General features: G+C 48.8%; 1 protein-coding gene across 2 annotated transcripts; it reads right to left on the bottom strand.

Moving 5' to 3' along the window:
• Positions 1 to 54578: 54578 nt before the first annotated feature.
• Positions 54579 to 128420, bottom strand: phf24 (PHD finger protein 24). Of its 2 annotated transcripts, XM_068028760.1 has the most exons (8): positions 128052 to 128420; positions 101342 to 101527; positions 77845 to 77923; positions 73460 to 73662; positions 69335 to 69501; positions 68601 to 68603; positions 57014 to 57115; positions 54579 to 55044 (listed from the first exon to the last, which is right to left on the bottom strand). In XM_068028760.1, exons 1-8 carry the CDS (start codon positions 128418 to 128420, stop codon positions 54948 to 54950), a joined length of 1206 nt encoding a protein of 401 aa, XP_067884861.1. In that variant the 3' UTR covers positions 54579 to 54947. The 2 variants fall into 2 exon arrangements, with proteins under 2 accessions (XP_067884861.1, XP_067884860.1); XM_068028759.1 differs by lacking the exon at positions 68601 to 68603.
• Between the last annotated feature and the right edge of the window lie 15759 nt (positions 128421 to 144179).

Below are 144179 nucleotides of genomic sequence, written 5' to 3'. Positions count from 1 at the left end.
GGCCTTTATTGCAAGGGAGATGGAGTATAAAAGCAGAGAAGTCTTGCTACAGCTGCAGAGGGCATTGGTGAGACCGCACCTAGAGTACTGTGTACAGTTTTGGTCTCCTTACCTAAGGAGAGATGTACTTGCATTGGAGGCAGTTCAATGAAGGTTCACTAGGCTGATTCCTAGATTGAAGGGTTTGGCTTATGAGGAAAGGTTGAGCTGGCTGGGCTTATGCTCATTGGAGTTTAGAAGAATGAGAGGTGATCTTATTGAAACATATAAGATTCTGAGGGGGCTTGACAGGGTAGATGCTGAGAGGATGTTTTCCCTTGGGGGGGGGTGGGGAGGAACCTAGAACCAGGATCATAGTTTCAAAATAAGGGGGTGTCCATTTAAGACAGAAATAAGGAGGAATTTCATGTCTTAGAGGGTCATTAATCTTTGGAATTCCCTACCTCAGTGGAGACTGGGTCATTGAATATATTCAAGACTGAGATAGACAGATTCTTGAACTCTAGGGAAGTCAAGGGTTATGGGGAACAGGCCGGAAAGTGGAGTTGAGGCCAAGATCAGATCAGCCATGATCTTATTGAAAGGTGGCTCGAGGGGCCGAATGTCCCATTCCCACTCCGATTATGATCTAATGAATCTGCTTCGACTGCCCTTTCAGACAGAACATTCCAGATCACAACAATCACTGCGTAAAAAATATTCTCCTCATCTCCTCTCTGGTTCTTTTGCTGGTTATCTTAAATCTATTTGACCTGTTTACTGACCCTCATCCTCGTGGCACAGCAAGATGACGAATAGATACCTCATTTGTTCTCTGTAAATAGATGCAACGTTGAAAAGTAACCACTCGTAATTGTGACATCGATGCTCCAGATAAGAAAGAGTTGAACACACACATTTCTGTAGAGGTCAGAAATCTCAAGTGTCATTCTGCCACTGAAGTCTAGGCCTTGATATTCTTTCAATAACGCTGTACCAAAGCAGTCGGCAAATAAAAAAAAACAGCACAACGGAATGGCTTTCAACAAGACATCCAATAATTGTCAATGAAGAACCATCTCAGGAGGGATCCCTCCAGCCCTCCGTCTCTCTGTAACTGCCTCCAGCCCTTCAACCCTCTGAGATCTCTGCACTCCTCCAATCCTGGCTTCTTGTGGGTGTTCAGTTTCCATCACCCTACATTGGTGGCTGTGCCTTCAGCTGCCTGGGCACTGAGCTCTGGAAATCCTTCCATAAACCAATCTACCTCTCTCTCCTCCTTTTAGATGCTCCTTAATACTAAGTTTCCTGTCCAAATATCTCCTTATGTGGCTCAATATCAGAGATTTGGGTGTTCAGGTCCATTGTTCCCTGAAGGTGGCAACGCAGGTCAATAGAGTGGTCAAGAAGGCATACGGCATGCTTTCCTTCATCGGACGGGGTATTGAGTACAAGGGTTGGCAGGTCATGTTACAGTTGTATAGGACTTTGGTTTGGCCACATTTGGAATACTGCGTGCAGTTCTGGTCGCCACATTACCAAAAGGATGTAGATGCTTTGGAGAGGGTGCAGAGGAGGTTCACCAGGATGTTGCCTGGTATGGAGGGCGCTAGCTATGAAGAGAGGTTGAGTAGATTAGGATTATTTTCATTAGAAAGACGGAGGTTGAGGGGGGACCTGATTGAGGTGTACAAAATTATGAGAGGTATAGACAGGGTGGATAGCAAGAAGCTTTTTCCCAGAGTGGGGGATTCAAATACTAGGGGTCACGAGTTCAAAGTGAGAGGGGAAAAGTTTAGGGGGGATATGCGTGGAAAGTTCTTTACGCCGAGGGTGGTGGGTGCCTGGAACGCGTTGCCAGCGGAGGTGGTAGACGCGGGCACGATAATGTCTTTTAAGATGTATCTAGACAGATACATGAATGGGCAGGAAGCAAAGAGATACAGACCCTTAGAAAATAGGCGACAGGTTTAGATAGAGGATCTGGATCGGCGCAGGCTTGGAGGGCCGAAGGGCCTGTTCCTGTGCTGTAATTTTCTTTGTTCTTTGTTCTTTGTTCTGTCTGATTACACTCTCATGAAGCACCTTGGGATGTTTTTACTATGTTAAAGACAAGTTGTTGTTGTAAATGAGATGACTGAGCAGGTTTAATTTGTTGTGTGATGGTGTGCGTTGAGGGAGCAATGTTGACCCAGGAGGCCGGGAGAGATTGAAACAGTGCCATGGGATCTTTAACATCCACCTGAACCGGAATTTCTCAGAATCAAGGCCAATGGAGGAATTTCTCCTGAAGCATTTTTAGACATCGGTTGATTGACCTTTTCTATCGATGGTCAATTTGTGCACAGGACTTTGGGCTGGATTTAATGGGCTGCCTGGAAACAGGCTAGGAGGCAGGGGGGCCCGTAGAATTGCAACAGGAGGCGGGGTGCGGGAGGGGTGGCAGAGGGCCCATCACCTTCACGTAGCAACGCGATTAAGTCAGGAGTGGGAAAGGCCAAAGACAGTCTTCCTGCCCAGAGGCCAATTGAGGCCCTTAGAGGCCTATTATCAGCCACTTAGAGGCCTATTCCCACCGCTGCTGGTCTTAAACTAGCGGTGGCGGTGGGGGGCCTACCCTATGCAGGGAGGTCATCCAGTTATACGAGGCAACCTCCCTGCAGGCTGGGGTGAGGGGGAGCCCTCCTCCATGGGCAACCTGTAGCCCACGGAGGGCCCTCAGTGGCAAACAACCCACCTGCCGTAACACCCTCCCTGCACTCATTGCCCACTCTCCCCACCCAATCATCGCTGGGGACTGTCGGACTGGCCCCGGCGACCCCGCCTCATTTACCTTGGGTCAGGGGCTCCAGTGCTGGGCCTGCTCCCAGGACTGGTGCAGTACCGGCACTGGCCACTGATCCAAGTGACTCTGCCAATACTACTGGGCTGCAGTCCCTCTGATTGGCCAGAAGCCAACAACTAAGTCCAGCCTGAAGGGTCCAATTGGCACGTATACAGGTCAGAGGGCAGCAAACTGCTGAGGGTTAAATATGTTTGCTTGGCCTGAAGCGTGGCTATGTATATATTCTCACATGTCAATTCCTGAATATATCTTGGTGGAAATCCAGTAATCAACAGACTGGAACAAAATGTTTCTGCAGAATAAGTTAAGAGGAAAAGGGCAAGGAGCACGGACTTGTTTTTTCTAAGAAGAGGGACATTTAACATTTGGTAAGGAATTGACAAAACAAACCCAGGCAAGCTCGTCGAATCATAAAATCATACAGCACAGACAGATGTCATCCATCTCATCGTGCCTGTGCTGTCTCTTTGAAAGAATGAGTCCCACTCCTCTGAGAACTTTTTCCTTGCCAAGTATTTATCTGATTCGAAAGCAGGCTTGAGAGGCTGGGTGGCCTACTCCTGCTCCTGATTGTATTTCGTATTATTGAATCCGCTTCCACTGCCCTTTCAGGCAGCGCATCCAGATCACAACCGCTCACTGTGTAAATAAAAAATCTCATCATCCCTTTGGTTCTTTTGCCAATTATCTCCAATCTGTGTCCTCGAGCTACTGACCCTTCTGCCACTGGAAATAGTTTCTCCTTATTTACTTGAGTAGCTCAGAGGTCATGAGGTCACAGTTGGATAATTTTGCCATGCTCGTTTAGAAAAGGTGAGCGTGGAAGCTGTGGAATTTTAGTCAAACCCGACTGTTTCACCCAATGCCCTTATGTAGAATATACAGTTCAGAAACAGGCCATTCTGCCCAAATAGTCTGTGCTGGTGCTTATGCTTCACATAACTCTCCTCCCATTCCATCTGCCTGTTCTCAGTCTTTCAGCATATCTTTCTATCCCCTTTTCTCTCATGTACTCATCCAGTTTCCTCTAGAAAGCATCTAAGCCTTTTGCCTCAGCCACTTCCTATGGTTACAAGTTGCAACTCCTGACCACTCTCTGAGTGAAGGAATTTCTCCTTATTTCCCGATTGGATTTGTGAATAACCATCTTGTATTTACAGCCCTAGTTTTGGATTCTCCCACAAATGGAAACATTCCCTCCACATATTCCCTGTCCAACCCATCCATAATTTTCAAGACCTATACCAGGGCACCACCACATCTCTTTTCTAAAGAAGAAAAGCTCCTATTTCCTGTTAGCTTTGATCTCTCAGTTCTGGTCCCATTCTTGCACATCTGTTTTGCACTTTCTCCAGTATGGAGACTAAAACTGTGCACACTGGTATAAGTGCAGCCTGACTGGGGTCTGATACGAGTTCAACATAATTTCACTACTTTTGAATTCTACACCCCTAGAAATAAATAGCAGTGAATTGTTAACATCTTTAATTGTTGTGCTGACCTGCGATGCTGCTTTTATTGATTTGTTCCCCTGGATCCCTTTGCTTGTCTACCACATTCAGTTTCAGTCTTCCAAATATTCAATTGAAGGAAATAATGCTTATCCAGTACTGGGTGTGGGACAAGCGGTCTGACCATTTAGAGACAGTGGAGGGGTCAATACAAGTGGTGGTAGGGTGGAGCTGGGTGTTATCAGTGTAGATGTGAAAACTGATGCTGTGTTTTTAGATGATGTCCCCAAGGGATAGCATGTAGATAAGTTGCTCCTTTCTTTTATTCTTTCATGGATGTGGACGTCACTGGCAAGGCCAGCCTTTGTTGCCCATCACAACTGAGTGGCTTGCTTGGCCATTTCACAGGGCAGGAAGAGTCACCACATTTTTGTGTGTCTGGAGTTACATTGTAGGCCAGATCATGTTAGGACAGATGATTTCCTTCCCAAGAGGACGTTAGTGAAACAGATGTGTTTTCACAGCAATAGTTTCATGGAACCATTAACTGAGACTAGCTTTCAATTCCAGATTATTTTTTTTTTAGTAATTGAATTTATTAATTAAGTTCATTTAAATTCCACCAGCTGCTGTGGTGGGATTTGAATCCCTGTCCCCAGGGCATTAGCATTCAGCGACGTTACCACTACACCACCACCTCCCCCAGGCCTAACCCCATTGACCAAACTTTTGGCCATCTGCCCTAATATCTCCTTATGAGGCTCGGTTCAGAGTTTGTTTGATAATGGTCCTGTGAAGCACCTTGAGATGCTTTACTATTTTAAAGGTGCTATTTAAATACAAGTTGTTGCTAATGTTGTTGCTGCTGTTGTTGTAAAGTGCCCAGACTGCAAGATTTCGAATGCCTTCTTGTATAATGTAGAATTCGTTCTTAGGGTTAGCTTCAGGGAGGCGACCTACACCCGCGACCCAGACCGCCTACATGTTACTCCAACCCCTCACTATGCAGTTAGCACTTAGTGCCCTCTGAACGGAATTGAAGAAGGGCAACAAGGGTGATGGGCAATAAATATGGTCTTGTCCAGAGTCATCCACATCCTGAGGACAAACTTTAGAGAAATGATCAAGCTGCTTACTGGGTTTCTTGTCCGAATGAGAAATGATCACAACTCAGATCCGAAACAACTTCATATAAATCAGCTCCCAACTCGCTTCCAAACTCTACCTTGCAGAATGTCCTCTCTCCAGTCTGACTGACACATTGTCAGATGCTGAAAACCAAAGGACTGTCTGTAAATACCCAGCATTGTACATCACTGAGTCTGTCAGTACATATCAGTGAGAGTGTGTATGTGTGTGTTAGTATATGACCTCCGAGGGTCTGGAGAAAGAGGGCAGATCAACACTGATCAAAGAGGAACTTCAGTTCATCTGCTTAGGAACCCCCACAGTTTCCCCTGCACCAAACAGACATGAGGGCAAAAGTCATGTGGCTAGGATTGGCAGCTATGATTGGATGTATTCTTGAAGGTTTCGTCACGTGACTTCCTGTGCCTAACAACCTCGCTCCCACACTCTCACCATTGGTTGTCACAACACATTCATTTTCGCAGTCCCATGGCATTGGAAAGAAAAAAGATTCTCCGTGAATTAATTGAAGGTTCTTGACTCTCAGTCAAACAAACCTCTTTCTCATCTCCAATATTTTTATAACTGCAGCAATGCACCAAGGTTCCTTTGACAGCACCTTTCAAACCTGCGACCTCTACCAACTAGAAGGACAAGGGCAACAAATACATGGGAACACCACCACCTGCAAGTTCCCCTCCAAGTCACACACCACCCTGACTTGGAACTATATCGCTGTTCCTTCACTGTCACTGGGTCAAAATCCTGGAACTCTCTAACAGCACTGTGGGTGTACCTACACACCAAGGACGGCAGCGGTTCAAGAAGGCAGCTCACCACCACCTTCTCAAGGGCAATTAGGGATGGGCAATAAATGCTGGCCTAGCCAGTGACGCTCACATCCTGTGAACAAATAATATAAACATTTTATCCCTGGGTTTTGCTCAAAACAGTATCCTTGTGATTAGTCTTCAGCTGCTGGGGACTCCAGGTTAATGTTGAAGTTTGTAAACCCAACATGTGACTCTGCCGGTGAGACCCTGATGTGAACTCTGTGTGTGTCAGACTGGCCCAGGCTATAATTGGGGCTCTACTGATGGTGCAGGGGTCTTGCAGAATGAAGCCTGTAGAGTGAATCACCATGCGCTAATGTCCGCAGCGACACACTAGACTGTAGTACATGCCACTAGGGAAGGAAAATAGTCTCCAAGTGGTTAATGGCCCAACAGTGAGAGCTTTCAGTAAGGCTGAAGCTGTTATCACTGAGCAAGCTCAGGCAACGTTGACAAGCTATTTGTCAAAGCTATTTGTCTGAACGCCAAACCATGATATTTAAAACCAACGCAACATGGGCAGGTTTGGGCACTTGTCATGAAGCACACATTGCCGTATTGGAGAAGGTTAATGATGGAAAAGTAAATGTACTGCCAAATGTGCAGAGAAATGTGCTGGCTGCTGTGATATTAATACCTACGAACAGATAATCTGCTCATTATCTCATTGATGTTTATGAAACCTTGCTGTGCACAAATTGGCCGCCACGTTTCCTAAATTACAACAATGAGAAAACTTCAATAGTACTTTATCAGCACTAAAGCACTTTGGGATGTCCTGAGGTTGCGAAAGGTGCTATATAAATACAGGTCCTTTCTTAACGCCACACACACAGCAGGAAGAGTGTGGGTTGAATCTCGGGTCATTGCTGAGTCACCTGCTCACTGTCTGCTGTGTGGTGCTGAGCCCCACAGGGCTGGTTCAATGCTTGGTCTTTGTGGAGTTGGATGAACTGTGTTGGGTAGTGATGGGTCCGGGAGCTACTTGTGTCTCAGGGTCTGTAGCCTTCTCTCCTAATCAACAAGCAATGGTCCCTGGAGGCACCTGTGGACTGTTGGGTGGGGAGGGGATTTGGCCTAGCTATGATGGCCTCATGGCTGAATAGTCTGCTTTAAGTTCAATATTGAGGATAGTGATAAAGCAGTAGTGAAGGAGAGTTTCAGAGAAACTGGAGAAATTCAGAATAGGGAATGTCCTAAACTGCTCCGAATAGCAGACTAGGGGACCAGGGCGGAGGGAAGGGGAAGGGGAGTGGAGGAGAAGCCAGTGAATAGGAGCACAGAGGAGCGAACAGGATGGGAGGAGTGGGGGTGAGGGGGGGAGGCAAGGAAATGGGAGGGGAAGGAGAGAGGAGAGTCTTCTTCTTTGGCCTCCTTGTCTCGAGAGACAATGGGTAAGCGCCTGGAGGTGGTCAGTGGTTTGTGAAGCAGCGCCTGGAGTGGCTATAAAGGCCAATTCTAGAGTGACAGACTCTTCCACAGGCGCTGCAGATAAAATTAGTTGTCGGGGCTGTTACACAGTTGGCTCTCTCCTTGCGCTTCTGTCTTTTTTCCTGCCAACTGCTAAGTGTCTTCGACTCGCCACACTTTAGCCCCGCCTTTATGGCTGCCCGCCAGCTCTGGCGATCGCTGGCAACTGACTCCCACGACTTGTGGTCAATGTCACAGGACTTGATGTCGCGTTTGCAGACGTCTTTAAAGCGGAGACATGGATGGCCGGTGGGTCTGATACCAGTGACGAGCTCGCTGTACAATGTGTCCTTGGGGATCCTGCCATCTTCCATGCGGCTCACATGGCCAAGCCATCTCAAGTGCCGCTGACTCAGTAGGGTGTATAAGCTGGGGATGTTGGCCGCCTCGAGGACTTCTGCGTTGGAGATACGGTCCTGCCATCTGATGCCAAGTATTCTCTGGAGGCAGCGAAGATGGAATGAGTTGAGAGATCGCTCTTGGCTGACATACGTTGTCCAGGCCTCGCTGCCATAGAGCAAGGTACTGAGGACACAGGCTTGAAACACTCAGACTTTTGTGTTCCGTGTCAGTGCACCATTTTCCCACACTCTCTTGGCCAGTCTGGACATAGCAACGGACGCCTTTCCCATGCGCTTGTTGATTTCTGCATTGAGAGACAGGTTACTGGTGATAGTTGAGCCTAGGTAGGTGAACTCTTGAACCACTTCCAGAGCGTGGTCGCCAATATTGATGGATGGAGCATTTCTGACATCCTGTCCCGTGATGTTCCATGAAGAGGAGAGTGGGGGGGAGATAATGGAAGGGGAGGGAATAGGAGGGGAAGGGAGGGGAGGAGAAGGGAGGGGAGGTGAGAGGAAGGGAGGGGAGGGAAGGGAATGGGAGCGTATTAGGCACTTGACTAACAATACTGAGATTGTGAATACAAATCCCACTGTGCAATAATTCTGGTAACATGTGGATTGGCAGCAAGAGCATGAAAGCTGCCAACTTTTGTAAAAATCCAACTGGATCCCTAATGTCCTTCAAGAATAGGAAGCTGTCTGGTCAGACCTTAATGGGACTCCCATCTCAAAGAGTGTGCTGAAATGCCTTCTGAGGTGTACAGGCAGTTGCCACATTCTCACTGACTGTCTCATGTTTACACCCGAACTCTGCAATCAGCACAGCCTGACTTGCTCATTTCTGATTATTTTTCTGACGGTAATTACTGAAATGATTGTTAGCATGTGTCCCATGTTATTCCTGCCATTGAGACCATTATTCACAGACATAGTTAACATATCCAACTCCAATTATAAACACAACAGAGGACAGCTGAGATAATTTTAGGATTAGAATCCTGGGAGAACGTTTGTAGGGGAAGTTTAAAAAATCTATATTGGAGAAGTTATACCCATCAGGAAAGACTGAAAGCAGGGGCTCTTTTCTCTACAAAAGAGACAGCTGAGTGGGTGATCTGATAGGAATCTTTAGAAGTATGAAATGGTTCAAAAGGGTAGACATAGAGATGTGTTCACAAGTGGTCGAGACCAAATCTAGTGAGACATAAATATGAGATAGCCACCAATAAATCCAATAGGGAATTCAGGAGAAATTTTTAGATTAGATTAGAGATACAGCACTGAAACAGGCCCTTCGGCCCACCGAGTCTGTGCCGAACATCAACCACCCATTTATACTAATCCTACACTAATCCCATATTCCTACCAAACATCCCCACCTGTCTCTACATTTCCCTACCACCTACCTATACTGGTGACAATTTATAATGTTACCTATCAATCTGCAAGTCTTTTGGCTTGTGGGAGGAAACCGGAGCACCCGGAGGAAACCCACGCAGACACAGGGAGAACTTGCAAACTCCACACAGGCAGTACCCGGAATTGAACCCGGGTCCCTGGAGCTGTGAGGCTGCGGTGCTAACCACTGCGCCACTGTGCCGCCCAATGTCTTTAAAATGTCTTTACCCAAGGAGTGATGAGAAAGTGGATGTCACTACCACAGGGAGTGGTTGAAGTTCATAGTATAGATACTATTTAAGGGGAATTTGGGTAAACACGAGGGAGAAGGATACATCGATAGGGTGAGAAAAAGGGGAGATGGGAGGAGGTTCATGTGCAGCATGAATGCTAGCTTGGATCTGTTGGGCCAAATGGCCTGTTTCTATACTGTAAATGCTATGTAATTCTATGTACTATATCTGTAACTCTGCACCATCATCTACGTGTCATGGTGAGCCCAGGTGGAGAGCAAATTGATCCCAGTGGGAGTCCCATTGCCTCATCAGTCTTGCTGGGATCCTTCTTGTGGATGGAGCCTGTAGCTCTGTTCTGGAACACTGTGGGTAGCTGAGCCTCAGACTGAGCCCCGTCGACCAACCTTCGAGGGGCAATTCCAGGTCGACTCTGAAAGAGAGAAGATACTTGCCTTTCCATAGCTCGGGAACATCCCAAAGCGCTTTGCAACCAATCAAGTAATTCTGAAGTGTAGTCGCTATTGCAATGCAAGCTGCCAGTTTTCACACAGCAAGATCCCACAAACAGCCATGTGATGACCTGTTTTAATGATGCTGATTGGAGGATAACTATTAGCCAGGACACCGCCTTTGAAATAGTGGCCAGAGGATCTTTTATGTCTAAGAGGGCAGACAGGGCCTTAGTTTAAGGTTGTCATCCAAAAGACAGCACCTCTGACAGTGCAGCACTGGGAGTGTATGGGTCTTGAGCCCATAACCTTCTAACTCAAAAAGCAAGAGAGCAACCAACTGAGCCACAGCTGACACATGTTGTACCTGTACTTATAGATCTACCCGTTAGAAAGGCCACAGTAAGCCTTCCTCAATAAAAAAAAAAGCCACACACACATATTAAAGACTGATAGTGCAGTATTTGCAAACATTATGAGGTCAGAGCTGGAATAGAGTGGACATTGCCTCACTGACAGTACATAGGAAGAGACGGGCTTAGGGACAGCTAGTTAGAAGACTGTTGGAGAATCACCATGACTAAAGCTAGTTACAGATATACTGATGAGAGTTAAGAGGTCATAACTGATATTCATTGTTTCTCAGATCGAGAGATCAAGGGAGAAGAGGCAGATAACATTGCAGGAGGTTAGCTAATGATCTTCACTTTGCAGAATTACATAGCAGACTGGTGTACATCCTAGTATTAACTGGACACAGTAATTTCTATGAACTCAGTATGATTCCGGGGCTATAAGGGTTAAATTACAAGGTGACATCTCCAATATGATGGCTTAATAAGTACATTACATAGACTGGGCTTGTATTCCCTTGATTAAGGGGTGATCTAATTGGGCGTTTCAGATGATTAAAGGATTCACTAGGGTAGATAGAGAGAAACTATTTTCTCTGGTGAAGGAGTTCAGACAAGGAGCCCTGACTTTAAAATTAGAGCCAGACTGATCCGGGGTGACGTCAGGAAACACTTCTTCACACAAAGGATAGTGAGAATCTGGAATTCCTTCTCCCAAAAAGCTGTTGAAGCTGGAGCTCAATTGAAAATTTCCAACCAAGGATTAATGAGTTTCAAGGGTATTAAGGAATGCCGAACCAAGGCGAGTAAACGCAGTCAAGATGCAGATCAGCCATGACCTAATTGAATGACAGAAATGGCTCAAGGGGCTGAATAGCCTCCTCCAGTTCCTCTGTTCCAATATACACACGTCACATTTATGTCTGGGCATTTCTATCTATTCCTGTTGGTAGACAACCATAAGAGGGTCCCCAAAAATAGACAACATACTTACACAGCATCTCTTAAACACATCCTAATTTTGAAATATGCTCATTCACAGGGCAACCTCTCCAAACATTTAATCTCTCATCAACACTCATCACCCTCTCACTTACTATTCCTGCCAGGAGGTGAGGGAATGTAATGAACTGCATTGGTATTTTCCATATAGCAAAGACCTGGGGTGGGATTTGAATCCATAACTTTCAGATCCCAAGGTGAGGGTATTACCAACACAAGTTCCATGGACCTTGCGAATTCTCTCCCCCCCAAAGGATAGATGCTGGGAGACAATTGGAACTTTCAAGATAGAGTGATAGATTTTTGTCGGGTAAGGGTATGAAGGGCTATGGAGGGAAGGTAGCTGAATGCTGTTGTAATATAGATCAGCCATTGAATGGCAGAACAAGGACTGAAAGCCATTTCCCCATTTCTAGTTCCTAATAATCCACCCTCCAATGAACAAAAGGAATTGCCAATGAATGCAATGCCTCCGCCCTACTGTTCACTTGACAGAATGTATGGGGTATTCACCAAGAGGATGACAAATAAATAATTATTTTAATCACTACTGGATCTGAGACACTGACAGTTCTCAATCAGTGGATTATCATTCCTTCAGTATAAATAATTGCATTTATATAACGCCTTTCATGGCCTCAGGACATTTCAAAGTGCCTCACAGCCAATGAAGTACTTCCACAAGTGTCACTTTTGTAGAGTAGGAAACACAGCAACCAATTTGTGCACAGCAAGATCCCACAGATAGCAATGTGATAAGGACCGGATAATCAGTTTTTGTGATGTGGATTGAGGGATGGCCAGGGCACTGGGGGGAACTCCCTGCTCTTCTTCAAAGTAGCAGCTATGGAATCTTTAATGGCCGCCTGCGATGACAGCTCAGCTCAACATTCATCCAAACAACAGGCCCACTCCCTCAGCATTGCACCGCAGCACGAGCCTTGAGCCCATGCTGAAGCAGGACTTGAACCCCCAATGTACTAATGCAGATGTAGGAGTGCTCCCAGCTAAACCACAGCTGACACTGAGTGCTGGTGTGCTGTCTTTCAGTCTCTGTGTAACTAACTGGGTTGTTTCTGGTGGAAATTCACCCTATTCTGTGCTGTGTGTGCGGTTTGGTGTGGGTGTTTTATTAATGTTTTTATAACAGGTGAACAGGTAGTAATCTGAACCTAAGACAGGAAAGTGAGTCAAATGCTAATGAATGATCTGTCCCAGTTCCAGGAAATTGCTGACGCATCCAGTCTCCCCAATTTTGGATTGAATGCTGAGGGTTATCAGAACTGAGGTTCACACTTCCGTGAGCAGTCACCCATTGCAATGTGCAGTAACTCTGCTCTCGGACAGTCCTGTTTCTCTCCCTCCTTTAACCTTAGGCCACCTTTGAACTGCTTCCAACACTCCAGCAGACTGAGACTGGTTGATTGCACTACAGTGTGGATGCTGCACAGAGCAGTCCCGTGCAATAGGCTTTTAAGTAGGTTCACGGACTCCCAGGCCGCCTGTACTTTCTGCGGCCTGGACGAGTCCGTGTTCCACATATATACGGAGTGTGCGAGGTTGCAGCCCCTCTTTGAGTATCTGAAGGGGCTGCTCCTCAAATTCTGGCTGCACCTCAGTCCCACGCTCCTGATATTTGGGCACCCGGTGTGGAGGGGCTTGGGCCGGGAGGAGGATCTCCTCGTCGGTCTGCTCCTGGGCCTGGCCAAGGTGGCAATTCACAGGTCCAGGCTGTGGGCCGTCGGGGGGTCCGTCCTCCCCGATTGCCTGCCCCTCTTCTGCGGTTACGTTCGCGCCCGGGTGTCCCTGGAGAAGGAGCATGCGGTGTCCGCCGGTACGCTTGAGGCCTTCCGCGACCGGTGGGCACCGCAAGGACTGGAGTGCATTGTCGACGCCGAGAATGGCATTTTAATTTGAGTTTTTTTTTTGTTTATTTATCTGGTTTTAATAAAGTTATTTTGAAACTGTAAATATGTATATAAAGGGGGCCTGAGGAATAAAGGCCCCCTCGATGTGAAAAATATAAAAGGGGCCTGAGGTATAAAGGCCACCTTATAGAAAAAAAGAAGAAAAAAAAAATGGGGTTTAGATAAAAAAAACCCAGTGTGGATTGAAGTGACTCAGTCACTCTTTGCAAGGTATTCTGCTCTGCTCTGTGCTGATGATTCAACACCCTCCAAAAAAAACCCTGAGTTACAGGCATTGTTAACACACATGCTGAGCGTGTCTGCTGATGTGTCTGTTATCTCTCGGAAGTGTCTCTTGTCTGTTTGTCTGCTGTCTGTCGTCAGTCAGGTTATCTGTTGTCTATCGGTGTGCCTGCTGACCGTCAGCATACCTTGTCAGTGAGTGTGTTGTGGACACTGGGAGGTAATTCTAATGAAAGTCATCCTTTAGGAAAGTGGTAGGAGCAGCAGCTTGATTTGCACCCTGTCTGATTATATTCTCTACCAGGGCAGTGCGACTGGGCTGGTGTAAAAGCAGCATTGCTCCCGATCCTGTGGGATTTCATTCTGTGTGTTAGGTTAAAATTGCCTCTGGTCTGCTAGTGTGTACATAGTCAGTGTACCCTTGGTCTGCCAGTATGTACACAGTCAGTGTACCCTTGGTCTGCTAGTGTGTACATAGTCAGTGTACCCTTGCTCTGTTAGTGTGTACATAGTCAGTGTACCCTTGGTCTGCTAGTGTGTACATAGTCTGTGTACCCTTGGTCTGCTAGTGTGTACATAGTCAGTGTACCCTTGGTCTGTTAGTGTGTACATAGTCAGTGTACCCTTGGTCTGCTAGTGTGTACATAGTCAGTGTACCCTTGGTCTGTTAGTGTGTACATAGTCAGTGTACCCTTTGTCTGCTAGTGTGTACATAGTCAGTGTACCCTTGGTCTGCCAGTATGTACACAGTCAGTGTACCCTTGGTCTGCTAGTGTGTACATAGTCAGTATACCCTTGGTCTGCTAGTGTGTACATAGTCAGTGTACCCTTGGTCTGCCAGTATGTACACCGTCAGTGTACCCTTGGTCTGCCAGTGTGTACACAGTCAGTGTACCCTTGGTCTGCCAGTGTGTACACAGTCAGTGTACCCTTGGTCTGCCAGTGTGTCCACAGTCAGTGTACCCTTGGTCTGCCAGTGTGTACACAGTCAGTGTACCTTGGTCTGCCAGTGTGTACACAGTCAGTGTACCCTTGGTCTGCCAGTGTGTACACAGTCAGTGTACCCTTGGTCTGCCAGTGTGTCCACAGTCAGTGTACCCTTGGTCTGCCAGTGTGTCCACAGTCAGTGTACCCTTGGTCTGCCAGTGTGTCCACAGTCAGTGTACCCTTGGTCTGCCAGTGTGTACACAGCCAGTGTACCCTTGGTCTGCTAGTGTGTACACAGTCAGTGTACCCTTGGTCTGCTAGTGTGTACATAGTCAGTGTACCCTTGGTCTGCTAGTGTGTACATAGTCAGTGTACCCTTGGTTTACCAGTGTGTACACAATCAGTGTACCCTTGGTCTGCCAGTGTACAAAAGGTCAGTGTACTCCCGGTCTGTCAGTGTCAGGGACTCTCTCTGCTTCAGTTTCAATTTGGGCAGTCTGTGCTGACTTCTTTAATATTGGCTCAGCTTGATGGTTTAATCCATTCCTTGGGTCCTCTAACTCCCCAAAGAAAGAGCTGGTTTGGCCGTGGACTGAGTCACCACACAATCAGGGGATATGCAGGGGACCATCTCCTGCAATTGTTCTGACTCCCTGACCTCTTTTGGTCTCTCTAAAATCACTGGGAAAGCTCCCATCTTGGCCCCGCCAGATCATTACCCAGGAGCAGGTCAACACAGTCCACAGGTAAAGTAGGGACAATCCCTACAGTCACCAATCCCGACACTAGGTCGCACTCCAAGTGCACCAGGTATAAAGGTACGGGCATGTCCTTCTTCTTAGGCAGTTCTTCAGGAACGAGGATGACTTTCTTCCACTCCGGGGTTGTGGGTCCTGAGGTGACTGAACAGTCCAATCCTGATATTCCAGGTCCCAAGGTCCATTTTGAGGGGGTGGAAGATCCCTGTGTGTGGGTTTTTTTTAACGTGGGGTGGCCATTGCACATTGACTACCACACGGTCCGAGCGAAGCAAGGTCATTGTCGAATGGCAGGGATGGCCAAGATGATTGGAGACCAGGCTCCGCTACACGGACGGGGACTAATACACACACATGACCAGCATCTCCAGCTGGAAAGCCTGGATGCAGGCCGTGTGGGTCTGAGTTAGGATGTTCTTGAAAGGGTAGCTGAAAGCCTGCCCCAAGTGACAAGGGCTCCCCAGGACCCCAGGTATGGGCATACCCCACCCTCCGGTTCCATTCTCTAACACTCTCACATTCACTGCACTCTCTAGGGGAGAGGTCATGCCTTTTCCCAGCAGGAGGGATCTGGTGGCCCCTGTATCCCTGAGTATGACAAGAGGTTTCTTGTCCCACTCGAGGGTTTTGGGGCTACTCTCCCTTTCCTGATAACGTTCAGGGACCTTGTTAAATGTTCCCACATCCACAGCAGTCTGTTTCCTGGATCTTACTGCTGTTGCAGTTAAAGCCACAGTCTGTTCTGCTGTGCTTTCCATCAGGGTCCCTCCTCCTGCACTGGTCTGGTGTGCTCTGATTAATCCTACAGGTATTCCCCTTAATTTCCAGCAGTCAGCTTGGAGGTGACCTGCCTTGTTACAGTGGAAACACACGGCTCTTTGGGTCTCACTCCTGCTCTCAGTACCATCTTTTTTGGCTTGAGGAGGGCCCCCTGTATGCCCAGCTTTCTTTTCTCGCCCAGGGCTGTTCAGGCACCTATCACCCTCCCACATTTTATCCTGTTTGGGGTGGTGGTGACTAGGGAAGAGTTTCCCTTGGGATGAGGATTTATATATGAGAGTAAATTTATCGGCCTGCCTGACTCTTTGAACCTTTTCTTCCTCTACGTGGGTTTTAATAGAAAGGGGAAGTGAGTTTTTCAATTCCTCCAGGAGAATCATCTCTCTGAGGTTTTCAGACGTGGGCTGTACTTTAAGAGCCCTTAGTCATTGGTCAAAAGCCAGCTGATTACTTCTTTCAAACTTGGGGAAAGTTTGATCACGCTGTTTCCAGAGGGTTTGGAATTTCTGGCAGTACGCTTCCGATAGTAGCTCAATGTCCCGAAGATAGCATTTTTAGTCAATCCATAATTTAATGAACCAGCAACAGTGAATAAACCTCATGAGCTTTTCCTGTTAGCTTGCTTTGTAGCAGTAGGGTCCAGCTCATGGCCGGCCATTTCAACTGTCTCGCAAGCTTTTCAAAAGTTACAAAAAATGCTTCCACATCCCCCTCATTGAATCTAGGGATCAATTGGGAGAACTTTATGAGCTCAGCACACGGTCCTGAACTGAGGGTAGCTTCCTCACTAGCTGTGCTTCCACTGGGAGTAACAGTGTTGCCCCTAAGTTAATTCAGCTGCCTTAGCTCCCTTTCCTCCTTTTCCTTCTGGAAAATTCTCTCTTTTTTTCTCTCTTCCTTCTCTCTTTCCCTCTCTTCCCTCTGTCCCTCTCCTTTTTTCCTCTCTTCCCTCTCTTTATCCCTCTTTCTCTCCCTGTCTTCCAATTCAAGTGTCCTTTGTTCGAATTGTGTCTTAGCTAACATTACCTTGTTTGAGTCTGACTCCAACCCTGTCTCCAAATCTTCAGGTTAGTGTGAAAAATGGTTGGCCACAAGTCTTGGGATTTCGGATTTCTTACCTCTTGCACAGAAGGTAATCCCAAACTGCCCAGCTACATTCCTCAATTCTTCAATAGATAGGGCCTTTATCTTATCCCAAGTTACTTCACCCTGGCTTGGGAAAGTACTGGCCTCGGATGTGGAGATGTTAGTATTCTAGCAACACAAACCACAAGAAAACCTGTATTGACGTTTTTTGTTATTGGGATCAATTTGGTTTCTCACTTCCAATTTCTCATTTGTCTTTGGGTTACAATCCAGACTATGCACCCCGCCCCCCCCCACTTTCGCCCCTTCTCTTGTTTGACCTGCGACAGGGTTTATTCCTTGTTTAAAACAATAGTTATGCTTACCACCTCAGTGATTGTTTGACCTTGTTCTTCGAATGTAATTGCAAAAGAACCAATCAGACAGGTTTTTTTTTAGTTTAAACAAGAGGTGAGTTTATTACACTTAACACTCTAACCTGATTTAAATACTAAAAATACGCTACATATTCACGCACACATTCACAAGAGAGTCACACACACACACCAATAGATTACAGAGGGAAACAGATTTGGTGGTTGTTTTAAAGTCCGGAATAAATGGAATTTAAATTCAGTCTGTAAGTCCAATAGTCCTCGGCTGAAGTTGTAGTTTGGAAGTCCTTGCTAAGCATTGTGCACGATGGTTGTCTTCCTTAGCTTAGGGCTCCTGAAGGCAGAAGGGTGGTGGTTGATTCTCGTCCCCAGTTGGTGGCTGTAGCAGTCTGTAGGCTTTGGTGGAGGGCTGGGGGCGGGGGTGGGGAGTTGGTTCCCAGTTGCAGCCAGATCTTCTCTTGACATTTTCTGGAGAGGGAGAAAGAGAGAGCGAGCCTGCTTCGGTTGCTGGCTTTTCAGTTACTGCCTGTCTACTGTCTGTGTGACCAAACTTAAAGTTTCTTCAGAGCTGCCCAAGCAGTCACATGGTTCTATCAAACCCCCTTTTGTTTTTAATTAGCTTTTTTCCGGAATCTTCTCTGGAATTCAAGGTGCTACATGCCCCCCATGGTGTCCATCCACACTTGGAGGAGTTGCTTCTTTCCAAGTCAATGGGTGGGAATGGCCTTGACGACCGTGTTGATAATTCAATCACTGAGAGCAAGCCATTGCTCTAGCTAGGCTTGGTTAGACTTTTCATCTCCAGTTTAATGTCCCGCATTTAAATTGCAGAGGCCATCTTGGCTGCTATTTTTAAAAAGTTAACTTTCAGTATTTTTCTATTAAATGTCCAATGTGCGTGTCCAACCGATGAAATTAATACTTCCTATTTGGCATGTAGGGTTTTCCTGACAGTATTCATGGTCAGTATAACCCTGGTTTGTCAATGTGTCCAAATGATCAATGTGCACCTGGTCTGTTAGCGTGTACACATTCAGCGTATCCCTGGTCTGTTAGTGTGTACACAGTCAGTGTATTCCTGGTCTGTTAGTGTGTACACAGTCAGTGTATTCCTGGTCTGTTAGTGTGTACACAGTCAGCGTATCCCTGGTCTGTTAGTGTGTACACAGTCACTGTATTCCTGGTCTGTTAGTGTGTACACAGTCAGTGTATTCCTGGTCTGTCAGTGTGTACACAGTCAGTGTATTCCTGGTCTGTTAGTGTGTACACAGTCAGCATATCCCTGGTCTGTTAGTGTGTACACAGTCACTGTATTCCTGGTCTGTTAGTGTGTACACAGTCAGTGTATTCCTGGTCTGTTAGTGTGTACACAGTCACTGTATTCCTGGTCTGTTAGTGTGTACACAGTCAGTGTATTCCTGGTCTGTTAGTGTGTACACAGTCACTGTATTCCTGGTCTGTTAGTGTGGACACAGTCAGTGTATTCCTGGTCTGTTAGTGTGTACACAGTCAGTGTATTCCTGGTCTGTTAGTATGTACACAGTCAGTGTATTCCTGGTCTGTTAGTGTGTACACAGTCAGTGTATTCCTGGTCTGTTAGTATGTACACAGTCAGTGTATTCCTGGTCTGTTAGTGTGTACACAGTCAGTGTATTCCTGGTCTGTCACCCTTTTCACTCCCATTCCCATTACAGCGCTCCCACTTGCCCTCATATTGTAACAGGCACTATATAAATGCAAGCCTTTCTTTATTGCTCTGAAGTTCCTCACTGTGTTACTCTCCCCCCACCCCCCCTCACCCCCCCTCACCCCCGTGGTGTTGACCTCTTCTGTTTAAAGGAGACATTAAAATACCAGAGAGATTCATTTCAATCCAAAACAAATGTTCTTTCACAGGTAGAAATATACAAGAGTGAATTTCCCCTCCTTTGTGGCACAGGAATTCCTGAGAAGTCTGGAGACAGCAGGGATTCCAGGGAATCTGTGCAGGTGATCCACACTCCCCACATTATCAATGACAGAGTGAGTGGGCAAACATGTCAAGGGAGGAAACCTGATAATTTGCTGGAATAATCAGTTCGAAGAATATGAGCAGGGATTTTCCACAGCCTGAGTTCTGTCTGGATTCCACATCCCCTGCTCCCTCGGGATATCAGCACTGAGTGCTTACCTTTCGGTAAAGTAGAGAGGGAGATCATTTCCAATGGCTGAAGGATGAGTGATAAAAGGGAACAATTCACTCCCGCCTGGTACTGTACGTACTGGAGCTGACACTGAGACACACACAGGCTGCACAGCAACTGTATACACTCCAGAGAATAACATTATCCCTCTTTTTGTTTGCGTGTTATTCCTGGCTCAATGGGTAGCACTCTTGCCTCTGTCAGAAGTCAGAAGGGCATTGATTCAAGTGCCAGTCCAGGGATTTGAGCATGTAATCATGACTGACACCCCCAGTGCAGTACTGAGGGAGTGCTGCACTGTCAGAGGAGCCCGATTTCAGATGTCTGCCTGCTCAGGTGAATGTCAAATTCGAAGAGCAGGGAAGATATCCCCTGGCCAATATTAATCCCACAACCTACACCACAAGAAACAGACCATCTGGTCATTATCACACCATGCCTGTGGGATCTTGCTGTGCACAAATTGGCTGCCACATTTCCTACGTTACTTCCTGGGCATGAAAGTGCTTTGGGACATTATGAGGGTGTGAATGCTCTTTCTTTCTCTCCTAAATTTCACCCACCTCTCCTGATTCCCGTACAATCTGCGGAGCTTCCGGTGGCTCCATGGTTGGACATTGAAACCCAATGGGCAATTCCACCATGTTGGGCGGAACAGACTGCTGGGTGCTTTGGGAAACAGGAGTGAGGCGCTGTGGCACTCCCGAAGCTGTTGCTATGTCTCCAAACTTCACCACACCGCCATCCAGTGGCCATAGTGGTATTGCAGCAATGTAACTGACATCTCTGAAGCAGAATTAAAGGGACAATGCCATTGCTATCTGTCAAAGGGGTAGAGTGCTGAAGCATTTTGCCAGTCTCAGGACTAAAAATTAAGATGTCAATTTTCTCCCCAATCCTACCTTATCCTCTTTTCAAACAATACCTAACCCACTGAATTGAGAAGGAATCTATCTACCTATATTTGAGGCAATAAAAAATCACAAAACTTGCATTTATATAGCACTTTTTGTGCAGAAAAATGCCTCAAAGGAGCTTCACAGGAATGTTATCAAAGAAAACCTGATACTGAGCCACATAAGGAGATGTTAGGGCAGATGATCAGATGCTTTGTCAAAGAGGTGGATTTTAAGGTGTGTCTTAAAGGAGAAGACAGAGGTAAGGAGACGGGGCAGTCAAGGGAGGGAATTCCAGAGCTTAGGGCCGAAGCAACTGAAGGCACGTCCACCAATGGTCGGGATGCTTAAGAGACTAGAATTAGAGAAGCATAGATAGCGCAGAGGTTGTGGCGCTGGAGGAGATTACAGAGAGAGAGGGAGGGTCCTGGTTATTATTTACTATTTGATTTCATGTTATCATTTATTGTCAAATAACAAAACTGCCTGCAATTTGGGAAGCAGAAAAATAGCGTGACTTTTTTAATTCTTTCATGGGATGTAGGTGTCTCTGACAAGGCCAGCATTTGTTGCCCATCCCTAATTGCCCTTGAGAAGGTGGTGGTGAGCTGCCTTCCAAACCCAAGACCTCTACCATCTAGAAGGACAAGGGCAGCAAATACATGGGAACACCACCCCCTGCAAGTTCCCCTCCAAGTCACACACCATCCTGACTTGGAACTATATCGCCGTTCCTTCACTGTTGCTGGGTCAAAATCCTGGAACTCCCTTCCTAACAGCACTGTGGGTGTACCTACCCCAAATGGACTGCAGTGGTTCAAGAAGGCAGCTCAGCACCACCTTCTCAAGGGAAATTAGGAGTGAGCAATAAATGCTGGCCTGGCCAACGACGCCAAATCCCAGGAACAAATTAAAAAAGACTTCTTTATACAGTTCCAAGTCAGGATGGTGTGTGGCTTGGAGGGGAACTTGCAGGTGGTGGTGTTCCCATGTTTCTGCTGCCCTTGTCCATCTAGGTGGTAGAGGTTGTGGGTTTGGAAGGTACTGTCAAAGGAGCCTTGGTGAGTTGCTGCAGTGCATCTTGTAGATGGTACACACTGCTGCCACTGTGCGTCGGTGGTGGAGGGAGTGAATGTTTGTGGATGGGTGCTGATCAAGCGGGCTGCTTTGTCCTGGATGGTGTTGAGCTTCTTGAGTGTTGTTGGAGCTGCACTCATCCAGGCAAGTGGAGAGTATTCCATCACACTCCTGACTTGTGTCTTGTAGAATGTGGACAGGCTTTGGGGAGTTACTCACTATAGAATTGCCAGTCTCTGGCCTGGTCTTGTAGACATAGTCGTTATATGGCTGGTCCCGTTAGGTTTCTGGTCAATAATAATCCCCAGGATGTTGATGGTGGGGAATTGTTTTTCTATTATTGATTTGGTGGGATGTTGACCTCACAGGCAAGGCCAGAATTTGTTGCCCATCCCCAACTGCCCTTGACAACTGAGGGGCTTGCTCGACCATGTCAGGGAGCAGTTAAGAGTCAACCACATTGCTGTGGGTTTTGGGCGACATGTAGGCCAGACCAGGTAAGGATGGCAGATTTCCTTCCCTGAAGGGCATTAGTGAACAGATCGACTTTTTAAAAACGATTATCTGGTAGTTTCCTGATCATTATTAATAATATTAGTATTTTATTCCAGATTTATTAATTACATTTAAATTCCTATAACTGCACTGTAATTTGAACTCACGCCTCCAGAGTATTAGATCTATTTTTCTACATTAATAGTTTAGTCACATGACCACTATACTACCATCCCCCTAAAGTACTTGGGTATGTAATTGAAGTGCCGTAGCCTATGAGGCGATGGACCAAGAGCTGGAAAGTGGGATGAGACTTTTTATCATGTGGCACAGGCATGAATGGCCCTCTTCTGTGCTCGGGGATTTCCTTGGCTGTTTCAGGGGGCAGTTTAGAGTCAATTACATTGCTATGGGTCTGGAGTCACATATGGTACAAGGGCAGCAGGTTTTCACATGGGCCACTAGATGGGCTTTTATGACAATCTGAGATAAGCCTCAGGAGCTTTAGCCCAGGCCTTTGGAGTACTGTGCCAGTCACATTACCACTGTGCTACCATCCCTGTTCCTGGTGAAAGGCCATCACCATTAAGTCTGTTTCTCTCCCTAGTGCCAGACCTGCTGAACACTCCAACCATTTTCTGTTTTTATACCAGACAGTGCTGTTCAAGCAAATAAAATAAAAATCCACCAACAGCCAGTGCTGTGCTGGTACAGACCTGCCAACAGGAGGCGTTGTGATGGTACAGACCCACCAACAGGAGGCGCTGTGATGGTACAGACCCACCAACAGGAGGCGCTGTGATGGTACAGACCCACCAACAGGAGGCGCTGTGCTGGTACAGACCCACCAACAGTAGGCGCTGTGATGGTACAGACTCATCAACAGGGGGCGCTGTGCTGGTACAGACCCACCAACAGGAGGCGCTGTGATGGTACAGACCCACCAACAGGAGGCACTGTGATGGTACAGACTCATCAACGGGAGGCGCTGTGCTGCTATAGAACCACCAACAGGGGGCGCTGTGCTGGTGCAGACTCATCAACAGGGGGCGCTGCGTTGGTATAGAACCTGGGTGCTGGTACCATCACAGTGCCCCCTGTTGGTGGGTCTGTACCATCACAGCGCCCCCTGTTGGTGGTTCTGCACCATCACAGCACCCACTGTTGGTGGGTCTGTACCAACACAGCACCTCCTGTTGGTGAGTCTGTACCATCACAGCGCTCACTGTCGGTGGATCTTGGGCATCACAGCGCTCCCTGTTGGTGGGTCTGCACCATCACAGCGCCCCCTGTTGGTGGGTCTGTACCATCACAGCGCTGCCCTGTTGGTGGGTCTGTGCCATCACAGTGCCCCCTGTTGGTGGGTCTGTACCAACACAGCACCTCCTGTTGGTGAGTCTATACCATCACAGCGGCCCCTGTTGGGGGGGGGGGGTGGGGGGCTGTACCATCACAGCGCCCCCTGTTGGTGGGTCTGTACCATCACAGCGCCTCCCCTGTTGGGGGGTCTGTACCATCACAGCACCTCCTGTTGGTGGGTCTGTACCATCACAGTGCCGCCCTGTTGGTGGAACAAAGGAACAAAGAACAGTACAGCACAGGAACAGGCCATTCGGCCCTCCAAGCCTGCGCCGATCTAGATGCCTGCCTAAACTAACACCTTCTGCTCTTCCGGGGCCCATATCCCTCTATTCCTTTCCTATTCATATATTTGTCAAGCTGTCTCTTAAACGTCACTATCGTATCTGCTTCCACCACCTCCCCTGGCAGCAAGTTCCAGGCACTCACCACCCTCTGTGCAAAATACTTGCCTCGCACATCCCCTCTAAACTTTGCCCCTCGCACCTTAAACCTATGTCCCCTAGTAACTGACTCTTCCATCCTGGGAAAAAGCTTCTGACTATCCACTCTGTCCATGCCGCTCATAACTTTGTAAATCTCTATCATGTCGCCCCTCCACCTCCGTTGTTCTAGTGAAAACAATCCGAGTTTTTCCAACCTCTCCTCATAGCTAATGCCCTCCAGACCAGGCAACATCCTGGTAAACCTCCTCTGTACCCTCTCCAAAGCCTCCACGTCCTTCTGGTAGTGTGGCGACCAGAATTGCACGCAATATTCTAAGTGTGGCCTAACTAAGGTTCTGTACAGCTGCAACATGACTTGCCAATTTTTATACTCTATGCTCCGACTGATGAAGGCAAGCATGCCGTATGCCTTCTTCACTACCTTATCCACCTGCGTTGCCACTTTCAGTGACCTGTGGACCTGTACGCCCAGATCTCTCTGCCTGTCAATACTCCTAAGGGTTCTGCCATTTACTGTAGACCTCCCACCTGCATTAGTCCTTCCAAAATGCACTACCTGACATTTGTCCGGATTAAACTCCATCTGCCATTTCTCCGCCCAAGTCTCCAACCGATCTATATCCTGCTGTATCCTATGACAATCCTTATCATTATCCGCAACTCCACCAACCTTTGTGTCATCCGCAAACTTACTAATCAGACCAGCTACATTTTCCTCCAAATCATTTATATATACTACAAACAGAAAAGGTCCCAGCACTGATCCCTGCGGAACACCACTAGTCACATCCCTCCATTCAGAAAAACACCCTTCCACTGCTACCCTCTGTCTTCTGTGACTGAGCCAGTTCTGTATCCATCTTGCCAGCTCACCTCTGATCCGGTGTGACTTCACCTTTTGCACCAGTCTGCCATGCGGGACCTTGTCAAAGGCTTAAGTCCATATAGACAACATCCACTCCCCTTCCTTCATCAATCATCTTCGTCACTTCCTCAAAAAACTCAATCAAATTAGTGAGACACGACATCCCCTTCACAAAACCATGCTGCCTCTCGCTAATAAGTTCGTTTGTTTCCAAATGGGAGTAAATCCAGTCCCGAACAATCCTCTCTAATAATTTCCCTACCACTGACGTAAGGCTCACTGGCCTATAATTTCCTGGATTATCCTTACCACCCTTCTTAAACAAAGGAACAACATTGGCTATTCTCCAGTCCTCTGGGACCTCACCTGTAGCCAATGAGGATGCAAAGATTTCTGTCAAGGCCCCAGCAATTTCTTCCCTTGCCTCCCTCAGTATTCTAGGGTCGATCTCATCAGGCCCTGGGGACTTATCTACCTTAATGCTTTGCAAGACACCCAACACCTCCTCCTTTTTGATAATGAGATGACTGAGACTATCTACACTCCCTTCCCTAGGCTCATCATCCACCAAGTCCTTCTCTTTGGTGAATACGGATGCAAAGTACTCATTGTGTACCATCACAGCACCCCCTGTTGGTGGGTCTGTACCATCACAGCACCCACTGTTGGTGAGTCTGTACCATCACAGCGCCCCCTGTTGGTGAGTCTGTACCATCACAGCGCCTCCCCTGTTGGTGAGTCTGTACCATCACAGCGCCCCCTGTTGGTGAGTCTGTACCATCACAGCGCCTCCCCTGTTGGTGAGTCTGTACCATCACAGCGCCCCCTGTTGGTAGGTCTGTACCATCACAGCGCCCACTGTTGGTAGGTCTGTACCATCACAGCACCCACTGTTGGTGGGTCTGTACCATCACAGCACCCCCTGTTGGTGGGTCTGTACCATCACAGCACCCACTGTTGGTGGGTCTGTACCATCACAGCGCCCACTGTTGGTGGGTCTGTACCATCACAGCGCCCACTGTTGGTAGGTCTGTACCATCACAGCGCCCACTGTTGGTAGGTCTGTACCATCACAGCGCCCACTGTTGGTGGGTCTGTACCATCACAGCACCCACTGTTGGTAGGTCTGTACCATCACAGCGCCCACTGTTGGTAGGTCTGTACCATCACAGCGCCCACTGTTGGTGGGTCTGTACCATCACAGCACCCCCTGTTGGTGAGTCTGTGCCATCACAGCGCCTCCCCTGTTGGGGGTCTGTACCATCACGGCGGCCCCTGTTGGTGGGTCTGTACCATCACAGCACCCACTGTTGGTGAGTCTGTACCATCACAGCGCCCACTGTTGGTAGGTCTGTACCATCACAGCACCCCCTGTTGGTGGGTCTGTACCATCACAGCACCCACTGTTGGTAGGTCTGTACCATCACAGCACCCACTGTTGGTGAGTCTGTACCATCACAGCGCCCCCTGTTGGTGGGTCTGTTACATCACAGCACCCACTGTTGGTGAGTCTGTACCATCACAGCGCCCACTGTTGGTAGGTCTGTACCATCACAGCACCCACTGTTGGTGAGTCTGTACCATCACAGCGCCCCCTGTTGGGGGGTCTGTACCATCACAGCGCCCCCTATTGGTGGGTCTGTACCATCACAGCGCCCCCTGTTGGTGGGTCTGTACCATCACAGTGCCCCCTGTTGGTGGGTCTGTGCCATCACAGTGCCTCCTGTTGGTGGGTCTGTACCATCACAGTGCCCCCTGTTGGTGGGTCTGTGCCATCACAGTGCCTCCTGTTGATGAGTCGGTATCAGCACAGCGTCCCCCGTTGGTGGGTCTGTGCCAGCAACCACCCCCGTCCCTCTAGTATATTAACTCTCCCATCAATACACCCTTGTTTTTCAAAATAGTGGCCATGGAATGCTTTACATCCACCTGGGAGATGGTCTTGGTTTAACATAGAAACATTAAAAGATTTATGGCACAGAAGGAGGCCATTCAGCCCATCGTGTCTGTGTCAGCTGAACAAGAGTTAACCAGCCTAATCACATGTTGCAGCTCTAGATCTGTAGCCCTATAGGTTACGGCACCTCTGACAGTGCTGCACTGCCTCAGCTGTGGATTGGGAATGTCAGCTGAGATTACGTGCTCAAGTCTCTGGAATGGAGCTTAAAAGGGGCAGCACAGTGGCGCAGTGGTTAGCACCGCAGCCTCACAGCTCCAGGGACCTGGGTTCGATTCCGGGTACTGCCTGTGTGGAGTTTGCAAGTTCTCCCTGTGTCTGCGTGGGTTTTCTCCGGGTGCTCCGGTTTCCTCCCACAAGCCAAAAGACTTGCAGGTTGATAGGTAAATTGGCCATTATAAATTGTCACCAGTATAGGTAGGTGGTAGGGAAATATAGGGACAGGTGGGGATGTTTGTTGGGAATATGGGATTCGTGTAGGATTAGTATAAATGGGTGGTTGATGTTCGGCACAGACTCGGTGGGCCGAAGGGCCTGTTTCAGTGCTGTATCTCTAATCTAATCTAAACCTACAATGGAACTCGGAGGCGGGAATGCTGCTCACTGAGCCATGGCTGACACCAGACTCGTCCGCCTTTGCTGCTGAGCTGACCAAGAGGCTGAATGATCACTGGGATTGAGTTTGACAGACAGCCTCTCAAACTGAACAACACAAACTGCCTCTTTCACATCACTGAGGGAACAAGAGTGGCAGGGTTTGGTGAGTTAGACATTCCTCTTCAAAACATCTTCACACAGGCTGACAGTTCCTTAATTTGGAATAAATCACCTGTCAAGTGTACTAAGTCTTCACTTAGTTATGTTGTAAACAGCTGAATTAAACATTACAGAACTGAATCATTGTGAAATCACTCAGTAACGACAACTTCATGAGCAATTGCCTCACAAGCTATTCATTAAATGATGGAGATAGATAGACTCCTGGAGCAGTAAATCCCAGATAGATAGATAGATAGACTCCTGGAGCAGTAAATCCCAGATAGATAGATAGATAGATAGATAGATAGATAGATAGATAGATAGATAGATAGATAGATAGATAGATAGATAGACAGACAGACTGACTCCTGGAGCAGTAAATCCCAGATAGATAGATAGACTCCTGGAGCAGTAAATCCCAGATAGATAGATAGATAGATAGACTCCTGGAGCAGTAAATCCCAGATAGATAGATAGATAGATAGACTCCTGGAGCAGTAAATCCCAGATAGATAGATAGATAGATAGATAGACTCCTGGAGCAGTAAATCCCAGATAGATAGATAGATAGATAGACTCCTGGAGCAGTAAATCCCAGATAGATAGATAGATAGATAGATAGATAGACTCCTGGAGCAGTAAATCCCAGATAGATAGATAGATAGATAGATAGATAGATAGACTCCTGGAGCAGTAAATCCCAGATAGATAGATAGATAGATAGACTCCTGGAGCAGTAAATCCCAGATAGATAGATAGATAGATAGATAGATAGACTCCTGGAGCAGTAAATCCCAGATAGATAGATAGATAGATAGACTCCTGGAGCAGTAAATCCCAGATAGATAGATAGATAGATAGACTCCTGGAGCAGTAAATCCCAGATAGATAGATAGATAGATAGATAGATAGATAGACTCCTGGAGCAGTAAATCCCAGATAGATAGATAGATAGATAGACTCCTGGAGCAGTAAATCCCAGATAGATAGATAGATAGATAGATAGATAGATAGATAGATAGATAGACTCCTGGAGCAGTAAATCCCAGATAGATAGATAGATAGATAGACTCCTGGAGCAGTAAATCCCAGATAGATAGATAGATAGATAGACTCCTGGAGCAGTAAATCCCAGATAGATAGATAGATAGATAGACTCCTGGAGCAGTAAATCCCAGATAGATAGATAGATAGATAGACTCCTGGAGCAGTAAATCCCAGATAGATAGATAGATAGATAGATAGATAGATAGACAGACTCCTGGAGCAGTAAATCCCAGATAGATAGATAGATAGATAGACTCCTGGAGCAGTAAATCCCACATAGATAGATAGATAGATAGACTCCTGGAGCAGTAAATCCCAGATAGATAGATAGATAGATAGACTCCTGGAGCAGTAAATCCCAGATAGATAGATAGATAGATAGATAGACTCCTGGAGCAGTAAATCCCAGATAGATAGATAGATAGATAGACTCCTGGAGCAGTAAATCCCAGATAGATAGATAGATAGATAGATAGATAGACTCCTGGAGCAGTAAATCCCAGATAGATAGATAGATAGATAGATAGATAGACTCCTGGAGCAGTAAATCCCAGATAGATAGATAGATAGATAGACTCCTGGAGCAGTAAATCCCAGATAGATAGATAGATAGATAGACTCCTGGAGCAGTAAATCCCAGATAGATAGATAGATAGATAGATAGACAGACTCCTGGAGCAGTAAATCCCAGATAGATAGATAGATAGATAGACTCCTGGAGCAGTAAATCCCAGATAGATAGATAGATAGATAGACTCCTGGAGCAGTAAATCCCAGATAGATAGATAGATAGATAGACTCCTGGAGCAGTAAATCCCAGATAGATAGATAGATAGATAGACTCCTGGAGCAGTAAATCCCAGATAGATAGATAGATAGATAGACTCCTGGAGCAGTAAATCCCAGATAGATAGATAGATAGATAGATAGATAGACTCCTGGAGCAGTAAATCCCAGATAGATAGATAGATAGATAGATAGATAGACTCCTGGAGCAGTAAATCCCAGATAGATAGATAGATAGATAGACTCCTGGAGCAGTAAATCCCAGATAGATAGATAGATAGATAGATAGATAGATAGATAGATAGACTCCTGGAGCAGTAAATCCCAGATAGATAGATAGATAGATAGACTCCTGGAGCAGTAAATCCCAGATAGATAGATAGATAGATAGACTCCTGGAGCAGTAAATCCCAGATAGATAGATAGATAGATAGACTCCTGGAGCAGTAAATCCCAGATAGATAGATAGATAGATAGACTCCTGGAGCAGTAAATCCCAGATAGATAGATAGATAGATAGATAGATAGATAGACAGACTCCTGGAGCAGTAAATCCCAGATAGATAGATAGATAGATAGACTCCTGGAGCAGTAAATCCCAGATAGATAGATAGATAGATAGACTCCTGGAGCAGTAAATCCCAGATAGATAGATAGATAGATAGACTCCTGGAGCAGTAAATCCCAGATAGATAGATAGATAGATAGACTCCTGGAGCAGTAAATCCCAGATAGATAGATAGATAGATAGACTCCTGGAGCAGTAAATCCCAGATAGATAGATAGATAGATAGACTCCTGGAGCAGTAAATCCCAGATAGATAGATAGATAGATAGATAGACTCCTGGAGCAGTAAATCCCAGATAGATAGATAGATAGATAGATAGATAGACTCCTGGAGCAGTAAATCCCAGATAGATAGATAGATAGATAGATAGATAGATAGATAGACTCCTGGAGCAGTAAATCCCAGATAGATAGATAGATAGATAGATAGACTCCTGGAGCAGTAAATCCCAGATAGATAGATAGATAGACAGTAGATAGACTCCTGGAGCAGTAAATCCCAGATAGATAGATAGATAGATAGACTCCTGGAGCAGTAAATCCCAGATAGATAGATAGATAGATAGATAGATAGATAGATAGATAGATAGATAGACTCCTGGAGCAGTAAATCCCAGATAGATAGATAGATAGATAGATAGATAGATAGATAGATAGATAGATAGATAGATAGATAGACTCCTGGAGCAGTAAATCCCAGATAGATAGATAGATAGACTCCTGGAGCAGTAAATCCCAGATAGATAGACAGTAGATAGATAGATAGATAGATAGATAGATAGATAGATAGATAGATAGATAGATAGATAGATAGATAGATAGATAGACAGACTCCTGGAGCAGTAAATCCCAGATAGATAGATAGATAGATAGATAGATAGATAGATAGATAGATAGATAGATAGATAGACTCCTGGAGCAGTAAATCCCAGATAGATAGATAGATAGATAGATAGATAGATAGATAGATAGACTCCTGGAGCAGTAAATCCCAGATAGATAGATAGATAGATAGATAGATAGATAGATAGATAGATAGATAGATAGATAGATAGATAGATAGATAGATAGATAGATAGATAGATAGATAGATAGATAGATAGACTCCTGGAGCAGTAAATCCCAGATAGATAGACAGTAGATAGACTCCTGGAGCAGTAAATCCCAGATCGGGTTGAATTTCATGCCCCAGAACAGTGAGTCCAGGATCAAGTGGAATTTCCTGACCCCTGACACAGTGGATCTGGGATCATGCAGAATTTCCTGACCCCTGACACAGTGGATCTGGGATCATGCGGAATTTCCTGACCCCTGACACAGTGGATCTGGGATCATGCGGAATTTCCTGACCCCTGACACAGTGGATCTGGGATCATGCGGAATTTCCTGACCCCTGACACAGTGATCTGGGATCATGCGGAATTTCCCGACCCATGAAACAGTGGATCTGGGATCATGTGGAATTTCCCAACCCCTGACACAGTGGATCTGGGATCATGCGGAATTTCCTGACCCATGAAACAGTGGATCTGGGATCATGTGGAATTTCCCAACCCCTGACACAGTGGATCTGGGATCATGCGGAATTTCCTGACCCCTGACACAGTGGATCTGGGATCATGCGGAATTTCCCGACCCATGAAACAGTGGATCTGGGATCATGTGGAATTTCCCAACCCCTGACACAGTGGATCTGGGATCATGCGGAATTTCCTGACCCCTGACACAGTGGATCTGGGATCATGCAGAATTTCCTGACCCCTGACACAGTGGATCTGGGATCATGCGGAATTTCCTGACCCCTGACACAGTGGATCTGGGATCATGCGGAATTTCCCGACCCATGAAACAGTGGATCTGGGATCATGTGGAATTTCCCAACCCCTGACACAGTGGATCTGGGATCATGCGGAATTTCCTGACCCCTGACACAGTGGATCTGGGATCATGCAGAATTTCCTGACCCCTGACACAGTGGATCTGGGATCATGCGGAATTTCCCGACCCATGAAACAGTGGATCTGGGATCATGCGGAATTTCCCGACCCATGAAACAGTGGATCTGGGATCATGTGGAATTTCCCGACCCCTGACACAGTGGATCTGGGATCATGTGGAATTTCCTGACCCCTGAAACAGTGGATCTGGGATCATGCGGAATTTCCTGACCCCTGACAGTGGATCTGGGATCATGTGGAATTTCCTGACCCCTGACACAGTGGATCTGGGATCATGCGGAATTTCCCGACCCCTGACACAGTGGATCTGGGATCATGTGGAATTTCCTGACCCCTGACAAAGTGGATCTGGGATCATGTGGAATTTCCTGACCCCTGACACAGTGATCTGGGATCATGCGGAATTTCCTGACCCCTGACACAGTGGATCTGGGATCATGCGGAATTTCCTGACCCCTGACACAGTGGATCTGGGATCATGTGGAATTTCCTGACCCCTGAAACAGTGGATCTGGGATCATGTGGAATTTCCTGCCCCTGGTGGAGTGTTTGGGATCAAATGAACTTAATTGGCTAAAAGTACTTTGGGACATTGTGAGATCATGAAAGGCGATATATAAATGCAAGTTTTTTTTTCTAGAAAGGGTGAGGGACTTCCGTTTTGTGGAGAGACTGGAGAAGCTGAGGTGCAGAGAACATTAAGAGGAGATTTAAATAGAATTTAAAATTATGAAGGGTTTTTACAGAGTAAGTAAAGAGAAACTGTTTCCACTAGCAGGAGGATTGGTAACCAGAGGACACAGATTTCAGATCATTGGTAAAAGAACCAGGGAGGAAGTGAAGAGATTTCTTTTTAGTGAGTGAGTGAGTTGAGATCTGGAACACGCTGCCTGAAAGGGCGGTGGAAGTAGATGCAATAGTAACTTTTAAAAGGGAATTGAATAAATATTTGAAGGAGAAAAATTTGCAGGGCTTTAGGGAAAGAGTGGGACTAATTGGATAGCTCTTTCAAAGAGCCGGAACAGGCACGATGGGCCGAATGGTCTCCTTCTGTGCTGCATGATTTTATAGCTCTATGAAAGTGCTACAAACCTGTTGTATGAGCTGCTGGAGGAGAATCAGCTGCAGTGTTTGATTACTCTGCCAATGGAAAGGGTCGGTCTGTGTTTACTGGTGAATAGATCTGTATGCTGGGAATGACAGGAGCAGCTGTTCCCAGAGAGTTCGGTTTGTAAATGCTCTCATACATAATGCATTATAGGAGCTGACTTTAAGCACAGCAAGCCGTAAAATCGTTTAGGCCTGAAGCCGCCCCCTAGCAACCGCCGATTGCTACCGTCGGCAAACAATCCGTAAGCAGCGGTTGCTCGGCGCCGGGCGATTCAGAGGTTCTAATGATGTTCGTGCGTCCGCCATCTTAAAGCAGGCTTTGACCAGTGAACGTTAGACACCTCTTCAATGCCGCAATTTAATATTACACTTAATTTCTGGAGCATTCCAGTAAAGTTCATGATGCAGTTGTTGAAAATGCAGCGTAATCACAGCCAGAGGCTCCAAGTGCCAGTTCTAGCTCAAGCTGCTGTTAGTTACTGTGAATATAATATTGTAACCATGTTATTATGTTTTCCCCCCCCAGTTATGTAACAGCTTCAGTTTAGAAATGAGCTTTTCTCCAAATACAATGGATCTTGTAGCAAATGGCAGCAAGCGCTGCCTTTCCACATCCACCTCAATCACAACCTTCGGGACCTCTACTCTGCAGTCACATGTGTAGCTTCCAGAATTCGATAATGACCTTCGCAATTTCATCTTTTCATAATGGCTTCATCTTACTTATTTCAAATCCCATGGAACTACCTTTTCGGGAAGTTTCTGGGCTGTGACCTTTAACCTTCAAACATGTCCTTTGCCTCGGAGATGTGACCTTCAGCCAAAATAGTCCTCACTTCTAGACCATCTCAACCCCCTAGACACCTTTCTCACCTTGGGGGTCGTTACAATCCTCTCAAGGACCAGGGAAGAGGGCAGTGTCGTCGTAGTAATTCAGAAGCCCAGGATCATTTCCTGGGGGCATGGGTTCAAATTCCACCAGGGCAGATAGTGGAATTTAAACTCAATTAATAAAGATCTGGAATAAAAATCTAGTATCGGTAATGGTGACCATGAAGCTACCATTTTGTCATAAAAACCCATCTGGTTCACTAATGTCCTTTAGGGAAGGAAATCTGCCATCCTTACCTGGTCTGGCCTGCATGTGACTTCAGATCCACAGCAATGTGGTTGACTCTTAACTGTGCTCTGAACTGGCCTGGCAAGCCATTCAGTTGTCAAGGGCAATTAAGGATCTCAAGGATCTTGGTGGCTTTGTTTCAATGTAGTCCTCACTTCACGAAAAACCTGAACTTTGTTGACCTTACTTCAGTTCTTTTTTAAAATTTATTCACGGGATGTGGGTGTCATTGGCTCGTCCAGCATCTGTTGCCCATCCCTAATTGCACAACCAGGTTTTCTTAGGTTTAAAGAAGAAAAACAAAATTTATTACACTTACTTAAACTCTAAGTCAGCTCACGCCTCTGGATACAGGCTGCACCCACGCTATCATGCACACGCGATGTGCACGTGCAAATATAGACAGAAAAGAGAAGAAAAATAAAATGGAGAGGTTTGAGGCAGTCTCTGAAGAGGGTTTTTGTTACAGTTCTTCGAGCTCGCTGTAGGGTAGATCTTGCTTTTCGTTGGGGCCCAGTATTCTTCTTAACCCTTGTTCACTGTCGGAGACTTTTCTGTCTTGGGGTTCATGTGTCTTCAATGGCTTCCGAAGCTGGTGAGAGAGATGAGAGCAGACAGGAGAGAGGTCGTCTCAGACCAGGAGAAAACAGCTTTCTGAGTTCAAAGTCCTGTGGCCAGTTCAAATTCAAAAAAACCAACAGCCAGCCAGTCTTGTGACTAAACTGGTCTGGCCACTTCTTCTGTGTATTGGGGAAGCAAAGACTGGGTCCCTTGTTCCAACACTGTCTGCAAGCATGCAAATATCTTTCCAGTCAGGGGCTTGGCAATTCCTTGTGATAGGCCCTCTTTTCTTCCCAGCCACCATTTTAAGTTTTAATGTTCATGTGGTGAAATAGTGTGTGCCTCAGTCTTGGCAGGTTGGGGGGGGAGGGGGGTGGGGCTTGCCTGACAGGATGCAGAGGAGATTTACCAGACTGGTTCCAGGGATGGGGGATTTTAGTTACAAGGTTAGTTGTTTTTTTTCTCCCTGGAGCAAAGGAGATCGAGGATAGATTTGATAGTGGTGTACAAGATTATGACAGGCTTAGATAAGTTAGATAAGGAAGAACTGTTCCCATTAAATGATGATACAAGGACTGGGAGACACAGAGTGAAGGTTTTCGGCAAGAGATGCAGGGGGAATGTGACGAAAACCTTTTCTTAACGCAGTGAGTAGTAATAACCTGGACCTGGTTGCCTACAAGGGGGATGAGTTGCAGGCCATTACACTTGCTGCATAAAAAAAGAAGCCTTGGTGAGTTGCTGCAGTGCAGAATTGCCTACAACAATACATTTATAATTGTACTGTATATAGCTGTTGATGTAGATTGTCTAAGCTGGCTGGAGTGTATCTGACTATCATTAATAAGGGTGGTGGAAGTGGAGACAATGAATGATTTCAAAAGGAAATTGGAGAGCCACTAATAGGGAAACAAACTGGCAGGGCTACAGGGATCGAGTGGGGGAGTGGGACTGACTGGATTGTTCCATGGAGAGCTGGCACGGACTAGATGGGCCGAATGGCCTTCTTCTGTGCTGTAAATAAATCTGTGACTCTAATCCAGGCTGATACTCCCAGTGCAGTACTGAGGGAGTGCTGCATTGTCAGGGGTGCCCTCTTTCTGATGAGACATCAAACTGAGTCCTTGTCTGCCCTCCCAAGTAAAAGATCCCAATTCACCGTTTGAAGAAAAACAGGGGAGTTTCCTCCAGTTTCCTGGCTAATATTTATCCCTTAACCAATATTTCTGCAAAAAAAAACAGATTCTCTGGTTATTTATCTCAGTGCTGTTCTGGGATCTTGCTGTGCGCAAACTGGCTGATGCGCTTCCGACACCAATACAGTGAGTACACTTCAGAAAAGTACTTCATTGGCTGAAAAATGCTTTGGGTTGTCCTGAGATTGGGAAAGGCGCTATTGAAACGCAAGTCTTTTATTTGGGGATTTCCATGTTTCGCCAGTTGGTTTAGACAGAAATCACTGTAATTATTGTCAGCCCAGAGAATTTTACTGCTGATTAATACAAACAGCTGGTTTACACCTCTCTGAGACACCTCCCAGTGCTCAATGCCTCCAGTGTATTTTAATGAGCCTTGTCTGACCTGTGTGGTGTTCACAAATTGTTGACTGGACTCTAGCTGCCCCGCTCCGATGTGAACAAGCAAATTGTAGCAATCACACTCCAAGATTTTCTCTTGTATTACTTTGATATTCTTTGACAAAATATTCAGGAATGAAAACCAGCTGACACCAATCTGTTTATTTTGGTTGTGACAGTTCCCTCTGGCAGTGCCTCACTGAACGTCATGTCAGTGTTTCTCATGTTCCCAGTGAGCCCAAGCCCAGCAGTTTACTGCTCCTGCAGAGGCCTTGCACACATTACAATACTAATCACCAGTGCCCACTGCAGTATCTCTCCCCAGGACACTGCAGAAGACAATATTATCAACAAAACAACCTTGAGCTGGCCTCAGGTTCCAAATTCACAAATTACATTTATTGACAGGTCAGAGACAACATAGATCTATGCACAAGGGCAGCAGCACGGTATCTCTCCCTCCCTCTCTGTTACTGTCTTTGAAATTTTCTTCCTCTCACCATCTTTCCATCTCTCCCTCCTTTCTATCTCTCCCTCCTTTCTATCTCTCACTCTCTGTTTTTCTCTCTTTTTCTCGCTCTGTTTTCTCTCCATCTCGGTCTTTCTCTCTCTGTCTCTCTTTTTCTCTGACTCTCAGGCCAGCTGCTTCAAAGTCCCATTAGCTTTTGAACTATTTGGATTGCATATTAAAGTTAATGTTCGCTCTGATGGTCTCATGTCCAGGTTCAGTAAAGCACAGATGGGTACTGTTCACACCATCAAACAAGATATTCCTGGCTTAATTAACATATTAATGAGAGCCATTTTAGACAATCTACATCAACAGCTACAATACACAGTACAATTATAAATTTATAGCTGGAGGGAATTCCCACTGCAGATACTTGCCAAGGCTTCTTCATCCGAACCGTTCAAACCCGTGACCTCTACCCTCTAGAAGGACAAGAGCAAAGGATACACGGGAACACCACCACCTGTAAGTCCCCCTCCAAGTCACACACCATCCTGACATCGCCATTCCTTCACTGTCACTGGGTCAAAATCCTGGAACTCCCTTCCTAACAGCACTGCGGGTATACCTACATCCCAAAGACTGCAACGGTTCAAGAAGGCAGCTCAGCACCACCTTCTCAAGGGCAATTAGGGATGGGTAGTAAATGCTAGTCTTGGTAGTGATGTGCAGATGACAAGAATATATAATAAAACAATAATTGTGCCCAGAAATTCCCATTTCAATTTTATCTCATGCTGTTTATTGTATTTATAACATTTGGTACAAGTAAATTGTCCCTAGCTTTTCCTATAGCCAGTTGATGAATCTTATTTACTTTATGTTATGGGGTCAAGATAATGACAGCACTGGCAGAGATTTCAGAAATTCACTCCGCAGAGCCATCCAGAGCCTACATGTTGATTAGGGCAATCAACAAAGCAAAATTGAATGGGACAGATTCACATAGAAATGTGCAATGAAACCTTTGGCACAAGAGTGTGAACAGAAAGATATTGAATTGTGTAATCTTACAGCACAAAAGGAGGCTATTTGGCCCATGAGCATGTGCTGACTCGTTGAAAGAGGTGAGGTGAGAGTGACTGCCCTTGACATCAAGGCAGCATTTGACCGAGTATGGCATCAAGGAGCCCTAGCAAAACTGAGGTCAATGGGAATCAGGGGGAAAACCCTCCGCTGGTTGGAGTCATACCTAGCACAAAGGAAGATGGTTGTGGTTGTTGGAGGTCAATCATCTCAGCTCCAGTACATCACTGCTGGAGTTCCTCAGGGTAGTGTCCCAGGCGCAACCATCTTCAGCTGCTTCATCAATGACCTTCCTTCAATCATAAGGTCAGAAGTGGGGATGTTCGCTGATGATTGCACAATGTTCAGCACCATTCGTGACTCCTCAGATACTGAAGCAGTCCATGTAGAAATGCAGCAAGACCTGGACAATATCCAGGCTTGGGCTGATAAGTGGCAAGTAACATTCACGCCACACAAGTGCCAGGCAATGACCATCTCCAACAAGAGAGAATCTAACCATCTCCCCTTGACATTCAATGGCATTACCATCGCTGAATCCTCCACTATCAACATCCTGGGGTTACCATTGACCAGAAACTGAACTGGAGTAGCCATATAAATACTGTGGCAACAAGAGCAGGTCAGAGGCTAGGAATCCTGCGGGGAGTAACTCACCTCCTGACTCCCCAAAGCCTGTCCACCATCTACAAGGCACAAGTCAGGAGTGTGATGGAATACTCTCCACTTGCCTGGATGGGTGCAACTCCGACAACACCCAAGAAGCTCGACACCATACAGGACAAAGCAGCCAGCTTGATTGGCACCCCATCTACAAACATTCACTCCCTCCACCACTGACTCACAGTGGCAGCAGTGTGTACCATCTACAAGATGCACTGCAACAACTTACCAAGGCTCTTTAGACAGCACCTTCCAAATCCGCAACCTCTACCACTTAGAAGGACAAGGGCAGCAGTTACATGGGAACATCACCACCTGCAAGTTCCCCTCCAAGTCACACACCATCCTGACTTGGAATATTTCGCCGTTCCTTCACTGTCGCTGGGTCAAAATCGTGGAACTCCCTTCCTAACAGCACTGTGGGTGTACCTACCCCATATGGACTGCAGCGGTTCTAGAAGGCAGCTCACCGCCACCTTCTCAAGGGCAATTAGGGATGGGCAATAAATGCTGGCTTGGCCAGCAATGCCCACATCTCATGAACGAATTAAAAAAAGAGCTATTTAATTGGTCCCACTCTCCCCTCTTTACCCATAGCCCTGCAAATGTTTCCTGTTAAAGTATTTATCCATTTTCCTTTTGAAAGTTACTATTGAATCTGCTTCCACTGCCCTTTCAGGCAGTGCCTTCCAGATCACCTCACTGTGTAAAAAAATTATTTTTATCTCCCCCCTGGTTCTTTTGCCAATTATCTTATATCTGCATCCTCTGGGGTTATCAACTCTTCTCCACTGGAAATAGCTTCTCCTCATTTACTCTATCAAACCCCCTACCCCCCCCAGATTTGTGACAACAGGGAGTAAAGTTATGTGGATAGGAATTGCCTTCAAATGAAGGGAAGTGATGCAACAACCATTGAAGGAGAGTCCATGTGAGTGGCAGGGGTGTATATCACTGTGGCTCAGAGCTAGAAGCATTATGGTAAATGGGACATTGGAATTTGGCACGTTAGAGGTGACCAAGTCTCCAGGATTGGAAAATTAATCTCCAGGACATTGCAAGAAAACCAGGGAGAAAAATCATCGGAGTATTGGAAAAAATTGTGGGTTTTTATCATTTTCGTTGAATATTTTATTTACTTAAATGCACAAGTATTGGAAATGGGACAAAAACGTATTTGATTGACAGATGAGAATCACCCAATTGGGTAACAAAGAGATGCTTACTTTCCAATTGGCCACAGGATTCACGCACCACAGGGTGATCGTTTTGGGCGACCAATGGCATCGGGGCGGACGCAGGGCGTTTGGAAGTCATGTGATGAAATCTCCTGGAATACGTCCAACCGCAATTGGTGAGCAGGACAGGAGGGCACTTGCAGCCACACAGCATGGCAGGCGATGAGTGCAGATTGGTGCCGAATGGGCTTGAGAAGGACTAGACACTGGCATTGTCGGCAGGTCCGAGATTCCGTCACAACCAAATTGGCAGCTGGCCAGACAGGAGCAGAGATCCTGAGGGGGTACTGGGGGCCATTTTCAGCAGCACGTTCAGGCAGTAATGACCCTCCGAGGTGGCCAAGATGGGGTGCTGAGAGGAAACACTGGATTAGCCTGCATTTAGCACAAGGCACCATCTTGGGAAAGGGGTTGAAGACAGCACTAGGAATGACCTCCCTGAGGATTATTATGGGGATGATTGCCATTTAATATGCCTGCTAGCACTTCGTAACAAAGGGTGCACAGCATTTTTGTGGTTGCCGCTTGAACTAATGCCCTCTCCTAACAGTGACCAGCTGTTTGAGGGTAAACACAACGTTGATGTGAATGTCAAGTGCTACTTAAGGGGAAACTCACCATTTCATGATCATTGCTACTGGAGCTGTGAAGAGGATCCTTTGAAACACATCGGGACACTTTGTCAAGGCTTCGCCGACACTCGAACAACATTTCTTCCGGAAATTCTCCGAAGACTTACCCAATAAAGAGTAATCTCTGTGCTGCTTCAACTCATTGGGAACCATATTGCAGTCATGAGGAGAAAGGGAGTGTTTGGCCATTGGCATCTTGTTAGGAGGCCCCCTCTATCTGGACAAGGAACGGGAGGAGGAGATGAGATGAGACCAGGCAGAGCAGCAGAAGCTGCAGTAGGAGAGAGGGACAGGAGGGTGAGGTGGACTCTCTGACCACTATCCGCCCTGACCATAGGTACAGGACAGCCCTCCTCCTGTGCATATCCTTTACCGGTGCCACATCTGCGAACCTGTGAGCCCTTGTCCTTTGTCCCTGAACCATTCTGAAAGGTTCCATTGCGTGCCAACCTGTCTACTCTACATCTTCAGTGGAAGTGGATATGAGGAGCCCATATCTACTGTTTCATGAAACTTCTATCATATCAGCACTTACCCGTTAAACCTGTAGGTTTCTATTTTGGCTTCTCCAAGAAAGTTCAAATTATGATAATCAGTAATTAGGACCAAAATTGTGCATTAAATCTAGACTTCCAAACTGGCATGTCATATTAGTACAGCACCCATTTATTGCCTATTGACATCCTTAGGACAAAGTCATCTCAAAGGTTTTTAATTCCGCTGGTACCTGTCACCAGACAAGTGTTGTCATGGTAACACAAACCTTTTATGTTCTGTCATGCAGAGGTCGGTTATTAACCCATCAGCCTGTCATCGAACTGACAGCGAAGGTGTTCGTATGCTTTTTATTTCTGAGGCCATTAAAACTTGTCAAGGCCACGAATGGTGAATTTTTCCCTCGAAGGGGTAAGCCATTTAGGACTGAGATGAGGAGGGATTTCTTCACCCAGAGAGTGGTGAACCTGTGGAATTCTCTACCACAGAAAGCAGTTGATGCCAAATCATTAAATATATTCAAGAAAGAGTTAGATATACTTCTTAGGGCTAAAGGAATCAAGGGATACGGGGAGAAAACGGGAACGGGGTCCTGAGTTTGGATAATCAGTCATGATCGTATTGAATGTCAGTGCAGGCTCGAAGGGCCGAATGGCCTACTCCTGCTCCTATTTTTTCTATGTTTCTATGTTTCTAAAAGGAGGGTGCAGAGGCGGAGGCCTCTGATGACGTGGAGGTCTCTGAGCCTCTGTGCCCCAGTGGGAACAAGAGGAGAAGGCACCCCTCCACAGAGGTAGCAGGGCCCATCTGCTGGAAGAAAGCTGTCTCCTGGGTTTGGGTCCCCAGGTTCCCCCTGCCACCACCATTATCAAGGCCGTAAGGCCTGGGCAGGAGCTCCCTATCCCTCAGGCTGAAGGGGAGGGGGAGACCCCTGTACATGTGGCCCCTCCTGAAGGAGCAAGTGGAACCCTACTTGTTGTGGGGGAACCTGGGGATACTCCTGAAGAAGCTGGCTCTGGCTGGATTTCCGGAGTCGGGAACTACCATCTCCCCTGGGCCACTCACTGGCCTGGGGACAGACGTGGAGGGGGGTACTGAACCGTTGACGCCCATCGTCTCCAGTTTCATTGAAGAACCCAAAGAGGACTCCTCCGCCATCGATCCTGGGGGTGGGATCGTGACAGAGGCGGGACCAGCTGATGTTGCCGGGACGTCCGCACCATGATGTGTGGTGGGTGTGTCGGCCACTGGCGGTGATGATCCGGAGGAGGATGGGGACTCGGTGTGGGGCACGGAGGATGATCTTGAATCCATCGCCAGTGAGGCAGTGGACTCCCTCGTGCCTCCCACCGAGTCTCCTCTCATCCCCACCACCAAACCCCAGGACTTCCTTGTGGCTTGCAGGGGTTGCCGCAATAAAATTCAGCTGGCCCTCAGCCGGTGGTCGAGTCTGGCACATTTCATCCAGTCTGTCTGTGCCGCCCTCAAGAAGGCGGGGAAGGGCGCGGGCATGAAACTGGTTGAGAGTTGCCTGTTTAAAGCGTTCTTCAAGGGGTTGCTGGGGGAGTGGAAGGCCAGGTGCACTTCTGCTCCCTCCTCACAGTGAGATGTTGGTGACGGGTTTTAAGTACCTTTGACATGAAGGTAACCATAGCCAGCCTCAACATCAACGGCAGCAAGGGGTCTCTCTGCAGATTTCACAATCTCTCAGTCCTCAGGGAAGGGAGATACGCGGTGAGCTTTCTGCAGGAAACCCACACCGTTCCGGGAGACGAAGCTACCTGGCTCCTGGAGTGGCAGTCTGGGGTCTACATGAGTCACCTCACCCCTATTTCTGGTGGGGTGGCTATCTTGTTGGCCCTGACTTTTCAGCCAGAGATTTTGGGAATCAAGGAGCTTCTGCCAGGCCACCTCATCGTTCGCCTGGGTAGCGTGCTGCTCCACTTTGTGAACGTGTACGCACCCAGGCTCGGCGCATTGTAAGCGCGCTTCTTTAAAGAAGTGTCCGCTCTCTTGAGCTCTATAGTGGCGAGTGCATCATCCTCGAGGTGGATTTTAACTGTACCCTTGAGGTGAGGGATCGCTCTAGTCCCCAATGTGGCCAAGTGTCGTGGAGAAGTTAAAGGAACCGATTAGCTCCCTCAACTTGGTGGACGTCTGGCAGAATCTCCATCCCGATGCCTTCACATGGAGGCCTGGATGAGGAGGGTTCCGAATCGACCGCCTCTACGTTTCACAGGTGTACGTCTCCTGCGGCTTGGTGGCCTCAATGCAGCTGGTGCCGTGCTCGAACCACCGCCTTGTGTTGGTGGAGATCACTCCACTCTGCACGCGAGCGGGATCCACGTACTGGCACATTAACAACCGGCTGCTGGAGGACGAGTAATTCCAGGACTCTGGGCCGACTGGAGAAGGAAACAGGGGGGCTTCCCCTCCTTGAGGCTATGGTGGGATGTGGGCAAGACTCACATTCGTGTCTTCTGTCAGGAGTACGCAAAGGGGTTAACCAAGAGGCGGGAAGTCGAGATCAGGCGCCTGGAGAGGGAGGTGCTCGACTTGGAGTCCCGTCTCGGTCAGGCCATCACAGACCCAGCCCTGTGGCAGGCGTAAAAAGAGAAGAAGGGCGCGCTGAGGGACCTGCAGCTCCTCGGGTCCTGAGGCGCGTACATGAAGTTGCGGATCCAGATCCTGGAAGATTTGGACCACGCCTCACCCTTCTTCTACTCACTGGAAAAATGGCAGGCGGTCCATAAGCAGCCCGTTGAGCTGCTGGCCGAAGATGGATCCTTTGTCACGGATCCGGAGGGATTGGGTCTTTTGGTCCATACCTATTATAGCACGTTGTTCTCTCTGGATCAAGGACACACGCAGAGTTTTGTGGGAGGACCTGCCGCAGATGAGCTCAGAGGGCGCCAAAGGATTGGAGGCTTTGCTCACATTGGCGGAGCTGACCGGCGCCCTCCACCAGCTCGCGAGGGGCAAATCCCCAGGGCTGGATGGGCTGAACGTGGAGTTCCTCAGGGCGTTCTGGAATGTCCTGGGGGGTAATTGCGCGCGGGTCCTGGGGGAAAGCCTGGCGACCGGGGAGATGCCCCTCTCGTGGCGCAGGGCGGTCATCATCCTGCTACCTAAGAGGGGCAATTTTCACTTGCTTAAGAACTGGCGTCCGGTCTCCCTCCTCAGCACGGATTATAAGATCTTTCCCCGGGCTATGTCTACCCGCCTGGGCTCCGTGCTGGCCCACGTGATCCACCCCAACCAGTCCGACATGGTCCCGGGCCGGTCCATCCAGGACAACATCCACCTGGTCCGGGACCTGATCAATCTTTCCCGGAGGACTGGTCTGTCGGTCGCCTTTCTCACCCTCGATCAGGAGAAGGCACTCGACAGGGTGGATCACGAATATGTTTTCGGGACTCTGCGCGCTTTCGGACTCGGGCCGCATTTTATGGCCTGGGTCTGACTTTTACACGCCGCTGCAGAGTGTCTAGTCAAAGTTAACGGGTTCTTGACGGCGCCCCTTCGCTTTGGGAGAGGAATGCGTCAGGGATGCCCCATGTCCGGCCAATTATATACCATCTGCATGGAGCCGTTCCTGTGCCTGCTTCGCAGGAGGTTGATGGGATTGCCTCTGCGTGGGCCGGCCATGCAGGTTGTCCTCTCGGCTTACATCAATGACATGCTCCTCGCGGTCACAGATCCCGTTGACTTGTGGAGGATGAGCGAGTGCCAGCAGACATTTTCTTGCCACGTCCTCCGCGAGGATCAATTGGGAGAAATGTTCCGGACTCCTAGTGGGTTAGTGGCAGGTAGACTCCATGCCAGAGGAGATGACACCTTTTGCATGGAGCACTACGCACCTCCTCTATCTGGGAGTCCACCTTAGCCCCACTCAGGAGACCTAGTCGGCAAACTGGCAGGAGCTGAAGGCAAAAGTCACCGCTCGGCTGGGGCGCTGGACAGGACTGCTCCGAGTGCTTTCCTACAGGGGCTGAGCGCTGGTCATAAACCAACTGGTGGCCTCGATGCTGTGGTACCGGTTGGTCACATTGGTCCCACCCCCTGCATTTGACACCAAGATCCAGAAGAAGCCTGTCGATTTCTTCTGGAGCAAAAGGAAACACTGGGTCTCTGCTGTGGTCCTGAGTCTCCCGATCGAGGAGGGCGGCCAGTCGACTGGCCGCCCTCCTCGATCGGGAGACTCAGGACCGCAGCAGAGACCCAGTGTTTCCTTTTGCTCCAGAAGAAATCCAGGTCCGAATCCAGGCTGCAACTCTATACCTTCAGACCCTGCAGAGTTACCTGTACGTCGAGCGTCCTCCCAGATGGTGTTCGCCGGCAAATATTTTTTCTGCCGGGGAACTGCCTTCAAGACGACAGGCAGCGCCCAGCGGAGACCGTTAGCCGCGTCTCTCTGAGGGAGTTGCCTGTCTTTTACCGGGATCTATTCAGAGTCTGGAACATGGTCGCCTCCAGTCAAGGCACTCCCCCGCCGGCGGAGGAGAGTGCCTCGGCTGTCTGGGCGGCCGACTCCGGGGACGGACCGACGGGCGGAGGAGCAGCTGAAGCCCCCGGGACGCCCCTCACTGCAGGTGACGAGGGGGCTCTGAAGAGTGGAGCGTCCTGGCCGAGCTGACCCCCGCTTGGCCGGAACTGCTCAGCGGACCCAGCCCCGGAAACCCTCCTCAGGAGTTGCACAACCTGAGCCGCCTCTCGGGAATGCCCTTCCTCACAGCGCGGAGGGGTTTCCTGTACGGGCTGCTCCTGCAAACTCTCCACTTCCTCGACCTCGTCTGCCAGCCGGACACGCCCTGGCGGTCCGCGTTGCCATCTGGCGGCGAGGGGAAACCCCGATGGAGGTCACTCTACGCGGGAGTCTTCCCCCTTTACATCGGGGACCTGGGGTGGAGGGTGTTGCACAGGGCAGTCCCATGCAATCGACTTTTAAGTAGGTTCACGGACTCCCAGGCTGCCTGTAATTTCTGCGGCCAGGACGAGTCTGTGTTCCATGTTTATATGGAGTGTGCGAGGTTGCAGCCCCTCTTTAAATACTCAAAGGGGCTGCTCCTCAAGTTCTGGCTGCACTTCAGCCCCACGCTCCTGATCTTTGGGCACCCGGTGCGGAGGGGCATGGGCCGGGAGGAGGATCTCCTTGTCGGTCTGCTCCTGGACCTGACCAAGGCGGCAATTCACAGGTCCAGGCAACGGGCTGTCGGATCCATCCGGGAATGCCTGCCCCTCTTCCGCAGTTACCTTCGCTCCCGGGTGTCCCTGGCGAAGGAGCAAGGGGTGTCCGCCGACAGGCTTGAGGCCTTCCGTGACCAGTGGGCACCGCAGGGTCTGGAGTGCATCATCGATGCTGAGAATGGCATTTTAATTTGGCTTTTGTTTTATTTATTTGTGTTTAATAAAGTTATTTATTTAAAATGTATTTAAAGGGGCCCTGGGGAATAAAGGGTCCCTCAAGCAAAATAAAAGGGGCTTGGGGTAGAAAGGCCACCTTATAAAGAAAAATAAAACGTGGTTCGGTACAGAGTAAAGTTCCCTCGATACTGTCCCATCACATACTCCACAGATAGGGGAGGAGTGTAGTTTGCACAAAACAAGTCCCTGAACCAGGAGTTCTGCATTAGTCAGTATAGGATACCATTGCAATTGATGATCTTAGTCTGAAAAACATTCTGTGCACTAAATGTCTACTGCATATATTTAACAATAGCAAAGTCAGACAGTGGCAGAGCAACAAGTTAAAGGGATATTCTCGATTCAGTCTATTTATTACAGTCATAATCCTTTCATACCAGAGTCGGCCTAAAACAGTTCACACATCAGTAATATATAGTTGCAAAGCAACAATGCTAATGAAAGGTCACGACCTGAAACGTTAACTCTGTTTCTCTCTTCACAGATGCAATCTGACCTGCTGAGTATTTCCAGCATTTTCTGTTTATGCAGCAACAATGGCTTTGATATATGTGCTTGGTGATTTGAGCATCAAGAAAATGTTGTCAATGAACCACCCTCCTTCCCATCCACTCCTGTACTGTATAACTCCAAAGACCCAAACTCCTTCCCATCCACTCCTGTACTGTATAACTCCAAAGACCCAAACTCCTTCCCATCCACTCCTGTACTGTATAACTCCAAAGACCCAAACTCCTTCCCATCCACTCCTGTACTGTATAACTCCAAAGACCCAAACTCCTTCCCATCCACTCCTGTACTGTATAACTCCAAAGACCCAAACTCCTTCCCATCCACTCCTGTACTGTATAACTCCAAAGACCCAAACTCCTTCCCATCCACTCCTGTACTGTATAACTCCAAAGACCCAAACTCCTTCCCATCCACTCCTGTACTGTATAACTCCAAAGACCCAAACTCCTTTCCATCCACTCCTGTACTGTATAACTCCAAAAACCCAAACTCCTTCCCATCCACTCCTGTACTGTATAACTCCAAAAACCCAAACCCCTTTCCATCCACTCCTGTACTGTATAACTCCAAAAACCCAAACCCCTTCCCATCCACTCCTGTACTGTATAACTCCAAAAACCCAAACCCCTTCCCATCCACTCCTGTACTGTATAACTCCAAAAACCCAAACCCCTTTCCATCCACTCCTGTACTGTATAACTCCAAAAACCCAAACTCCTTCCCATCCACTCCTGTACTGTATAACTCCAAAAACCCAAACCCCTTTCCATCCACTCCTGTACTGTATAACTCCAAAAATCCAAACCCCTTCCCATCCACTCCTGTACTGTATAACTCCAAAAACCCAAACCCCTTTCCATCCACTCCTGTACTGTATAACTCCAAAAACCCAAACCCCTTCCCATCCACTCCTGTACTGTATAACTCCAAAGACCCAAACTCCTTCCCATCCACTCCTGTACTGTATAACTCCAAAGACCCAAACTCCTTCCCATCCACTCCTGTACTGTATAACTCCAAAGACCCAAACCCCTTCCCATCCACTCCTGTACTGTATAACTCCAAAAACCCAAACCCCTTTCCATCCACTCCTGTACTGTATAACTCCAAAGACCCAAACTCCTTCCCATCCACTCCTGTACTGTATAACTCCAAAGACCCAAACTCCTTCCCATCCACTCCTGTACTGTATAACTCCAAAAACCCAAACCCCTTTCCATCCACTCCTGTACTGTATAACTCCAAAGACCCAAACTCCTTCCCATCCACTCCTGTACAGTATAACTCCAAAGACCCAAACTCCTTCCCATCCACTCCTGTACTGTATAACTTCAAAGACCCAAACTCCTTCCCATCCACTCCTGTACAGTATAACTCCAAAGACCCAAACTCCTTCCCATCCACTCCTGTACTGTATAACTTCAAAAACCCAAACCCCTTCCCATCCACTCCTGTACTGTATAACTCCAAAGACCCAAACCCCTTCCCATCCACTCCTGTACTGTATAACTCCAAAAACCCAAATCCCTTCCCATCCACTCCTGTACTGTATAACTCCAAAAACCCAAACCCCTTCCCATCCACTCCTGTACTGTATAACTTCAAAAACCCAAACCCCTTCCCATCCACTCCTGTACTGTATAACTCCAAAAACCCAAACCCCTTCCCATCCACTCCTGTACTGTATAACTCCAAAAACCCAAACCCCTTCCCATCCACTCCTGTACTGTATAACTCCAAAAACCCAAATCCCTTCCCATCCACTCATGTACTGTATAACTCCAAAGACCCAAATCCCTTCCCATCCACTCCTGTACTGTATAACTCCAAAGACCCAAACCCCTTCCCATCCACTCCTGTACTGTATAACTCCAAAGACCCAAACTCCTTCCCATCCACTCCTGTACTGTATAACTCCAAAAACCCAAACTCCTTTCCATCCACTCCTGTACTGTATAACTTCAAAAACCCAAACCCCTTCCCATCCACTCCTGTACTGTATAACTCCAAAGACCCAAATCCCTTCCCATCCACTCCTGTACTGTATAACTCCAAAGACCCAAACCCCTTCCCATCCACTCCTGTACTGTATAACTTCAAAAACCCAAACTCCTTCCCATCCACTCCTGTACTGTATAACTCCAAAGACCCAAACTCCTTCCCATCCACTCCTGTACTGTATAACTTCAAAAACCCAAACTCCTTCCCATCCACTCCTGTACTGTATAACTCCAAAGACCCAAACCCCTTTCCATCCACTCCTGTACTGTATAACTCCAAAGACCCAAACTCCTTCCCATCCACTCCTGTACTGTATAACTCCAAAGACCCAAACTCCTTCCCATCCACTCCTGTACTGTATAACTTCAAAAACCCAAACTCCTTCCCATCCACTCCTGTACTGTATAACTCCAAAGACCCAAACCCCTTTCCATCCACTCCTGTACTGTATAACTCCAAAGACCCAAACTCCTTCCCATCCACTCCTGTACTGTATAACTCCAAAGACCCAAACCCCTTTCCATCCACTCCTGTACTGTATAACTCCAAAGACCCAAACTCCTTCCCATCCACTCCTGTACTGTATAACTCCAAAGACCCAAACTCCTTCCCATCCACTCCTGTACTGTATAACTCCAAAGACCCAAACTCCTTCCCATCCACTCCTGTACTGTATAACTCCAAAGACCCAAACTCCTTCCCATCCACTCCTGTACTGTATAACTTCAAAAACCCAAACCCCTTCCCATCCACTCCTGTACTGTATAACTCCAAAGACCCAAACCCCTTCCCATCCACTCCTGTACTGTATAACTCCAAAAACCCACCCTCCTTCCCATCCACTCCTGTACTGTATAACTTCAAAAACCCAAACCCCTTCCCATCCACTCCTGTACTGTATAACTCCAAAAACCCAAACCCCTTCCCATCCACTCCTGTACTGTATAACTTCAAAAACCCAAAGCCCTTCCCATCCACTCCTGTACTGTATAACTCCAAAAACCCAAACCCCTTTCCATCCACTCCTGTACTGTATAACTTCAAAAACCCAAATCCCTTCCCATCCACTCCTGTACTGTATAACTCCAAAGACCCAAACTCCTTCCCATCCACTCCTGTACTGTATAACTCCAAAGACCCAAACCCCTTCCCATCCACTCCTGTACTGTATAACTCCAAAAACCCAAACCCCTTCCCATCCACTCCTGTACTGTATAACTCCAAAAACCCAAACTCCTTCCCATCCACTCCTGTACTGTATAACTCCAAAAACCCAAACCCCTTCCCATCCACTCCTGTACTGTATAACACCAAAAACCCAAACTCCTTCCCATCCACTCCTGTACTGTATAACTCCAAAAACCCAAACCCCTTTCCATCCACTCCTGTACTGTATAACTCCAAAAACCCAAACCCCTTTCCATCCACTCCTGTACTGTATAACTTCAAAAACCCAAAGCCCTTCCCATCCACTCCTGTACTGTATAACTTCAAAAACCCAAACCCCTTTCCATCCACTCCTGTACTGTATAACTCCAAAAACCCACCCTCCTTCCCATCCACTCCTGTACTGTATAACTCCAAAAACCCAAACCCCTTTCCATCCACTCCTGTACTGTATAACTCCAAAAACCCACCCTCCTTCCCATCCACTCCTGTACTGTATAACTCCAAAAACCCAAACCCCTTTCCATCCACTCCTGTACTGTATAACTTCAAAAACCCAAACCCCTTCCCATCCACTCCTGTACTGTATAACTCCAAAAACCCAAACCCCTTTCCATCCACTCCTGTACTGTATAACTCCAAAAACCCACCCTCCTTCCCATCCACTCCTGTACTGTATAACTCCAAAAACCCAAACCCCTTTCCATCCACTCCTGTACTGTATAACTCCAAAAACCCACCCTCCTTCCCATCCACTCCTGTACTGTATAACTCCAAAAACCCAAACCCCTTTCCATCCACTCCTGTACTGTATAACTTCAAAAACCCAAACCCCTTCCCATCCACTCCTGTACTGTATAACTCCAAAGACCCAAACCCCTTCCCATCCACTCCTGTACTGTATAACTCCAAAAACCCACCCTCCTTCCCATCCACTCCTGTACTGTATAACTTCAAAAACCCAAACTCCTTCCCATCCACTCCTGTACTGTATAACTTCAAAAACCCAAACCCCTTCCCATCCACTCCTGTACTGTATAACTCCAAAGACCCAAACCCCTTCCCATCCACTCCTGTACTGTATAACTTCAAAAACCCAAACTCCTTCCCATCAACTCCTGTACTGTATAACTCCAAAAACCCAAACCCCTTCCCATCCACTCCTGTACTGTATAACTCCAAAAACCCAAACTCCTTCCCATCCACTCCTGTACTGTATAACTCCAAAAACCCAAACCCCTTCCCATCCACTCCTGTACTGTATAACTTCAAAAACCCAAACCCCTTCCCATCCACTCCTGTACTGTATAACTCCAAAGACCCAAACCCCTTCCCATCCACTCCTGTACTGTATAACTTCAAAAACCCAAACCCCTTCCCATCCACTCCTGTACTGTATAACTCCAAAAACCCAAACCCCTTCCCATCCACTCCTGTACTGTATAACTCCAAAAACCCAAACCCCTTCCCATCCACTCCTGTACTGTATAACTTCAAAAACCCAAAGCCCTTCCCATCCACTCCTGTACTGTATAACTCCAAAAACCCAAACTCCTTCCCATCCACTCCTGTACTGTATAACTCCAAAAACCCAAACTCCTTCCCATCCACTCCTGTACTGTATAACTCCAAAAACCCAAACCCCTTTCCATCCACTCCTGTACTGTATAACTCCAAAAACCCAAACCCCTTCCCATCCACTCCTGTACTGTATAACTCCAAAAACCCAAACCCCTTCCCATCCACTCCTGTACTGTATAACTCCTAAAACCCAAACCCCTTCCCATCCACTCCTGTACTGTATAACTCCAAAAACCCAAACCCCTTCCCATCCACTCCTGTACTGTATAACTTCAAAAACCCAAACCCCTTCCCATCCACTCCTGTACTGTATAACTCCAAAGACCCAAACCCCTTCCCATCCACTCCTGTACTGTATAACTTCAAAAACCCAAACCCCTTCCCATCCACTCCTGTACTGTATAACTCCAAAAACCCAAACCCCTTCCCATCCACTCCTGTACTGTATAACTCCAAAAACCCAAACCCCTTCCCATCCACTCCTGTACTGTATAACTTCAAAAACCCAAAGCCCTTCCCATCCACTCCTGTACTGTATAACTCCAAAAACCCAAACCCCTTCCCATCCACTCCTGTACTGTATAACTTCAAAAACCCAAACCCCTTCCCATCCACTCCTGTACTGTATAACTCCAAAAACCCAAACCCCTTTCCATCCACTCCTGTACTGTATAACTCCAAAAACCCAAACCCCTTTCCATCCACTCCTGTACTGTATAACTCCAAAAACCCAAACTCCTTCCCATCCACTCCTGTACTGTATAACTCCAAAAACCCAAACCCCTTTCCATCCACTCCTGTACTGTATAACTCCAAAAACCCAAACCCCTTCCCATCCACTCCTGTACTGTATAACTCCAAAAACCCAAACCCCTTCCCATCCACTCCTGTACTGTATAACTCCTAAAACCCAAACCCCTTTCCATCCACTCCTGTACTGTATAACTCCAAAAACCCAAACCCCTTCCCATCCACTCCTGCATTTTGTAATCTAATGACCCAAACAGCTTCTCATTCATTTCCATAACAAATAACACTGATGAACCAAACTCCTAAAGTGTATCATTATCCTACTGTCGGAGTACCATCCCATCAAGTGAAACTATTCCTGTTCCGTTCATTATCCTCCCACTCCTTCACCATCCTCACCACATACAGTACTGCCTTTTGGCACTGTCAGAGTATCACCATGCCACCATAATATCGCCGGTTCACTGTTGCCCCATAGTCTGCATTGGTCTCATGAAAAAATCTCCAATTTATACAGTTCTTCATCTTTGTATTTCCTCCATACCAGATAGAATTCCAGCACATCTGCATTGTACTCAATCCAAAGCCTGGATTGTCTTTCTAAAGTGTGGAGTTCAATACTGCACACAATACTCTAACTGAAGTCTTATTCAGGTTTGATATCAACATCATTACCTCTTGGCTTTTATGTTCTATACCTATTGAGATAAAACCTAGAATTCTACCATTTTATTTTAAAGCCCCAACAACCTGAGGTGCTGCCTTTGATCTCCTGTGAACCTGCATGGCCCTCCATCCTCCCAATTCCCTCTGCTATTCCACAGCCCCTAGTTCCATTGACAATTACTGCAGTCATTGCCTCACATTTCCTGACATTGTATTCCACTTTATGATCCAATCCCCAATCTTATCAATAATCCTATTCCGTTTCCTTTGGTCTTCTGCAGATGCAGTCATCCCCAATAAACCAATGTTTCTGACACCATAATAAGCAGATGGAAAGTGGTTAAAGTTGGAATTGCACTTCTTCAAGGTCCTCTGTCAGAGTTCGCTGTTCTTCATGGTACATGATCGTTTCTTAGGACTGAGCAAGTGTCACCTGCATGAAATATTCAGCTGGAGTTCAGCATTGGTGATCTAATATAAACTTCATGGCTTGTCACACATGCTTATCACAGGGAACATATATAGAACTTTCCTCTGGAGATTAAATGGCTGGGTAGAGTCTATGTTAAGGGAGAGTGTACATGGGCTGTGGAGGAGATTAAATGGCTGAGTAGAGTCTATGATAGGGGAGGCTGTACATGGGCTGTGGGAGGAGATTAAATGGCTGAGTAGAGTCTATGATAGGGGAGAGTGTACATGGGCTGTGGAGGAGATTAAATGGCTGGGTAGAGTCTATGTTAAGGGAGAGTGTACATGGGCTGTGGGAGGAGATTAAATGGCTAAGTAGAGTCTATGATAGGGGAGAGTGTACATGGGCTGTGGGAGGAGATTAAATGGCTGAGTAGAGTCTATGATAGGGGAGGCTGTACATGGGCTGTGGGAGGAGATTAAATGGCTGAGTAGAGTCTATGATAGGGGAGAGTGTACATGGGCTGTGGAGGAGATTAAATGGCTGGGTAGAGTCTATGTTAAGGGAGAGTGTACATGGGCTGTGGGAGGAGATTAAATGGCTGAGTAGAGTCTATGTTAAGGGAGAGTGTACATGGGCTGTGGGAGGAGATTAAATGGCTGGGTAGAGTCTATGTTAAGGGAGAGTGTACATGGGCTGTGGGAGGAGATTAAATGGCTAAGTAGAGTCTATGATAGGGGAGAGTGTACATGGGCTGTGGAGGAGATTAAATGGCTGGGTAGAGTCTATGTTAAGGGAGAGTGTACATGGGCTGTGGGAGGAGATTAAATGGCTGAGTAGAGTATATATGGGCTGTGGGAGGAGATTAAATGGCTGGGTAGAGTCTATGTTAAGGGAGAGTGTACATGGGCTGTGGGAGGAGATTAAATGGCTGAGTAGAGTATATATGGGCTGTGGGAGGAGATTAAATGGCTGAGTAGAGTATATGTTAAGGGAGAGTGTACATGGGCTGTGGGAGGAACAGACTGAATGGACACGGCTAATTAGTAGGGGGATGCAGCCGAGTTCCTTCAATAAATATCAAAATATAATGCCTGAATTTGAGGGAGCGCGATATCCAGCAGTAGCTTAGTGAGTTGTGCAAGCTCATTCGAAGGATGCAGTCCTTTATTTCCAATAATGCCCACAGTGACAGGCCCAATGGAGTCACTGGAAATTGAGTAACTTTTATCTAATGCATATTACTATCTTGCTGTCTGGTGTGCTTTTATGTACATGAATTATATATGACAGTATATTTTAGTGAATTCCATTCAGCAAGGCCCCTGGGAGGTTAATGAGTGGGAGTTAACAACACAGTGCAGACTTGCAGGGGAAATTTGGAAAGAAAAGCTTTGTAAAAGTCCCGAGCCTTCTGGCTGCAATGTCACTCTGTCATTTGCTGACTTCCATCCTTGTGTCGGGAGGTTGGGAGTTAGGAGGGGACCGGGGAGAGGTGGAGGAACTGCAGGTCATGGCCAAAGGCCAGACGTCTTGTCCTCGTGTTACGCAGCAGGTCGGAGGTGAATCGCCGCACTGTTAGGGCGAGCAGCAAGGATGTAGATGGCATTTTCCTTAAGGAATGTTTTCCAGTCCACGCGTCTGTGAAGAGAAACAAGAAAACCATGAGAAGCACAGACAACCCAGACACTCCTCAGGGTCACAGGATGACATCACTGTGCTCGTGGGTGGATGTAAAGAATTATTGGTTTGTTTAGCCCCAATACAAAGAAGTCTCTCATTTCTAAAAGTTGCCATGGTGATGGAACCTTTGTAGGGAAGGTGAATAAGTGTACAAATATGAGAAGGAGGATCAGAAAAGCAAAATCAGGAATGGGAAATGGCAGAAAACAAAGACAGAGAGGCCATAAAGGAAGCGCAGACCAAAGGGAGGATAGAGAAAGAGAGAGATAGAGAAGAGAGAGGGAAGGAGAGATGGTGAACAAAAGAGACGGAAAGAAAAAGAGATAAAGAGAAAGGGAGAAAAAGAGAGATAGAGATATAAAGAAAGAAACAGAGAGTTCAGAGCAACGTAGAGACTCAAAAGGCATACTGACAAAACAAGACTGTAAATGTAGACAGACTGATTGCCAGAAGGAGACACAGAGACATTAAAGGGTTCAGGTAGCTTATATATGGAGTAATGCCAAAGACTTGCAGCTTGACAGGTAAACTGGCTATTGTAAATTGCCCCTAGTGTAGGTAGGTGATAGGAGAATGGTGGGGATGTGTTAGGGAATATGGGATTAATGTAGGATTAGTATAAATGGGTGGTTGTTGGTCAGCACAGACTCGGTGGGCTGAAAGGCCTGTTTCAGTGCTGTATCTCTCTATGACTAATGGATACCTGGGAGTGAGTTACGGGTTGAAATCTAATTGAGGGATGTAGGTAGTTTATAAATAGCAGGGCTGTCCAACCTTTTCACATGGGGGGGGTGCACTTTACAACTTTTGTCTTACATAGGGGCTGGTGAGACAATTTCAGAAAGATAAAATTTATCTTACAATTAATCAAAACAACAAAAAAATGTACATTTTTGTGAAGAATCTTTAAATGAGAAGATTAAGTTATTGACTTACTTTCTCATTACTATGGTGAAGACTGATTTCGTGGCATTTTTTTTTCTTGCACAAGTAGTCAATGTTTGCCTGCACACTTTTGTTGTAGTGATGCAGAGTATTCCGGATAATGTCCATCTGTCAGCGGTGATCTCAATCAATCTCTCTTTCTTTCTCACTCTCTCTCGCTCTCTGTCTCTCTACCTGTGTTGTTCTCCCTTTCTGTGCCCCCCCCTCTTTCTCTCTCTGTTCCCCTTTTTCTCTCTCTGTCCTCCCCATTTCCCTTTCTCTCTGTCCCCCCTCTCTCTCTCTCTCTGTCTGTCCCCCTCCCTCTCTCACTCTCCTCCCTCTGTCTCTCTGATAGTTGCAGGGAGCAGGAGCGCTCAGCACAGCAGCTTTGTGGTTGGTCAGTTTTTATAAACATCGCACTGTCTGTTTCACAGCTGAGAGGCACTGACAGCAGGAACAGTGGTTTCCCAACTTCAGACAGATTCAGAGTTTTCCAGCCGGCTTTTCAAAAAAAAAAGTCAGAATCCACTGAAAAACCCTGAAACTGTCTGAAGTTGAGAAACTGCTGTTCCCGCTCCTAGAACCTGTCAGCTGTGAAACTCACTTGTGATTTTTTTAAAGAGCCAGTCTGAAAGAAGAAATCAATGGGAAATTTCTTATCTGTGAAGTTACTAGTTGCAGACCCTTGGTGAGGATGAGGAACGGCCCCGGGTACAATTTATATCCATTGGCTCGATGGAAACCTTTGGTGTGCTGGATCCTGGTCCACGGTCTTTATGATGGACAACCCTGATATATAACATAACAGATATCTGGCAGTGAGTTACAGGCTGGAATCTAAACAAGGGGTTTGGATGTTTTCTACAGGAGAGTTTTTCACTGTTGACAGTTTGTGATTTTTTTCTGTCTTCCAGAACGGTTCCTTGACAATGCCTAGGGTAGCTCCGTGGGTGAGCTGCCCTTACTGCCTCCTTAGTTACAGGGAGTCTGTTTCTCCACTCACCTATTCTCCTCTTGTTCCCTGCAGAGCAGTGACTTGTCCTGTACCCTCACTCGTCCTCTGCTGGCTGGGCTACTCTCCGATATGGGTCCAACGTGGCTGATACTGGCAAAGAAACAGATACGGACTGTTATTGTTCTCAGAATGTCATTGGCAGTGATAGCACAGTCGACATAGGAACAGGAGGAGGCCACTCAGCCCCTTGAATTTGTTCTGCCATTTAATTAGATCATGGTTGATCTGTATCTCAACTTCATTTACCCACCTTTGTTCAATATCCCTTGATACCCTTAACCAACAAAAAACAATCAATCGCAGTCTTGAAAGCTCTGATTATCCCAGTCTCAACAGCTTTTTTGGAGGAGAGAGTCCCCGAGTTCCACTACCCATTGTGTGAAGAAGTGCTTCCTGACATCACCCCTGAATTTTAAGATTATGCCCTCTTGTTCTGGACTCAACCCCCAGAGGAAATATTTTCTCTATATCTACCTTGTCAAATTGTTTTATTATTTTGAAAACCTCAATTAAATCATCCCTTAATCTTCTAAAGGGAATACAAGCCTAGTCTATGTAACCTGCCCTCCTAATTAAATCCTTTCAGCCCCGGAATTATTCTGGTGAATCTGTGTTGCGCCCCCTCCTTCCGGAGGTGCGGGGCCCAGAACTGAACACAGTTACTCCAGTTGGTGGTCTGACCAGAGCTTTATAAAAGTATAACTTTCAACCCATTGTTTTCCCGCCTCCCTGAGAACTCTCCCAATTTCTCTTTTTTTTTTACAAAAGATGCATGTCTATAAAATCTGAGACAGATGCATGAGTGGAGAGGTTTGTTGCACTGGGTGAGCGGAGAGGTTTGCTGTTAGAGTGAGTTTCGAGGTTTGAGGAACTGTGCCGATATTCTGCAGATTGTGATTGCTGTGGTTAAACCAGGGTCAAGCTGTATGCTGCCCTCTAATCCTGATTCCATTTCATTATTCGTTCATGGGATGTGGGTGTCACTGTTTAGGCCAGCATTTATTGCCCCATGCCTAATTGCCCTTGAGAAGGTGGTAGTGAGCTGCCTTCTTGAACCGCTGCAGTCCATGTGGGGTAGGCACACCCACAGTGCTGTTAGGAAGGGAGTTCCAGGATTTTGACCCAGCGACATTGAAGGAATAACGATATAGTTCCAAGTCAGGATGGTGTGTGGCTTGAAGGGGAACCTGCAGGTGGTGGTGATTTCAGGCATCTGCTGCCCTTGTCCTTCTAGGTGGTAGATGTTACAGGTTTGGAAGGTGCTGTCAAAGGAGCCTTGGTGAGTTGCTGCAGTGCATCTTGTAGATGGTACACACTGCTGCCACTGTGCGTCGTTGGTGGAGGAAGTGAATGTTGAAGCTAGTGGATGGGGTGACAATCAAGTGGGCTGTTTTGTCCTGGATGGTGTCGAGCTTCTTGAGCGTTGTTGGAGCTGCACCCATCCAGGCAAGTGGAGAGTATTCCATCACACTCCTGACTTGTGCCTTGTAGATGGTGGACAGGCTTTGGGGAGTCAGGAGGTGAGTTACTCGCTGCAGGATTCCCAGCCTCTGTCCTGCTCTTGTAGCCACAGTATTTATATGGCTGGTCCAGTTCAGTTTCTGGTCAATGGTAAACCTCAGGAGGTTGATTGTGGGGGATTCAGCAATGGTAATGCCATTGAATGTCAAGGAGAGATGGTTAAATTCTCTCTTATTTGAGATGGTCATTGACTGGCATTTGTGTGGTATGAATGTTACTTGCCACTTATCAGCCTAAACCTGGACGTTGCCCAGGTCTTGCTGCAACTGGACATTGGCTGCTTCTGTATCTGAGGAGTTGCGAATGGTGTGGAACATTGTGCAATCATCCGCATTCTGCTGGAGTTTGTGGGGTTCAGAGGGGTGACCCTCATTAGCATGGATACAAATGGCACACTGAATCACAGAATTGAATCATAGAATGGTTACAGCACAAAAGGAGGCCATTTGGCCCATCGAGTCCATGTCAGCTCTCTGTAAGAATAGTTTTGCTAGTCCCACTTCCCCATAGCTCTGTAAATTTTTCTCCTCAGGTGCTTATCCATTTCCCTTTTGAAAGTCACGGTTGAACCTGCCTCCACCACACTCTCAAGCAGTACATTGCAGATCCTAACCACCCACTGCGTAACAACGTTTTCCTCATGTCACTTTTGGTTCTTTGATTTCTTTTATCCATTCCCGCTGGCAAGGCCAACATTGATCACCCATCTCTAATTGTTCTGAGAAGGTGGTGGATCTTCTTCTTGAACCACTGGGGCCAGCGGGTTTGATACAATTAGGGATGGACAATAAATGCTGGCCTTGCCAGTGATGTCCACATCCCCTGACTGAATAAAACAAAAGCCTCAGCTTACTTGACCTGCTAATATCCACCGAGGAACATGAAGCCCCTAGCACTGCCTTGGACCTCACCTCTTGCTGTCATTTGCCTTGTAAATGGCAGATGGAGGTTCAACAACCACAAGACTCCAAGATATAGGGGAGATCTGGAGCAACAATGAATGTCCATCTTTTTCCGAGAAGAGTTCCTACTTGAGTTATAGCCAATAACTGGCAGAATGCCAGCGGAACTTCAGGGGACACTGTTAGCAGCACAGATATCAACATCATGCTGGTTGCGAGTTTGCTTGAGATGGAATTTCCAGAGCCATTAAGCACATAATCAAAGCCGACGCTCCCAGTGCAGTATTGATGGAGTGCTGCACTGTCTGAGGTGCCAACATCACTAAAATCAGATTAGCAGGCCATTTATTACATAGCTGTTTGTGGGACCTTGTAGACAAACTGACTGCCATAATACAATAATGACTACACTTCAATGTACAACATTGGTTATGAAACATTTTGCGACATCCTGAGTTTTTAATGTGATTCTAATGATGTTAAACTCTCTCTTAAATCTCTTATACTGCTCTGAATGCAGCAGTCTGAGGCAGTCGCCTACTGCCTAACTATTGGATCATTAGAAACAGGTAAACAACGGAGGAAAGAGAAATTTCATATGAGCACGGGAACACACTCATGATTAATATTGCATCGTGCAATCGGGTAGGGTTGGACAAGTAAATTGGACAACATGAGTTCGGATCTCATCAAGGCTGTTTAAAAATTTGAATTCAGTTTAAAAAATGTATGAAAATAAAAAGCTGGTATCAATATGGGCAGCACAGTGGCGCAGTGGTTAGCACCGCAGCGACCCGGGTTCAATTCTGGGTACTGCCTATGTGGAGTTTGCAAGTTCTCCCTGTGTCTGCGTGGGTTTTCTCCGGGTGCTCCGGTTTCCTCCCACAAGCCAAAGACTTGCAGGTTGGTAGGTAAATTGGCCATTATAAATTGCCCCTAGTATAGGTAGGTGGTAGGGATATATAGGGACAGGTGGGGATGTGGTAGGAATATGGGATTAGTGTAGGATTAGTATAAATGGGTGGTTGATGGTCGGCACAGACTCGGTGGGCCGAAGGGCCTGTTTCAGTGCTGTATCTCTAAACTAAACTAAACTAATACAGTAAAGCTGTCAGATTGTTGTAAAAAACCCAACAGGTTCATTAATGTCCTTTAGGGAAGGAAATCTGTCGATCTTAACTGGTCGGGCCTACATGTGACTGATGGCCTCAGGAAGCAGCTCAGTTAGTATTGCCACCTTCTCATGGGCAACTAGTGACAGGCAATAAATGTCCACGAGCAGCTGCATCACGAGAGTGAAAATATTGAAAAAAAAAATCATCCTCGTGTCCTTTAGGGGGAAAAAAATATCCAGCAAGCATTATAAAAGCAAAATACTGCAGCTGCTGAAAATCTGAAATAAAAACAGAAAGTGCTGGAAATACTCAGCAGGTCTGGCAGCATCTGTGGAGCGAGAAACAGAGTTAATGCACTGAATTTTGCGGCTCACGTGCTGATCCTGACATCAGGATGATTTCCGGGTCGCGAACCCGGAAGTGTACCTGGCGTGACGGCAGGCGCAAACTTCCCAGAGGAGGCCAGTTAAGCAGCTGCCTCCTGGAGCTCCGTCCAATTGGGGACGGAAGGTGGGTTATGGACCTGAGAGGACCGACCACAGTGCTCAAAGTGAAGGGTGACTGCCAGCCCCACTCTGAATTGTGTTCACTGCTCAGGTGAACCAAGAGAAGGGCAGCACAAGAAGAAGGCATGATAGTGATGCTGGAACCAGCGGCCTACTCCTGAAACTCTGTGAGGAATCTGCTGGTGGACTACTGTCCACATGTACAGCCTGCCACTGGGAAAAGTGGCTGGAGGCAGGAACATATCAGGGAGAATTATTGGGCAAAGTTCCGGCGCCCTCTCGCCAACCTCCAAACCCGCCTCTGGAAGTTGGTAAAATTCCCCCAACGATTCAGGTTTCAGTCAAGCTCATATCTGATGAAAGGTCATCAACCAGGAATGTTAACTCTCTTGCTCCCTCCACAGATGCTGCCAGGCCTGCTGACTATTTCCTGCACTTTTTTAAAAAATTCTTTCATGGAATGTGGGCATCGTTGGCTAGGCCAGCATTTATTGCCCATCCTTAATTGCCCTTGAAAAGATGGTGGTGAGCTGCCTTCTTGAACCACCGCAGTCCATGTGGGGGAGGTACACCTACATTACTGTTAAGAATGGAGTTCCAGGATTTTGACCCAGAGAGAGTGAAGGAACAGCGATATAGTTCCAAGTCAGGATGTGTGTGACTTGGAGGGAAACTTGCATCTGCTGCCCTTGTCCTTGTTGGTGGTAGAAGCTGTGGGTTTGGAAGGTGCTGCCAAAGGAGCCTTGGTGCGTTGCTGCAATGCATCTTGTAGATGGTTCACACTGCTGCCACTGTGTGTCGGTGGTGGAGGGAGTGAATGTTTGTAGATGGGGTGCCAATCAAGTGGGCTGCTTTGTCCTGGATGGTGTCGAGCTTCTTGAGTGTTGTTGGAGCTGCACCCATCCAGGCAAGTGGAGAGTATTCCATCACACTCCTGACTTGTGCCTTGTAGATGGTGGACAGGCTTTGGGGAGTCAGGAGGTGAGTTACTTGCCACAGAATTCCCAGCCTCTGACCTGCTCTTGTAGCCACGGTATTTATACGGCTGGTCCAGTTCAGTTTCTGGTCAATGGTAGCCCCTAGGATGTTGATAGTGAGGGATTCAGCGATGGTAATGCCTTTGAATGTCAAGGAGAGATGGTTGGATTCTCTCTTGTTTGAGATGGTCATTGCCTGGCACTTGTGTGGTGTGACTGTTACTTGCCATTTATCAGCCCAAACCTGGATATTGTCCCGGTCTTGCTGCATCTTGACATGGCTGCTTCAGTATTTGAGGAGTCACGAATGGTGCTGAATATTGTGCAATCATCAGTGAACATCCCCACTTCTGACCTAATGATCGAAGGAAGGTCATTGATGAAGCAGCTGAAGGTGGTTGGGCCTGGGACACTACCCTGAGGAACTCCTACAGTGATGTCCTGGGACTGAGATGATTGACCTCCAACAACCACAACCATTTTCCTTTGTGCTAGGTAACCAACCAGTGGAGAGTTTTCCCCCGATTCCCATTGACTCCAGTTCTGCTAGGGCTTCTCGATGCCATACTCAGTCAAATGCTGCCTTGTTGTCAAGGGCAGTCACTCTCACCTCTGTTTGCATAAACATTTTCATCTCTTTGCACTCAAAGATGTGACCCAATAATTATATAAAAAAAAATCATTGTGTGTAAAGTTACCATGGATGAAATTGGCCAGGATTTAATCTGGCTCATTGTTCTCCCAAATTTCTGACCTTTTATTATTTTTTGCCAAACACTTTTCCACGGAGGCCATGTACCTTTAAATATCACAAACAAACAATTAGAGTGTGAATGTGTTGGCAGTTCCTCATGTCATTGATAAATTCAGGATAATGTGGCAGCTTAATTAGGTGTAATTATACTGTCTTGGTTGCTATGATAATAGGCACGTTAAAAGTCAGGTGAATTGTGCCAAACAGTCACAGACACTGAAGCTGTGAAGCACTCACATCCTGTTGAGGTATCTGTCTATTATTATTTTAATAGGTAACTGTCATGCTTTGTTAACAGATGCAAAACAGCTTTAAAATGCTGAGTGCTGTTGTGTGTTGTTTTTGTAATAGTAGAGTAGACTCAATAGAGCTCAGTAGACTCAATGTGGACATTGCAGCACTTCAGGAGACTCGCCTCCCCGCGAGTGGCTCTCTAGCAGAGCAAGACTACACCTTCTTCTGGCAGGGCAGGGATCCTGAAGAACCAAGACAGCATGGAGTGGGCTTCGCCATCAGAAACTCCTTGCTCAGCATGATAGAGCCTCCCTCAAATGGCTCGGAACGCATACTGTCCATCCGACTGCTCACCACCTCTGGTCCAGTACACCTACTCAGCATCTATGCTCCAACACTCTGTTCCACACCTGAAGCTAAAGACCAGTTCTATGAACAACTCCATAACATCATTAGCAGCATCCCCAACACCGAACACCTATTCCTGCTGGGGGACTTTAATGCCAGGGTTGGGGCCGACCATGACTCATGGCCCTCCTGCCTTGGGCGCTATGGCGTTGGAAGGATGAATGAGAACGGGCAGAGACTGCTTGAGTTGTGTACCTATCATAACCTCTGCATCACCAACTCGTTCTTTCACACTAAACCCTGTCACCAGGTTTCATGGAGGCACCCAAGATCACGTCGTTGGCACCAGCTAGACCTCATTGTCACAAGGCGAGCCGCCTTAAACAGTGTTCAAATCACACGCAGCTTCCACAGTGCGGACTGCGACACCGACCACTCCCTGGTGTGCAGCAAGGTTAGACTCAGACCAAAGAAGTTGCATCATTCCAAGCAGAAGGGCCACCCGCGCATCAACACGAGCAGAATTTCTCACCCACAGCTGTTACAAAAATTTCTAAATTCACTTGTAACAGCCCTTCAAAACACTCCCACAGGGGATGCTGAGACCAAGTGGGCCCACATCAGAGACGCCATCTATGAGTCAGCTTTGACCACCTACGGCAAAAGTGCGAAGAGAAATGCAGACTGGTTTCAATCTCATAATGAAGAGCTGGAACCTGTCATAGCCGCTAAGCGCATTGCACTTTTGAACTACAAGAAAGCCCCCAGCGATTTAACATCCGCAGCACTTAAAGCAGCCAGAAGTACTGCACAAAGAACAGCTAGGCGTTGCGCAAACGACTACTGGCAACACCTATGCAGTCATATTCAGCTGGCCTCAGACACCGGAAACATCAGAGGAATGTATGATGGCATGAAGAGAGCTCTTGGGCCAACCATCAAGAAGATCACCCCCCTCAAATCTAAATCGGGGGACATAATCACTGACCAACGCAAACAGATGGACCGCTGGGTTGAGCACTACCTAGAACTGTACTCCAGGGAGAATGCTGTCACTGAGACTGCCCTCAATGCAGCCCAGCCTCTACCAGTCATGGATGAGCTGGACATACAGCCAACCAAATCGGAACTCAGTGATGCCATTGATTCCCTAGCCAGCGGAAAAGCCCCTGGGAAGGACAGCATTACCCCTGAAATAATCAAGAGTGCCAAGCCTGCTATACTCTCAGCACTACATGAACTGCTATGCCTGTGCTGGGACGAGGGAGCAGTACCCCAGGACATGCGCGATGCCAACATCATCACCCTCTATAAAAACAAAGGTGACCGCGGTGACTGCAACAACTACCGTGGAATCTCCCTGCTCAGCATAGTGGGGAAAGTCTTTGCTCGAGTCGCTCTGAACAGGCTCCAGAAGCTGGCCGAGCGCGTCTACCCTGAGGCACAGTGTGGCTTTCGTGCAGAGAGATCGACTATTGACATGCTGTTCTCCCTTCGTCAGATACAGGAGAAATGCCGTGAACAACAGATGCCCCTCTACATTGCTTTCATTGATCTCACCAAAGCCTTTGACCTCGTCAGCAGACGTGGTCTCTTCAGACTACTAGAAAAGATCGGATGTCCACCAAAGCTACTAAGTATCATCACCTCATTCCATGACAATATGAAAGGCACAATTCAACATGGTGGCTCCTCATCAGAGCCCTTTCCTATCCTGAGTGGTGTGAAACAGGGCTGTGTTCTCGCACCCACACTTTTTGGGATTTTCTTCTCCCTGCTGCTTTCACATGCGTTCAAATCCTCTGAAGAAGGAATTTTCCTCCACACAAGATCAGGGGGCAGGTTGTTCAACCTTGCCCGTCTAAGAGCGAAGTCCAAAGTACGGAAAGTCCTCATCAGAGAACTCCTCTTTGCTGACGATGCTGCTTTAACATCTCACACTGAAGAATGCCTGCAGAGTCTCATCGACAGGTTTGCGTCTGCCTGCAATGAATTTGGCCTAACCATCAGCCTCAAGAAAACGAACATCATGGGGCAGGATGTCAGAAATGCTCCATCCATCAATATTGGCGACCACGCTCTGAAAGTGGTTCAAGAGTTCACCTACCTAGGCTCAACTATCACCAGTAACCTGTCTCTAGATGCAGAAATCAACAAGCGCATGGGTAAGGCTTCCACTGCTATGTTCAGACTGGCCAAGAGAGTGTGGGAAAATGGCGCACTGACACGGAACACAAAAGTCCGAGTGTATCAGGCCTGTGTCCTCAGTACCTTGCTCTACGGCAGCGAGGCCTGGACAACGTATGCCAGCCAAGAGCGACGTCTCAATTCATTCCATCTTCGCTGCCTTCGGAGAATACTTGGCATCAGGTGGCAGGACTATATCTCCAACACAGAAGTCCTTGAAGCGGCCAACATCCCCAGCTTATACACACTACTGAGTCAGCGGCGCTTGAGATGGCTTGGCCATGTGAGCCGCATGGAAGATGGCAGGATCCCCAAAGACACATTGTACAGCGAGCTCGCCACTGGTATCAGACCCACCGGCCGTCCATGTCTCCGTTATAAAGACGTCTGCAAACGCGACATGAAATCGTGTGACATTGATCACAAGTCGTGGGAGTCAGTTGCCAGCATTCGCCAGAGCTGGCGGGCAGCCATAAAGACAGGGCTAAATTGTGGCGAGTCGAAGAGACTTAGTAGTTGGCAGGAAAAAAGACAGAGGCGCAAGGGGAGAGCCAACTGTGCAACAGCCCCAACAAACAAATTTCTCTGCAGCACCTGTGGAAGAGCCTGTCACTCCAGAATTGGCCTTTATAGCCACTCCAGGCGCTGCTTCACAAACCACTGACCACCTCCAGGCGCGTATCCATTGTCTCTCGAGATAAGGAGGCCCAAAAGAAAAAAAAAAGAAGAGTAGCTCGGGCATTATCGATAAAGTCTCAGTCTAGATAAGGTCAACTAATAACTTATTATTTACACAACTCTATTTATACTCTCCTTTAAGCCTGGGGCGGCACAGTGGCGCAGTGGTTAGCACTGCAGCCTCACAGCTCCAGCAACCCGGGTTCAGTTCTGGGTACTGCCTGTGTGGAGCTTGCAAGTTCTCCCTGTGACCGCGTGGGTTACCGCCGGGTGCTCCGGTTTCCTCCCACAGCCAAAGACTTGCAGGTTGATAGGTAAATTGGCCACTGTAAAATTGCCCCGAGCGTAGGTAGGAGAATTGAGGGGACGTGGTAGGGAATATGGGGTTAATGTAGGATTAACATAAATGGGTGGTTGTTGGTCGGCACAGGCTTGGTGGGCCGAAGGGCCTGTTTCAGTGCTGTATCTCTCTAAGCCTCTTTAACTAGCATCCTTCGTACTGCTAAAATCCATTAGAATGTGACTGACACATCATCAGTACAGTGGGAGGGGTTGCTCTCAATGTCTCCACCATTAACCCTTTCAGGTCCTTCTCCTACAGGTGCCTCTGAATCTCAGCTTAAAACTGACAAGTCCCTTCCAATTTACAGACTTTACTGATCAAAGGAGTATGAATTAGGAGCAGAAGCAGGCCATTCAGCCCCTCGATCCTGCTCCGTCATTCAATAAGATCGTGTCTGATCTGTTTGTGTCTCGAATTCCACATTCCCATCTACCCCCGATAATCTTTGATTCCCTTACTAACAAGAATCTATCGACCTCCACCTTAAAAATATTCAATAATCCCACCTTCTAAGAGTTCCAACCAGCGTGAATGTGTTGGCAGTTTTGCTTGTGCTCCTTGATGCCACAGAGCAAACAAGCACGATCCTCTGTGAGACAAAAATTCCCCTCGTCTCTGTCCTAAAAGGGATACTCCTAATTTAAAAACTGTGCCCCCTAGTTCTGAACTCCCCCACAAGAGGAAACATCCTCTCCACATCCACCTTGTCAAGACCGTTCAGGTTCTTATAAACTTCAATCAAGTCTCCCCTCACTCTTCTAAATTCCAGTGAAAACAAGCCCAGTCTGTCCAACCTTTCCTCATAAGACAACCCGCTCATTCCATGTATCAATCTAGTAAACCTCCTCTGAACTGCCTCCAACGCATTTACATCCTTCCTTAAATAAGGAGACCAAAACTGCACACAGTATTTGAGATGTGGTCTCACCAATGCCCTGTATAATTGAAGCATAACATCCTTACTTTTATTTTCAATTCCTCTTGTAATAAAGGATAACATTCCATTAGCCTTCTTTATTACTTGCTGTACCTGTATACTAACTTTTTGTGACTCATGCACTGGAACACCTAGATCCCTCTGCACCTCGGAATTCTGCAGTCGTTCTCCGTTTAAGTAATACTCTGCTTTTTTTTTTATTCTTCCTGCCAAAGTGAACAGCTTCACATTTTCCCACATTATACTCCATCTGCCAGATTTTTGCCCACTCACTCAACCTATCTATATCAGTCTGCAACCTCCTTATGTCCTCTTCACAACATGCTTTCCTACCTATCTTTGTGCCATCTGCAAATTTAGCTACCGTGCCATTGCTCCCCTCATCTAAGTCATTGATATAAATTGTAAAAAATTGAGACCCCTGCAGGACTCCACTCGTCACATCCTGCCAATCAGAAAAGGACCCATTTATGCATACTTTCTGTTTTCTGCCAGCCAGCCAATCTTCTATCCATGCTAATATGTTACCCACTACACCATGAGCTCCTACTTTGCACAATAACCTTTTCTGTGGCACCTTGTCAAATGCCTTCTGGAAATCCAAGAACAGTACATCAACAGGCTCCCCTTTATCCACAGCACGTTCACTTCTTCAAAGAACTCCAATAAATTGGTTAAACATGATTTCCCTTTCACAAAACCATGCTGACAATTCCTGATTACCTTGAGTTTTCTAAGTGCCCAGCTATAACCTCCTTAATGATCGATTTTAACACCTTCCCCACGACAGACGTCAAGCTCACCGGCCTGTTTTCTGCCTCCACTCCCCTCCCCCCCCACTCCCTTCTTGAATAGAGGGGTTAATATTTGCAGGCTGATGGAACCTTTCTAGAATCTCGTGAATTTTGAAAAATTAACACCACCGCATCTCTTACCTCATTCACCACCTCTTTTAAAACCCTAGGATGAAGTCCATCAGGACCCGGGGACTTGTCAGTCCTCAGCTCCATCAGTTTGGTCAGTACTGCTTCCCTGGTGATTGTAATTTCACCAAGTTCCTCTCTTCCTTCCACCTGCTGATTGACAGCTATTACTGGAATGTTTTTTGCATCCTCTATAGTGAAGACAGAGCAAAATGTTTGTTCATTTCATCCGCCATTTCCTTATTATCAACTACAAGCTCCCCATTCTCACGGTCTAGAGGACCAACACTCACTTTACTAACTCTTTTCCTTTTTAAATACCTGTAGACACATTGAGAAGGCTGTTTAAAAAAAGCATAGGGATCCTTGGCTTTACAAATAGAGTCCAAAAGCAAGGAAGTTATTGCTAAATTATAAATTGCATTATAAAACCCTGGTTAGGTCTCAGATGGAGAATTGTGTCCAATTCTGGGCACTACACCTTAGGAAGGACGTCAAGTCCTTGGAGAGGGTGCAGAGAAGATTTGCTAGAATGGTATCAGAGATGATAGATTTCAGTTACATGGAGAGACTATATTTATATTCACCACCACTGGATGTCTCAAAGTGCTTTACAGCCAATGAAGTACTCTTGAAGTGTAGTCACTGCTGTAAGAAATGCCTTAGAGCAGAGACAATTAAGAGGAAATTAAATGGAAGTGTTCCAAATTATGAAAGGTTTTGACAGAGTACAAAGGGAGAAAGTGTTTCCACTGGCAGGAGGGTCAGTAACCAGAGGGCACAGATTGGCAAAGAACCAGGGAGGAGATAAGGAAAAGGATTTTGATGGAGTTAAAGCTGAACTTTACCATGCATGTAAAGCAGTCAAACTGGAATATTCTCACCTGACGTTGCAGGATTGAGACTCCTTGGAATTTTTACGGAACCAGGAGTTCTGGGCTTTCTTACACTCGCTCCCTGTGATTAAACCGTCTTGGTTCTGGTCGAGGCTCAGGAAACAACTACGGGCCCGTTCGTGTTCCTTGGCCATCAGGAGTCTCAGCAATGAATTCTGGGGCGAAAACAAACAGCTCAGATCACACCAGTGAAGAAAGCCTGTGAAGTATCAGAGAAAACATTCACCACATTCGGGGAAGAAGATCGCAAAACAAACAACTTTTGTTTTAATTGAGAAACTCCATGTCAAGGGAAAGAAGCCAAAGTGCAGGAAAACAAGTAGGTTTCAAGAAGACTTGGAGAGAACGAGGCAAATCAAGAATAGGTACTTAATGAAACTCCAAAACCCAAACCTCCTCCCACCCTCACATCCCCTCCCCACATCTCCTCCCACCCTCACATCTCCTCCCACCCTCACATCCCTCCCCACATCTCCTCCCACCCTCACATCTCCTCCCACCCTCACATCCCCTCCCCACATCTCCTCCCACCCTCACATCTCCTCCCACCCTCACATCCCCTCCCCACATCTCCTCCCACCCTCACATCTCCTCCCACCCTCACATCTCCTCCACCCTCACATCCCCTCCCCACATCTCCTCCCACCCTCACATCCTCTCCCCACATCTCCTCCCACCCTCACATCTCCTCCCACCCTCACATCCCCTCCCCACATCTCCTCCCACCCTCACAATCCCTCCCCACATCTCCTCCCACCCTCACAATCCCCTCCCCACATCTCCTCCCACCCTCACATCCTCTCCCCACATCTCCTCCACCCTCACATCCTCTCCCCACATCTCCTCCCACCCTCACATCCCCTCCCACATCTCCTCCCACCCTCACAATCCCCTTCCCACATCTCCTCCCACCCTCACATCCTCTCCCCACATCTCCTCCCACCCTCACAATCCCTCCCCACATCTCCTCCCACCCTCACAATCCCCTCCCCACATCTCCTCCCACCCTCACATCCTCTCCCCACATCTCCTCCCACCCTCACAATCCCCTCCCCACATCTCCTCCCACCCTCACAATCCCCTCCCACCCTCACATCCCCTCCCCACATCTCCTCCCACCCTCACATCCCCTCCCCACATCTCCTCCCACACTCACATCCCCTCCCCACGTCTCCTCCCACCCTCACCCCCTCCCCACGTCTCCTCCCACCCTCACATCTCCTCCCGCCCTCACATCCCCTCCCCACGTCTACTCCCGCCCTCACACCCCCTCCCCCCACATCTCCTCCCGCCCTCACATCCCCTCCCCCCACGTCTCCTCCCACCCTCACATCCCTCCCCCCATGTCTCCTCCCACCCTCACATCCCCTCCCCCCACCCTCACATCCCCTCCCCACACATCTCCACCCACCCTCACATCCCTCCCCACGTCTCCTCCCGCCCTCACATCCCCTCCCCACATCTCCTCCCACCCTCACATCCCCTCCCCACATCTCCTCCCACCCTCACATCCCCTCCCCACATCTCCTCCCACCCTCACAACCCCTCCCCACATCACCTCCCACCTCACAATCCCCTCCTCACATCTCCTCCCACCCTCACATCTCCTCCCACCCTCAAAATCCCTCCCCACATCTCCTCCAACCCTCACATCCCTCCCCACGTCTCCTCCCGCCCTCACATCCCCTCCCCCCACATCTCCTCCCGCCCTCACATCCCCTCCCCACGTCTCCTCCCGCCCTCACATCCCCTCCCCACATCTCCTCCCACCCTCACATCTCCTCCCCACATCTACTCCCACCCTCACATCCCTCCTCACTCTCCTCCACCCTCACATCCCCTCCCCACATCTCCTCCCACCCTCACATACCCTCCCCCACTCCTCCCACTCCCTCATCCCCTCCCCCCACATCTCCTCCCACCCTCACATACCCTCCCCCCATCTCCTCCCACTCTCATCCCCTCCCCCCACATCTCCTCCCACCCTCACCCCCTCCCCACATCTCCTCCCACCCTCACATCCCCTCCCCCATCTCCTCCCACCCTCACATGCCCTCCCCCCATCTCCTCCCACTCTCACATCCCCTCCCCCCACATCTCCTCCCACCCTCACATACCCTCCCCCCATCTCCTCCCACTCTCACCCCCTCCCCACATCTCCTCCCACCCTCACATCCCCTCTCCCCATCTCCTCCCACCCTCACATCCCCTCCCCCCATCTCCTCCCACTCTCACATCCCCTCCCCCCACATCTCCTCCCACCCTCACATACCCTCCCCCCATCTCCTCCCACTCTCACATCCCCTCCCCCATCTCCTCCCACTCTCACATCCCCTCCCCCATCTCCTCCCACTCTCACATCCCCTCCCCCCACATCTCCTCCCACCCTCACATACCCTCCCCCCATCTCCTCCCACTCTCACATCCCCTCCCCCCACATCTCCTCCCACCCTCACATCCCCTCCCGCCCTCACATCTCCTCCCACCCCCTCCCCACATCTCCTCCCACCCTCACATCTCCTCCCACCCCCTCCCCACATCTCCTCCCACCCTCACATCTCCTCCCACCCTCACAATCCCTCCCCACATCTCCTCCCACCCTCACACCCCCTCCCCACATCTCCTCCCACCCTCACACCCCCTCCCCACATCTCCTCCCACCCTCATATCCCCTCCCCACATCTCCTCCCACCCTCACATCTCCTCCCCACATCTACTCCCACCCTCACATCCCCTCCCCACGTCTCCTCCCACCCTCACATCCCCTCCCCACATCTCCTCCCACCCTCACATACCCTCCCCCCATCTCCTCCCACTCTCTTATCCCCTCCCCCCACATCTCCTCCCACCCTCACATACCCTCCCCCCATCTCCTCCCACTCTCATCCCCTCCCCCCACATCTCCTCCCACCCTCACCCCCTCCCCACATCTCCTCCCACCCTCACATCCCCTCCCCCATCTCCTCCCACCCTCACATCCCCTCCCCCCATCTCCTCCCACTCTCACATCCCCTCCCCCCACATCTCCTCCCACCCTCACATACCCTCCCCCCATCTCCTCCCACTCTCACATCCCCTCCCCCATCTCCTCCCACTCTCACATCTCCTCCCACCCTCACATACCCTCCCCCCATCTCCTCCCACTCTCACATCCCCTCCCCCCACATCTCCTCCCACCCTCACATCCCCTCCCGCCCTCACATCCCCTCCCCACATCTCCTCCCACCCTCACATCTCCTCCCACCCCCTCCCCACATCTCCTCCCACCCTCACATCTCCTCCCACCCCCTCCCCACATCTCCTCCCACCCTCACATCTCCTCCCACCCTCACAATCCCTCCCCACATCTCCTCCCACCCTCACATCCCCTCCTCACATCCCCTCCCACCCTCACATCCCCTCACCACATCTCCTCCCACCCTCACATCCCCTCCCCCACATTTACTCCCACCCTCACAACCCCTCCCCCACATCTCCTCCCACCCTCACAACCCCTCCCTCACATCTCCTCCCACCCTCACAACCCCTCCCCCACATCTCCTCCCACCCTCACAACCCCTCCCTCACATCTCCTCCCACCCTCACAACCCCTCCCTCACATCTCCTCCCACCCTCACAACCCCTCCTCCACATCTCCTCCCACCCTCACAAACCCTCCCCCTCTCCACATCTCCTCCCACCCTCCCCCTCTCCACATCTCCTCCCACCCTCACATCCCCTCCCCATATCTCCTCCTCTCCACATCTCCTCCCACCCTCACATCCCCTCCCCACATCTCCTCCCACCCTCCCCCTCACATCCCTTCATCTACATCTCCTCCCACTCTCAAATCCCCCTCCCCACATTCCGTCCTCACCTCCAAAACATTTCCCCACATCCACATATCCTCCTTACCTCCACATCTCCTTCCCACCCCGCATCGCCGCCCTACTCCCACTGAACCTCCCCCGAACCTCCTTCCCCTACCCCTCAGACTTTGAGCGACATTTAAAGGGACCCTCATCCACTTACAAGTAACACCGAAACAAGCTTTTGGAGAGATGTTTCTTGCCCTGGGGTTTTAAATCTGACAGGAAGCAGTTCTCACACATGAAATTCCAACCAGCAGCGTACCTCCGATCGGAACTTCTGGAGCACCAACAGTGACTCGTGGTATAGGAAATCCATCCATTCCATTTGTCCCTTCTTGTCACCATCTAAAGCAGAGAACTGCATCATGGCTAACTCCTCCTTCTCCTCATTCATCTGTTCATCAAAGATCTGCTTGTGAATGAAGTGCTTGTAGTGAAGAAAATCATCCAATGTCAGGCAGGATTCTGGTAAAACAGGGAACAAAATCAGCAGCATGGCAACTCACTGGATACAGCAGAGACTATTGCTTTGTAAAACACAGGGGCCGCTGTTCTCTGCAATTTACACAGGGGCCGCTGTTCTCTACAATTTACACAGGGGCCGCTGTTCTCTACAATTTACACAGGGGCCGCTGTTCTCTACAATTTACACAGGGGCCGCTGTTCTCTACAATTTACACAGGGGCCGCTGTTCTCTACAATTTACACAGGGGCCGCTATTCTCTACAACTTACACAGGGGCTGCTATTCTCTACAACTTACACAGGGGCTGCTATTCTCTACAATTTACACAGTGGCTGCTAGTCTCTATCATATACACAGGGGCTGCTATTCTCTATAATATACACAAGGGCTGCTATTCTCAATGTTATACAGAGGGGCTGCCATTCTGTATAATATAGATAGTGGCTGCTATTTTCAATAGTACGCAGGGGCTTTGATTCCCTATAATATACCCAGAAGCTGCTATTTGCTGTGATATACACAGGGGCTACTATTCCCTGTAGTGTAGACATGGGCTGTTATTCCCTATGATTACATAGCTGCTGATATTCTCTACAATATAGACATGGGGCTGCTATTCTCTATAACACACAGTGGTTGTGGTTGCCTATAGTATATCCAAGGGCTGCTCTTCTCGATAACAGGGTCGTCCAACATACGGCCCTTGGGCCAGAATCCAGCTGACCAAAATATTTCCGTCCACCTGCGGAGGTATTTCAGAGATGAGAAATTTCCCATTAGCTTTTTCTTCCAGACACGCTTTTTAAAAAATTGCGCTGTCAGTTTCACAGCTGACAGCATGAACAGCACTTTCCTAACTTCGGACAGATTCGGGGTTTTCCGGCAGTTTATGACTTTCTTTTAAAAGCCTGAAACCCTAAATTTATCCGAAGTTCAGAAACTGGTGTTTCCCATGTCAGTAGCTGTCAGTTGTGAAACTGTCAGTGTGATGTTTTTAAAAAGAACTGACAAACCACAAACCCAGATGATGTTTCTAGTTGTGCTCTTCAGCTGCTGTGCTGAGTGTTGCCGCTCCCTGCAACTGTCGTGGGTGGGGGGAGTGGGGTGGAAAGAAAGAGATGGCGGGGGGGGCGAGGGGTGGGGAAAGAGAGGCAGAGGGAAAGAGACACCGAGGGGGAACAAAGAGATAGAGGGAGAGGGGGAGAGAGTGTGGGGAGGGCGGCGGAGAGACGGGTGGGGCGGAGAGACGGGTGGGGCGGAGAGACGGGTGGGGCGGAGAGACGGGGCGGAGAGAAGGGGCGGAGAGAGGGGGCGGAGAGAGGGGGCGGAGAGAGGGGGCGGAGAGAGGGGGCGGAGAGAAGGGGCGGAGAGAAGGGGCGGAGAGAAGGGGCGGAGAGAAGGGGCGGAGAGAGGGGGCGGAGAGAGGGGGCGGAGAGAGGGGGCGGAGAGAGGGGGCGGAGAGAGGGGGCGGAGAGAGGGTCAGAGAGAGGGGTCAGAGAGAGGGGTCAGAGAGGGGGCAGAGAGAGGGGGCAGAGAGAGGGGGCAGAGAGAGGGGGCAGAGAGAGGGGGCGGAGAGAGGGGGCAGCGAGAGGGGGCGGCGAGAGGGGGCGGCGGAGAGGGGGCGGCGGAGAGGGGGCGGCGGAGAGGGGGCGGCGGAGAGGGGGCGGCGGAGAGGGGGCGGAGGGCGAGCAGAGGGGGGGGTGGAGAGAGGGGGTGTAGAAAGAAGGGGAGAGAGAGGGGGCGGAGGGGAAGGGACGGAGGGGGGCAGAGAGGTGGGGTGGAGGGAGGTGTTTATAGGCCACCAAACAGTAGTGGCAGTATGGAGATTATAGAAGTATATAGCATGGGTAACAGAGTAATTATGTGTGACTTCATTCTGCACATAGACTGGGTAAACCTAATGAGCACTACTGCTGTGAAGGACGAGTTTCCCTGGAGTGTGTTAGCAATGGTTTTCTAAAGCAGTATGTTGAGGAACCATCTAGAGAACAGGGTATTTTAGATCTAGTATTATGTAATGTGAAAGGGCTAATTAATAATCTTGTTGTAAAAGACCGATGAGTGACCGTAATATGATAGAATTTTACATTATGTTTGAAAGTGAGGTTCAACCTGATGCCAGGGTGTTACATTTGAATGAAGGAAATTATGAGGGTTGAGGGGCAAATTGGCTGAGGTGGATTTGGAAAATACATTAAAAGGTATGACAGTACATAGGCAATGCATAGTCTTCAAAGAATTATTACATAGTTTACAGCAACTATACATTCCTACACTATACTATCCTTCAAGGCACAAAAACCCCAGAAGTAAAGGCAGTCTGTGGATAACAAAGGAAGTTAAGGATTGGATAAGTTTAAAGGAAAAGGCCTATAAAGTTGCCAGAAATAGTAGTAAACCTGAGGATTAGGAGGATTTTGGAATACAGCATTGGAGGACCAAGAAACTGATAAAGAAAGGGAAAATAGAATATGGATGTAAACTAGCAAAAAACATAAAATCAGACTGTAAAAGCTTCTATAGGTACATAAAAAGGAAACATTTGTCTGAGACAAATGTGGGTCCATTACAGGCAGAGTCAGGAGAATTTATAATGGGAAATAGAGAAATGGCAGAGAAGCTAAATGTGTCTGTCTTCACTGAGGAAGATACAAGAAATATCCCAGAATTAGAGATCCAAGGGACTAGGGAGAATGAGGAATTGAAGGAAATTAGTATTAGTAAGAAGGTTGTATTAGTGAAATTAATGGGGCTGGAGGTTGATAAGTCCCCAGGACCTGGTACTCTACATCCCAGAGTGTTGAAAGAGGTAGATCTGGAGATAGTGGATGCATGGACCTAAAAAGCAGGACCTCAGAGGTTGGAATCTCTGGATTACTCCCGGGTGCCATGTGCTATCGAGTATAGGAATAGGAGGATAGGGCAGATGAATGCGTGGCTGAGGAGATGGTGCAGGAGGGAGGCCTTTAGTTTCCTGGGTCACTGAGTCTGTTTCTGGCAAAGGTGGGACCTGTACAAGTTGGACGGGTTGCACCTGAACCGGAACGGGACCAACATCCTTGCTGGGAGGTTTGCCAGTGCTGTTGGGAGGGGTTTAAACTAATTCAGCAGGGGGATGGGATACAGAGTGGAGGTAAAGTAGCGGGTGATGCAGAACCAAATATAGAAGAGAAATTAAGTCAGTCTGGAAGGCAGAGCAAATATAGACCTGTTAAGGCACAAGTGAACAATGCAAGGCTGGATTACATTTATTTTTATGCAAGGAGTCTTACTAATTAGGCAGATGAATTGAGGGCATTGATTAGAACATGGGATTATAATATTATTGCTATCACAGAGACATGGCTGAGGGAGGGGCAGGACTGGCATTTATTGCCCATCCCTAATTGCCCTTGGTAAGGTTAGCTGCCTTCTTGAATACAATTGAGTGACTTGCTCGGCCATTACAGGGGCCGTTAAGAGTGAATCATGTCACATGTCGGCCAGACCAGGTCAGGATGGCAGATTTCCTTCTGTAAAAGACACTGGTGATCCCGATGGGTTTTTACAACAATCTAGCAGTTTCATGGTCGCCATTACTGAGACTAACCTTTTTGTTCCAGGTTTATTTAAATTTTGAATTTAATTCTGCAGCTACCAACGTGGAGCTTATACTCAAAAGCCTCATTATATGCTCAGCTACTCTCTGTAAAATACCAAGGGACTACTGGTCCCAGATGTCAGATAGTCAATAATAAATCCAATTCAGGAGAAAATTCTTTACCCAGAGTGTGGTGAGAATGTGGCATTCGCTACTACAAGGAGTAGTTGAGACGAACAGTATAGATACATTCAAGGGAAAGATAGATAAATACTTGAGAAAGGAATAGAAGGATATGCTGATCAGGTGAGATGAATTCAGATAGGACGAGGTTCATGTGGAGCATAAACACCAGCATAGATCAGTTGTCTAGCTGGCCTGTTTCTGTGCTGTAAATTCTATGTAATTCTCTGCTGACTGTGCCATATGAAATGCAAGTCAGTGTTGTTAGCAACATTAATCTTGTTTTAATCAGAATACAAAGTGATTGGATGACCAAATTCCCAAATTATTTCAGATCAAAGCAGCCTTAGAATCGAGGAGAGCCCCTCAGTGATGTCAGTGAGAAATGATTTGAGAGCACGGCCAATAGGTGGACTGACCTGGGATAATCCTGCGCTGCCGGAACACTTCCCTCAGGCTAAACATTTCCTCGTCAGTCAGGAGGAGATTCACATTATCCTGAAAGAGACAGAGAGAGAGAGAGAGAGAGAGAGACAGACACAGTGTCAGGACGTGGCTGACATTGAGGGTGCTCTTTGCCCTACAGTGAGTTTACCCCACAGAGTGTCGACTGCACAGAAACCACGACAAATGGAGGGTGAAGTGAACAGAGGAAATGCAAAGATATATAAAGGTGAGGGAGGCCATTCAGCCCATCTAGTCCAGCCTTCCATAGGATCATTCAGTTCGATCCATTACAGCATTTTCAGAATGATTTACCTCCACTACCTTAACCCCTCCTCTAAAATCAGACGCGCTCTGCCACTCCATCCCCCACCCCTCCATAATGTGGGTACTTAATGTGCCCCAGAGATGGAATTCATCTCTGTACCTCTGGGAACCATGTTAACCCCGAGTAGACAAAGCCAGCGATAAACACACTAGTTTCAGGCCTCAAGATATTTGAACTCCTGGGCCCCATTCAAATACCATCGTGTGCATGAAGAGGGCACATTGCAGGCAGCCCTTGCCCCTCTGGACTGGAGGAAGGGAGACAGTGGGGTCCTCCAGGGACTGGTATTGGGACCTCTGCTTTTCTTGGTCTATGTTAATGACCTAGATTTGGGTTTGCTGGGCACAATTTCAAAATTCGTACATGAAACAAAACTGGGCCGTACTGTGAACTGTGAGGAGGATAGTGATAAACTTCAAGAGACATAGACAGGCTGGTGGAATGGACAGACAAGTATCCGATGAAATCTAATGCAGAGAAATGTGAAGTGATTCATTTTTGTAGAACGAACGAGGACAGGCAATATAAAATAAAGGGTACAATTCCAAAGGGGATGCAGGAGCAGAGAGACCGGGGGATATATGTGCACAAATCATTGAAGGTGGCAGGGCAGGTTGAGAAAGTGGTTAATAAGACATTAAGATCCTGGGCTTTATAACTAGAGGCATGGAATACATAAGCAAGGAGGTTATGGTTAACCTTTATTAAACATTGGTTCGGCATCAACATTCCAGATACTCTGCTTTAGGAAGGATGTGAAGGCTTTAGAGAGGGTACAAAAAAGATTTATGAGGCTGGTTCTAGGGATGAAAGACTTCAGTTACGTAGATAGACTGGAGAAGCTGGGGCTGTTCTCCTTAGAGAAGGTTGAGAAGACATTTGATAGAATTGTTCAAAATTATGAGGGGTCTGGACAGAGTAGATAGAGAGAAACTGTTCCCATTGGAGGAAGGATCAAGAACCAGAGGACACCGATATGAGGTGATTGGCTAAAGAACCAGGGGCGACATGAGGAAAAACTTTCTTATGTAGTGATTAGAATCTAGAAGTCACTGCCTGGATTGTAGTGGAGGCAGAATCAATCGTGGCTTTCAGAAGAGAATTGGATAATAATCTGAAGAGAAAAAATTTGCAGGGTTACAGGGAAAGGGAATAGTTGAGGTGCTCTTGCGGAGAGCCGGTAAGGACACAACAGACAGAATGGCCCCCTTCTGTGCTGTAACCATTCGGTGACTCTCCCTCACCACCAGCTGACAGGTAAGCCGAGGAGGGGGGCTTCAGGAGGGTCTCTCTGGCGGAAACATCAGGGGATGAGAGACCCTGCAGTAGCACTCAATCCCACGACTATCTGAAACAAAGGAAAGAGTGCTACCCGCAGAGCCACAGAAACTTTTTTTTTAGCAAGGTGGGTTCTTTAAGGACACAGTACATAACCATCTGTGTTCACTGTGGCTCAGTGGTAGCGCTCTCTACTCAGAGTCCAGAAGTTGTGGGTTTAAGTCCCAGTCTAGGCTGATGCCCCCAGCGCAGTACTGATGGAGTGCTGCACTGTCAGATGTGCTGTCTTTTGGATGAGATTTTAAATTGAGGCTCCACCTGCCCTTTTAAAGACCCCACAGTCATTATTTCGAAGAAGAGCAGCGGAGTTCTCCTCAGTGTCCGAGTCAATAGTTACCCCTCAATCAACATCAATCAAAAATAGATAATCACATCATTATCACATTGCTGTATATGGGAGCTTGTTTTGTGCAAATTGGCTGCCATATTTCCCACATTCTAACAGTGACTACACTTTGAAAAGTGTAGTTTGGGACATCCCGAGGTTGTAAAAGGCGCTATATAAATGCAAGTTCTTTCTCTCTTTAGGGAGGATGTTTTGCCACAAGGTCCTCGTTAGACCACATCTGGAGTTCTGTGTACAGTTCTGGGCATTGCACCTTAGAAAGGATATATTGGCCGGAATTTTACGCCCCCCAAACGAGAAGACTGGTGGCGGGGGTGAAAGCAGGCAGCCTTCTTGCGGGCTGGTGGGGGGCCCTCATGATCGGGCACCCTGTCCCTCATGAAGGGCTGTCCCCATAGCCCAACACTCCCCCTGCCCCCCTAACCGCCCCCCAACCGATTGTCCCCAGCAAAACCTTACCTGAGTTCCGTGGCCGTCCTTCTTGTTGGTTCCGATGGCTGGATGTAGTCCCAGCAGTGGCCATTGCTCCCAGTGGCGCTGCGAGGCCCGCTGATTGGCTGGCAGCTCCACTAGGCGGGACTTCCTGCCTCAAGGGGGTGGAAGTCCCACCCAAGACCAATTAAGGGCCTGGGCAGCGAAAACTCCCGGCCTGGCTTCCCAGACCCGGCAGAGGCGGGCTCGCCACTGACTTTTCAGCCAGTGGATGGGGCTCCCGCCCAACAGGAGAAACTCCGGCCAATGACTTTGGAACGGGTACACACAGATTTATCAGAATGTTACCACAGCTCCAGGGATTAGATTATGAGGATCAGTTCCATAAACTAGGCTTGTATTTCCCAGAAAATAGCTGGTTAAGGTGTGATTCAAATGAAGGTTTTAGGATTTTGGAAGGAATTGATAAGGTAGAGAAAGAGAATTTTTTCCGCTGGTGAGTGTTGGGCGGGGGGATGGGTCTAGGACAAGACGAGATAACCTTAAAAAATCAGTCAGACCATTTCGATATTTGGAAACACTTCTTTAGGTAAAAGGTGGTAGAATGCGGAACTCTGTTCCATGAAAAAGCTGCAGCTACTAGGCTAATTTAGAATTTTAAATCGGATCGATAGATTTTTGCTGGAAGGAGTATAAAAGGCTATGGAACCAAGGCAACTGGATGGAGTCCAGATACAGTGCAGCTATGATTTCACTGGATGGTGGAACAGGGTCGATGGGCTGAATGGTCTCCTCCTGTTCCTGTGAGACGCCCCCCCCGCCCTCCCAACTACATTATGTGGCCTGCCTGTCAGGTGGGGACATGGCTCGGATGATACAGGCACAGGCCTTATGTTAATAGGGAGACCTGACCAGCTGAACCTTGAAGGGCGGAGTGAGTGCCTGTAGTCGCCGATGACTTCACTTGCACTGGGATGCACGGACTTTCGGTGCCACGATGTGATCGGACGTTTCTGGAAAGCCAGGGCGCCAGGCAAATACAATCAGGCAGCTCAGGCACATCTCCGCATGTACAGCACAACAGGAGAAAGCTGTCAGAGATAAAGAAATGATGTGGTTGGATGTGCTAACCTGCTCATTGTCCTTGGTGTTGTCACACCTCCTCCAAGGGACAAAAAACAGCTGGGCTTTGAACACCTTTCAAACTGTTTGGTGAAGGACTTGTCTTTTATTCTGGTTTCAAAATATTAATTTTAATTTCACATCCCTCTCTCGCTGTGTGTTTTTTTGGTTATTTTTTCATGGGATGTCGGCGTCGCTGGCAAGGCCAGTGTTTGTTGCCCATCCTTAATTGCCCTCGTCTTTTAAGTGCACTCGCACAACCCCCAAGGCATTAAAGCCCACAGGATTAAAGGAAATGTGGATACAAAATGGATTATCCGACAGAAAGCTGACAGTCGTGTTGGTCGAAATATGTCTTGGGTGTTAGTGCAAAGCACCCATTATATGCCTGGCCCAATATTCGGCAGCTGAATATTGAGTGGGGTCTATAGCAGGCGGCCAAAGCAATGTCGCTGGTTTTTTGGTAATGGCCAAGATGAATTTATACTCCAGTATCTCTGCTTTAGGAAACTACTGCCACATGGCATAAAGATTTCTCAGCAGAGGTTTGCATATATATATAAAACTTAAAAACATATGATGGCAAATGCTGTAAAACTAGTTATTTTTGTGCTAATTTTTTATGGGACTGCTCACTTTGCAAATACGGGGATTAAAATTTGTTTTTCAGACGAGAGGGAAGTCAAAAGTGGAGTTCTCCAGGTATCAGGACCACTGCCCTTTATGATATATTCATGACTTGGTCTTAAGTATACAGGGGATCATTTCAAAATTTGCAGATGACATTTAGTTCGGCAATGTCCTAAACAGTGAAGTGGATAGTAACAGAGTTCAGAAGGACACAGACAGACCAGTAAAATGGGCAGACACACGACAGATGAAATTTGCAGCAGAGAAATGTGAAACGATATATTTTTGAAGGAAGAATGAGGAGAGACAAAAATAAAGTAAATTACACAATGTTAAAGTGGATGCAGGAACACTGAGGGCATATGTAGACAGGTTATTGAATGTGGATGGTAAAATAACGTGGAATCTTTGGCTTTATTTACAGAGGGAGAGCAAAAGGAAGCAAGTCATGCTAAAACTTTATAAAACACTAGTTAGTCCTCAACTGGAGTATTGTGTTCAATTACTAGAATGGTACCAGGGATGAGAGATTTCAGTTATGTGTAGAGACTGGAGAAACTGAGATTATTCTCCTTACAGCAGAGAAGATTAAGAAGAGATTTGATAGAGTAAATCATGAGTAGTTTTGATAGAGTAAATAAGGAGAAAGTGATTCCACCCACAGAAGGTCACAGATCACACAAATTTAAGGTGATTGCCAAACGAACCAGAGACCACATGAGGAAGCGTTATTTTACACAGCAAGTTGATGTGATCTGGAATGCACTGTCTGAAAGCAGATTCAACAGTAACATTCAATACTGAGGAAAGAGCAGAGAGATGGGGTAAACTGAATAGGTCTACAAAAGAGCCAGCACAGGCACAATGGGCCGAATAGCCTCCTTCTTTGATTCTAACACAAACTCAAAGAACAGTTCAACCCAGAACAGCGAGACTGAATAATGGCCCATTCTTCTTGTGTCAACATTAGGGAGGCTAGCGATGCAGATCACAGTCTATCAACCAACATAATGTAAGAGGTTGCTTTATATCTGGAGCTGCTCCATGGGAATGCGATCAGTCTCCACAGGGATTAAGAATTGGTCAGGGTTGGTAGGGATTGGGAAAATGATCAGTGTCTGTAGGATACGGGAATGTGATCCATGTCATAGGGATTGGGAATGTGATCAGTTTCTGTAGGATTTGGGAATGCGATCCGTGTCATAGGAATTGGGAATGTGATCAGTTTCTGTAGGATTTGGGAATGTGATCAGTGTCCATAGGAAATGGGAATATGACCAGTGTCTGTAAGGATTGGAAATGTGATCAGTTTCTGTAGAATATTGAATCATAGAGTTATACAGCACAGAAAAAGGCCCTTCGGCCCATCGTGTCCGTGCTGGCCATCAAGCCTAACTATTCTAATCCCATTTTCCAGCACTTGGCCCATAGCCTTGTATGCTATGGTGTTTCAAGTGCTCATCTAAATACTTTTGAAATGTTTTGAGGGTTCCTGCCTCCACCACCTCTTCACGCAGTGCGTTCCAAATTCCAACCACCCTCTGGGTGAAAAAATGTTTCCTCAAATCCCCTCTAAACCTCCTGCCCCTTACCTTAAATCTATGCCCCCTGGTTATTGACACCTCTGCTAAGAAAAAGTTTCTTCCTATCTAACCTATCAATGCCCCTCATAATTTTGTATACCTCAATCATGTCCCCCCTCAGCCTTCTCTGCTCTAAGGAAAACAACCCTAGCCTTTTCAGTCTCTCTTCATAGCTGAAATGCTCCAGCCCAGGTAACATCCTGGTGAATCTCCTCTGCACCCTCTCCAGTGCAATCACATTCTTCCTATAGTGTGGTGTCCAGAACTGTACACAGTACTCCAGCTGTGGCCTAACTAACGTTTTATACAGCTCCATCATAACCTCCCTGCTCTTATATTCTATGCCTCGGCTAATAAAGGCAAGTATCCCATATGCCTTCCTAACCACCTTATCTACCTGTGCTGCTGCCTTCAGTGATCAATGGACAAGTACACTAAGGTCCCTCTGTACTTCCTAGGGTCCTACCATCCATTGTATATTCCCTTGTCTTGTTAGTCCTCCCAAAATGCATCACCTCACACTACTCAGGATTAAATTCCATTTATCACTGCGCCGCCCATCTTACCAGTCTATCTATATCGTCCTGTACTCTAAGGCTTTCCTCCTCACTATTTACGACACCACCAATTTTCGTGTCATCTGCAAACTTACTGATCATACCTCCTATATTCACGTCTAAATCATTAATGTACACTACAATCAGCAAGGGTCCCAGCACCGATCCCTGTGGTACACCACTGGTCCCAGGCTTCCAATCGCAAAAACAACCCTTGACCATCACCCTCTGCCTCCTGCCACTAAGCCAGTTTTGGATCCAATTTGACAAATTGCCCTGGATCCCATGGCCTCTTACCTTTCTAAACAATCTCCCATGCAGGACCTTATCAAAAGCCTTACTGAAGTCCATGTAGACTACATCAACTGCTTTACCCTCATCTACACATCTAGTCACCTCCTCAGAAAAGTTCAATCAAGTTAGTTAGACACGATCTCCCCCTGACAAAGCCATGCTGACTATCCCTGATTAATCCCCGTCTCTCCAAGTGGAGATTAATCCTGTTACTCAGAATTTTTTCCAATAGTTTCTCTCGCACTGATGCTAGACTCACCAGCCTGTAATTACCTGGTTTATTCCTGCTACCCTTCTTAAATCATGGTACCACATTCGCTGTCCTCCAGTCCTCTGGCACCTCTCCTGTGGCCAGAGAGGATTTGAAAATTTGTGTCAGAGCCCCTGCTATCTCCTCCCTTGCCTCACATAACAGCCTGGGATACATCTCATCTGGGCCTGGTGATTTATCCACTTTTAAGCCCGCTAAAACTGTTAATATCTCCTCCCTTTCAATGCTAATTTGTTGAATTATATTACAATCCCCCTCTCTGATCTCTATACCGTGCTTCTCCAAAGTGAACATATAATGAATCATTTAGAACCTCACCTATGTCCTCCGGCTTCACACACAGATTGTCACTTTGGTCCCTAATGGGCCCTACTCTTTCCCTGCTTATCCTCTTGCCCTTTATATACTTATAAAACGCCTTAGGATTTTCCTTTATCTTGCCCGCCAATGTTTTTTCATGTCCCCTCTTCGCTCTCCTAATTACTTTTTTAAGTACTCCCCTTCGCTTTCTATACTCCTCTAGTGGTACAGTTGTACATAACGTTGGTTAGGCCGCATTTGGAGTACTGTGTGCAGTTCTGGTCGCCGCACTACAGGAAAGATGTGATTAAGCTAGAGAGGGTGCAGAAAAGATTCACAAGGATGTTGCCTGGTTTGGAGGGCTTGAGTTATAAAGAGAGATTGGATAGGCTGGGCCTGTTTTCCCTGGAGAGAAGGAGGCTGAGAGGGGACATGTTAGAGGTATATAAAATTATGAGAGGCATAGATAGGGTAGATAGCCAGAGTCTGTTTCCCATGGTAGGGGTGACCAAAACTAGAGGGCATAGATTTAAGGTGAGAGGGAGGAGGTTTAAAGGGGATCAAAGGGGTAAATTTTTCACACAAAGAATAGTGGGTATCTGGAATGAGCTGCCTGAGGAGGTGGTGGAGGCAGGAACAGTAGCGATATTTAAGAGGCATTTGGACAGGTACTTGAATGAGCAAGGCATACAGGGATATGGAATTAATGTAGGCAGGTAGGATTAATATAGATAAGCATTATGGTCGGCATGGACGCGGTGGGCCGAAGGGCCTGTTTCTGTGCTTTACGACTCTGACTCTAGTGCCTCCGCTGTTTTCAGCACTCTGAATCTGCCATTAGCCTCCTTTTTTTCCCCTATCAATTCCTCTATATCCCTTGACACCCAGGGTTCCCTGGATTTGTTGGTCCTACCCTTCACCTTAACGGAAACATAATGGTCCTGAACTCTCACTATGGGAATGTGATCAGTATCCATAGGGATTGGAAATCTGATCAATTTCTGTAGGATTGGGAATGTGATCAGTGTCTGTTGGGTTTGGGAATGTGATCAGTGTCTGTCAGGATTGGGAATGTGAGCAGTATAGGATATGGGAAAGTGATCAGTGTCTGTCAAGATTGGGAATGTGATCAGTGTCTGTTGGGATTGGGAATGTGATCAGTGTAGGATATGGGAATGTGATCAGTGTCTTTTAGGATTGGGAATGTGATTAGTGTAGGATCTGGGAATGTGATCAGTGTCTATCAGGATTGGGAATGTGATTAGTGTAGGATCTGGGAATGTGTTCAGTGTCTGTCGGGATTGGGAATGTGACCAGTGTTTCCCTGTTATTTAATTGCTGCCTGCTCCAAGATATGATTTCTTTAATTCTCCTTCCAGGTTTTTCCATGAAATTCCCTTTTTTATGCTTCTCTTATTTCTCCAACAGTGGTTTAACTCCCAATTTAAAAAAGCAACAACTGTTTAAATGCAGTGATTAGAGTCTAATTGTTCCAGACAACTGCAGACTAATGTGCATTGCTCAGTGATACCAGAGAGTAGCAGTAATAGGAGTTGCTCTGTGGGAAAGGGAGCTGATGACTTGTACATGAACAGACAGAAAGTGGTGAGAATGAAAAGGGAAAAGACAATGTCAGTGGCTGAAGCAAACTGGAACTCATTGGAGTGACAGGGAATTATCAAGTTCAATAAAACTCCTCAGTGCACAAACAGTGCACCTGATTTCTGTTTATATTACTGTGTCCCACATTAAAAGGACACAAGCTCTCACCATAGCTTACTGGAATGATTAGCACCACGGAGCTTCAAGGGTAATATCCGTCCAGTTTCTTTCACTTGGCCAGGGTGATGACATCCTCTTTGTCGACCTCCAAACCCCAGAATTATCCCTGTTTTATTGCTCAACTCACTCGTCAAACACTCCCAGGACAGGTACAGCACTGGGATTGGCTGGTCAATTTGGAACACTTCCTGCCAGCAATCGGGGAGCAGCTGCACCTGTGTTGCTGCAACTGCAACTGGAGAGGAGAGAGGAGAGGAGACTGGAGTTACTGCAGAGAGGTGACTGTAGAGTGGAGACAGCTGTATTTACTGTGGAACTGTTGCACTTTTTCAAGACTAAGAAGACCTGAGAGTCATTTTGGAGAGGTGGGTGTTGGAGCACCAGAGAACTGTTGGTTGTTTGGACTGTTGGGGGAGAGAGAAGGCACCGGAAGATCCAGGGGTGGGGCTGCCAAATTCTATAGGGAGCCCCTGTACTAGCTCTTGTGTTTATCTGCCATCCTGCACAAAAGGGGCTCCCTCCCCACCCCCAACTGTGTGGCTCAGGACGGCTGGAGCTGCCCGGCTGAAGAAAATCCTTATACAACAACAGAAAAGGGAGAGAACCGGGCGGCTCTAACCGACCCGGGCGAAGAACCCTCCCCTAACTGGAAGATTGAACTGTAGACTCTGCAGGAAGGTGCTCCAACCACCAATTGAAGTGTAACATCCTTGCAGCTGTTCTCTCTCTTCCATCACTCGGCCACCTATCCTCTCCTCTCCTTGTCCTTTTCAGCCCTATCCTCCTTTATTCCCATCCCCTCCTCTCCCATCATATTGTTTGTGTTTAAGAAAACTGTCGTGTGCTTTGTTTCTTGGGGGTGGGCGTAGCTCTGCGACCCCATGGCAAGCCCCTCTTTGCCGGTGGCGGGGCCTTCCCGTTCATATGCTGCTGCGGCTGCTGCAGCTGCACCTGTTGCCCCGTCACCGTTTGCGTTATTAACATCGAAGCATGGGGTCAAGAGCTACGTCCACCCGAACATGACTATCGAGGCATGCGTGAAAGCAATGGCCGAGGTTGTCGGCCCTTCGGCCATTGTTGCAGCCTCTAAAATGTACGGGAAGGCAGTGTTTTTCCTGAAGACCGAGCGGGAGGTGTCCCTGGCTCTGAGCAAGGGGCTCACCGTGGGCGGGACCTTTCTGCCAGTGGACCCCCTGGAGGCCACTGTGCAAAGGCTCATTCTATCCAATGTCCCGCCCTTCATTCCTGGTGAGCTCCTCCTTCCCCACCTGCACCATCTGGGGGAGGTAAAGACGGGGCTCACCCCAGTCCCGCTCGGTCTTCGGGAGAACAGCCTCCGACATGTGTACTCCTTCCGCCGCCAGTTATTCATGCAGCTGGCGCGGGAGGAGGTGACAGAGGGCCACTTTTATGTAGAATTCCAGGGGACGGCCTACCGCGTCTTCTGGACCTTGGATGGGGTGCGGTGCCATGTCTGTAAGGGGGAGGGGCATGTTCGTAAGAACTGCCCCAACCTCCCGGCTGCCAACTCCAACTCGGTGGTCCAGGGTGGCGACGCTGCACCTCCTCCCACCCCCCCTACACCACCACCAGATACCATTCAGTCGGTACCGGAGGCTGTGGTTTTCACGGCCTCCGGCAGGGAGGGGGGTGACCGTCCAAGTGGAAGGAAGGCGCGGAGGAGAAATAAACATCGAGAGGCGCGTCCCCTGGACACCGTGACACTACCTGAGCCTGAGCTCAGCCCAAGGCCCGATCTCGGGAAGTCAACTTGCCCCAGGGCTGGGCTCAGGCCCAGGCCCAGGGTGAATAAAAAAAAGGGGAGTGTGGAGGTGGAGGCCTCTGATGATATGGAGGTCTCTGAGCCTCCGCACACAACTGGGAAAAAGAGGAGAAGGCACCCCTCCACAAAGGTAACAAGGGGCCCTGAGGCGCAGGGCCCATCTGTTGGAGGGGAGCTGTCTCCTGTTTCGGGTCCCCAGGTTTCCCCTACCGCCACCACCAAGGCTGTAAAGTCCGGGCAGGAGAACTCTATTCCTCAGGATGGAGGGGAGGGGAAGGCCCCGGTACTTGAGGCCCCTCCTGAAGGAGTAAGTGGGGCCCTGCATGTGGTGGGGGAGCCTGGGGACGCAGCCCATTCTGCCAATGCTACTGGGTCGGGTGCCCTGAATGAAGGGGAGGGCGAGGCCCCAGAGGGTCGGGCATCCCAGCCGGAGTCCACCACCAACCAGGAGACACCCGACCCAGTTATAACTGAGAATGCTGCCCCATCTGCTGGGCCTGTGGGTGCTGGCGGAGCGGGAGATAGCCTCCTCCCTCCGCCTCCAGTCTCGGCTCCGGCTGGTTTCCCGGAGTCCGGAACTTCTGTCTCCCCTGGACCACTCATTGGCCTGGGGACAGAGGTGGAGGGGGGTCCTGAACCGCTGAACCCAGAGAGGACTCCTCCGCCATCGATCCTGGGGGTGGGATCGTGACTGAGGCGGGACCAGCTGGCGCGGCCGGGACATCCGCCCCACAGTGTGTGGTAGATGTGTCGGCCGCTGGCGGTGACAACCCGGAGGAGGATGGGGATTCGGTGCGGGGCACGGAGGATGATCTTGATTCCATCACTGGTGGTGGAGTCCCTCGTGCCTCCCACCGAATCTCCTCTCATCCCCACGGCGGAACTCCGGGATTTCCTCGCGGCTTGCAGGGGTTGCCGCAATAAAGTTCAGCTGGCCCTCGACCGTTGGTCGAATCTGGCGCTCATCATACAGTCCGTCCGTGCCGCCCTTAAGATAGCGGGCAAGCGTGCGGACGTGAAACTGGTTGAGAGGCGCCGTTTTAATGTGTTCCTCAATGGGTTGCTGGGGGAGTGGAGGGCCAGGTGCACTTCCACTCCCTCCTCACAGTGAGGTGTTTGTGACGGGTTTTAAGTACCTTTGACATGAAGATAACCATAGCCAGCCTCAACATCAACGGCAGCAGAGGGGCTCACCGCAGATTTCACAATCTCTCAGTCCTTAGGGAAGGGAGATACGCGGTGAGCTTTCTGCAGGAAACCCACACCGTTCCGGGAGACGAAGCCACCTGGCTCCTGGAGTGGCAGGGTGGGGTCTACATGAGTCACCTCACCCCTATTTCTAGTGGGGTGGCTATCTTGTTGGCCCCGACTTTTCAGCCGGAGATCTTGGAGGTCAAGGAGCTAGTGCCGGGCCGCTTGCTCCACCTCGCCGTTCGCCTGGGTAGCGTGCCGCTCCACTTTGTGAACGTGTACGCGCCCAGGCCCGGCGCGTTGCAAGCGCGCTTCTTTGAAGAAGTGTCCGCTCTCTTGAGCTCCATCGATAGCGGCGAGTGCATCATCCTCGGGGGGGATTTTAACTGCACCCTCGAGGTGGGGGATCGCTCCGGTCCCCAGCGCGGCCAAGCGTCGGTGGAGAAGTTGAGGGGACTGATCAGCTCCCTTAACTTGGTGGACGTCTGGCGGAATCTCCATCCCGACTCCAGCGCCTTCACGTGGAGGTCTGGAGGAGGGGGGTCGCGAATCGACCGCCTCTACATTTCGCAGGCGTACGTCTCCCGCGTTTCGGCGGCCCCCATGCGGCTGGTGCCGTGCTCAGACCACCGCCTGGTGTGGGCGGAGTTCACTCCACTCCGCACGCAGGCGGGGTCCGCGTACTGGCACTTTAACAACCGGCTGCTGGAGGACGTGCGATTTAGGGACTCGTTCTGTCGATTCTGGGCCGACTGGAGAAGGAAGCAGGGGGGCTTCCCCTCCCTGAGGCTATGGTGGGATGTGGGCAAGACTCACATCCGCGTCTTCTGTCAGGAGTATGCGAAGGGGTCGACCAAGAGGCGGGAAGCCGAGATCGGGCGCCTTGAGAGGGAGGTGCTCGACTTGGAATCCCGCCTTGGTCATGCCGTCGCGGACCCGGCCCTGTGGCAGGCGTACAAAGAGAAGAAGGGCGCGCTGAGGGACCTGCGGCTCATAGGGTCCCGAGGCGCGTATGTGAGGTCGCGGATCCAGATCCTGCAAGATTTGGACCGCGCCTCACCCTTCTTCTACTCGCTGGAAAAATGGCGGGGGGTCCGTAAGCAGCTCGTTGAGCTGCTGGCCGACGACGGATCCTCCATCACGGATCCGGAGGGAATGGGCCTCCTGGTCCGGACTTATTACAGTGCGTTGTTCTCTCCGGATCCGTCCAGCGAGGATGCGCGCAGAGTTTTGTGGGAGGACCTGCCGCAGGTCAGCCCGGAGGGCGCCGAAGGATTGGAGGCTCCGCTCACGTTGGCGGAGCTGACTGGTGCCCTCCACCAGCTCTCGAGGGGCAAATCCCCAGGGCTGGATGGGTTGACTGTGGAGTTCCTGAGGGCGTTCTGGGACGTCCTGGGGGACGATTACGCGCGGGTCCTGGGGGAAAGCCTGGCGACCGGGGAGATGCCCCTCTCGTGGCGCAGGGCGGTCATCGTCCTGCTGCCGAAGAGGGGCGATCTCCGCCTGCTTAAAAACTGGCGTCCGGTCTCCCTCCTCAGCACGGATTATAAGATCTTTGCCCGGGCTATGTCTACCCGCCTGGGCTCCATGCTGGCCCACATGATCCACCCCGACCAGTCCTACACGGTCCCGGGCCGGTCCATCCAGGATAACATCCACCTGGTCCGGGACCTGATCCATCTTTCCCAGAGGACTGGTCAGTCGGTCGCCTTTCTCTCCCTCGATCAGGAGAAGGCGTTCGACAGGGTGGATCACGATTACCTTTTCAGGACTCTGCGCGCTTTCGGACTCGGGCCGCATTTCGTGGCCCGGGTCCGACTTTTATACGCCGCCGCAGAGTGTCTAGTCAAAGTTAACGGGTCCTCGACGGCGCCCCTTCGATTTGGGAGAGGAGTGCGTCAGGGGTGCCCCATGTCCGGCCAATTGTATACCATCTGCGTGGAGCCCTTCCTGTGCCTGCTTCGCAGGAGGTTGACGGGATTGGCTCTGCGCGAGCCGGCCATACGGGTCATCCTCTTGGCTTACGCCGACGACGTGCTCCTCGCAATCACAGATCCCGTTGACTTGCGGAGGATGCGCGACTGCCAGCAGACCTTTTCTGCCGCGTCCTCCGCGAGGATCAATTGGGAGAAATGTTCCGGACTCCTGGTTGGTCAGTGGCGGGTGGACTCCCTGCCGGAGGAGATGACACCTTTTGCGTGGAGCACCACGCACCTCCTCTATCTGGGAGTCCACCTTAGCCCCGCTGAGGAAGCCTGGCCGGCAAACTGGCAGGAGTTGGAGGCGAAAGTCACCGCTCGGCTGGGGCGCTGGACAGGACTGCTCCGAGTGCTTTCCTACAGGGGCCGAGCGTTGGTCATAAACCAACTGGTGGCCTCCATGCTGTGGTACCGGTTGGTCACTTTGGCCCCGCAAACTGTATTTGCCACCAAGATCCAGAAGAAACTCGCCGATTTCTTCTGGGGCAAGAGGAAACACTGGGTCTCTGCCGCGGTCCTGAGTCTCCCGATCAAGGAGGGCGGTCAGTCACTGGTGTGTATCCGCACCCAGGCTGCGACTCTCCGCCTTCGGACCCTGCAGAGATACCTGTACGTCGAGCGTCCTCCCAGATGGTGTGCGCTGGCGATGTATTTTTTCCTCCGGTGTCACTGCCTTCAAGACGACACGCAGCTCCCGGTGGAGTCCGTTAGCCGCGCCTCTCTGAGGGAGTTGCCTGTCTTTTACCGGGATCTTTTCCGAGTCTGGAACATGGTCGCCTCCAGTCAGGGCGCTCCCCCGCCGGCGGAGGAGAGCGCCTCGGCTGTCCGGGCGGCCGACTCCGGGGACGGTCCGGTGGGCGGAGGAGTAGCCGAAACCCCCGGGACGCTCCTCACTGCGGGTGGCGAGGGGGCTCGGGAGTGCGGAGCGATCCCGGCCGAGCTGACCCCCGCTCGGCCGGAACTGCTCATCGGACCCAGGCCCCGAAACCCTCCTCGGGAGCCGGTCCCGCACAACCCGAGCCGCCTCTCGGAAATGCCCTCCGTGCCATTCCAATCGGCGCGGAGGGGTTTCCTGTACGGGCTGCTCCTGCACACTCTCCACTTCCTCGCCCTCGTCAGCCGGCCGGACACGCCCTGGCGGTCCGCGTTGCCATCTGGCGGCGAGGGGAAACCCCGATGGAGGTCTCTCTACGCGGGAGTCTTCCCCCTTTATATCGGGGACCTGGGGTGGAGGGTGCTGCACAGAGCAGTCCCGTGCAATAGGCTTTTAAGTAGGTTCACGGACTCCCAGGCCACCTGTACTTTCTGCGGCCTGGACGAGTCCGTGTTCCACATTTATATGGAGTGTGCGAGGTTGCAGCCCCTATTTGAGTATCTGAAGGGGCTGCTCCTCAAATTCTGGCTGCACTTCAGTCCCACGCTCCTGATCTTTGGGCACCCGGTGCGGAGGGGCTCGGGCCGGGAGGTGGATCTCCTCGTCGGTCTGCTCCTGGGCCTGGCCAAGGTGGCAATTCACAGGTCCAGGTTGCGGGCCGTCGGGGGGTCCGTCCTCCCCGATTGCCTGCCCCTCTTCCGCGGTTACGTTCGCGCCCGGGTGTCCCTGGAAAAGGAGCATGCGGTGTCCGCCGGTACGCTTGAGGCCTTCCGCGACCGGTGGGCACCGCAGGGACTGGAGTGCATCGTCGACGCTGAGAATGGCATTTTAATTTGAGTTTTTTGTTTATTTATCTGTTTTAATAAAGTTATTTTAAAACTGTAAATATGTACATAAAGGGGGCCTGAGGGATAAAGGCCCAAAAAAAAAAAAAAAAAACTGGGATTGGCTGCTCTCTGATTTGGGAGCCTGAGTGCATCAACGAGGTGCAGCTGACTGTGGCTGTGTGCAGAGGTTGGAGGCTGCAGGCTGCTGCAAGAGGGAGAGACTGAGACTGAAAGAAGGGTTTTTCCACATTTTCAACAAAGGAAGGAAGGCAGAGAACTGGAAGCTCTTTTTGTGAGTTTGCTTGGTACTGAAAGTCTTTTTCATTGATTGTTGGGGGTGGGGAAAGAAGATACCTGAAGACCTTGGGTGGGGCTATATTGTTCAATAGGGAGCTCCTGTGTTTAACATCTTTGGATAGGGAGCTCCCTCCCCACCCCAACTACTAAGCCTGGGACAGCTGGAGCTGCCCAGGTGAAGAGACTTATTATCTGAACATCAAAGGAGGCGTGTGCCTGGGCAGCTTACGGCTGACCCAGGTGAAGACATCACCCCACCCTCCCAACTGGAAGACCAGCTACAAGACTTGTGCAATACTAACAAAGACTGATTCCTCTTGGCCTTCCTCTCCCTCATCCTCTTCCCCTGTGCTACATCCTTTAAGTGTTACATTTTTGATTTATTGTATTTGCTCTTTTCTTTTTTTTCGCTCTCAACAAAGTGCCTGTAACTCTTCTACCCCATGACTTCTCAGTCCTCTCCGGTGGCGGGGCCCTCCTATGCTGCAGCAGCTGCGACAGCTGCTCCTGTGGCCCCGTCACCATTTAAAATCTTAACATCAAAGCATGGGGTGAAGAGTTACACCCATCCTAATATGACTATTGAGGCTTGTGTTAAGGCAATGGCCGTGGTTGTCGGCCCCTCGGCCATTGTTGCAGCCTCAAAGATGTATGGGAAGGCTGTGTTCTTCCTGAAGACCGAGCGGGCTGTGTCCCTCGCCCTAAGTACGGGGCTCACAGTGGGTGGGATTTTCCTGCCAGTGGACCCTCTGGGGGCCACTGCACATCGGGTAACCTTGTCGAACGTCCCACCCTTCATTCCTGATGAGCTCCTCCTCCCCCACCTACACCATCTGGGGGAGGTGAGGTCAGGGATCACCCCAGTCCCGCTCGGTCTTCGGGAGCACAGCCTCCGACATGTCTACTCCTTCCGCCGCCAGCTATTCATGCAGCTGGCACGGGAGGAGGTCTTGGAGGGCCACTTCAGTATAGAGTTTCAGGGGACGGCCTACCGCGTCTTCTGGACCTCGGATGGAGCGCGGTGCCACGACTGCAAGGGGGTGGGGCATGTTCGTAAGAACTGCCCCAACCTCCCGGCCGCCAGCTCCACCTCGGCGGCCCAGAGTGGTTCCACAGCACCTCCTCCCACTCCCCCCGCAGATCCAACAGACACCGCTCAGTCGGTTCCGGAGGCTGTGGTTTTCACAGCCTCTGGCGGGGAGGGGAGCATCCGTCCGAGCGGAAGGAAGACGCGGGGAAAAAAGAAACATCGTGAGGCGCGTCCCCTGGACACTTTGACTCAACCCGAGCCTGAGCTCAGCCCAAAGCCCATTCCCATGGAATCCACCTGTCCCAGGGCTGGGCTCAGGCCCAGGGTGACTAAAAAAGGAAAAAAAGGTGCGGAGGCGGAGGCCTCTGATGACATGGAGGTCTCTGAGTCTCCGCGCCCAAGTGCGAAAAAGAGGAGAAGGCACCCCTCCACAGAAATAACACAGGGCCCTGAGGTGCAGGGCCCATCTGTTGGAGGGGAGCTGCCTCCTGTTTCTGGTCCTCAGGTTCCCCCTACCGCCACCACCAAGGCTGCAAAGTCCGGGCAGGAGCACTCTATTCCTCAGGATGGAGGGGAGGGGATGGCCCCGGTACGTGAGGCCCCTGCTAAAGGAGTAAGTGGGGCCCTGCTTGTGGTGGGGGAGCCTGGGGAAACCGCCCATTCCGCCACTGCTATTGGGTCGGGTGCCCTGAATGAAGGGGAGGGCGAGGCCCCAGAGGGTCGGGCCTCCCAGCCGGAGTCCACCACCAACCAGGAGACACCCGACCCAGTTATAACTGAGAATGCTGCCCCATCTGCTGGGCCTGTGGGTGCTGGCGGAGCGGGAGATGGCCTCCTCTCGCCGCCTCCAGTCTCGGCTCCGGCTGGTTTCCCGGAGTCAGGAACTTCTGTCTCCCCTGGACCACTCATTGGCCTGGGGACGGAGGTGGAGGGGGGTCCTGAACCGCTGGTGCCTACAGGCTCCAGTTTCACAATAGAACCCAGAGAGGACTCCTCCGCCATCGATCCTGGGGGTGGGATCGTGACGGAGGCGGGACCAGCTGGCGCGGCCGGGACGTCCGCCCCACAGTGTGTGGTGGATGTGTCGGCCGCTGGCGGTGACGACCCGGAGGAGGATGGGGATTCGGTGCGGGGCACGGAGGATGATCTTGATTCCATCGCCAGTGAGGTGGTGGAGTCCCTCGTGCCTCCCACCGAATCTCCTCTCATCCCCACGGCGGAACTCCGGGATTTCCTCGCGGCTTGCAGAGGTTGCCGCAATAAAGTTCAGCTGGCCCTCGACCGTTGGTCGAATCTGGCGCTGATCATCCAGTCCGTCCGTGCCGCCCTTAAGATAGCGGGCAAGCGCGCGGACGTGAAACTGGTTGAGAGGCGCCGTTTTAATGTGTTCCTCAATGGGTTGCTGGGGGAGTGGAGGGCCAGGTGCACTTCCACTCCCTCCTCACAGTGAGGTGTTGGTGACGGGTTTTAAGTACCTTTGACATGAAGATAACCATAGCCAGCCTCAACATCAACGGCAGCAGAGGGGCTCACCGCAGATTTCACAATCTCTCAGTCCTTAGGGAAGGGAGATACGCGGTGAGCTTTCTGCAGGAAACCCACACCGTTCCGGGAGACGAAGCCACCTGGCTCCTGGAGTGGCAGGGTGGGGTCTACATGAGTCACCTCACCCCTATTTCTAGTGGGGTGGCTATCTTGTTGGCCCCGACTTTTCAGCCGGAGATCTTGGGGGTCAAGGAGCTAGTGCCGGGCCGCTTGCTCCACCTCGCCGTTCGCCTGGGTAGCGTGCCGCTCCACTTTGTGAACGTGTACGCGCCCAGGCCCGGCGCTTTGCAAGCGCGCTTCTTTGAAGAAGTGTCCGCTCTCTTGAGCTCCATCGATAGCGGCGAGTGCATCATCCTCGGGGGGGATTTTAACTGCACCCTCGAGGTGGGGGATCGCTCCGGTCCCCAGCGCGGCCAAGCGTCGGTGGAGAAGTTGAGGGGACTGATCAGCTCCCTTAACTTGGTGGACGTCTGGCGGAATCTCCATCCCGACTCCAGCGCCTTCACGTGGAGGTCTGGAGGAGGGGGGTCGCGAATCGACCGTCTCTACATTTCGCAGGCGTACGTCTCCCGCGTTTCGGCGGCCTCCATGCGGCTGGTGCCGTGCTCAGACCACCGCCTGGTGTGGGCGGAGTTCACTCCGCTCCGCACGCGGGCGGGGTCCGCGTACTGGCACTTTAACAACCGGCTGCTGGAGGACGTGCGATTTCGGGACTCGTTCTGTCGATTCTGGGCCGACTGGAGAAGGAAGCAGAGGGGCTTCCCCTCCTTGAGGCTATGGTGGGATGTGGGCAAGACTCACATCCGCGTCTTCTGTCAGGAGTACGCGAAGGGGTCGACCAAGAGGCGGGAAGCCGAGGTCGGGCGCCTTGAGAGGGAGGTGCTCGACTTGGAATCCCGCCTCGGTCATGCCGTCGCGGACCCGGCCCTGTGGCAGGCGTACAAAGAGAAGAAGGGCGCGCTGAGGAACCTGCAGCTCATAGGGTCCCGAGGCGCGTACGTGAGGTCGCGGATCCAGATCCTGGAAGAGTTGGACCGCGCTTCACCCTTCTTCTACTCGCTGGAAAAATGGCGGGGGGTCCGTAAGCAGCTCGTCGAGCTGCTGGCCGACGACGGATCCTCCATCACGGATCCGGAGGGAATGGGCCTCCTGGTCCGGACTTATTACAGTGCGTTGTTCTCTCCGGATCCGTCCAGCGAGGATGCGCGCAGAGTTTTGTGGGAGGACCTGCCGCAGGTCAGCCCGGAGGGCGCCGAAGGATTGGAGGCTCCGCTCACGTTGGCGGAGCTGACTGGCGCCCTCCACCAGCTCTCGAGGGGCAAATCCCCAGGGCTGGATGGGTTGACCGTGGAGTTCCTCAGGGCGTTCTGGGACGTCCTGGGGGACGATTACGCGCGGGTCCTGGGGGAAAGCCTGGCGACCGGGGAGATGCCCCTCTCGTGGCGCAGGGCGGTCATCGTCCTGCTGCCGAAGAGGGGCGATCTCCGCCTGCTTAAAAACTGGCGTCCGGTCTCCCTCCTCAGCACGGATTATAAGATCTTTGCCCGGGCTATGTCTACCCGCCTGGGCTCCGTGCTGGCCCACATGATCCACCCCGACCAGTCCTACACGGTCCCGGGCCGGTCCATCCAGGACAACATCCACCTGGTCCGGGACCTGATCCATCTTTCCCAGAGGACTGGTCAGTCGGTCGCCTTTCTCTCCCTCGATCAGGAGAAGGCGTTCGACAGGGTGGATCACGATTACCTTTTCGGGACTCTGCGCGCTTTCAGACTCGGGCTGCATTTCGTGGCCCGGGTCCGACTTTTATACGCCGCCGCAGAGTGTCTAGTCAAAGTTAACGGGTCCTTGACGGCGCCCCTTCGATTTGGGAGAGGAGTGCGTCAGGGGTGCCCCATGTCCGGCCAATTGTATACCATCTGCGTGGAGCCCTTCCTGTGCCTGCTTCGCAGGAGGTTGACGGGATTGGCTCTGCGCGAGCCGGCCATGCGGGTCGTCCTCTCGGCTTACGCCAACGACGTGCTCCTCGCAATCACAGATCCCGTTGACTTGCGGAGGATGCGCGACTGCCAGCAGACCTTTTCTGCCGCGTCCTCCGCGAGGATCAATTGGGAGAAATGTTCCGGACTCCTGGTTGGTCAGTGGCAGGTGGACTCCCTGCCGGAGGAGATGACACCTTTTGCGTGGAGCACCACGCACCTCCTCTATCTGGGAGTCCACCTTAGCCCCGCTGAGGAAGCCTGGCCGGCAAACTGGCAGGAGTTGGAGGCGAAAGTCACCGCTCGGCTGGGGCGCTGGACAGGACTGCTCCGAGTGCTTTCCTACAGGGGCCGAGCGTTGGTCATAAACCAACTGGTGGCCTCCATGCTGTGGTACCGGTTGGTCACTTTGGCCCCGCCCCCTGTATTTGCCACCAAGATCCAGAAGAAACTCGTCGATTTCTTCTGGGGCAAGAGGAAACACTGGGTCTCTGCCGCGGTCCTGAGTCTCCCGATCGAGGAGGGCCGTCAGTCGCTGGTGTGCTTCCGCACCCAGGCTGCGACTCTCTGCCTTCGGACCCTGCAGAGATACCTGTACGTCGAGCGTCCTCCCAGATGGTGTGCGCTGGCGACGTATTTTTTCCGCCAGTGTCACTGCCTTCAAGACGACACGCAGCTCCCGGTGGAGTCCGTTAGCCGCGCCTCTCTGAGGGAGTTGCCTGTCTTTTACCGGGATCTTTTCCGAGTCTGGAACATGGTCGCCTCCAGTCAGGGCGCTCCCCCGCCGGCGGAGGAGAGCACCTCGGCTGTCCGGGCGGCCGAATCCGGGGACGGTCCGGCGGGCGGAGGAGTAGCCGAAACCCCCGGGACGCCCCTCACTGCGGGTGGCGAGGGGGCTCGGGAGTGCGGAGCGATCCCGGCCGAGCTGACCCCCGCTCGGCCGGAACTGCTCATCGGACCCAGGCCCCGAAACCCTCCTCGGGAGCCGGTCCCGCACAACCCGAGCCGCCTCTCGGAAATGCCCTCCGTGCCATTCCAATCGGCGCGGAGGGGTTTCCTGTACGGGCTGCTCCTGCACACTCTCCACTTCCTCGCCCTCGTCAGCCGGCACGACACGCCCTGGCGGTCCGCGTTGCCATCTGGCGGCGAGGGGAAACCCCGATGGAGGTCTCTCTACGCGGGAGTCTTCCCCCTTTACATCGGGGACCTGGGGTGGAGGGTGCTGCACAGAGCAGTCCCGTGCAATAGGCTTTTAAGCAGGTTCACGGACTCCCAGGCCAGCTGTACTTTCTGCGGCCTGGACGAGTCCATGTTCCACATTTATACGGAGTGTGCGAGGTTGCAGCCCCTATTTGAGTATCTGAAGGGGCTGCTCCTCAAATTCTGGCTGCACTTCAGTCCCACGCTCCTGATCTTTGGGCACCCGGTGCGGAGGGGCTTGGGCCGGGAGGAGGATCTCCTCGTCGGTCTGCTCCTGGGCCTGGCCATGGTGGCAATTCACAGGTCCAGGTTGCGGGCCGTCGGGGGGTCCGTCCTCCCCGATTGCCTGCCCCTCTTCCGCGGTTATGTTCGCGCCCGGGTGTCCCTGGAGAAGGAGCATGCGGTGTCCGCCGGTACGCTTGAGGTCTTCCGCGACCGGTGGGCACCGCAGGGACTGGAGTGCATTGTCGACGCCGAGAATGGCATTTTAATTTGAGTTTTTTTGTTTATTTATCTGGTTTTAATAAAGTTATTTTAAAAATATAAGTGTGTACATAAAGGGGGCCTGAGGAATAAAGGCCCCCTCGACATAAAATATATAAAAGGGGCCTGGGGTATAAAGGCCACCTTATAAAAAAAAAGAAAAAAAAAAAAACAAGGTTAGATACATGTCTGGGGAGGTCCGTCCTCCACGATTGCCTGCCCCTCTTCCGCGGTACGTTTGCGCCCGGGTGTCCCTGGAGAAGGTGCATGCGGTGTCCGTCGGTTCGCTTGAGTCCTTCCGCGACCAGTGGGCACCGCAGGGACTGGAGTGCATTGTCGACGCCGAGAATGGCATTTTAATTTGAGCTTTTGGTTTAGAAAGGAAAAAAACAGGTCAGATACATGTGGCTTCCATTCACTTGAGTTTAGAACAGTGGCCCATTCGAAGTTTAAAATGATAAAGTCATTCTGTCGAGAAGATCACAAGAAACTATGCCTCCTGGTGGAGGAAGCAAGAACGAAGGAATCTAGTCTTAAAATTATCGCCACATTGTTCAGGAGGCACTTTCTGCACAAGGAGAGCAGAAATCTGGTTGATGCTTTCGGGACAATTTGGATTTTCAGAACTGAGGTCAATAAATTTGTGTTCAATCAGAGTGTGAAGGGATATGGAGAAAAGGTGGATAAATGGGAATGAGATACGGATCATCTCTGATATAACTGAATGGTGGAGCAGGCACGAGGGGCTGAATGGCCTCCTCCTCTTCCTAGGCTCCTTCATTCCCCTTAACTGCTGCAAAGAGGCTGCTTCTATCTCAACACCAACTTGCATTTATATAGCACCTTTAACATAGTAAAACTTCCCAAGGAGCTTCACAGGAGCATTACCAAACAATATTTGAAACAGTTATATAAAGTTATATAAAGAGCTATTCGGACACAGTAGGTTTTAAGGAGCATCTTAAAGGAGGAAGTAGCCTGAGAGGCGGAAAGGTTTAGGGAGTGAATTCCAGAGCTCAGGCCCCAGGCAACTGAAGGCACGTCTGCCAATGGAGGGGAAAAGAAATTGGGGATGAGCTAAAGGCCAGAATTGGAGGAACATTGAGACCTTGGAGTGTAATAGGGCTGGAGGGAGTCACATAGCTAGGAAGAGATGCTGAGGCCAGGGACGGATTAAAAATCAAGGATAGAAAATGTTTTAATTGAGACATGGCCGTACTCAGATCCAATATAGGTCAATGAACAAAACCTCCCCTTGGCTCCAAGGCATCAGCTTCAATCTTTACAAAGCGTGAACTCACACAGTATTGGCAGCTCCAGCCCACCGTAGTGTGGGCCGTCTCCTTCAGCTCCTGGATGCTGCTGGGACTAAGGTGGGCCATGCGCCGAAGGCAGCCATCATGGAAGACCCGGGTACAGATCCTGCAGGGGTAAAGGTCATCTGCCGTCCAGACCTCACACACATCACACATTTCGTCATTGATTACCTGTCAAAATGAGAGGAAAGGTTAACACTTCATGCCTTTAGGCAAAGGAACACCCAGCCTTGCAGCCTCACCACAGTCACCTTTTCATTCAGTAAACTTGCGTTTATTATCTTCTTTCTTTTCCTGTCTTTCTCTCTCAGCTCAGTCTGTGGGATTTCCTCTGGCTGTACAGTGAGAGGTGCAGCTGCCCAATGATATCCATTCTGGCAGTGAAAGGCCTCCATTAGAAAACTAAGGCTAATAGTTTTAGGTGGCGTTTGCTGACAATGCAACCACTAGGTGGCACAGTGCTAGCACATGCACAAATGCAGCCTCTTCTACTGAAACATCACTGCGACGTTCAGGTAACTGCCAGGATTAAAGATCACAGGAAATGCTTATTGCTAGTTAGTTCTAGCAAACTAACCTTACAATAAGTTGGATGGAAGCCCAGTAATATACGAATATGTAGTGTAGGATACCAACTGTAATCCTCAGATCCATTTAATATTCCAGTAATCCTATTAAATACAGAAGGAATTTTATGATTGAATTTCCATGTTCCGATGCTTTTGGCAAGATAGTGAATTGGCACCCTGATCGATGGAGAAGAAAATAGGGCAGAGTATAAAGTGTGCTGCCAATTAGTTATCTACATTTTATATGACTGACCAGGACTGATTTCACCCCAACTCAAACGCTCCCATGTTTGATCGTTCTCCGTCTGCCACCTGAAGAAGCAAGGTGGGCCACGAGGGGTGACGGGATGACATAGGAGCGAGTGACCGAGAGGAGGGAAGTGGAGCGGCCTAGAGCTGGGAGGGTGGGGGAAAGTGAGTGGCCGGAGAGTGGGGTGGCGCGAAGCGAGGAGCCAGGGGAGTGGGAGGGGGAGCAGTGAGGTCTAGAGTGAGCGGCTGAGGGGTTGGGGGGGGGGGGGACTGCTGGTAGGGAGGAGGGGGGGAGGGGGAGAAAGCGTTGAGCGAGGATTGAGCACCAGCCTCAAATGGGCTGGATACCCAATGACGCTTTATTGTGCATGCGTGAAGAATACTATATGATACGCGATGCCGTTATCCCACGCATCTGCCACTTGGTCCTGGCAAGACGTAAGCTGCGTATGTGTGCAGTTTGGAGCACTCTGATGACGTTGGTGGCCCACTGTGTTGTCAGGAGTCACTTTGTTAGTTTTAATAGGGCACTTTCACTAATTCTATGAATGCCGCAATAGTGCCAAACCCATAGTAAATATCTGCGTGATGACAGATCTGACTGGATAACAGACTCTGATATAGGATCTCACTAGATCCTTACTGATGAGGTCAGAAAGGCTGGATGATCGCAGTGATATTGAAGTATATGGACTTTCAAAAGGCTTTTGATAAAATACCACATTTTAGGTTTGTTTGCAAAATTAGAACCCGTGGGATGAGGGGCAGCAGCATGGATACAAATTGGCTAAGGGATGGAAAACAAAGAGTTGTGGTTTTTCAGACTGGAGAGAGGTTCAGAGTGGAATTCCCGAAGATTCAGTACTAGGATCACTGCTGTTTTTGACAAACATTAATGACCTGGACTTGTGGGGTACAGGGCATAATTACAAAATTAACAGACGGCATGAGACTCGGAAGTGTAGTAAACAATGAGGAAGATGACAATAGAATTGACAAAGGCATAAACAGGCTGGTTAAATAGACAGACACATGGCAGCTGAAATTTAATGCAGAAATGTGTGAGCTGATACATTTTGATAGGAGGAATGAGAAGAGAAAACACATGTTAAAGGGGTGAAAGAAGAGAGAGAGAGAGACAGACAGACAGTTCCTCCTAACTTTATCAACAAGTCCACCACTAACCAATTTGGCAGAGTGGAGGCCCAGTCCCAATCTGCACGGTGACCCTGGTGATATCATTTCAATATTGTATGAAGGAGTGAGATTGTGTTTTATACCAGAGTAAACTCATAACCCAGGACCTTTCCACTGACCAACTATCGTTTTTTTTTCAACATTTGTGTTACAGTTCCACACCTATTGAATGTTATCATATGTTCAGAGTTCCACTTGATACCCATGTTGATATCGACCCTTAATATTATTGGTCAGAGGAAAATTCTGTAATCCAGATGAGTGGAGGAGCTGGATAAGTGATGCTAAGGCTGCGTGTCACAAACAAGTGCATTTGCCTGTCTGAATTGTGCTTCAGATGGTGGCTAATGTTTTAAATTGTGGTCGTTCCTGAATTAGGTACAAAAAGGGTAGTTTTTTAAAAATTCTTTCATGGGATGTGGGTGTCACAGGCGAGGCCAGCATTTATTGCCCATCCCTAATTGCCCTTGAACTGAGTGGCTTGCGAGGCCATTTCAAGGGCATGTAAGAGTCAACCACATTGCTGTGGATCTGGAGTCACATGTAGGTCAGATCAGGTAAGGACAGCAGATTTCCTTCCCTAAACGGCATGAGTGAACCAGATGGGTTTTTACAACAATCGACAATGGTTTCATGGCCATCATTAGACTAGCTTTAAATTCCAGATTTTGTTTTTTTCATTAATTGAATTCAAATTCCACCTTCTGCTGTGGTGGGATTTGAACCCATGTCCCCAGAGCAATATCTGGGGCTCTGGGTTGCTAGTCCAGTGACAATACCAAAACACCACTGCCTCCCCTGCATTCAAGGGGAAGTAATATAAACACATGAGGGAGAAAGGAATAGAATGATATGCTTATAGGGTTAGATGAAGAAAAGTGGGAGGAGACTCGTCTGGAGCATAAAGACCAGCACAGTCCTGCTGGGCCGAATGGCCTGTTCCTGTGCTGTAAATTCTTTGTAATAGATATTGAGGGTGGGAAGGGATCCATTGTGGTTGTCTGCGTGCATATAAATAGATTGAAGTCATGTGGAGAAAAAAATATATATCTTTCACCTCCGTAGGGCACTGTGTTCAACTGAATGTGATAGAAAACTGTTTGTACTTTGGAAAGGTAATGGCATTGCCTGCTGGGGATTAATACTGAAGTATCCGAGAGCAATCTCATCTCCTAATGGGTCATTACTTTCTCTAACTGGGTAAAGGAGCATTTTGGATTTCCCAAGACAGATTTCCCCTCCCTGCAGCTTCCAAAGTTACCAGGTTTTCAGCTGTGCAGATTATTCCTGAACTCTGAGAGCTGGTTAGTCCTTGGAGTGAGCCTCATGCTGTGCCTACAGAAGAAACTCGATTCCAGTATACACTGAACGGAAAGAATTTGCATTTATATAGCACCTTTCACAATCTCAGGACATCTCAAAGCACCTCGCAGTCAACTTTGTGAAGCGTATTTACTGCTGTAACGTAGCATTTACACACAGTAAGCTCCCACAAACAGCAATAAAATAAATGACTAAAAGAACTGGGACCAAAAGATGCTGAGAGGGCCAAATACAAGGGAGATTTCTTTGATCCATAGTCATCATTCTCCATCCACTCCCGGCTGAGGTTGACAACTCTGCTTGATTCTATTCCTGGAGGTTTTGTTACTTGACCATCTGTCTCCAAATGCCTACACCACACCCACTCCCCCTCCCTCCCCACACCCCCATCCACAGCATGGATTACAGCAAACTCTACCTACTCATTATCACTCGTGCCTAACTTCAAATCTCAGCTGGACATCATTATTCCCTCAAATATAGAAGATTAAGGGGTGATATATTTGAGGTGTTTAAAATGTGAAAAGGAGTTGATAGTTTCTCTTTATTGACCCTATTTCCTCTGGGGGATGGGCGGAAAGTCCAGTACATGGGAACATAATCTCATAATTAAAACTAGGCCATTCGGGGTGGTGTCTGGTGTATGATTGCCTTTAAGAGAGATGTCCCTTTAAGATCTTAGTATGCTAATGAGCTAAGCACCAAGATGTAGTCATGTGACCACAAGCCAGAGGCACTCTGCAACTGCAACACCTACAGGAAGGTTCTGTAAATAGTTTGTTAAAAACAGAAAGTGCCAGTAATACTCAGCAGGTCTGGCAGCATCCGTGGAAAGAGAAGCAGAGTTAACGTTTCGGGTCTGTGACCTTTCATCAGAACTTTCACAGACCTGAGATGTTAACTCCGCTTCCCTCTCCACGGATGCTGCCAGACCTGCTGAGTATTTCTAGCACTTTCTGTTTTTATTTCAGATTTCCAGCATTTGCAGTATTTTGTTTTTATCTGCAAATAGTTTGCCATGTACTGTATATATTAATGTTTAGCTGTAATAAACCTGTTTTATATCTTCAGCATAACTGGACTCCACGCATCTCATTTATGTTGCATCAGACAACATAAAGAACTCATTAAAAGCAAAATACTGCGGATGCTGGAAATCTGAAATAAAAACAAGAAATGCTGGAAATACTCAGCAGGTCTGGCAGCATCTGTGGAGAGAGAAGGAGAGTTAACGTTTCAGGTCAGTGACCCTTCTTCTTTATATATTATATAAAGAACTCATTATATGGTGGCAGCTGTGGTGAGAAGACAAAGTCTAAGTTTGAAGACCACAGGTAAAACAGCTCTGAAAAATGACCTTTCCTACAGCCAAAAGAGAGAAAGTTCAAGAGATATACTGACCCAAACAGTAGAAAAAAATGGAACTTACATCCAGCTGCAGAAGACAGAGTCCAGATGACAGGCTGCAAGTAAATCGGGTGAGTCATTGTGCTAACAGTCAAGGGATACTTAGTGTAAAAAAAAACAAGCGTTGAAGTCTTTAAAGAATTGATTTTTTTCTTCAAAAGCTCCGTGTAAAAAAAATGGAGAACACCCGACTCCTCTCCCAGGCTCATTGAGGTTGGCGCCAATACAGGAGGCATCCGATTGCAAAAGGTGCAAGAAAACCCCGATCACTGAAGAGCATCATTCACGCAGCAAAAGTTTTTAAAAACCTCATTAAATCACTCGAGCGTGAAGAAGAGCTTCCATTCAGGCAGCCACAGCTATTAAAATGCCATTAAATCACTCGAGCATAAAGAACATAAACAAACTCTAAAAAGAAGCAATTGAACTGCCTAGTGAACAGCTACATAAACAGACCAGCTTAAGTGCTGCAAGCAAGATAAACACAGAACATGGTTAAACACCAGCTCCTCTCAATCCAAGGAGCTAGTCTAAAGAAGAGAGTTTCTTAAAGAGGAAACAGTGCAGAGTCACAGAACAAGTCTTAAAGAAAATTTTAAGCAAAAGAACAGCAGAAAGATGGATACCAAATTTCCCAGCATGAACTGGAAGGCCATGGATATCCTATCCAAGTTCCAACTTTTCAAACAAAGAATGCAGTTATGCTTCACAGACCAAGTCAAACCACAGAAACAGGCTGATGAAAGGTCATGGACCTGAAACGTTAACTCTGCTCCTCTCTCCACAGATGCTGCCTGACCTGCTGAGTAATTCCAGCACTTTCTGTTTTTATTTGTGAAAATACTGATAGCAATTGGAAATGAGTGGTTATACAGAATCAATACCTCTGGCTTATCCGAAGAGGACCAGAAAGATCCTGAAAAAATATGGAAAGTGCTAGAAGATCAGCTCCTGATCTTAAGAGTGAATTTTAGAATTCACCATCTGGAACTGATGTCCTACAGGCAACAGCCACAGGAATCAATAGACCATTTCATCAGTAGATGCTGTAGTAAGGACAACGAATGTAGCTTCTCAGAAACTTAGCAGTTAGAGTGACTAATTGAGCTGGTGATGGTATTGAAGTGTTTCAAAAAGACCTCTTCGGGGAAAAAGAAAGGTCACAGCATTGATGCCCTGCTGGAAGATGGCAGGAAATACGAAGCCATTGTAGCTGAACAACAGCACCTGCAAGCACTCGGTGCAGCTGACGATATCAGCATGATAACCAGGTCACAAAAAGCAAGCAAGCTGCGTGGTAAGTGTGGTTGATCCCACTCACCGCGACGTTGGCCTGCATTTCAAGACCTGTGTGAGGTGTGCGATGCAAAAGGACACTGGGCGCACCTATGCAAGAAATTTGGCTCCAAAGATGCAGCCAGAAATCACAGTAGGACACAGACAAACAGACGACAGGCATAACAACAGGGCAACAGCAGCAAGGAGAGCACCAGAGACCTGCATAAACGCAAGCTGATACATAAAGTCCACAGCGAAACAGACCCGAGACAAGACTCAGAGAGAAGCAATTCTAAGCCAGAAGACGTTGAGACGTTCCACATTGCGTTGATGAAGTCAAACAACTGGAAGCTTTTACCACTATTAACATCACATGGCCAAAGAAAGCTGGCAAACACACACTCAGGGTTAATATTGCTACCAGGACTAGTGCCAATATCCTACTAGTCCGAATCCTGAAGGATACGTACCAGAATCATTGCAAATCAATGATACAACCGACCACTGCAAAGTTATCTGCATTCAATGGGTCACCCATCCCTTGCAGTGGCTCACTAACAATGCAATGCAGCTCTGGCAAGTCAGCCTGGAAACCACAAATATTTTGCCTGGTAGACACAAGTGGACCAGCAGTGGCAGGATGACCAGTGTGTAAGGACCTCAATGTCATGACCATCCATTAAGTCACCAAGGCACCAATTACAGCAGAAGGATTGAGTCACAGTCCCTCCAGGGTCTCAGTGCATTTGCTTTGGAAAGTATCAGTCCCTTCTCAGAAACACCACACCAAGAAAATAGAGTCCTAGAGTCATTTATGGCACAGGAGGAGGCCATTCGCCCCATCAAGTCCATGCCAGCTCTCTACGGAGCTATGCTGTCAATCCCACTCAAAGGTTGTGAATCTTTGGAATTCTCTATCCCAGACGGTTTTGGCAAACTCAGATGGTGAAAGTTCTTTGTCGACAGGCATTGTTTCCTCACCCTCCAGTACCTCAGAAGAGGAGATTGATGTTGTAACCATTGAGAAGCAAAGGCTGGCAGTCGGGAGCACTGCAAAGGACCACAAACCACTCGCAGACTCTGACCAGCATCAAAAGGTGCAGTCTGGAAATCCAGCAGCAGCACAACTATGCCGTGCCCTCACCTCTGCTCTGTAAAGAATTGCCAGCACCAGAACGAGCCAGAACGGACAGACACCTCCATGAGACCAAGTACTCCTCCCCCAACAAGTCCTCGACCCTGAGCCTCAGGCCTTCAGATGCGGAGGCTGAGGAGAGGCGAAGGACACACAATGTCCTGAGGAGGCAGAGGAGGAATAAGTTGAAGCATTATCTGTTAGCTCTTTGAGATGGGGTGCCGGAACATTCCAAGAATGACAAGACCTCAAAAGCGGTCAGCCTAAGAAAAGCAACAGAGTATGTTAGCAGGCTGAAGGCTGACAAACAGAAACTGAATGCAGAGAGGGAGAAACATCAGAAAGAACAGCAACAGATGAGACGCTAATTCTCCGAGCAAGAATTGTCAAACCACCGAAACAATCTGTGGACTTTTAAGCCTCTGCACTTGTAAAGTTCATAATCTCTATACCTGTGCAAATAATTTTGATGTCCTCTACTTTTATATGTTTTACTTGTAGCATGCAAGGTATCTTTGGAAAGAAAGGGGATGTTGTTGATTACCTTGAAGAACGTTGTCCCTTTAAGATCTCAGTATGCTAATGAGATAAGCACCGAGATATAGTAATGTGACTACAAGCCAGAGGCACTCTGCACCTGTAACACCTAGAGGAAGGTTCTGTAAATAGTTTGCTCTGTACTGAATATAATAGTTTTGCTGTAATAAACCTGTTTGAGATCTTCAGCAGAACTCGACTCCACGCATTTCATTTATGTTGCATCAGACAACATAAAAAATTCATTTCAATGTCAGCAGGTACTTCACAACGGAGAGTGGAAATCCTGGAACTCTCTCCTCAAAAAGCTGTTGATGCTGTTGGGGGGGGGGGGGGGGTGGAGGTGGGGTGCGGGGGTCAGTTGAAAATGTCAATACTGAGCTTGATGGATTTTTGTTGAAGGTTATGGAACCAAGGCGGTTAACCAAGAGTTAACAGTCAGATCTAATTGAATGGCAGAACAGGCTTGAAGGACTGAATGATCTTCTCCTGAACCCACGCGCCAGGAAATTCTTTCCCATGCTAGTCTTAGCTTAGACGCCAAACTGTCCATTTTATTGTCTTTTTTCTTAAAAGTGTCGACAGAGACAGGGGAGAGAGAGCAGACTGTTATTGCTGAACAGAGAGATTCATGACAACACTCAACTGTCTTCAAACCTTATCATTGCAAAGTGCAGACAGGCCTTTGAAAATTAATTGGAAAAAATACATAAATAACCTAATCAAAATGCATTAACTCCAAGTCAACACATCATGCCATCTCTTGGCATAGTAATCTGACATATTACACAAGCCTTAAAAATGTTTTAATTAAATTAGATGAAAGAACTCATTGAACTTTATTTGCTGAATTTTCTGGTTTGACTCCGGGAGAAAGTGCTATCTTGTTGGGTTTCTGCTTCGATTTTTCACAGTCATAGTGACACATAAATCTTATGAAAGGAGCTTTACGCAGCCAAGTATGGAAACAGGGTTTCTGGCTGTCTATTCAGTGCCAACACTGCTCGGACACGTTGCTGGAGGTTTGGTCACATGACCTCCCAGCCTCCAACTGGCCCCGCCCCTGCACCTCACACCCTTGTCATTGGTCGCCTGACATGTCCATCTTGTATTGATGGGGTGAGATGAAATAAGGTGGGAGGAGGGCCGTCTGGATCAGTTGGGCCGAATGGCCTGTTTCCATGCTGTAAATTTCTGTGCGATTCTACGTATTCCTTGTAATGCACCACCTTTCTGCACCAATCAGAAGACGAACAGATCTTTGGGCTGAATTTTTCCCGACCGCCCCAAGTCCCAACGCCAGGCCCGGAAGTGGGCGATCTTCACATGCAGGCGTGTGGCCGGGCGAATTAAATTAGATTGGCGAGAGGTGGAGTCCCCAGTGGCACACGCAGCATCAGGTCAGGCCGCAGGAAGTGCTGGCACCATCGTTAAAGGACTTCCTGAAAAGATGAGATACCAAGCAAGAGATTCCAGCCACAGCTGCAGCACCAAGGATGGACGAGCACTGCCCCAGGGTGGCCCCACCATTTAGTGATGTCTCCCTGCAGGTTCTCCTCCAGGGCACGGGAGGAGGTCCTCTTCCCCTGGGATGGGAGGAGGAGACTGGCCCATCAAGCCAAGCAAGCCTGGCTGGAGATTGCAGAGGTGGTCAGCAGTCGTGAGGTCACTCTCCCACAACGGGCTTCAATGCCGGAAGAGGATGAATGACCTCCTCCGCTCAGCCAAGGTGACAGAACACAGCATGAACCTTTCAGCCTTACAATTGTTAAAGGGTTCAAGTGAGATTGCCAGCAAGGCTTTCCCACTCAGGCACTGTCAATGCCCAGGCATCAGCATTGGCTGTCTGAGGCCTGTCAGTCTTGCTGTGAAGGGCCCCAGTCAGACATAACTGACAACTGTGGCTGCTGAGTGGCAACATGCAGGAGGATGCCTGCCAGTACCTCATCCTGTCCAGGCATGTTGCCACCCACTCAGGCATTGTGCTGGTCTACGACAGGCATCTACGATCTTCTCTGTGCTGGTAGGAGAAAATAGCGCATAACCCCAGAGAAAGGACAATTACAGATGCGAGAGGTATCGCCTTTCTGACTCCAATGGAGGAGGAGGAGGCCCTGAAGATTGGAAGGTGATGGGGGAGCCGTCCCATCGCCGATGGGGAGACCGGAGGCTGGAGTCAAGACAGCGAGTGGCCCAAGGGCTGGTAGGAGATGGTCTCTGAATTAGGGGAGGAATGGTGCTCCTCTGTCCACATTGAACACCATAACAGGAGCAGTCTCAAGGGCGCATTGGCATTCCTGGAACCCACTTACTCTTCCAAAGTCAACAGCCAGCACTAGCTGTGACCGAGGGACAGCCATCCACCTCGAGGGAGGAGGAGGAGGGGACCGTCATTAATTTACCAGACATCCCACCTCCTGGCACACCTTCCACTTGCTCAAAAAACTCAGTCTTTTGCTGCCTGATTGGACAATTCTTGACTGTTAATCAAACAGCCTTTCCTCTCCCCCACCTCATAATACAGTATTTACAGCACAGAAACAGGCCATTCGGCCCAACAGGCCTATGCTAGTATTTATGCTCCTCAGCTATCCCTCAATTCCATTCTCTCTCTTGTCTTTATCTAGCTTCTCTTTAAATGCATCTATACTATTCAACTCAACCACTCCCTGTGAGAGTGAGTTCTGCATTCTCATCACTCTCTGATTAGTGACGATCCTGCATTTATGGTCTGTAGCTTTGGACTCCCCACAAGTGGAAACATCTTCTCGACTCCTGCTGAATCCGCTCATAATCTTACAGATCTCTATCAGGTCACCCCTCAGCCTTCACTCTTTTTAAAAAGAGAAAAGAGCCCCAGCCTATTCAGTCTATTTGTTGGACAAGTAAATTGATCTACCTACTAACTTGGGTAATTAGAGAACTGTTTATCACGAGGCTGTAAATAGAGCAGTGTGTGTGGCTCAGATTAATTGCCAGACTGCGCGAATCATTCAACAGACTGTGACACAATGGACTGTCACTAAACAGACCCAGCCACCCCCGTCTGTTACACAATGGACTGTCACTACACAGACCCAGCCACCCCCGTCTGTTACACAATGGACTGTCACTACACAGACCCAGACACCCCCGTCTGTTACACAATGGACTGTCACTACACAGACCCAGCCACCCCCGTCTGTTACACAATGGACTGTCACTACACAGACCCAGCCACCCCCGTCTGTTACACAATGGACTGTCACTACACAGACCCAGCCACCCCCGTCTGTTACACAATGGACTGTCACTACACAGACCCAGCCACCCCCGTCTGTTACACAATGGACTGTCACTACATAGACCCAGACACCCCCGTCTATTACACAATGGACTGTCACTACACAGACCCAGACACCCCCGTCTGTTACACAATGGACTGTCACTACATAGACCCAGACACCCCCGTCTATTACACAATGGACTGTCACTACACAGTTCCAGACACCTCCGTCTGTTACACAATGGACTGTCACTACACAGACCCAGACACCCCCATCTGTTACACAATGGACTGTCATTACACAGACCCAGTCACTCCCTCTATTACACAATGGACTGTCACTACACAGACCCAGCCACCCCCGTCTGTTACACAATGGACTGTCATTACACAGACCCAGACACTCCCTCTATTACACAATGGACTGTCACTACACAGACCCAGCCACCCCCATCTGTTACACAATGGACTGTCACTACACAGACCCAGCCACCCCCATCTGTCACACAATGGACTGTCACTGCACAGACCCAGACACTCCCTCTATTACACAATGGACTGTCACTACACAGACCCAGCCACCCCCATCTGTTGCACAATGGACTGTCACTACACAGATCCAGACACCCCCGTCTGTTACACAATGGACTGTCACTACACAGACCCAGCCACCCCCGTCTGTTGCACAATGGACTGTCACTACACAGACCCAGACACCCCCGTCTGTTACACAATGGACTGTCACTACACAGACCCAGACACCCCCATCTGTTACACAATGGACTGTCATTACACAGACCCAGTCACTCCCTCTATTACACAATGGACTGTCACTACACAGACCCAGCCACCCCCGTCTGTTACACAATGGACTGTCATTACACAGACCCAGACACTCCCTCTATTACACAATGGACTGTCACTACACAGACCCAGCCACCCCCATCTGTTACACAATGGACTGTCACTGCACAGACCCAGACACTCCCTCTATTACACAATGGACTGTCACTACACAGACCCAGCCACCCCCGTCTGTTACACAACGGACTGTCATTACACAGACCCAGACACTCCCCCGTCTGTTACACAATGGACTGTCACTACACAGACCCAGACACTCCCCCGTCTGTTACACAATGGACTGTCACTACACAGACCCAGACACTCCCCCGTCTGTTACACAATGGACTGTCATTACACAGACCCAGCACCCCCCGTCTGTTACACAATGGACTGTCATTACACAGACCCAGCCACCCCTGTCTGTTACACAATGGACTGTCATTACACAGACCCACACACCCCCGTCTGTTAAACAATGGACAGTCATTACACAGACCCAGACACCCCCGTCTGTTAAACAATGGACAGTCATTACACAGACCCTGACACCCCCGTCTGTTACACAATAGACTGTCACTGCACAGACCCAGCCACCCCCGTCTGTTACACAATGGACTGTCACTACACAGACCAAGCCACCCCCGTCTGTTACACAATGGACTGTCACTGCACAGACCCAGCCACCCCCGTCTGTTACACAATGGACTGTCACTACAAAGACCCAGCCACCCCCGTCTGTTACACAATGGACTGTCACTGCACAGACCCAGCCACCCCCGTCTGTTACACAATGGACTGTCACTGCACAGACCCAGCCACCCCCGTCTGTTACACAATGGACTGTCACTACACAGACCCAGCCACCCCCGTCTGTTACACAATGGACTGTCACTACGCAGACCCAGACACCCCCGTCTGTTACACAATGGACTGTCACTACACAGACACAAACAGCCCCGTCTGTTACACAATGGACAGTCACTACACAGACTCAGCCACCCCCGTCTGTTACACAATGGACTGTCACTGCACAGACCCAGCCACCCCCGTCTGTTACACAATGGACTGTCACTACACAGACCCAGCCACCCCTGTCTGTTACACAATGGACTGTCACTACACAGACCCAGACACCCCCGTCTGTTACACAATGGACTGTCACTACACAGACCCAGACACTCCCTCTATTACACAATGGACTGTCACTACACAGACCCAGCCACCCCCGTCTGTTACACAATGGACTGTCACTGCACCGACCCAGCCACCCCCATCTGTTATACAATGGACTGTCACTACACAGACCCAGCCACCCCCTCTATTACACAATGGACTGTCACTACACAGACCCAGCCACCCCTGTCTGTTACACAATGGACTGTCACTACACAGACCCAGACACTCCCTCTATTACACAATGGACTGTCACTACACAGACCCAGCCACCCCCGTCTGTTACACAATGGACTGTCACTACACAGACCCAGACACTCCCTCTATTACACAATGGACTGTCACTACACAGACCCAGCCACCCCCGTCTGTTACACAATGGACTGTCACTACACAGACCCAGACACTCCCTCTATTACACAATGGACTGTCACTACACAGACCCAGCCACCCCCGTCTGTTACACAATGGACTGTCACTACACAGACCCAGACACTCCCTCTATTACACAATGGACTGTCATTACACAGACCCAGCCACCCCCGTCTGTTACACAATGGACTGTCACTACACAGACCCAGACACTCCCTCTATTACACAATGGACTGTCACTACACAGACCCAGCCACCCCCGTCTGTTACACAATGGACTGTCACTGCACCGACCCAGCCACCCCCATCTGTTACACAATGGACTGTCACTACACAGACCCAGCCACCCCCTCTATTACACAATGGACTGTCACTACACAGACCCAGCCACCCCCTCTATTACACAATGGAGAGTCACTGCACAGACCCAGACACCCCCGTCTGTTACACAATGGACTGTCACTACACAGACCCAGCCACCCCCGTCTGTTACACAATCGACTGTCACTACACAGACCCAGCCACCCCCATCTGTTACACAATGGACTGTCACTACACAGACCCAGCCACCCCCTCTATTACAGAATGGACTGTCACTACACAGACCCAGCCACCCCCGTCTGTTACACAATGGACTGTCACTGCACCGACCCAGCCACCCCCATCTGTTACACAATGGACTGTCACTACACAGACCCAGACACTCCCTCTTTTACACAATGGACAGTCACTACACAGACCCAGCCACCCCCTCTATTACACAATGGAGAGTCACTGCACAGACCCAGACACCCCCGTCTGTTACACAATGGACTGTCACTACACAGACCCAGCCACCCCCTCTATTACACAATGGACTGTCACTACACAGACCCAGACACCCCCAGTCTGTTACACAATGGACTGTCATTACACAGACCCAGACACTCCCATCTGTTACACAATGGAGTGTCACTGCACAGACCCAGCCACACCCGTCTGTTACACAATGGAGTGTCACTACACAGACCCAGCCACCCTCGTCTGTTACACAATGGACTGTCACTACACAGACCCAGACACCCCCGTCTGTTACACAATGGACTGTCACTACACAGATCCAGACACTCCCTCTATTACACAATGGACTGTCGCGACAAAGACCCAGATATCCCCGTCTGTTACACAATGGACTGTCACTACACAGACCCAGACACTCCCTCTATTACACAATGGACTGTCACTACAAAGACCCAGACACCCCCGTCTGTTACACAATGGACTGTCACTACACAGACCCAGCCACCCCCGCCTGTTCCTGTCACTTCAGTTTACATAAGAATGGGCTTCAATTCTGTGCCTAAAATATCAGCCTGCTGCTTGTTGTCTCGTGCCCTGTAACCGACCCACTGAGTAGCTTCATAACAAATGCATTAAAAATTACAGTAACTCGTGTGTGAGCCTATACCGGGGTCAAAATCCCATTGTGCTGCATTAGTGCAGCTCTACAAAGAAATGTGGAATTCTCTCCCAGGAAAAGCAACAGATTCCAGATCAGTCAATAATTTCAGATCTGAGATTGATAGAGGAATTGCTCGTCAAGGGTATTAAATATTTGATGGGACAGTGTAGAGGGAGCGGTAATAAAAATAAAATACTGCAGATCCTGGAAATCTGCAATAACAGAAAGCGTTGGAAATACTCAGCTGATCTGGCAGCATCTGTGGAGAGATAAACAGAGTTTCAGGGCTGTGACCTTTCATCGGAACTCTGAGCTTTACTCTGTATCTGACCCGTTTTATTTGAATTTTATTTTTGATGGGGACAGTGTAGAGGGAGCTTTACTCTGTATCCAACCCATTTTTTTTTGAATGTGGCCTTCATACCCCAGGCCGCTTTTATGTATTTCATCTTGAGTGGGGGCTTTATTCCTCAGGCCCCACTTATACATTATGAAATAACTTTATTAAAACAGATAAATCAAACAAAACTCAAATTAAAATGCCATTCTCTGCATCAATGATGCACTCCAGTCTATGCGGGGCATACCGGTCTCAGAAGGCCTCAAGCGTACCGGTGGACACCGCATGCTCCTTCTCCAGGGACACCCGGGCACGAACATAACCGCGGAAGAGGGGCAGGCAATCGGGGAGGACGGACAGCCCCCGACGGCCCGCAGCCTGGACCTGTGAATTGCCACCTTGGCCAGGCCCAGGAGCAGACCGACGAAGAGATCCTCGTCCCGGCCCACACTCCCTCCGCATCGGGTGCCCAAAGATCAGGAGCGTGGGGCTGAAGTGCAGCCAGAACTTGAGGAGCAGCCCCTTCAGATACTCAAAGAGGGGCTGCAACCTCGCACACTCCGTATAAATGTGGAACACGGACTCGTCCAGGCCGCAGAAATTATAGGCGGCCTGGAAGTCCGTGAATCTACTTAAAAGCCTATTGCACAGGACAGCCCTGTGCAGCACCCTCCACCCCAGGTCCCCGATATAAAGGGGGAGGACTCCCATGTAGAGAGACCATCACCGGGGTTTCCCCTCTCCGCCAGATGGCGACACGGACAGCCAGGGCAGGGCGTGTCCGGCTGGCTGATGAGGGCGAGGAAGTGGAGAGTGTGCAGGAGCAGCCCGTACAGGAAACCCCTCCGTGCCATTTGGAATGGCACAGAGGGTATTTCCGAGAGGGGGCTCGGGTTGCACAGGACTGGCTCCCGAGGAGGGTTTCGGGGCCTGGGTCCAATGAGCAGTTCCAGCCGAGCAGGGGTCAGCTCAGCTTCGAGCGCTCTGCACTCCCAAACCCCCTCGCCACCTGCATTGCAGGGCATTCCGGGGGCTTTGGCTACTCCTCTGCCCATCGGTCCGTCCGCAGAGTCGGCCGCCCAGAGAGCTGAGGCGCTCTCCTCCGCCGGCGGGGGAGTGCCATGACTGGAGGTGACCACGTTCCAGACTCTGAATAGATCCCGGTAAAGGCGCGGTTAACGTTCTCCGCTGGGAGCTGCGTGTTGTCTTGAAGGCAGTACCCCTGACAGAAAAAACACGTCGCCAGCGCACACCATCTGGGAGGACACTCGACGTACAGGTATCTCTGCAGGGTCTGAAGGCGGAGAGTCGCAGCCTGGGTGAGGACACACACCAGCGACTGGCCGCCCTCCTCGATCGGGAGACTCAGGACCGCGACAGAGACCCAGTGTTTCCTCTTGCCCCAGAAGAAATCGACGAGCTTCTTCTGGATCTTACTGGCAAATGCAGGGGGCGGGGCCAAAGTGACCAATAGGTACCACAGCATGGAGGCCACCAGTTGGTTTATGACCAACGCTCGGCCCCTGTAGGAAAGCACTCGGAGCAGTCCTGTCCAGCGCCCCAGCCGAGCGGTGACTTTCGCCTCCAACTCCTGCCAGTTTGCCGGCCAGGCTTCCTCAGGAGGGTTAAGGTGGACTCCCAGATAGAGGAGGTGCATGGTGCTCCATGCAAAAGATGTCAACTCCTCTGGTCGGGAGTCCTGCCGCCACTGACCCTGCAAGAGACCGGAACATTTCTCCCAATTGATCCTTGCGGAGGACACGGCGGAAAAGAATCCATTAACTTAAACCAGACACTCTGTGGCGGCGTATAAATGTGGTACCCGGGCCACAAAATGCGGCCCGAGTCCGAATGTGCGCAGAATCCCGAAAAGGTATTCGTGATCCACCCTGTCGAACGCCTTCTCCTGATCAAGGGAGAGAAAGGCGACCGACAGACCAGTCCTCTGGGAAAGATGGATCAGGTCCCGGACCAGGTGGATGTTGTCCTGGATGGACCAGCCCGGGACCGTGTTGGACTGGTCGGGGTGGATCATGTGGGCCAGCAGGGAGCCCAGGCGGGTAGACATAGCCCGGGCAAGGAACTTATAATCCGCGCTAAGGAGGGAGACCGGGCGCCAGTACTTAAGCAGGCGGAGATCGCCTCTCTTCGGCAGCAGGATGATGACCGCCCTGCACCACGAGAGGGGCATCTCCCTGTTCGCCAGGCTTTACCCTAGGACCCGCGCGTAATCGTTCCCCAAGACGTCCCTGGGGAACTTCACAGTCAACCCATCCAGCCCCGGGGATTTGCCCCTTGAGAGCTGGTGGAGGGCGCCAGCCAGCTCCGCCAACGTGAGCAGAGCCTCCAATCCTTCGGCACCCTCCGGGCTGACCTTTGGCATGTCTTCCCACAAAACTCTGCGCGCGTCCTCGCTGGACGGATCCGGAGAGAACAACTGGTCTGTATCTATTACAGTGCGGAGGCACATTCTCTCCAGATCCGTGATGGAGTATCCGACATCGGTCAGCAGGTCAACGAGCTGCTTACGGACCCCCCGCCATTTTTCCAGCGAGTAGAAGAAGGGTGAGGCGCGGTCCAAATCTTCCAGGATCTGGATCCACGACCTCACCCATGTGCCTCGGGACCCTATGAGCTGCAGATCCCTCAGCGCGCCCTACTTCTCCTTGTACGCCTGCCACAGTGCTGGGTCCATGATGGCAGGACCGAGTCGGGACTCCAAATCGAGCACCTCCCTCTCTAGGCGCCCAATCTCGGCTTCCCGCCTCTTGGTCGACCCCTTCGCGCACGCCTGACAGAAGACATGGATGTGAGTCTTGCCCACATCCCACCATAGCCTCCAGGAGAGGAAGCACCCCTGCTTCCTTCTCCAGTCTGCCCAGAATCGATGGAACGAGTCACGGAATTGCTCGTCCTCCAGCAGCCAGTTGTTAAAGTGATAGCACGTGGACCCTGTCCGCGTGCAGAACGGAGTGAACTCCGCCCACACCAGGTGGTGGTCCAAGCATGGCATCAGCCAAATTTTTTTTTAATTCATTCATGGGATGTGGGTGTCACTGGCCAGGCCAGCATTTATTGCCCATCCCTAATTGCCTTTGAGAAGGTGGTGGTGAGCTGCCTTCGAGCACCGAGACGTGGGAAACATACGCCTGTGAAATGCAGAGGCGGTTGATTCGGGACCCTCCTCCTCCAGACCTCCATGTGAAGGCGCTGGAGTCGGGATGCAGATTCCGCCAGACGTCCACCAAGTTGAGGGAGCTAATCAGTTCCCTCAACTTCTCGACTGACACTTGGCCGCGCTGGGGACCGGAGCGATCCCCCACCACAAGGGGTACAGTTAAAATCCCCCCCCGAGGATGATGCACTCGCCGCTATCGATGGAGCTCAAGAGAGCGGACACTTCTTCAAAGAAGCGCGCTTGCAACGCGCCGGGCCTGGGCGCGTACACACACACAAAGTGGAGCGGCACACTACCCAGGCAAATAGCGAGGTGGAACAAGCAGCCCAGCACTAGCTCCTTGACTCCCAAGATCTAAGGCCGAAAAGTGGGGGCCAACAAGACAGCCACCCCACTAGAAATAGGGGCGAGATGACTCATGTAGACCCCACCCTGCCACTCCAGGAGTCAGGTGGCTACGTCTCCCGGAACGGTGTGGGTTCCCTGCAGAAAGCTCACCGCATATCTCCCTTCCCTGAGGACTGAGAGATTGTGAAATCTGCAGCCGTTGATGTTGAGGCTGGCTATGGTTATCTTCATGTCAAAAGTACTTAGAAACCAGTCACCAACACCTCACTGTGAGGAGGGAGTGGAAGTGCACCTGGCCTTCCACTCCCCCAGCAACACATTGAGGAACGCTTTAAACAGGCAACTCTCAACCAGTTTCACTCCCGCGCCCTTCCCTGCCTTCATGAGGGCGGCACAGACAGACCAGATGATCAGCGCCAAACTCGACCACCGGCCAAGGGCCTGCTGAGATTTATCACGGCAATGCCTGCACGCCACAAGGAAGTCCCGGAGTTCCACTGTGGGGATGAGAGGAGACTCGGTGGGAGGCATGAGGAAGTCCACTGCCTCACTGGCGATGGATTCAAGATCATCCTCCGAGCCCCACAGAGTCCCCATCCTCCTCCAGGTCATCACCGCCAGCGACCGACACGCGCACCACACACTGTGGGGTGGGCGTCTCAACCATGCCAACTGGTCCCGCCTCCGTCACGATCCCACACCCAGGATCGATGGCAGAGGAGTCCTCTCTGGGTTCTTGAATGGAACTGGAGCCCATGGGCGCCAGCAGTACAGGAACCCCCTCCACCTCCATCCCCAGGCCAATGAGCGGCACAGGGGAGACGGTAGTTCCCGACTCCGGAAATACAGCCAGAGTAGAGACCATCTCCATCCTCGCCTGTGCCCACAGACCCAGCAGATGGGGAATTACACAAATCGCCATCAGGGTCAGGCACATCCTGGGCAGCAGCAACAGGCTGCTGGGAGGTTTGGCCCTCACTGGTCTCACCCCCACCCAGGACACCAACCGAGTGACAGATGGAATATTTTGTCCCGGCGAGTCCACAGGCTCCCCTACCTTGGGCCGGCCCTCCACCTCAGCAGTTAACAAGATTACAGGGGTATCTCCCTCCGTTCTGAGGGATGGAGAGTTCCCGCCCAGGGCTTGAGGCCCTCATGGTGCTGGTGGCGAGGGGAGCCCGAGGACCCGTGCCAGTTGATAGGCCCTGCAACTCACAGCCCTCTTCAGAGGAGGGACGTCACCTCCTCTGATTTCGGGCGGGGCGCATAGGCTCAGAGACCTCCAACTCAGCAGAGGCCTGCGCTTCTCCTTCCGCGCCCCCTTGCCCAGGTTTCTTGGGCCCGAGCTCAGCTGTGGGGCAGGCGGGCTCCCCTGTATCAGTCGTGGGGCTGAACTTTGGCTCAGGACTTCTTTCTGTGTCCAGGGGGCACTCCTTCAGGTGTTTTGTTTTGCGATGCGCCTTCCTTCCACCCGGATGGGTCTCCACCTCCCCAGCGGGGAAGACCACAGCCTCCGGAACTGCCTGAGCGGTGTCTAACACAGGTGTAGTGGGAGGTGCAGCAGCGCCACCTGGGCCGTCGAGGTGGAGTTGGCGGCCAGAAGGTCGGGGCAGTTCTTAGGAACATACCCCACCCACTTGCAGGCATGGCACCGTGCCCTGCCCGAGGTCCAGAAGACTCACTAAGCCGCCCCCGTGGAACTCCACATTGAAGTGGCCCTCCAAGACCTCCTCCCCCATCAGCTGCATAAAAAACTGACAGCGGAAGGAGTAGACATGCCTGAGGCTGTTCTCCTGAAGACTGAGCGGGACTGGGGTGATTGCTGACCTCACCTCCCCCAGATGGTGCAGATGGGGGAGGAGGAACTCACTGGGAATGAAGGGTGGGACGTTTGACAGCATGATCCATAGCGCTGCGGCCCCCACTGGCAGGAAGGTTCCCCCCCCCCACAATGAGCCCCCAGCTCAGGGCCATTGACACAGCCTTCCATTACATCTTTGAGGCTGCGACAATAGCTGAGGGGCCGAAGGGCCCACAACTGTGGCCATTGCCTTAATGCAAGCCTCAATAGTCATAGTTGGGCGGGTGTAACTCTTCACCCCTTGCTTTGTTATCAAGATTTTAAATGGTGATGGGGCAACAGGAACGGCTGCAGCAGCTGCTGTAGCATAGCAAGGCCCCGCCCCGCCACCGGAGAGGACTGAGAAACCATGGGGTAGAAGAGTTACACCCACTGTTTGTTGAGAGAGCAAAAAAAAAAGTAAATACAATAATAAATTGATAATGTAAACACTTAAAGGATTATAGCAAAGGGGAAGAGGCTGAGGGAGAGGAAGGCCAGGAGGAATCAGTCTTTGTTGGTATTTACAAAAAAAGAAGTCTTTTAGCTGATCTTCCAGTTGGGAGGGTGGGGGGATGTCTTCACAGCTGTAAGCTGCCCAGGCACATGCCTCTTCCGATGTTGAGATAAGAAGTCTCTTCACCTGGGCAGTTCCAGATGTCCCAGGCCCGGTAGTTGGGGTGGGGAGGGAGCTCCCTATCCAAAGATGTTAAACACAGGAGCTCCCTATTGAACAATACAGCCCCACCCAAGGTCTTCAGGTCTCTTCTTTCCCCACCCCCAACAAGCAAACGAAAAAGATTTCAGTGTGAAGCAAACTCACAGAAGAGCTTTCAGTTCTCTGCCTTCTTTTGTTGCCAATGTGGAAAAACCTTTCTTTCAATCTCAGTCTCTCCCTCTTGCAGCAGTCACACAGCTTCCAGCCCCAGCCCCAGCCCTAGCCCCAGCCAGCTGAACCTCATTAAGCTGCAGCACCTCCAATCAGGCAGCAGTCAACCCTGTGCTTTACCTGCTCTGGGAGTGTTTGATGGGGACAGTGTAGAGGGAGCTTTACTCTGTATCTAACCCCGTTTTTTTTTATATCGAGGGGGCCTTTGTTCCTCAGGCGCCCTCTATATACATATTTACAGTTTTAAAATAACTTTATTAAAACTAGATAAATCAACAAAAAACTCAAATTAAAATGCCATTCTCGGCGTCAACGATGCACGGTGTAGAGGGAGTTTTACTCTGTATCTAACCCCGTTTTTTTTTTAATGTCGAGGGGGCCTTTATTCCTCAGGCCCCCTTTATATATTTTTTATGTCGAGGGGGCCTTTATGTATCTAACCCCGTGCTGTACCTGCCCCGGGAGTGTTTGATGGGGACAGTGTAGAGGGAGCTTTACTCTGTATCTAACCCCGTGCTGTATCTGTCCTCGGAGTGTTTGATGGTGAAATAACAAAGATATCAGAACGTGTCCCACTTTAATGTGTTGAAATCTTTCTCACACATAAAGCAACAGTACTTTGAGTATAAAAACAAGAAATGCTGGAATCACTCAGCAGGTCTGGCAGCATCTGTGCAAAGAGAAGCAGAGTTAACGTTTCGGGTCAGTAACCCGAAACGTTAACTCTGCTTCTCTTACGACAGATGCTGCCAGACCTGCTGAGTGATTCCAGCACTTCTTGTTTTTATTTCAGATTTCCAGCATCCGCAGTATTTTGCTTTTATTTTAGTACTTTGAGTATGTTGGAGTATTGCATAATTACCTAAGTCACTATTTTTCTCACACCCTATGTCTGTCACAGTAAGAGTAAAGCAGAATAATTAAAAATTAATCTTTATTTCTGCTTTTCACTCAGAAATGCATGTTTGTTAAAATATTTCACATTTTAGTGGGTGATTTCCCTACTGCTGGAAATGTAGATTAAAGAGAAATATTGGAGCATAGGAATTGTTGGACAATAAAGACCAAGATATATATAGTTCTCCTTCACCCATCATGATAATCACATGATACACTGATTATGGAGTATTGACTAATCACAGCGATCAATCTTTATCAACTAGTCTTCAGCAGACCGAGACATGAGGTGAGGAAATCCCCCAGAGGGGGGAGAGCTTTGGGAACCATAGATCCAAAGTCACCTGTTCCTCATAAACCACGCTACCCTCACTGTGCATCATGTCTCAAATTACTTTTGTACTGTATCCCAAAATGTTATTTTCTGAAAGGAAGCTATCTAATTTATTTTTGAATGCATCAATATTAACTGCTTCCATCGTCACCCTCGGGAACCTATTCCATCGATTGGCCACTCACTCACCGTCATACTGTTTTCACAGATTAACTTTGAATTTTCCCCCCTTCAATTGCAAGCCTGTCATCTCGTTTGACCACTCGGGACGAGGTGAAACAGTTTGTCATCGTCGACAGTATCTGGTCTGTTCAGTATCTTAAATACAGCAGTTTTATCACCTCCACGCCTTCACCTTTCCAGTGCCCAATTTACACAATCTAATCCCTCAATTATTCTGGTTACCCTGATATATATCCTCTCAATAGCTGCATTATCCTCTCTATACAATGATGAAATGAACTGTACACAGTATTCTAAGTGCGAGTGCACCAATAATTTATAAAGTGGTAGGATTACCTCACTATGTTGGCTCAACATTGAAACATTTAATACATCCCAGCATCTGATTTGCTTTATTCGCTACCATTGAACTTTGAAGCAATAGTTTCATTTATTGTTCATTAGGTCCCCTGACCTCTTTCGTTTTTCAACCAAACTATTTTCTTTCCATTTAATTAATTGGCCCTCACTGGAATTTGTGTCCCTGTTGTGAAAACACTTTGCTTTGCTTTTTTCCGCATTCACTTTCATTTGCCACCTGTCCCATTCCCAAGTTTATTCAGACTCTCATGTAGTTTATCCTGTTTAGCTTTCTGTGAGGTGCAGTGTTCAGTAAAGTGAGCAGGGCATAATTTGACCAATGCACGTGAACGTTAAAGGTGAATAAGATATTACTATGCAGTGTCGAGGAGCCTGGGAAACACAGAACTGCTGCGAGACACTGCTGTTGCTGCTGGAAGAGTACAATTACAGGGTAACATGTTTACATAGACATTACATTATATTATTAAGATTGGGGGTTCAAGTCCCACTTACAACACTTAATCATATTATCTAGGATGGCAGTACTGAGGGAGCACTGCAGTGTCAGAGGAGCAGTCCTTCAGATGAAACATCAGATAAAGCCATGCCTGCCCTCGCACATGAACATAAAAAGATCCTGTGGTGCTATTGGATGAAGCGGAGGGGAGTTCTCCCCTAACCAACATCATTCAAGCAGATTGTCTAGTTGTCATCACATTACTGTTTGTGGGAGCTTGATGTGTGCAATTTGTCTGCACATTTCCTACATTACAACAGTAACGGGACGACACTTCATTGTGTCCCAAGACCCTTTGCAGCCAGAGTGTATCAAGAAACATGACAGCTGGAAGTAAGGCTTTGTTGACAGAAAGTGCATGCAGATGTAAGTTTTTTTGTACAATATGTTATATATTTGATAGTTGGGTGCTGTACATAAATCAGGAATTCTGTCCAATGGGAGTGAATGGCCCTTTTGACTATTTTGTAGGAAATAGGAAGCAGTAAAGTTCAGTTGACTTTGTATGTTTGGAGTGAATGGGAAGAAGTTTGGCCTTTTTGACAACAGTCATTTGGAAAATAATGGAAAGGGGTTTAGTGAACAAGACTTAATGAGGAAGGTTTCAACCTACTGGAGTTCCATGGTGTCAATTAATGGGAAGCAGTTCAGCCCATTGGACTTCCATACAACGGGAGTGAAAGGGATAGGGTTCTTTTATACAATATGTCATATAAAAACAAAAAGTGCTGGAAATACTCAGCAGGTCTGGCAGCATCTGTGGAGAGAGAAGCAGAGTTAACGTTTCAGGTCAGTGACTCTTCAGCAGAACTGGCAAAGGTCAGAAAAGAATTAGGTTTTAAGCAAGTGAAGGAGAGGGGGGTGGTGGGGGGGGTGGTGGGGTAGAGAACAAAGGGGAAGGTGTTTCTTGGGGCAGATGGTGATTAAATAACAAAGCTGTCCTGGGACAAAGCATGTGTTAATGCTTGTGGTGAAAGACAAAGCATTAGTCCAGAGAGAATGTTAATAGCAGAATAATGAGCAACTCTGACTGCATTAAAAACAGGCAAATAGTTAAAAAATAAAATATAAATTAAGGCCAGTCATGCTCTGAAGTTATTGAACTCAATGTTGAGTCCGCAAGGCGGGGGATTCAGCGATGGTAATATCATTGAATGTCAAGGAGAGATGGTTAGATTCTTCCTTGTTGGAGATGGTCATTGTCTTGCTCTTATGAGGTATGAATGTTTCTTGCCATTTATCAGCCCAAGCCTGGACGTTGCCCAGGTCTTACTGCATCTGGGCATGGGCTGCATCAGTATTTGAGGAGTCACGAATGGTGCTGAACATTGTATAATCATCAGCGAACATCCCCACTCTGATCTATGTTGAAGGAAGGTCAATGATGAAGCAGCTGAAGATGGTTGGGCCGAGGACACTACCCTGAGGAACTCCTGCAGTGATGTCCTGGGACTGAGATGATTGACCTCCAACAGCCACAACTATTCCTGTGTGCTAGGTATGACTCCAACCAGCGGAGAGTTTTCCCCCGATTCCGATTTACTTCAGTTTTGCCAGGGCTCCTTAATGCCATACTCGGTCAAATGCTGCCTTGATGTCAAGGGCAGTCACTCTCGCCTCACCTCTGGAGTTCAGCTCTTTTGTCCGTGTTTGGACCAAGGCTGTAATGAGGTCTGGAGCTGAGTTGCCCTGGTGGAACCCAAACTGAGCATCACTGAGCAGCTTATTGCTGAATAAGTGCCACTTGACACCTTCCATCACTTTACTGATGATTGAGAGTAGACTGACAGGGCGGTAATTGGTCGGATTGGACTTGTCCTGTTCTTTGTGGACAGAACATTCCTGGGCAATTTTCCATATTGCCGGATAGATTCCAGTGTTGCAGCTGTACTGGAACAGCTTGGCTAAGGGTGTGGCTAGTTCTGCAGCACAAATCGTCAGTACTACAGCTGGGCTATTGTCAGGGGAGGTGGTGGCCTGGTGGTAATCTCACTGATTTTGTAATCTAGTGGCCAGGCTAGTGCTCTGGGGCTTATGTTCAAATCCCACCATAGCAGCTGGTGGAATTTAAATTCAATTAATTAATAAATGAAACTGTCTTTGATTGTTCACTGATGTCCTTCAGGGAAGGAAATCTGCCATCCTTACCTGGTCTGGCCTAGATATAATCTCAGACCTACAGCAATGTGGTAGACTCATAACTGCTCTCTGAAATGGCCTACCAAGCCACTCAGTTGTTAAGGGCAATTAGGGATGGGCAACAAATGTTGGCCCTTGCCAGTGACACCCAGATCTCATGAAAGAATTTTCAAAAAGGCCCATAATCTTTGATGTATCCAGTGCCTTCAGCATTTCTTGCGAGCCTATGGAACAAATAAAATTGTCTGGAAGTGAATGGGAAGGCGGTTTGATCCAGTGGGTTTCTAAATTTTGGATTTAATCTAGAATAACCAAATTACCAAAAATAAAAAAGCAAAATACAGCAGATGCTGGAAATCTGAAATAAAAGATAAAAATTGCTGGAAATACTCAGCAGTTCAGGAAACATCTGTGGAAAGAGGAACAGTGTTAACGTTTCAGGTGACGACCTTTCAGCAGAACTGGAAAAGGTTCGAGATGTAACAGGTTTTAAGCAAGTACAGCAATAGGGAAAGGGCATTGGGGGGGGAAAGAACAAAAGGGAAGCTGTGTAACAGAGTGGAAGGCAGGAGAGATTAAATAACAAATGGATGGTGATGCTGCAAGGAAAAAGGAGGTGGTAATGGGACAAGTGAAGGAAGCAAGGACGTGTCTCGAGGAGATGTAATTAGGAATAGCAGAACCATCACCAACGGCTGCTGTCTGAAAATAAAAACCACAAAGTAAACACATAAAAACCACAAAAACTGGAAAAAGAAAATGGGGACAGAGGTTGAGTCTGGAAGGCTGTAAAATGCTCAGTCGGAGGATGAGGTGCTTACATTGAGCTTCATTGGAACACTGCAGGGGGCGGAGGGCAGAGAGGTTAGAATGAAGAATTAAAAATCAAATCCTACCTCATCGTTTTGCTGCAGGTTGATATCAAGTGATTCATCATCTCCAAGCTGCCTCTTGGGCCTAATGAAGGCTGGTGGAGTGACCCGGTCATTCCACTCGAGCTCCTCTGGCTCGACTCCTTTGCCATCTCTCAGCCTCCCCCAAGCTGCCTGGTTCCTCTTTGCTTCCTCTGTCTTGGGCTGAGATCCTCCAGCCACCTCCTTGTCCTGACCTTGGCCGGGCTCCTGAACCTCCAGCTTGCCCCGGGGTGGCTCGACTTTGCTCCTGGTTGACCCCTTGTCCTTCAGCCCGTCTTTGAAGGCTGACACCACCACGCTGGCCTTCTGCACCTGCTCCACGGTCTGCTTCTTGGACATGAGAACCCCCATCGCCTATCAGTATGGCAGCACGTCTCAGCAGTCAACACAGAGCTCTTCCTTACTTTACCAGTAAATCAGTGTCTACTAGAGACTGAATGAACTATTCACTTACACCATGATCAAGCCAACGCTGGAGTTTAATAGTAAAATTCTTAGTTTAGGCACCTGTTAAAAAAAAGAGAAAAGACAGTGTAGTTCAGTTCATGCCATACAATCATAGAATGAAAAAGCACAAAGGAAGGCCATTCAGCCCATTGCGCCTGTGCTAGCTCTTTGGTAGAGCTATACAATTAGTCCCATTCCCCGGCTATTGCCCCCCGAAACACTGAAAGTTTTTCCCCTTCAAGTATTTATCCAATTCCCTTTTGAAGGTTACTATCAAATCTGCTTCCACTGGCCTTTCAGGCAGTATATTCCAGATCACAACATAAAAGGAATCAGATATATACTTGAAAATGAAAATATTTGCTGGGCTATGGGAAAAAGCTGAGCTGAGCTTCATGTTCACACCAAGACTGCCTATTTCCAGCTCTAACATTGTCCAACTTCGCCCCTGTCTCAGCTCATCTGCTGCTGATGCATTCATGCCTTCATTACCTCCAGACTTGACTATTTCAATGCACTCCTGGCTGGTCTCCCACATACTACCCTGCGTTAACTTGAGGCCAGCCAAAACTCTGCTGCCCATGTCTTAGCTCGCACCAAGTCATGTTCTTCCATCACCCCCATGCTTGCTGACCTCCATTGGCTCCTGTTCAAACAGCATCTTGATTATAAAATTCTCATCTTTGTTCTCAAATCTCTCCACGGCCTCACCCCTCCCTATCTCTGTAATCTCCTCCATCCCCACAACTCCTCAGATCTCTGCACTCCTCTAATTTTGGCCTCTTGAGCATCCCTGATTTTAATCGCTCCACCATTGGTGGCCGTGCCTTCAGTTGCCTAGGCCCAAAACTCTGGAATACCCTCCTTATACCTCTCAGCCTCACATCCCCTCTCTGGGTGACCCCAGAATTGCAAACAGCGTCGGCGTAAGGAAGGTTAGATAGGAGTTCTGCTGCACCGCCCACCTGACTTGTGGCTGAACCTGCACCCGATTAGAAAATCGAGTCTATTGAGTAGCTCATCTGCGTAAACCAATCAGATCAATTCTGGGTCCTGCTGGTCTCAGATAAGCCAATAGATGGTGTTATGATTGGACTCAGAACCCTTAGCTTGTCAGAGGAGAAATCAGCCTGAGGTCCGAGGATCATAGAAAATAGGAGCAGGAGTAGGCCATTCGGCCCAATGAGCCTGCTCCGCCATTCAAACAGATCATGGCTGATTTATCTTCCTCTGTGCCACTTTTCCCCATGTCTCTTTATTTCATTCTTCTTTCTTTTCTTTTGGGCCTCCTTATCTCGAGAGACAATGGATACGCGCCTGGAGGTGGTCAGTGGTTTGTGAAGCAGCGCCTGGAGTGGCTATAAAGGCCAATTCTGGAGTGACAGGCTCTTCCACAGGTGCTGCAGAGAAATTTGTTTGTCGGGGCTGTTGCACAGTTGGCTCTCCTCTTGCGCCTCTCTTTTTTCCTGCCAACTACTAAGTCTCTTCGACTCGCCACAATTTAGCCCTGTCTTTATGGCTGCCCGCCAGCTCTGGCGAATGCTGGCAACTGACTCCCACGACTTGTGATCAATGTCACACGATTTCATGTCGCGTTTGCAGACGTCTTTGTAGCGGAGACATGGACGGCCGGTGGGTCTGATACCAGTGGCGAGCTCGTTGTACAATGTGTCTTTGGGGATCCTGCCATCTTCCATGCGGCTCACATGGCCAAGCCATCTCAAGCGCCGCTGACTCAGTAGTGTGTACAAGCTGGGGGTGTTGGCCGCTTCAAGGACTTCTGTGTTGGAGATATAGTCCTGCCACCTGATGCCAAGTATTCTCCGAAGGCAGCGAAGATGGAATGAATTGAGACGTCGCTCTTGGCTGGCATACGTTGTCTCCAGATATCTATCGATTTCTGTCTTGAACATGCTCAATAATTGAGCTTCCACAGCCCTCTGGGGTAGAGAATTCCAAAGATTCACCACCCTCTGAGTGAAGAAATTCCTCCCCATCTCAGTCCTAAATGACCTACTCCTTATTCTGAGACTGTGTCCCCTTGTTCTAGACTCCCCAGTCTGAGGAAACATCCTATCCACATCTACCCTGTCACGCCCTGTAAGAATGTTGTAAGTTTCAATGAGATCACCTCTCATTCTTCGAAACTCTCGAGAACACAGGCCAGTTTCTGCAATCTCGCCTCGTAAGACAATCCCGTCATCCCAGGGATTAGTCTGGTGAACCTCTGTTGCACTTCCTCTATGGCAAGTATATCCTTCCTTAGATAAGACGACCAAAACAGTACACAATATTCCAGGTGCGGTCTCATCAAGGCTCTATACAATTGAATCAATACATCTTTACTCCTGTACTCAAATTCCCTTGCAATGAAGGCCAACATACCATTTGCCTTCTTAATTGCTTGATGCACCTGCATGCTAGCTTTAAGTGACTCATGAACAAGGACACTCAGGTCCCTTTGGACATCAACACGTTCCAACCTCTCACCATTTAAGAAATACTCTGCCTTTCTGTTTTTTTCTACTAAAGTGGATCACTTCACACTTATTCACATTACATTCCATCTGCCATATTCTTTCCCATTCACTTAGACTGTCCAAATCCCCTTGAAGCCTCTTGCATCCTGCTCACAACTTATATTCCCTCCTAGTTTTGTGTCATCTGCAAATTTGGAAATATTACAATTGATTCCCATATCCAAATCATTGATATTGATTGTGAACAGCTGTGGCCCAAACACTGATCCTTGCGGTACCCCACTAGTTAACAGCCTTCTATCCCGACAATGACCCATTTATTCCTACTCTATGCTTTCTGTCTGTTAACCAATTTTCAATCCATTGCAGTATATTACCCCCAATCCCATGTGCTCTAATTATCAGTAAAGTGATGGAAGTTGTCATCGACAGTGCTATCAAGCGGCACTTGCTTAGCAATAACCTGCTCAGTGTCGCTCAATTTGGGTTCCGCCAAAGCCACTCAGTTACTGACCACATTACAGCTTTGGTTCAAACATGGATAAAAGAGCTGAACTCAAGATTTGAGGTGAGACTGATTGCCCTTGACATCAAGGCAACATTTGACCGAGTATGGCATCAAGGAGCCCTAGCAAATCCGGGGTCAATGGGAATCAGGGGAAAACACTCCACTGGCTGGAGTCATACCAAGCACAAAAGAAGATGGTTGTGCTTGTTGGCGGTCAATCATCTCAGCTCCAGGACATCACTGCAAGAGTTCCTCAGGGTAGTGTCCTAGGCCCAACCATCTTCAGCTGCTTCCTCAATGACCTTCCTTCAATCATAAGGCCGGGGATGTTCGATGATTGCACAACGTTCAGCACCATTCACAACTCCTCAGATACTGAAGCAGTCCGTGTCGAAATGCAGCAAGACCTGGACAATATTCAGGCTTGGACTGATAAGTGGCAACTACACAATCATGTCACACAAGTACCAGGTAATGACCATCTCCAACAAGAGAGAATCTAACCATCTCCCCTTGACATTCAATGGAATTACACAAACAACATCCTAGGGGCTACCATTGACCGAAAACTGAACTGGAGTAGCCATATAAATGCCGTGGCTACAAGAGCTAGTCAGAGGCTAGGAATCCTGCGGCGAGTAACTCACCTCCTGACTCCCCAAAGCCTGTTCACCATCTACAGTCAGGAGTGTGATCGAATACTCTCCACTTGCCTGGATGGGTGCAGCTCCAACAATACTCAAGAAGCTCAACACCATCCAGGACAAAGCAGCCCGCTTGATTGGCACCCCATCTACAAACATTCGCTCCCACCACCACCGATGCACAGTGGCAGCTGTGTGTACCATCTACAAGGTGCACTGCAGCAACGCACCAAGGCTCCTTAGACAGCACCTTCCAAACCCGTGGCCACCTAGAAGGACAAGCGTAGCAGATACATGGGAACACCACCACCTACAAGTTCCCCTCCAAGTCACACACCATCCTGACTTGGAACTATATCGCCGTTCCTTCACTGTCGCTGGGTCAAGATCCCGGAACTCCCTTCCGAACAGCACGATGGGTGTACCTACCCCAAATGGACTGCAGCGGTTCAAGGCAGCTCACCACCAACTTCTCAAGGGCAATTGGGGATGGGCAATAACTGCTGGCCTAGCCAGCAATGCCCACATCCAATGAATGAATAAAAAAAAATTGTTTACTAACTTCCGGTGTGGGACCTTATCAAAAGCCTTCTGAAATTCAAAATGTACCACATCCATTGGTTCTTCTCTATCGTTCCTGCAAGAAACATCCTCAAAAAACTCCAACAGGTTTGTCACACTTGATTTCCTTTTCACAAATCCATGTTCACTCTGCCCAATCATATCGTTATTTTCCAAGTTTCCATTTATCACATCCTTGATAATAGATTCTAACATTTTCCCTACTACTGATGTCAAACTCACAGGTCTGTAGTTCTCCGTTTTCTCTCTCGCTCTCTTCTTAAATAATAGGATTACATTTGCTAGTTTCCAGTCTTCAGGAACCCTTCCAGAATGTATAGGATTTGGAAAGATAACTATCAATGCATCCACAATCTTTATAGGGTAGGTGGTGCAATAGTGGTATTATCACTGGACTAGTAACCCAGAGACCCAGGAAATAGGCACCAACGACATAGGTAGGAAGAGAGATGGGGATTTAAGGCAGAAATTCAGATGGCTAGGGAGGAAGCTTAAAGCGAGAACAAACAGATTTGTTATGTCAGGGTTGTTGCCCGTGCCACGTGATAGCGAAGCGAGGAATAGGGAGAGAGAGGAGTTGAACACGTGGCTGCAGGGATGGTGTAGGAGGGAGGGTTTTGGTTTCCTGGATAATTGGGGCTCTTTCTGGGGTAGGTGGGACCTCTACAAACAGGATGGTCTTCACCTGAACCAGAGGGGTACCAATATCCTGGGGGGAAGATTTGCTAGTGCTCTTCAGGGGGGTTTAAACTAATTCAGCAGGGGAATGGGAACCTAAATTGTAGTTCCAGTGTACAGGATGTTGAGAGTAGTGAGGTCAGGGATAAGGTTACAAGGACGCAAGAGGGCACTGGCAAGCAAGAACTTGGTTTAAAGTGTGTCTACTTCAACGCCAGGAGCATCCGGAATAAGGTGGGTGAGCTTGCAGCATGGGTTGGTACCTGGGATCTCGATGTTGTGGCCATTTCGGAGACATGGGTAGAGCAGGGGCAGGAATGGATGTTGCAGGTTCTGGGATTTAGATGTTTCAGTAAGAACAGAGAAGATGGTAAAAGAGGGGGGGGGTGTGGCATTGTTAATCAAGGAGAGTATTACAGCGGCAGAAAGGATGTTTGAGGACTCGTCTACTGAGGTAGTATGGGCCGAGGTTAGAAACAGGAGAGGAGAGGTCACCCTGTTGGGAGTCTTCTATAGACCTCCGAATAGTTCCAGAGATGTAGAGGAAAGGATAGCGAAGATGATTCTCGACAGGAGCGAGAGTAACAGGGTAGTTGTTATGGGGGAACTTTAACTTTCCATTTATTGACTGGAAATACTATAGTTCAAGTACTTTAGATGGGTCAGTTTTTGTCCAGTGTGTGCAGGAGGATTTTCTGACACAGTATGTAGACAGGCCAACCAGGGGCGATGCCACATTGGATTTGGTACTGGGTAATGAACCCGGCCAGGTGTTAGATTTAGATGTAGGTGAGCACTTTGGTGATAGTGATCACAATTCGGTTAGGTTTACCTTAGCGATGGGCAGGGACAGGTATATACCGCAGGGCAAGAATTATAGCTGGGGGAAAGGAAATTATGATGCGATTAGGCAAGATTTAGGATGCGTAGGATGGGGAAGGAAACTGCAGGGGATGGGAACAATCGAAATGTGGAGCTTATTCAAGGAGCAGCTACTGCGTGTCCTTGATAAGTATGTACCTGTCAGGCAGGGAGGAAGTTGTCGAGCGAGGGAGTCGTGGTTTACGAAAGAAGTTGAAGCGCTTGTCAAGAGGAAGAAGAAGGCTTATGTTAGGATGAGACGTGAAGGCTCAGTTAGGGCACTTGAGAATTACAAGCTAGCCAGGAAGGATCTAAAGGGAGAGCTAAGAAGAGCAAGGAGAGGACACGAGAAGTCATTGGCGGATAGGATCAAGGAAAACCCTAAGGCTTTCTATAGGTATATCAGGAATAAAAGAATGACCAGAGTTAGATTAGGGCCAATCAAGGATAGTAGTGGGAAGTTGTGTGTGGAATCAGAGGAGATAGGGGAAGCGTTAAATTAATATTTTTCGTCAGTATTTACAGTAGAGAAAGAAAATGTTGTCGAGGAGAATACTGAGATTCAGACTACTAGGCTAGATGGGATTGAGGTTCACAAGGAGGAGATGTTAGCAATTTTGGAAAGTGTGAAAATAGATAAGTCCCCTGGGCCAGATGGGATTTATCCTAGGATTCTCTGGGAAGCTAGGGAGGAGATTGCAGAGCCTTTGTCCTTGATCTTTATGTCGTCATTGTCGACAGGAATAGTGCCAGAAGACTGGAGGATAGCAAATGTTGTCCCGTTGTTCAAGAAGGGGAGTAGAGACAGCCCTGGTAATTATAGACCTGTGAGCCTTACTTCGGTTGTGGGTAAAATGTTAGAAAAGGTTATAAGAGACAGGATTTATAATCATCTTGAAAAGAATAAGTTCATTAGCGATAGTCAGCACAGTTTTGTGAAGGGTAGGTCGTGCCTCACCATCCTTATTGAGTTTTTCGAGAAGGTGACCAAACAGGTGGATGAGGGTAAAGCAGTGGATGTAGTATATATGGATTTCAGTAAGGCGTTTGATAAGGTTACCCACGGTAGGCTATTGCAGAAAATATGGAAATATGGGGTTGAAGGTGATTTAGAGCTTTGGATCAGAAATTGGCTAGCTGAAAGAAGACAGAGGGTGGTGGTTGATGGCAAATGTTCATCCTGGAGTTTAGTTACTAGTGGTGTACCGCAAGGATCTGTTTTGGGGCCACTGCTGTTTGTCATTTTTATAAATGACCTGGAAGAGGGTGTAGAAGGGTGGGTTAGTAAATTTGCAGATGACACGAAGGTCGGTGGAGTTGTGGATAGTGCCGAAGGCTGTTGTAGGGTACAGAGGGACATAGATAGGCTGCAGAGCTGGGCTGAGAGATGGCAAATGGAGTTTAATGCGGAAAAGTGTGAGGTGATTCACTTTGGAAGGAGTAACAGGAATGCAGAGTACTGGGCTAATGGGAAGATTCTTGGTAGTGTAGATGAGCAGAGAGATCTTGGTGTCCAGGTACATAAATCCCTGAAAGTTGCTACCCAGGTTAATAGGGCTGTTAAGAAGGCATATGGTGTGTTAGCTTTTATTAGTAGGGGGATCGAGTTTCGGAGCCATGAGGTCATGCTGCAGCTGTACAAAACTCTGGTGAGACCGCACCTGGAGTATTGCGTGCAGTTCTGGTCACCGCATTATAGGAAGGATGTGGAAGCTTTGGAAAGGGTGCAGAGGAGATTTACTAGGATGTTGCCTGGTATGGAGGGAAGGTCTTACGAGGAAAGGCTGAGGGACTTAAGGTTGTTTTCGTTGGAGAGAAGGAGGAGGAGAGGTGACTTAATAGAGACATATAAGATAATCAGAGGGTTAGATAGGGTGGATAGTGAGAGTCTTTTTCCTCGGATGGTGATGGCAAACACGAGGGGACATAGCTTTAAGTTGAGGGGTGACAGATATAGGACAGATGTCAGAGGTAGTTTCTTTACTCAGAGAGTAGTAGGGGCGTGGAACGCCCTGCCTGCAACAGTAGTAGACTCGCCAACTTTAAGGGCATTTAAGTGGTCATTGGATAGACATATGGATGAAAATGGAATAGTGTAGGTCAGATGGTTTCATAGGTCAGCGCAACATCGAGGGCCGAAGGGCCTGTACTGCGCTGCAATGTTCTAATTCTAATTTCTCTGGGGACATGGGTTCGAATCCCACCACAGCAGAAGGTGGAATTTTAATTTAATTCATAAATCTGGAATTAAAAGCTGGTCTAATGATGGCCATGAAACCATTGTCGATTGTTGTAAAAACCCATCTGGTTCACTAATGCCATTTAGGGAAGGAAATATGCTGTCCTTACCTGGTCTGGCCTACATGTGACTCCAGACCCACAGCAATGTGGTTAACCCTTACATGATCTCTGAAATGGCCTAGCAAGCCACTCAGTTGTATCTAACCGCTACAAAGTCTATAAAAAAGGAATGAAACCGGATGGACCACCCGGCATCGACCGAGGCACTGGAAACGACAACGGCAAACCCAGCCCTGTCGACCCTGCAAAGTCCTCCTTACTAACGTCTGGGGGCTTGTGCCAAAGTTGGGAGAGCTATCCCACAGACGAGTCAAGCAACAGCCTGACATAGTCATACTCACAGAATCATACCTTACAGACAATGTCCCAGACACTGCCATCACCATCCCCGGGTATGTCCTGTCTGACCGGCAGGACAGACCCACCAGAGGTGGTGACACAGTAGTATACAGTAGGGAAGGATTTGCCTTGGGTTTCCTCAACATCGACTCCGGACCCCATGAAGTCTCATGGCATCAGGTCAAATATGGACAAGGTAACCTCCTACTGATTACCACCTACTGCCCTCCCTCAGCTGATGACCCAGTACTCCTCCATGTTGAACACCACTTGGAGGAAGCACTGAGAGTGGCAAGGGCACAAAATGTACTCTGGGTGGGGGACTTCAATGTCCATCACCAAGAGTGGCTTGGTAGCACCACTACTGACCGAGCTGGCCGAGTCCTAAAGGACATAGCTGCTAGACTGGGTCTGGGGCAGGTGGTGGGGGAACCAACACAAGGGAAAAACATACTTGACCTCGTCCTCACCAATCTGCTTGCCGCAGATGCATCTGTCCATGACAGTATTGGTAGGAGTGACCACCGCACAGTACTTGTGGAGACGAAGTCCCGCCTTCACATTGAGGATACCGTCCATTGTGTTGTGTGGCACTATCACCGTGCTAAATGGGATAGATTTCGAACAGATCTAGCAATGCAAAACTGGGCATCCATGAGGCACAGTGGGCCATCAGCAGCAGCAGAATTGTACTCATCCACAATCTGTAACCTCATGGCCCGGCATATTCCCCACTCTACCATTACCATCAAGCCAGGAGACCAACCCTGGTTCAATGAAGAGTGCAGGAGGGCATGCCAGGAGCAGCACCAGGCATACTTCAAAATGAGGTGTCAACCTGGTGAAGCTACAACCCAGGACTACTTGCATGCCAAACTGCGAAAGCAGCATGCGATAGACAGAGCTAAGCGATCCCATAACCAACGGATCAGATCTAAGCTCTGCAGTCCTGCCACATCCAGCCGTGAATGGTGGTGGACAATTAAACAACTAACTGGAGGAGGTGGCTCCACAAATATCCCCATCCTCAATGATGAGGGAGCCCAGCACATCAGTGCGAAAGACAAGGCTGAAGCATTTGCAACAATCTTCAGCCAGAAGTGCCGAGTTGATGATCCATCTCGGCCTCCTCCTGAAGTCCCCAGCATCACAGATGCCAGACTTCAGCCAATTCGATTCACTCCGCGTAATATCAAGAAACGACTGAAGGCACTGGATACTGCAAAAGCTATGGGCCCTGACAATATTCCGGCAATAGTACTGAAGACCTGTGCTTCAGAACTTGCCACGCACCTAGCCAAGCTGTTCCAGTACAGCTACAACACTGGCATCTACCCTGCAATGTGGAAAATTGCCCAGGTATGTCCAGTGCACAAAAAGCAGGACAAGTCCAACCTGGCCAATTACCGCCCCATCAGTCTACTCTCAATCATCAGTAATGATGGATGGTGTCATCAACAGTGCCATCAAGCAGCACTTGCTTAGCAATAACCTGCTCAGTGATGTTCAGTTTGGGTTCCGCCAGGGCCACTCAGCTACTGAACTCATTACAGCTTTGGTTCAAATATGGACAAAAGAGCTGAACTCAAGAGGTGAGGTGAAAGTGACTGCCCTTGACATCAAGGCAACATTTGACTGAGTATGGCATCAAGGAGCCCGAGCAAAACTGAGGTCAATGGGAATCAGGGGGAAAACCTGCAGTCCTGGCTAGCTGGAGTCGTACCTAGCGCAAAGGAAGATGGTTATGGTTGTTGGGGGTCATCATCTCAGCTCCAGGACATCACTGCATGAGTTCCTCAGGGTAGTGTCCGAGGCCCAACCATCTTCAGCTGCTTCATCAATGACCTTCCTTCAATCATAAGGTCAGAGGTGGGGATGTTCGCTGATGATTGCACAATATTCAGCACCATTCATGACTCCTCAGATACTGAAGCAGTCCATGTAGAAATGCAGCCAGACCTGGACAATATCCAGGCTTGGACTGATAAGTAGCAAGTAACATTTGCGCCACACAAGTGCCAGGCAATGACCATCTCCAACAAGAGAGAATCTAACCATCTCCCCTTTGATATTCAATGAGCAGGTCAGGGGCTAGGAATCCTGAGCGAGTAACTCACCTCCTGACTCCCCAGTGCCTGTCCACCATCTACAAGGCACAAGTCAGGAGTGTGATGGAATACTCTCCACTTGCCTGGATGGGTGCAGCTCCAACAACACTCAAGAAGCTTGACACCATCCAGGACAAAGCAGGCCACTTGATTGGCACACCATCTACAAACATTCACTCCCTCCACCACCGACGCACAGTAGCAGCAGTGTGTACCATCTACAAGATGCACTGCAGCAATGCACCAAGGCTCCTTAGACAGCACCTTCCAAACCCACGATCTCTACCACCTAGAAGGACAAGGGCAGCAAATACATGGGAACACCATCACCAGCAATTTCCCCGCCAAGTCACATACCATCCTGACTTGGAACTATATCGCCGTTCCTTCACTGTTGCGGGGTCAAAATCCTGGAACTCCCTTCCTAACAGCACTGTGGCTCTACCTACCCAAAATGGACTGCAGCGGTTCAAGAAGGGAGCTCACCACCACCTTCTCAAGGGCAATTAGGGATGGGCAATAAATGCTGGCATAGCCAGTGACGCCCACATCTCATGAATGAATAAAACAAAAATAGCCACCTCCTTCAATACTCTGGGATGTAGCTCATCTGGTCCAGGGGATTTATCAACTTTCAATCCAATTAATTTCTCAAAGGACTACCTAATTACTTTCAATTCCTCATTTTTACATGTCCCTTGGTTCCCTAATATTTTTGGGATATTTTCATGTCTTTCTCTGTGAAGAGGGAAACAACATAATTATTTAGTCATGCCGCCATTTCCTCATTCTCCACCACAAATTCTCCTGTCTCCGCCTGCAATGGACCCACATTCATCCTTGCTAATCTTTTCCTTTTCAGATACCTAAAGAAGCTTTTACAATCCACCTTTATGTTTCTCGCTAGCTTGCATTCATAATCTCTTTTACCTTTCTTTATCAGTTTCTTGGTCCTCCTTTGTTGGATTCTAAATTGCTCCCAATCCTCAGGCTTAACACTTTTTCTGGCAATGTTATAAGCCATTTCCTTTGACCTAATGCAATTTTTAACTTCTTGTGTTAGCCACGGGTGATTCACCTTTCCTGTTGGGTTTTTGTGTCTTAGAGGAATGTATATTTATTGTAAACAATGTAATACTTCTTTAAACACCAGCCATTACCTGTCTACCATCAAATCTTTTAATGTATTTTCCCAATCCACCATAGCCAACTTGCCCCTCTTACCTTCATAGTTTCCTTTGTTCAGATTTAAGACCCTAATTTCAGAATAAACTATATCTCTTTCAAACTTAATGAAGAATTCTATCATATTGTGGTCACTATTTTCTAATGGCTCCTTTACAGCAAGGTTATTAGTTCGCCCTAAATCGAATAATTAATTCATTATTAAAACTAAATCTAAAATAGCCCGATCTCTCGTTGGTTCCTCAACATACTGCTCCAAAAACCCATCTCGTACACAATCCAGGAATTCATCCTCCACAGCATTACTGCTAATTAGGTTTACCCAATCTATATGTAAATTGATGCCACCCATTATTACTGCATTGCCCATGCTACATGCACCTCTAATGTCCTGACTTATACCATCCCAACATTACTACTACAATTTGGTGACCGATGAACAACTCCCACCAATGTTTGCTCCAAATCCCTAACCATAGGAACAGGGGAAGGCCATTCAGTCCATCAAGCCTGTTCTGAAATTCAATTAGTTCATGGCTGATCTGGATCCTAACTCCGTCTACTCTACTTGGTATCATAACCCTTACCTAACAAAAATTTACTTCAAACTTTGAAATTTTCAATTGACCCCCAGGATCTGCAGCTTTTTGAGAGAGAGAGTTCCAGATTTCCACTACCCTTTGTGTGGAGAAGTGTTTCCTGACATCACCCCAAACAACCTAGCTCTAATTTTAAGGTTCTGGTCCCTTGTTCTGGACTCCCCCACTAGAGGAAATTGTTTCTCTCTATCTACCCTATCAACTTCTTTAATCATCCTGAATGCCTCAATTAGATCACTCTTTAATCTTCTATACTGAACAGAATACTAGTCTAGTTTATGCAACCTGTACTCAATAATTATAACCATTTTAGCCCAGTTATTATTGTGGTGAAGCTGTGCGGCACCCCCTCCAAGGCTAATATACCCTTCCTAAGGTGCAGTGCCCAGAACGCAACACAATATTCCAGATGTGGTCTAACCAGAACTTTATATAACTGTAAAATAACTTCCACAACTTTGTATTCCAAGCCACCTGAGATAGAGGCCAACATTCCTTTGGTCTCCCTTCCTCCCCCACCGACGTACAGTGGCAGCAGTGTGTACCATCTTCAAGATACACTGCAGCAACACACCAAGGCACTTTTGACAGCACCTTCCAAACCTGCGACCTCTACCACCTAGAAGGACAAGGGCAGCAGATACATGGGAACACCACACCAGCAAGTTTCCCTCCAAGCCACACACCATCCTGACTTGGAACTATATCGCCGTTCCTTCACTGTCTCTGGGTCAAAATCCTGGAACTCCCTTCCTAACAGCACTGTGGATGTACCTACCCCACATGGACTGCAGCGGTTCAAGAAGGCAGCTCACCACCACCACCTTCTCAAGGGCAATTAGGGATGGGCAATAAATGCTGGCCTAGCCAGCCCAAATTCCATTATCCATCTTACCTCTTGGCTGCTGTACATGCTGACCTACATTAGCTCCCAGTCCAGCAATATCCCAATTTTAAAATTCTCATCTTTGTTTTCAAATCTCTCCATGGCCTCAGCCCCTCCCTATCTCTGGAACTTCCTCCAGCCCCACAACCCTTCAGCTCCCTGCGCTCCTCCAATTCTGGCCTTTTGCACATCCCCAATTTTAATCGCTCCATCACTGGTAGTCGTGCCTTCACCTGTCTGGGTCCCAAGCTCTAGAGTTCACTCCCTAAACTTGTCCACCTCTCTTACGCTATTTCCTCCTTTAAGATGCTCCTTAAAGCCTACCTTTTTGACCAAGCTTTTGGTCACCTGTCCCTAATATCGCCTTATGTGGCCTGGTGTCAAATTCTGTTTGATAACGCTCCTCTGAAGCACTTTGGAACATTGTACTGCATTAAAAGGTGCTATTAAATACAATTTGTTGTTGTTTGAGTGACTCCTGTGGGGAAAGCAGAGGACAATGATTGGCTGGACTGTGGTACTCCACCCCACAGGTGAATAGTCCACTAATACTCACTCACACATAAACAATAGTTGTTTGGACCAGGTAACAGGAGCTAACCTGTGAATCAGTGCCTGGCATGAACCATCTCCATGGAAAGGAACAGGACAGGAAGAGAACTGGGATAACGAAAATTGACATGCACCAAACAACAAAAATTAGGAGAATTTGGGATATTTTGGATGAGGTTAAACTCAGACTTATATAAAAAAAAAATGCTTCTAAACACATGGTGCAATGATGGAATATTCATCCCCAGGGCATCATCCACATTGTGAAGTCGTAATGTAGCAGAAATATCCCTTGGATTTAATTCATTTTGCCTGAAAATCATTTCTGCTCTTTGCACATGACAGCACTGAGTCAAAAGTGAGGGCTCGGCTCATTTAACTGCATTTCCCCCAATGGGGGAACATGGGGACAATTCCCCTTTAAATTAGTTTGTCTGATTTGCACTGGATCTCTTCATCACTCCCACCCTGTTTGTTTCTCTCTCTCTTTCCCTGTCTTCCCCCCTTCCTTTCTTCCCCCACTCTGCCCCTTTCTCCTCCCCTTTCCACCTTTTCCTCTTCTCTTTCTCTCATGTCCCTCTCTTCCCCCCACCCTCTACACTAAATACCTCCTGCCCCTCACTCACACTCTGGCCACATCATTAAGATGATCCCTGGACAAGAAAAGCCTTGCCCACTGCCTCCTGTGCAACATCTCACTCCGGACACCCTTCAACCCCCCCCAGGCAAAGCGTCCATTGTAAAACATTTTTAATGATTCACTCACTGGCAACGATCAATGGGTCTTGTGCAAATTATTATCGACTGATCAGAGTCACATTTCACCTCGACTTTTTAACTCTGGCGGATAATTACTGAAGTGTTAAATGAAGGACTAGCATTGGAAATCTGTGACATTGTCACCATTTTCCTGCCTTCAAGCTTCGAAGTTGAAAGTAACCTTGTCAATTTCACCCCGAGAAACCTCCGGAGGTCAGGAAATTCTTTGCAATATTTTTTTTTTAATTAAATAGAACAAGCTTTACTTACAGTTAATCCACCTGGTCGTGTCCTATAGGATTGAGCCAATGGTCCAGGTCTCTCACGATTACTATGTAGCTCCCATTCTAATCCTGTTAATGAACAGTTAATGGGAGAGCTCAGCTTCCGCGTGCTCATTCAGTTTTATTTCCAACTCTTGCTCTTTTCAGTCTACACCGGCTTCAAATGAAGAGGGATGCTCCGGACCGACAGCTCAGTCTCTAATTGCGGAACAGAGACGTTTCTCTGTGTCTCTCTCTGCACCAAATTGATGAGGTGTTTAATCCCCTCCTTCTCCAGCCAAGCCGACAGCAGCACATTGGCTGCCTCACAACTCGCCCGAGTCCTTGCGAATCCCACATTGAACACAATCCAGGGAAGATCCCAATCTCACTAAAACAGATTATATCCATCAGGAAGAGGCTGGGGCTTTTAAAAAATATCTCCAGGGGGCGACACTGAGTTGCCCCCCCCCCCCCCCCCCCCGGGTAACCAAACCGGCCAATAAGGGAGGCTAGAATCTTAGAGCGTAGAAGGAGGCCATTCGGCCCGTCGCGCCTGTGCTGGCTCTTTGAAACAGCTGCCCAATTTAGTTCCACATGCCAGCTCTTCCCCCATAACCCTGCAGATTAGACTAGTAAATGCCACAGTTGCCTTTTAAAAACTTCCTGATTCCAACATCCTTTCAGGTAATGAATTCCAAACCTCTGTGTGAAGAAATTTCTCCTCATTTCCCCTCTCGTTCTTTTGCCAATTATTTGAAATCAATGACCTCCAGTTACTGACCTATTTGGCAGAGGAAATAGTTTCTCCCTTTTTGCTCTATCAAAACCCTTCATGCTTTAGAACATGGCCCCTTAAACTTCTCCACTCTTAAGCAGAGCAATCCCAGCTTCTCCAGTCTTTCCATAACTGATGTC

This window comes from Heterodontus francisci, chromosome 4 (genome assembly GCF_036365525.1).
Source record: "Heterodontus francisci isolate sHetFra1 chromosome 4, sHetFra1.hap1, whole genome shotgun sequence".
NCBI lineage: Eukaryota > Metazoa > Chordata > Chondrichthyes > Heterodontiformes > Heterodontidae > Heterodontus > Heterodontus francisci.
This window is presented reverse-complemented; position numbering and strand designations above follow the sequence as displayed.

Coding starts and splice junctions, on each gene's coding strand:
- phf24 (XM_068028760.1), bottom strand. CDS start 128,420: ATGGGGGTTCTCATGTCCAAGAAGCAGACCGTGGAGCAGGTGCAGAAG. Junction 73,663..77,844: donor GCAGCGCAGGATTATCCCAG/GTCAGTCCACCT, acceptor CTGTTTTACCAG/AATCCTGCCTGACATTGGAT. Junction 55,045..57,013: donor AGGGAACAAGAGGAGAATAG/GTGAGTGGAGAA, acceptor TTCTCTTCACAG/ACGCGTGGACTGGAAAACAT.